General features: G+C 52.0%; 2 protein-coding genes and 1 non-coding gene across 5 annotated transcripts; 2 read left to right on the forward strand and 1 right to left on the reverse strand.

Moving 5' to 3' along the window:
* Positions 1-18,542: 18,542 nt before the first annotated feature.
* CDH22 (cadherin 22) lies at positions 18,543-88,737 on the forward strand. 2 transcript variants are annotated; one of them, XM_068524154.1, is made up of 11 exons: positions 18,543-18,797; positions 28,456-28,750; positions 41,517-41,636; positions 50,711-50,878; positions 55,681-55,874; positions 58,447-58,700; positions 67,504-67,640; positions 78,867-78,988; positions 79,107-79,224; positions 84,999-85,253; positions 88,181-88,737. In XM_068524154.1, exons 1-11 carry the CDS (start codon positions 18,543-18,545, stop codon positions 88,735-88,737), a joined length of 2,475 nt encoding a protein of 824 aa, XP_068380255.1. The 2 variants fall into 2 exon arrangements, with proteins under 2 accessions (XP_068380255.1, XP_068380256.1); XM_068524155.1 differs by having other exon boundaries at positions 85,002-85,253.
* Positions 88,738-129,056: 40,319 nt separating this feature from the next.
* CD40 (CD40 molecule) lies at positions 129,057-139,137 on the reverse strand. 2 transcript variants are annotated; one of them, XM_068524705.1, is made up of 9 exons: positions 139,019-139,137; positions 135,881-135,959; positions 135,434-135,559; positions 135,009-135,155; positions 134,551-134,644; positions 131,866-131,927; positions 129,971-130,057; positions 129,821-129,849; positions 129,057-129,316 (listed from the first exon to the last, which is right to left on the reverse strand). In XM_068524705.1, the coding sequence occupies exons 1-9, from the start codon at positions 139,067-139,069 to the stop codon at positions 129,149-129,151; spliced, it is 843 nt and encodes a 280-aa protein (XP_068380806.1). In that variant the 5' UTR covers positions 139,070-139,137; the 3' UTR covers positions 129,057-129,148. The 2 variants fall into 2 exon arrangements, with proteins under 2 accessions (XP_068380806.1, XP_068380807.1); XM_068524706.1 differs by lacking the exon at positions 135,434-135,559.
* Positions 130,639-130,711, forward strand: TRNAG-CCC (transfer RNA glycine (anticodon CCC)). The gene has a single exon. It is a non-coding gene; the product is annotated as a tRNA-Gly (tRNA).
* Positions 139,138-142,175: the final 3,038 nt, after the last annotated feature.

Here is a 142,175-nt window from a genome sequence, read left to right on the forward strand (position 1 = left end):
AGATTGCCCATGGGGGCTGCAGGGATGAGAGTTGTCAAGCATAACTTCCAGCCTTCTGGCTTGGACCACTTGACATATAAGGATGCCATTCACTGAGATGGGGCACCCAGGAGAAGGACCAGCATGGAAGAAGAAGAACGTATGTTTGGTTTTTCACATGTTAGGTTTGAGGTCTCTCAGAAGCATCCAAGTGGAAGTATTGAGAAGCAATTGTATTTTTTATCTCTGGACTTCAGAAGGGAGGTTGAGACTAAGCTTGGGGGTCATCATAGTATTGATGGTAATTGGAGCCATTGGCATGGCTGAGATTGCCCAGGAAGAGATTGAGGAGTTTGAACATGGGATAGAGGCAGATATGCCTGCAAAGGAGATGCAGAAAGCATTGTTAGAGAGGTGGGAAGGAACCCAGTTGTTTAGTTTCATGTTTCAAATGCTGCTGAGAGGTCAAGTAAAATGAAGAGTGGAGAACATCCATCGGATTTAGCAAGATGGAGGTCATTGGTGACCTCTGTGAGCCGTCTTGATGTAGTGCTGGGGATGAAAGCCAGATGGCAGTGGGTTGAGAAGAGAGTGGGAGGTGAGTAAAGGAGTTCCTGAGAACACCCAGTCTGCAGAGAAGTTCTGCTGTTAAGGGAAGGGGCTGAGAGGTGTCAAGAGGTGTGTGCCTATTTTTGTTTGCTTTAAGATGGAATCTTCCTGAGCACATGTAGATGCCAGGAGTCCATCAGAGACAGGTGAAGATAAGGCAGGAGAAGGGAGAATTTGTAGTGCAAGGTTTCTCAGATGCCGGGAAGGTGTGAGTGGGCTTCCGAACCCAGATGAGGGGCCTGTCCTCAGACAAGAGACATTTTCTCTGTTGAAAAGAGCAAGAAACAGGAGAGAGGAGATGTGTTCTCTCATCTATAAAATAGGGATAATAATAGTGCCTACCTCTGGGGTGGGTGGGGTCTGGATTCCACGAATGGATGTTTATAATGGGCTCAGCCTGGGGTAGTAATGGCTGGTGGTTAAAGCTCTAGAGATAGCAGCCACTATTATTATCTTTCACTCTCAAAGCTCTGATCCACTCTCGCTTGTGGATAATAATCATCAAACCTCACCTGGTTATAGCACTTAACTCTTTCCAGAGGATTACTTTGATATTCATCTATGTGAGCCTCACAACAAACCTGGGAGGATTTATTTCCCCTGTTCTACAGGAGAGAATGCTGAGGCTCAGAGAGGTGAAGTGACTTGCCTGACTGAGGTCACATGGCTGGCAGTAGCAGAGCTGGGAGTCCAGTCCAGGTCCAACTCCCAAGCCTACTCCCCCCACGCCAGTTCCTGCCTTCTCCACAAAGAAGAATTCGTATTTAAGGTCTCACCACTCCCCACATGCAGCCCCTACAGTATGGCCCTATGTGTGAGCTCTGTTTTCTTCAACAGTTGCAGTGTCAGTGTCCCCTGGAGGAAGGGCTGGGGAATCCATGACTCAAATCTATAGCTTTAAACTCAGGAAGGAGAGGATTAAGGTTTGAACAAGGAGCTCGGCTTGCTTTCTTGTTCCAGCCTGAGACAGGAGATTAGGGAAGAAAATGCCCTATCTGCCAGCTCCATCGCTTGTCAGGAGAGAGAAGAAAGTGAAACCTCCTTCAGGCCTGGCATCGGTGCTGCCTATCTGTCACCCCAGATGAGGCCCTGCTCTTAGTCTGGGGAGTGATTTGGCCAAACTGGCTTGCAGCTTTCAGCTCCAGCAGTCCCAGCACGGGGATGTAGGACCCGTGAGAAATACTCTCTCCCTGTTCCCTTCTCCCATCTGTTCTAGGCAAAGCTAGGTCATAATGAGTATTTCCACCTCTAAGTTAAGACCCAGCCCCTTGCCAAGGTGCTCAGCCTGGCCACACCTTACCTTTCTACCCTCTTCCCCACCTCCCAGTCCCACCCCCGCCCCGCACTCTGGATATTCCTTCCTCCAAGACATCACCCAAGTAGTTCCCTCTGCCTGGTTATCCCTTTCGTCTTTGTTCTACATGGTGAACTGCTACTTAACCTTCAAGGAGCAATTCAAATGTCACCTGCTACAGGGAGCCCCATGTGACTTCCTTAGAGAAGGAAAACGAGCCTTTATTGAGCACCTACTATGTTCTAGTCCCTGGGTTAGGCTCAGAGATGCGTCAGATCCTGGCCTAGCCTCCAGGGGTCCAGGATTGCAGTCCAGTAGGAAGAAGTGGCAAGGCTGGAAGTCCCTGGGGATTTGGACGGGAAGCTGCAGAGAAGGTGGGAAGTGACAACCCCGAATGGGCAGACTTGGGGCTGGGGGAGTGCTGACCTCAGGCCCCAGGCCCCGTAATGCAAGTGACAGGTCAGTTTCCCTGACAAAGCAGCCACCTGTACTTCTCCTTGGTTTGTTGGCTCCTCTTGGCATCTTCTGTCTCCTCAACTGTTCACAAAAAAGCCAGGCGGAGGGCAGCAGTGGGAGCACCTGGTGAGGAGCTTGGCTCTGATGTCAGACCACCTGTGCGACCTTGGGGACGTCACCTGACCTCTCTGTGCCTCATCCCAACCACAAAATGGCAATAGAAATAGGGCCTGCCTTGTAGGGTTGTTCGAGAATTAAGTGGATTACACACGAGGTGCTTAGGATGGTGGTGTCAAGCACTCAATGGATGTGAGCTATTTTATTACTATTTATTATTTCCACTGGCAGAAGATTTGGGCCCATTATCAGCTCCCCCTGTGCACTAAGGAAATCATCCTCTCTCTGAGCCTCTCTCCAACAGGAAAATGAGGAAAGTAGTGGATTTCCAGCTCTGATATTCTGGGATAGGAATGAAGGGGGGTAGTAATTGTGAGGGGTTGGGGGAATGGAAAGACCCAGGGGCAGAGCTGGGCCCTAAGCAGGGCGGAGACCAACCCCGCCCCACCACCACCACCGCAGGAAGCCTACCGTGTTGGTGAGCCACAAAAGGTAAGTTTCCAGAAAGGAGCTGGCACCTGGATCACAGAGAACCTTAAATGCCAAAACAATGCTTCTGAGAGGTGACAGGGCTTGATCAATGATTTGGAGACCGTGTCTAATCATTAGACATGGGTCCTTCAGAGAGGCGGGCATCTCCCCATCCCCAGAGGAATGCGAGCAGAGGCTGAGAGCTAAGAGACATCAGACGTCAGATGGGTGGGTCAAGGTCTAAGAGGGCCTGAAACCCTCTAAGAGACTGCAGCCCTCCAGGAACAGTGGTTGGGGGAAGAGGCGGCGGCCACGGTAGTAAGTGCCACAGCCCTGGAGTCAACTGCTTCTTTGGTATGGGACCTTGGCAGTTGACCCCACGCTCCCTGCCCCCAGTTTGCCCATCTCTAAAATGGGGGTGATGGTAGTGTCTTGCAACATGGTTAGTGTGAGGATTAGATGGAATAGCATCAATGTGCTCCTTTATTGCTGGGGTTACTGTTGTTTCTCCGCCTTGGCCTCCAGAAGCCTATTCTGCTGTCTTGGCCTGTCCTCTCTCCCATTCTAGGAGGAAGTGGCCACACTGGAGGTTGGGGCTGACGAGTCTCTAGCCTGAGGCCTCCCTAAGGAGCTTTTGCCATGGCTACCAGCTGCCTGCAAGGAGAGGCCATAAATCCTGAGCCTGGGGTGGTAGGAGGGAAGGAACCCGTGTGTGGGGTGGGAAGAGGGGCAGCTAAGCGGAATTGAATCTTGTTTAAGGAGGAGGCCCACACCTCCCGGGGCCTGTAATTTACTGCGAGGTTGACAAGATGAAAGCGGAATTTTCAGTGGCATAATCACTGGGACCTCGGGGAGCCGCGGGAGACGAGCCGCGAGGCAGGTGGTGGCAGCCAGGGTTTAAGCGAGATCTGGGGCGCTGATCCCGCTGTGATCACAGCGGGCAGCAGACTGGGGGCACAGGGCTCCGAGCGGGGCCGGCCCAGCTGGCTAAGCCCAGGGCTCAGGCCACGTCTTGTCTGCTGTCATCTCCAGAGCCAAGGTCAGGCCCCGATTTTTCAGCCAGTTTTATGTAGTGGAACGTACCGCCCAAGACAGCTGTGACAGTGGCTGCCGACAGCCCTCAGCTGAGCCCCTTCACCAGGATTGCCCTCAGCCAAAGGGAGCTGTCTCGCTCAAGGTCACACCCCCTGGAGGGGTGGACAAGTCACGTCCGATATCTGGTAGATGCATGGATTCAAAGGCCGGGCCCCTTGCGTCAACTTGGAGCATCCCAGCTCCAGAGCGCCCCGTGGAAGCAGCTGGGGCCTCTGCTGTGACAGTCTCACAGTTCAAGTTCTCCCTCTGCGCAGCCTTGCCTCTCTCACCCCTGCCGCAGTGTTCCCTTCAACTCTCCTCAATAAACCTCCCGGAAGCAAATCTCTACCCTGGAGCCTGTTTCCAGGGAAGCGGACCTCAGGCTTTCCATCACCAGGAGGCTTGTTGTAAAACAGCTTTTGTGTACTGTGTTGTAAGAGGATCACAGAACCTTCTTTTCCAGATGGGGAGACTGAGGCCCAGAGAAGCAAGAAACTTACCCGAGAACACTTGGTGTTAAGGGCAAAAACTGGGATGCCGGATTCCCAGCCCATTAGCCCAACTCCTCCATTTTACAGATGGGCAGACTGAGGACCAGAGAGTCGGGGGATGCAATTCAGCATCTATCACAAGGAGCAGGGGAGAGTGGGGTCACGGAGGCAGTCTGCTAGGGTGAGAGCTCGCAGCTTTGGAGCTGGATCCTAGCCACATGGTGTCTTGAGCAAGCCACCTCTTCTTAAGTGCTTCTATTTTTCATCAGTAATTGGACAGACTAAAGCCCATCTCAGGAGGATAGGGTGAGGCTCGCTTAAAATAATAAGAGCTTGCACTGGTTGTTTTATCGGATGAGCCCTTCACACACATCTTGATGAATCACTGTGAAAACATGTTGCTCGTAGTAGGTACATGATGCTTGATCTCTGTTACGCAACTTTCTGACCACCTGATCCAGGGGCTCCCGGGTCAGCATCAGAACCTGCTAGGGAGCCGTCCCAGACCTAGGACAGGCTCTGGGGCCAGATTTTCCTAGTTCAAGTCCTGGATCCCCACTTCTTGGCTATGACTTTGGGCAAGTTACTTCACCTCTTTGTGCCCCAGTGTCTTCATCTGTAAAATAATAATAATAAAACAGACTGTGGCACAGATTAAACAAGGGAACTCTTGTCAAGTGCTTAGCACAGCGGTTAACAAGCACAGCTTCTTATTTTTGTTTCATGAAATTCACAAGCCCTGGCACGTAGAAAGAACCCTATAAATGTTGCCTATTAATATTATTATCACTATTACTGAATCAGATGCCCCGGGGACCCGGGGATATGTGTTTTAAGAGTCCCTCTTGTTATGCTGCCAACATGACCCTGCTCCCAGCAGGTCCTCTGATGAGCCCTGGGAACCACAGTTTGACCTTCCATTGTACAGAAGCCCAGAGAGGGCGGGGACTTGCCCAAGGTCACCCAGCGCGGTGGGATCACAGCCAAGCTCCAACCTAGTCCACTTGCCTTCCAGCCTGGAGAGCTTCCTTCTGTGCTGCAAAGGGACAGATCCCTTAATGTCATCCGCTTGGGTTGCAGTAAAAATTAACTACCCTGAATATGTGCATCATCAACGCAGCTCCAAGACAGATAAGGGCGGAAATGAGATGTGTCACACATGCTCCTGGGGTATCCAAGCAGTCTCTTTAATGACTCCCTGGAGGGCCCTCCACTCTATGAGGACCCCCACAAGCCAGCTGGTCTCCTCTGCTATGCCCTGGGTGAGACCCATTGCTAGGTCTGGGATGGGTGCCCCAAGAGGCCTTGAGTGAGCAGAGCTGAGGGTGGGGCTTCACCCTTGGCCGGCCCGGTTCCAGTCCCCCCTCCCAACTCATCTGTGCATCTTACGGGTGCATCCTGATTGGGACCACCTCGGTTCTCACCCCAGCCCAGATGGTAGTGTTTTACTGTCTGAGTGAGGGTGATGGGTGAGGACTTCTCCCCTACGGATGCTAGAATAGAAGCTGATGCACAGGGGCGAAGGACCCTGCTGTGGACCCACAGTCTCTGTCCCTAATGATCCTCTGCTACAGATAAACTTTAATAGACTCAGGTCTGGGGAAACCTCCCTGTGGCTGGAGCCACGTATTCCAGGAACTGGGTTGGGGAGGGAGAGACCCAGAGGGAACATCCAGGCCCCTGGTAGGATGGAGGAGCTGGGATCAGGTATGTGTGTGTGTGATATGAACAGATAGAGCAGACAGAACAATGGGAGACAGACAAACAAGGAGGCAATACAGGGGGAGAAGAAGATAGAAGGGAAGGAAGAGACAGACTAGAAAGAAGAGCAGGAGAAAGGAAGAAAGCAGAGGGAAAAGGAGAATGACTAGAATGGAAATATAACTCATAGTATACTCATGCAATGGAGTACTATACAGCAGTGAAAAGGAAACACGCAAGAACAAAGATGAATCTCAAAAACACAATGCAAACAAGATGCAGAAGAGTGTATACAGCATGATTCCATCTATCTCAAGTTTAAAAACAAAACAAAACTAAACTAAGACTTTAGGAAGGCGTAATTAGATGATAAAGCATATAAAAAGGCAAGGGGCTGGTTATCGTAAAAGCCAGGGAGAAGGGAAGCAGTTGGTTATGGTCAAAAAGGGACACAGTTGGGGGGCTTCTGAAGGGGGGACAATTTTCAGTGTTTTGATCAAAGGGTGATCCATGGGGTTCATTTTATAATTACTTGTTAAACTCTGCATTTATGTTTTGTGCACTTTTAGGTACGAATGTCGAATTTCACAATTTTAACTGATTACAAAAGTCGAGAAAGGGGAGGAGGAGAAAGAGGAGGGAGCAGCTCAGGCGTGAGAGGGAGAAGGACCTCCCGGGGCTCTGCTTGGCTGGCACCACAGCAGGGCCCTGCCCCCCATCCAGCTGCATTTGTAAAATGGAATAAATATTGACACGGCCAGGATGGTATTCAATTTGTCCTGATCACTGGGCTGCAGTGAGTTCTGACAGGGCGAGGTGTAAAACAGCAGCTCGGATGTAATTTCTACTGTCAACATGATGTACAGCAGGCTCTGCCTGCGGCACCAGCAGGCGGGCAGGGCGGGGGCAGGGCGGGGAGACAGGTGCAGGCCCCGGGCACCTGGGGTGGAGGGTCCAGGTGGCCACCCCGGGGCAGGTGAGCAGTGGCAGCTAAGGTGTGTGTGTGTGCATGTGTGTGTAATTGTGAACGTGCATACACGTGTGTGTTCATAACTTTCATGGGAGGTCATGCTTTCAGTAGACAGTCAGGCCTCGGGTAGGCAGTGTCAAGAGGTGTTTGGGGGGAGGGACATAGTCCATGCTTAGAGCAAAATGCAGGCCTTTCCTTCCTTCCCAGCAGCCACTAAACACCTCTTTGCCCATCCTCATGCCCCTCCCTCTGCCACAACCCACTTGAATTCCACAACTACCAACTAGCTAGCTGTGTGATCTTGGGCAAGTCCCTCAACCTCTCTGAGCCACTGTCCTTTCTTCTGTAATAGAAATTTTAAAGAGAGCTGTTGCAAGATTTCAATCAGATCCTTGATATAAAGTGTCCTGCATGGAATTTAGTGTTACCTCTTATTATTAGCTAATTGGATGGCACTGTGCCCGGCACACAGTAAAAGTTCTAAAAATGTTATCTATCATCATTCTCACTGACTCAGAATCAGCTCAGTATATGCAACCTGCCTCCCTTTCTTCCTTCTCTATTCCTTTGGTCTGCCAAGGCTGTTCCCCCAAAGGAACAAAGCTTGGGACAAACCCCACTGGATCCCATCAGCCCCTGCATTCTTATCAGAGTGAAATGAGACTGTGAAGGGGGCTATTGTGAGGAATAAGCAAGGTGATGCCCATAAAGTGCCAGAACAGTGCCTGGGTTTTAGTAGGTGATCAATAAATGTCACTTAAAACAAAAACCAGGGGTCATGCCCGATGTCGCTCTCCCTCATCCCCTGCGTCGGACCCATCAGCAAGACTGGTCCACTTCCTAAATATCTCATATCCGTCACCTTCTCTCCATCCCACAACGGCCTCCCTGGTCTGAGCCACCACCAGCGTCTCTCCCCCAGACACCGCCACCGTCTCCTCTTGGGGCCCCTGCTTCTGGTCTTGCACATGCGCAGTTTGTCCTTTAAGCCTCAAGCCTGTGATCTCCTTCAAAACACAAGTTTGATCACATCTCCTCTGCTAAAAACCCTTCAATGCCTTCCCATTGCTCTGAGCTAAAAATCCAAACTTCTTAAGCCCATTCGTATGTTGCCTCTCCCCCTCACACGCTGTGCTCTGGCCCCTGAATTTTCAGGCCCTCAAATGCGGCTTTGCACATTCTGTTACCTGGGCCCCAGCATGTCTCTCTCATCCTTTACTAAAGTTTCAGCTCAAAAACCCCTTTCTCAAGGAACTGCCCCTCCCCGGCCCCACCCATCCTTAATGAGGTTGTGCCCCTGTTAAATGTGGGAGTCCCCTGTACTTTCCCTCTGTGGAATCTGACCCCGTTGGTAATTGTACATTTACTTGTGAGATGATTGGATTGATGAATATCTCCTCCTTACACACACACACACACACACACACACACACACACACACACACACACGGAACAGAAGGCCATGGGGGCAGGGACTTCGATTTGTCCACTGCTACATCCTCAGCCTCCAGCACAGTGTCCGGCATAGAGTAGGTGCTCAATAAATATTTAATGAATCAATGAATGGAACAAACAGAAGGAAACGATGCCATAGAAGGGCGGTCTCAGGGGAGATGGTGTGGCGGTAACCAAGCAACCCCACCACCTGGCCTTCCATCCATCCATCCATGCATCCATCCAGCCATGCATTCTTTCATCTGTTCATTCACACATTCAGTAGCACCCACTCCGAGCATGGTACAGAGGTGTGAGGTGAAGGGCAGAGAGCAGTGAGGGAGGTGCCCACGGCCAGCTGGCAGGATGCTGAGACCGAGACAAGAGAGAGTGTGGTTCTGAGCCAGCACTCAGACAAGTGAGCTCACTGGGGTCGGGGGTGGGTGAATTGGGGGAGGCAGAGAGGCTGCCTAGAGAAGAGGGCATGGGCCCTGAGAGGTGGGTCAGTGTTGGATGTGGGGCAACATGGGAGAAGGGTATTCCTGGCAGAGGGAACAGCAGGAGCAAAGGCCTAGAGGCACAAAAGTAGTCAACAGTGGTTGGTGCCACCTGCCCAGAGAGATGAGTACATGAAAAGATGCAGTGACAATAACGTAGAGTGGGGCGTCCAGATCTCACAGGGCCTTGAGTGGCCACGTGTGCAGGCTTTGGAGCCAACAGCCCAGAGTTCAAATCCCAGCTCCACATCCTCCCGGTTGTATCTTGGGCAAGTTTCATGAACTCTTTGTGCCTCAGTTTCCTCATCTGAAAAATGAGGGCAAATAACAGTCCCCACCTCAAAGGACTATGTCTGTGTGGAGTCACTGAACAGGAAAAATTCTTTGTTACTCTGAATGGTAACTAACGAATGCCAGGCCCAAGTCTGGACTTTATCTTGAAGGTGAAAGGGAGCTGGGGAAAGTTTTGAAAAGAACCTTCCAGACTGAGCTGAGCTTCATGAAGGTGCATCTGGCAGCATGCCCAGCATAGGCTGGGGGCAAGACTGGGGGCCCTTGGACCAGCCTTTGCAGATGGGTTGACCCTGTATATGGGGTGCATATGGCCCCAGCTCTGCTCGTCCCTCTCCCCTGACCTCCCACCTTTGCCACCCTGGATAATGGTCCAGCTACCAAGCCCAGAAGCTTTGGCATATCCTGACCCCCCACAAAAACACCCAGAGAGGCAGTCGCCACCCCACCTAGCAATATAACGCTGAGCTTATAGGACTCGTGCATCACCCCCAAGACCCCAGGGACAGCCCACGGACTCGGCCCACACAGAGCAGGCCCCCATCCAGTCATTCGCTCCACACTTACTGAGCGCCTACCACATGCAGGAAGTTGTTCTAGGTGCTGGGATGCAGTGCACACGCGTGCTTCCCCTGCACACACCATTACTGATGCAAACGCACACACGTGCTCAGGCACACACGTGCTCATGGATGTCAAGGCAGGCCAAGGCCGTAACTGGTCTGCTCTCTTGTTTATGGTTTCACCGTGCCTTCCTTGGAGCAGGGGGCAGGGGAGCAATGAGAGGTGAGCAGAGACAGGTGACCCTGCCCAGCACCCCTCCACACCTCAACGGCTCCTGCATTACTCTGGGATCCATTCTGGCCTGGAGGGAGAGTACTGAGCTGTTAGAGATAATTTCCCCCCAGGGAGAAGGCAGCAGCCAAGCACAGAGAGATCTGGGCTCAGGATCCAGCCAGCATGGTGCCCTTGGGACTCGGGCAGGGCAGACAGGAGCCAGGCTGCCAGACACAGTTCCCACTGGCAGACCTGGGAGCCAGGTGGGCACGGAGAAAGGACATATACACGCCAAACCAGTGTGCAGAATGGAGGAAGTGAATGAATGAATGAGCAAATGAATGAGCTGCCTCTTCCTGCATCCCCCAGGCACCAGCCTAGCCCTGGAGCCAGAGGAACTACCCTGACCCGGTACAAGTCTTCACTCTTCTTGGAACAAGGTGCACTCATGGGCTCATAGCAGTTGTTAAATATTTATTTATTTGTTTATTTTTTGGCCACACCATGTGGCATGTGGGATCTTAGGTCCCTGACCAGGGATCAAACCCGAGCCCCCTGTATTGGAAGCGCGGAATCTTAACCACTGGACCACCAGGGAAATCCACAGTTGTTAAATAAATGCATGAGTGAATAAATGAGTGACTGAGTGGACAGATAATTATGAACCCCTTTTACCTGGTCAGGATACTTTGTACATAATAGGGGTCCAGTAGTATTTTTCAAGTGACCAGAAATAATAATAATAACAGTAGCCACTATCGGTATACTAGCTAAAATTTATTGCCGAACACTGTGGATCCCTTCACATGCATCATCTCATTTATTCCTCACACTAGGTCCAGAAGGTAAGCACTGTTATCCCCATTTTTCTGATAAGAAAACTGAGACTCAGAGAAATGGAGAAAATTACCAAGATCATACATACAGTAAAACAATGGAATTGGGACTCAAACCCTGGTCTGACTTTGGACCTCATGGCTTTAGGTCCCCTGAATGTTAAATTCTGCCCCAGAGATAGGGGCTAAGAAGATTATCAGGAATCTGGGGGAGGAGGCAGGGGTGAGGAGCCCCAGGCTGCACCATGAAGTCTCCCCTGCTTTGTCCTGCCTGTGGGGTCACTGAACCCAGCCCCTCTTCTTGGTCTTGGCAGAGTGAGAGTCTGGGAAACAAATGTGGGATGGGTAGGATAAGAATTCCTTCCTCTGACCCCAGGGGGACAGCCAGATGACAAAGGAAGGCCTGGAGCCACTGAGCTTGCAGTGATACAGCCTTGGCAGCAATGGTACTAGGGCACTGAGAAATCAAGAAAGGACATGCTGGTCACCCAGCCCAGATTCTGATAGTATACAATGTAGGCAGTGGCAGTGATGCCCGCAGCAAATCAGCAAGTCTAGCAGCTCCTCAGTGAGAAGGAAAGGCATGTTGCCCAAGCAGCTCCCCAAATCTATCTGAGGCAAAATTCTCCTTAGTCCCTCCCAGACCCCAGCTCCCTGTTTGGCTTTGCCAGGTGTGTGTGGGAAGGAGCAGGGAGGGATGGAAGAAGGAACAGGCATGATCTCTGTCCTCCAGAATCTTGCCATCACTGCTGACACCAAACCCCAGAGGAAGACCCAGCTTAGAGGTCTGAGGGGGTTCAGAGGAGAGAGAGAATGAGAGTGTGGAGGAAGTGGGGCTGGAACTGGATCATCCAAGCCCAGAATGGATAACTTTGGTGGTTCAACAATATCATCAAGGATACAGATTGTTCCATCATTTCTTAGTAGGTCCCTTTGGCCTCTTGGAGTAGCTCCCCTCATTGTCCCAAAATGGCTGCTATTGCTCTGGCCATCACCTTCTCACACATGCAGAAAATAAAAAATTTCTCCTCAAGGCATCTCTTTTTAAAGAGTAAAAAATATGTATCCAGACGCTCTTCAGGAGTTATATTTCACTGGCCAGAATTATGTCACATGATACTTTCTAGACCAATCACTGGTGGGGATGGGGGCATGGCTCTTATTGGCTTAGACTAATCACTGTTCAGAGTGGAGGGGCTGTACACATGGCCAAGCTGTGGGAAAGTGGCTATCAAAAGAAAATTGAAACAAGAAAGAAGAATGGGGGAATGAATTAGCCTTTAGCAGCCAGCCCATCTTTTATATTTCCCATCGCTCTCTTTACACACCATAAAACCCAGCTAGACTGCTGAGGTAGGGGCGGGAGCTGGGGGAGCAGGCAAAACGAACCTCCAAAAATCCCTAGAGGGGCTGCGGCCCACTCACACGTGTCTCCACCTATTCTCTTCCCAGTCTCTCCTGAATCCACTCCGGTCACGCCTGCACACCCACCACTCAACCAAAATAGCTTTTATCAAGGCCACTAATGACCTCCGTGTTGCTAAATCCAATGGTCAATTCAAAATCCGCATCTGACTTGACCTATCAGTAGGATGACCATATAATTTATCATCCAATCTGAGAGTAAAGGAGGGTATGACACTATTCATAGTTATGCCAGGACAACAGATGTAAAGTGGAACTGACACAAGCAAAGGTGGACAGACAGTCACCAGTTAATGCCTCCTTCTTTCTTTCTTCTATGGGCTTCCAAGGTACCTCCTCTCTCCTCCCCTCCCCTCCCCCTCTCTCCCCTCTCTCTCAGCCTCCTTCGCTATTTCCTCCTCATCTCCCCGATCTCTATGTGCTGAGGTGCAGGACCTCTTCCCCATCTACGCTCACTCCTTCATAAGCTCACTCAGTCTCAGCTCTAAATATCATCCAAATTCCCTCACTGGTATCTGCAGCCGGGACCTCGCCCCTGAGCTCCTGACTGTTAAGTACAGTTGCCTGCTCAACGTCTCTGCTGGATGTCTAATAGGCATTGGATGTAGCACGTCCAAGACTTGATTGTAATATGTCCAAATGAGTCCCTGATTGTCTCCCAAATCTGCTCTGCCCATGCTTGTCTGCAGCTCCGTGAAAGGACACCCCATCACTTCCGTCGCCTAGGCTGCAGATGTGGTCATGCTCGGTTCCTCTCTTTCCCTCACACCCCATTTCTGACCCATCAACATATCTTGTGATACAGCCTTATTCTCAGCACCTCCACTGCTCCCACTTGGTCCAAGCCACCTTTACTCCTTGTCTGGATTACTGAAATAGCTCCCTTGCCCCCTCCCAGCCCCATCTTCTCTCTATTTTGAATACAGAAGCCAAACAACCAGAGTGATCTTTTAAGACATAAATCAGATCATGTCATTCCTCTGCTCAAACCCTCCTACTGGGCCCCATCTCACTCAGAAAAACCCAAAGGAGACCCTGCAGGGTCTGATGCCCAGCTCCACATCTCTCTGGCTTCATCTCCTGCTTCCCCCCTGCACTCACTCCATTTCAGCAACACTGGGCTCCTTGCTTTTCTCCTGCACACCAAACATGCACTGACCTCAGGGCCTTTGCACTTGCTGTTCCCTCAGCCTGGAATGCTCTTCTTCCAACTATGTGCACAGCTCTCTCCTTCCCTCACTTCAGATCTCTGTTCAAATGTCATTTTCACTGCTGGGCCTTCCCTGACCACCTTGTATAAATTATCATTTATAATACATGATTGAGAGAGAAAGAGGGAGAGAGAAAATCCCCATCCAGCACTTCCTGTGCCCCTTACCCTGCTTTGTTTTTCTCCATAGCACTTACCGTCATCTGACATGTTATTTGTTTGTTTATCGTCTGAACCCACTAGACGTGCAAGGGCAAGGACTCTGTTTCTTTTCATTGTGCTGAGAACAGAACAGAGCGGAAACTCACAAATATCTGTGGAATGAAGGAATGGGCACCAGATACACACATGTGCTGGCATCCACGATTGCAGACCTGTGCCCGCACGCACGTAGGAACCACACGCACTTACGTGGGCCCGAGGGCACATGGATTATAGGAGGTGAGGCTGAAGAGCAGACAGGGCAAAGCCAACATTTACTGAGCAAGGTTGGGGCTCGGCTTTTCATCCCATTTGGGATTAAACAACTGTGCAGTAGGCTGAGACGTGTGGCCCAGAGAAGTCCACCAACATGCCCAAGATCTCACAGGGAGGCCCAGCAGAGCCAAACGCAGCTCCAAGGTGCCACAGCTGCCTCCCCTGAAGGACCTGGAATGCCAAGACAGGGTCCTGTAGTTGACACCCACTTGGGAAAAGCAGCTGGAGCAGGAGAGAAAGGAAGGGAGGGAGGGATGGGGCTGTGAGGGCCTTGTCCCTCAAATGACAGCACAGGATGCGCCCTGTACAAGGGGGTAGGTGGGCACGGAGATGCAGCCACCCTTGTCTTGCCAAGCGTGCCTCCTGGCACTGGGCTGCATCCACCCAGAGGGGCGTCTTTTCCCATCCCCTCAAAGGTGCCCTCCCCCAAGGGGAATCCAAGTCCTGGGTTCGAGGCCCTGCTCCATCACCAAGTATCCTATGCAACTTTGGACAACACTCTTGGACTCTGCCCCTTTCTAAAGTGGGATTTGACCTCAGACCTTTGTAGCCCTTCCACAGAGCACTCCCTCTCCTCCCCAACACCCTAAATTCCACATATCCAAATCCCTCCTGTGCTTTAACTCCAAGTGCCACCTCCTCTGTGATGCTGTCCCTACTCTGCAACCCACTATGCCTAGCCCTCCAAAGGTGAAGGACTCGCATCATGAAATTCGTGATTACGGCCATGTGCCATTTCAGTCTCCCATGGTTTTTATTGTATAAAGTCCCTCCTAATATTTCTCTGCACGCTCAGAATAAAATGGACACTGCTTTCCTTCCTCCAGTCTGCCTTGTACCCGCCCTCTCCTGATGCATCTTCAACCACCCCCTTGCTCTGTACCAGCTACAGTGGCCTCCTTACTGTTCCTCAGCGTGTTCCAGCCTCTGGACCTTTGTACATGCTGTTCCCTCTGCATCGAACCTTGCTGTACCCTGCTCCTTCTCATTCTTCCAGATCAGCCAAATGTCACTTCCTCTGAGAGATCCTCCCTGACACCCTGTCTATAATAACACACACCCCAGTCCTTCCATCATCCTCTTCCTCCCTCTTTCCTGCTTTATATTCCTTCTTATCAATCCCCGAAATTATAGTGTAGATTTCATTCCTTTGTTACCAGAAGGTCAGCTCCATGAGAGCTGGGACTTTTTTATTGCTTTGTCTCCAGTGCACAGGGGCTGGCATCAGGGAGGCACGAGTAAATATTTGTAGAAAGAGTAAATGAATAACCAGAAGAAATGCATCTCTCTCCTGTCATATAGCTGAGCAGCTGAGTGCATCTTGCTGTCTTACACAGAGAAACTGTTTTTCAAGTGTGTTGAATGAGTAAATGAAATGCATTTCTGTCTCCCTAGTTGTAGTAGATGCTAATGTATGATGAATGAATGAATGATTGAATCTTAGTATGTCCCCCTCTTGTAAAAGGTGTTATAAAGAAAGAAATCAAGGAAAGGAGGGAGAGAGGGAGGGAGAAAGAGCCACAACAGGGTGCCTGCAAACATTGGGGGATCTCCCCTTGTTCCCACTTCCTGCGCCAGGCCTCCCCAGAGATGGCCCCAGCCTCCACCAGCCCCTCCCTCCCACCAGCCCCTCCCTTCTGCGTCCCTGCAAGGCTGTGATGGGCCCTGAAACTGCCTGATGGAGCCTGGGGACCAGTTCCTGCAGCGCGCATGGAAGTCATGAGCTCCAGGAAATGAAGGCTTCGGAGCGGCGCCTCCTTCTCACCCATGACTCCAGCCTCGTTACAACCAGCCCAGGCCGTAACGTAGGGAATCAACGCTGGATCCCCAGAGGCGGCAGCACAGCTCAGGGATTGCGGAGAGGGGGCCACTTGGGTGGGGGGAGGTCCACCAACATCCCTGGGCGGTGCCTTCATCCCTAGACCCCATGGAGTGGGCGAGGAGGGGGTGGGACAGGGGAGCTGCGGATGCTCACAGCAGGGTCGTGGGCCTTCTTGATGTCCATTAATTCAGGGTGGGTCCTATAGGGAAAGAGGGCTGGCTCAGGACTCCTCCCCTCTGCTCTTCCCTATGGACCGTTGATGTTTTCTTATTCTCATTGCCCTGAAATGCACCATCACCCGCACCTCCCAACAGATGACTCCCTACCCTGGAACCCCTTCCATAAAGAAATTCTGGAGCTGATAGTGGGAAAGAGCACTGGGGAGTCGAGCATCTGCAAAATGGGTATAAGACACCAACTTTCACAGTTGTTGTGACTCCTGTGAGTTACTGAGTTAAAGGTAGGAGAGTTACCTGCTGTGGTCCTGGGTCACAGGAAGTGATCAGCATGTCTTCTGCCCCAAAGAGTCCAGCCACTTCCTTTGTACACAGGAGGACCTGGCTGGGGCCAGGTCAGACCCTCACAGATTCTCTGCTTAGCCACACACCTCATGTTTCCAACCTGATTCCCCAAACTAGCCAGATCACCCTTAGCCTGGCTGCATACTCCTCTGTCAGAATGCCCATCCCTTTCTTCCCACCGATCAGATGCCCCCTCCTCCAAGAAGCAGCCCTGATGCCCTCCCACCCACCTGCCACTTCCAGACAGCTGTGCTCACTCCCTTCCCTGAGGCCCACAGGTGTCAGGTTGCACACCCTTTTACAGCTCTGATCACAAACAACCTGGCATTTAGGTCGTTACTGGGGGTCTTGTCTCTCATCCCACTAAACTGTGAGCTTAATCTTTTTTTTTTTCTTTTTAACATCTTTATTGGAGTATAATTGCTTTACAAAGGTGTGTTAGTTTCTGCTTTATAACAAAGTGAATCAGTTATACATATACATATGTTCCCGTATCTCTTCCCTCTTGCATCTCCCTCCCTCCCACCCTCCCTATCCCACCCCTCTAGGTGGTCACAAAGCACAGAGCTGATCTCCCTGTGCTATGCGGTTGCTTCCCACTAGCTATCTATTTTACATCTGGTAGTGTATATATGTTTAATCTTTTTCTTAGCATCCAGCCCAAACCTGGCACAGAGTCAAAGCTCAGCAGAATGGAGTTGTTGAAATGAACTGGGCTTGGGGAGAGGAAAAGTGGGGACTGAGCCCCTCACCTCCGCTAATGCTTCTCAGTGCCTGAAACTCCTCCATGAAAGCAGCATTGCTGTCCCCTGTAAACACCCACATTAAGCCATTATTCATCATTATGGCTTGAGTAGGAGTTAGTCCCTCAGATCCTTTCTTGCTGAAAGCAGAATCTGATGGAGGGAGGGAAGGAGAGATGGATTGATCTGGGGAGGCAGTGCTGGTCCAGGAAGGGGAAGTGTCTTTCAGACTCTGGGAAAGGAAGGTTTTTCTGGGGAGTGTGGAGACACCAAAGGCAAGCTCAGGGGGGATGTGACCCTGCCCAAAGCCACAGAGGGAACCTCCAAGCAAGGCCCTCTGGGACTCAGGTGCCCCACCCGTGAAAGGGAGCGTGGAGGGACTCACGTGAGGTCAGCGGGCCTTCCCTGGGCCCCTGGTTTGGATGGAATGACCTCTCTGTGCTGCTGTGGGGAGGCAGCAGTGGTGGGTGGCGGGCTGCGTGCTGGACTCTATGCCCCCAGGAGGCCTGGGTCCTGGGAGCTCTTGAACACCCCTTCTGCAAGGGGCAACTTCCTCTCTAGGATGGGGGTTTTCTATGGCGTGGGCTGGGCTGGAGAGGTTGTCAGCCAGGGGGCAGGGAAAGCAGCTCATAAGGTCCCTGCCCCTGTGGGCACCCGGGCTGGCCCAGAACCACCAAGAAAGGGCTGGATGCGGGGGCTGTGAGGAAAGGGGGCGTGCTGGGAGAGCGGGGGAGAGGAGAGGTGTGCGGTGGGAGTGGAAAGGAAGCATCCAGGGCTGGGGGAGGGGGAGGGGCAGGGCTACTAGGCCGTGGGCCAACAAGGCCGGAACCACTCTGTCTTGTTTGCCCCACGCTGCACAGTGCCAGGCACATGGTAGGTGTTTAATTAGTACCTAAAGGACAAAAAGGTAGACCCAACCTGCCCTGTCCCCGCAGACAGCCTCCTCTGATGTTTTCTTGTTTTTCTCGCAGGCTCCTGGCCCGGACGGCCTCTCGTCCCCGAAGGACCCCTGCGCTCAGGGACCATGGCGCACCCCAGACTCCGGAGCTGCCAAGGCGCTGCCTGGTGATCCGGCCGCGGCGGCGCCAGGGGGGCGCGGGCGGGGACCCCGGGGGGCCGTTCATGCCCCGGGTGCGGCCGCGCCCCCTCCCCCTCCAGCCGGGCGCCTCCACGGCTGGGCGGCGTTCAGGGCCGCGGGCCCGTCCGGGTGCCCCGTCGGGGGCGGCGCCCCGGCGGCCGCGCTGAGGCCGCCATGTGACGCGGCGCCGCTCCGTCCTGCCACCAAGCGGCGACGCCCTGGTACCTCCCGTCCATGCTCCTGGGCCCGGGGCCCCTCGCAGGCCAAGCATGAGGCCGCGGCCCGACGGTCGGGGGCTCCGGGTGGGAGCGGCGCTGTCGCCCGCGATGCTGCTGCTGCTGCTGCTGATGCCGCCGCCGCCGCCGCCGGGACCCCTGTGGGCGGCGGGCACGCCTGCGCCCTCGGCGTCCGGGGCTGCGCAGAACGGCGCGCCGGGCGCGGGCCGCGTGAAGCGCGGCTGGGTGTGGAACCAGTTCTTCGTGGTGGAAGAGTACACGGGCACCGAGCCCCTGTACGTGGGCAAGGTAAAGTGGCACCCCGCACCCGCTGTCCCGCGCCTGGGACCCTGGAGACGCCCGCTGGTAGGCGCAAGGGACCCCCAGTTCCCCTCCCCCCCCCCAAATCCCAGTCCCCGCTGCCTCCTCCCAGCTGCCCCTGGTCAGGAGCAGCCAAGAGGGTCATCACTCTGCTCCCATCCCTACTCCACATCCTTCTCTAGTCCCTCTTCCTTCTGCATCTTAGAGCAGAGAGTACTAGTAGGGAGGGAAACCCAGTCCGTCTTGTAGCTAGATGCATCTAGAATGGAGAAACGAGTTTGCAAATCTGATCATGTCACACACAAACTGTCCCCACTGTGTTTAAAATTCTTCAGTAGCTTCCCATGCACTTGAGGTCAAATCCAAACTCCCTCCCACTGCTTGCAAGGATCCGGCTCCTCCTCCAGCCTCATCTGCTGCCGCGCTCGCTCTGAGTTTCCGACCACAACACCCTTCTGATGGCCCCTCCGATGCCCCCACAGGCTCCTGCCAGCCCCGTCCCCCCTTATCTAGATTGTTTGCCTCCCTCAACTGCTCTGTTCTGCTCCGTTCTACTACTTCTGCTGCTTACTTTATCTCACACTCAGGCCTCTGCTCAAACGCCACTTCCTCAAAGAAGCTGTCCCTGACCACACCAGGCTGGGACAGACCCCTCTGCATGTGGCCATCCCTCCCTGTTATGTGCCCTCCTAGGTCCTTGTATCTTTCCTTCATAACACTTAATTATGCGTGTGTTTGTTTGATTATGCAATTAATGCATGTCTTTTCTATTAGATTGTGTGTTTTGCTCACCATAAAATCCCTAGTGCCTAGCACAGACATTGCTCACAAACTGTTCATTGAATGAATGAAAGCTGCTTTCTCAAACTCTCTGAGTAAATGTTGCTTAACGTGGCGGAAGATCTGTGCCCTAAGAGTATAAGGAGCTGAGAAGGACTTTTGTTCATCCATTTAATCCCTGAGCCCCTCATGAGTGCAATGCTGGAGAGACAGAGACAAGTGAGATCCAGCCTTTGCCATGTGGGGGCTCCCCAGAGTGGCAAAGACACCCTGGTACATAAAAAGCCTCACAGGTCAGCACCTGGCACTGAGTAGGCATTTAATAAATGGTATGTGTTGGCTGGCTTCATGGAAGTGTTTTCTAAATGCCTGAGCTGGGTTTTGATGTATGAGTAGGAGTTTGGGCTGATGGGGAAGAGGGCATAGCCTATCAAAAGACATAGAGGCCTGACGGAACCTGGCTTTTTCAGAGACTTGTCCGCAGTTGAGATGTTGAGGTGGAGGGTGTTTATAGGGCAGGAAAAGCAGCGCGGTGCCCAGGGACAGTTCTCTGGCTTCTGCCGAGGCCAGTCAGCTTTCCAGGAAGTTTTGGTCAGCAGAGGTGAGGGGGGACCAACTGTGGAATTTCCTTTGGGCTTAAATGAGTCTGAGAATTGGGAGGCTGACCAAGCTGCTCAGTTCAAGGCTCATGGCTCAGGACCCTCGACAAGGAGGAGAGGAAAGTTTGATGTAAACCTTGTGGGTTTGTCTTGCAGGAAACCCAGATTCTCACTGGTCTAGATACAGTCATCCCTGGTCCTTGACTACTCTCCCCTCCATACATGTGGCTGAAGTTGATCCCCACAACAGAGCAAAGTGAAGATTTGACAGAGCACAGAGAGGTTCATGTCTCTGCTCAAGGTCACCCAGCAAACTAGTGGCAGAGCCTAGGACTCCTGACTCCCAGCCAGGGCGGTGAGATGGTGGGGCTGGTAGAATGGGGTGAGGGGAGGGGGAAGGAGGAACCAGTGCCAGCTGGGCAATAGCTAATGGTGAGGTAGCTAGGGATGCAGACTTTGGAGCCAGACATGCCTGAGCTCGAGGCCCGGTTCTGCCAACCAACCCATTAACCATATTACCTGAAACAAGTTACTTCACCTCTCTGGACCTCAGTCTCTTCGTCTGTAAAAGTGGGGCTAGGGGAGCCCACTTCCAAGGGTTGTTGAAAGGATTAAAGAAGAAAACTGAGCACAGAAAGTGTTCGGCCTGTGGCCTGGTTGTTAGTTTATTGTTGTTTTCTCATTATTCCCACATGAAGCACTTAACCCTTAAACTGCAAGGTAGAAATCGTTTCCTTTTGTGGGCAAGGAACTTGAGGCACAGAGAGGGCAGGCAGACAGTGGGCAAGTGGCTTGGAACCTGTGTTCCAGGATTGGAACCTGTGTTCTGATTCTCCAGACATCTCCAAGACCTCCAGGCCTGGGAGAGAGACTTTGGTCCAGGAAACCCCAGAAAGTCAGGGAAGGACTCTGACACATCTCCCTGAATGTCAGCTGTAGTGGTCTCAGGCACCTCAGCCCAGTTGTCTACCTGGAAGCTGGGGCTCTGAGAAGGCCTCCTCAGCCACTCACCTCCTGAAAAGACGAGAGAAACCAGCCGCTGATTCACCACTTCCAACCTGCATCCACCTAGCCATTATCATCATGAGTCAAACGCCACCCCTATTGCCTTGAACCACAGTCTGTCGGCGATGGGGGGACCCTAGTAAGTCCCTTCCTTGTAAGATGGGGAAGCTGAGGCTAGAGGCAGAGAACATCATGCCAAGGCCAGTTAGCTTTCCAGAGAGTTTTGATTAGCAGAGATGGGGTGAGACCAACACGGTGGTATAACCAACCCCAAGAGACAAGGCTCTCCTGACACCAGGTCTGGGCCCAGTGCAATTTTTTTTTTAAATTTTTATTGGAGTATAGTTGATCTACAATGTTGTACAGCTGTACAGCAAAGTGAGTCAGTTATACATATACACATATCCACTCTTTTTTAGATTCTTTTCCCACATAGATCATTACAGATTATTGAGTAGAGTTCCCTGTGCTGTACAGTACCGTCCTATATTAAGCATCTTCTATGAGCCAAACATTGTGCCCGGCCCCGGGGGTCTTCTCCTCACACCAGCCCCTCGCAGCATCCCCACTGCTGTCACGTCTACGTTATCTTCCCCCTCCATCATCTTCACCCAGAGCCCCTCCTTGCTTACTCTCAAGGCCACCTCCAGAAAAGCACTCCATGCAGGAAGGAGAGAGAAGTTTCCATCTCTTTGCAAACATATGCCCAAAGCACCCTTTCTTGTGAAAGATGGTGTAGTGTGGGGTTCAGGGGGGCCAACCAGAGCCAGACTGCCAGGGCTCAAATCCCAGCTCTGCTGCTGATTCCCTCTCTGACCTTGGCACATTATTTAACCTCTCTGTGCCTTAGTTTCTTTATCTGCTGAGTGAGGCTATACCTGGCACCTCCTCAAAGAGTTGCAGTGAGGATTCAATGAGTTAGCATATGTCAGGAACCTGGAGAGCACCTGGTATGTGCTCACTAAGTATTAGCTTTTATTATGATGGGTCTCACCTGTTATTTCCACCACCTAGAGTATGCATAGATATTATGAACCCCTGCCCCCAATCCCGAAAGCCTTCTGGGCAACCTGATGTCCTAGTTTCTCACCGCAAAGTAGGGGGACGTGGTTGCCAGCCCACCCCTCGCTCTAGGAATATGAGCTCAGCCTTTTAAAAAACCACCTGTCCCCTTTCCAGCCAAGTCCCACATTTGTTCAAGTGGTTGTGTGCATGCATGCACACACACACTCATACCACTCTCTCTCGCTCTTCGGGGAAAAAGGACTTCTCCACGGTTTCAGTTAATTCACTGCTTCCCAGTCCCCCGCCCCAGGGGGCCATAGGGAGCATCTGTCCTTGCCAAATTCCAAAGGTAGCTTAGCAACGGCACCATCAGCCGAGTGAACCCCGGGCACCCAACGGTAACCTATTTTACAACTGCCTCCTCCATCACTCACCGCCAGGCTCCTGTCGGCACCTGCAGGAACCACTGGCCCCCGTGGTTGTCACCAGGGCCCCACACCAACAGCTCCCTCTGCTGTCCTGCCCCCCCTACTCCCCACCCCCGGCAGCCTGGCTCACCTCTTCCCCTCACCTTCTCACAACACCCACCCTCAAAGCAACCTACCAACATTTCCATACAATCTGGGTACTTGGACTAATCCCTTTTCCGAACTGTAATTTCCCCCGAGGCTTCTGTCGGCTGCATGTGGATTTTGTAGGATTTTTAATTTCTTTTTTTTTTTTTAAAGAGAGAATTATGGGGTCAGCACTTATGACCAACTCCTGTGGGCGGTGAGATCTATTTTAGATATACGGCAGGATTAAGGTGAGGAGGAGAGCAGATTTAATTAAGTTGCTAATATTTAAAGAAAATTGATGAACTCCTGGTTTACGAGTAGCACAGGCACGAACAAACCCCTCATTCCAGGGGAGGCTTTTTATTTGAGTTGCTTTCCCCGTTTAAATCCTGGACTCGTTTTATTTGTGTAGCCGCACTGTCCGTTTAATTGTCTTTAATAAGGAAAACGTACCTCTGCTCACATTTAATTTTGATTTAATTAGGAGGAAGTAATTAATGGCCTCGTAAATCCCACTTTTCAGCCCCCCAGGATGAGAAGCCATCATTGTGGTGTTTTTCATGTTGTTTATGATCCAGGGCTGGGGCTTAGGGAGGGGGAATTCCCTCAGGGGCTGTCTACACTCAATGCGGAGAAAAGAACCCAGGATGTGGAGCCAGACAGGCCTCGGGCTGCCTCTTGTTAGCTGTGTGGCTTTAGGTACGATATGGGCCCTCTCTGAGCCTCAGCTTGCCAATCTGTACAATGGGGAGAGGATAATCTCTGAGTCACAAGATCATTATGAGCTATCAAGGAGGTAACAGTAGGGGGTCTAGAAGTGTGCCCAGTGACTGACCTTCCTAGTCTAGCTCATGTGCACCTGAGATTTAACAGAGTGACTGGATCCTCCAGAAATCCCAGCAGACAGTTGGAGAATTCTAATGACAGTTGTATATTTCATTATTCACGTATTCAATGTTTGGTGCTGTGGCCTGTCCTGGGGACCAGGGAGCAACGAACAGCCATATGCTTGATCCTCAGGGAGCTCACTGTCCCACACACACACACACACTCACACTCACCTGTCCCACTCCCCCTGTATTTTCTCTGCATGCATTGTCAGGACAGCTAGTGTGTGCCAGGCGTGGGGAGTTCCGACAAAGACAAATCAAAGTTACTCCCTGCCCCTGAGCCCCATGACAACTGAGGAGACAGATTGCAACACGGAGGTGATACAGGGGAGTGTGGAGCAGAGGGGAGTGTGCATGGGACAGGGGTACAGAGCAGCGGGAGGGCAAATGGGAAGGCATCTGGGAGGGCTGCCTGAGGAGGAAACAAGCTGAGTTTAAAAGACAAGAAGATATTGCATGATGGCCCCTGTGTCTCCAGTGGGTCAGGATTTGAGCCTGTGGTTCTTGTGTCAGGCGATGGGGGGATGAACTAGGTGACCCTCAATCTCTTCTGAGACCAGGTGCCAGAAAAGGAGAGAAAACTCATCTTTACTGAGCACTTACTATGTGCCAGGAGCTCCCACATATTATCTGATGAATCTCTGGACTCTATGGGGAAGCATTATCAGTCTCATTTATAGATGAGAAAGCTGAGGCTCAGAGGAGGGTAGCTTCTTGCTCAGGGCCAGGCAACAAGTGGGTGACAAAGCTGACGCCGGCACCCGGCCATTCCTGAATACAAGGCCCATCACCTCTCCTGATTTGTGTCGTGAAGTCCTTTTCCAAATGATGAAATAGAGGCTCAGATTGAAAAGGCCGCCGATAACCACGGCCTGCGGGTACAGGGTGGTACAGGCCTCTCCCCCAGCCGTGAAGCCCAGTGAATGCCCTGTAGCCCACTCCATCTTCCTTTCTCCCGCTTCTTTAGCCAGAAACGTTGTAAATGGACTAACCAGATTCCAAAGGCTGCAGAGAGGACCAACCTGTGCTTTGGAATCCAACAGAACTAAGCCCACCTTGGTCTGTTCACCTGGAAAATGGGGAGACATTTACGTATGCCACAAAATTAAATTAGATTTCTGCAAAGGCCTGCAATCTGGCACATAGTAGGCGCTCGGTAAATAAGAGCACCGTCCTCCAGCCTCATAGCTGAGATTCTTGAGAAATATCCTCCTGGAGTAGAACCACAGGCACTTCCTCTCCACTCCAGAGCCAGGACCCAGGCAGGTGGGGCGAGTAGCCCCAACCCAGCCCAAATCTGCAGCTCTGAGCTCTTAGCTCCTCCGCAGGCCGACCAGCCCTGTTCGGACTCTGCAGTCCCCAGAGAGTAGCCACTGGACCCCACTGTGAGCTCTGTGTCATGCTTTACAGAAGAATATCAGTGACATCACTACTGGGTTCTACTCCCTCCTCCCCCATACTCAATGGTAGGTGATCCCTGGTCAGGGTCTGAGAGAAAATGTCAAGGGCAGCGGGGACATGATGGAGACAGAAAGGGAAGGAGACAGCCACTTACAGAGTGTGTAGGTCATTACCAACATGCTCACGTTTCATCTTCACCACACCTGTGCGAGGTAGGACTTGATCTGATTTCTCAGGTGGAAAAACAGACCCAGAGAGGTAAAATTAACAAGCCATGCAGGTTGATCACAACATTAGTGAGCCATGGGATCAGGAGATTGGCTTCCTGCACTTAGCTGGGTGACAAAGCAAATGACCTCCCCTCCCTGTGCCTCAGTTTCCTCATCTGAGAAATGGGAATAATAATAATGTTTCATAGGGCGGTGATGAAGACTAATAAGATTACAGGTGTTAAGCATTCCCCCAAATGGTATCTATTCTACCACACTCCTTGGGAATGTTTACTGATTAAATAAAGGCCCGCAACAGGTCTGATTGGGAAGTGGGTGGAGGCACCCTAAAAGGGAACACGTTTGCCCTCTCCTGTCCCCAGCTCCCCTGGGCAAAGGTGGAGGAAGAGCATAAACAGCAAACAGGAGAGACAGGTCTCCTCATCCCCAGCACTGCCGATGATTCAGGGCTGACGTCTTGAGATAATTTTATTGGGGGTATTAAACTGAGTTATGAGGTTTTTACAATCCAGCCACTTATGAGAAATCTATTAACAGTAACTGGACAGGAAGAAGGCTTCTCAGTGGAGCCCAGGACGGGCATTAATTGGGGCAATCTATAACAGGACAGGGACCCGGAAAGGTTCCACCCAACGCCTCCATTTACTCCCTGCGATTTCTGCTGAGAATCAGCAGACTCGCCAAAAAGAGAGAGATGCCCATTAATCGGCTAATGAAATATGAAAATGTTTATGGACCATTCAATCTTCCAAATGGCACTTCTATAATCCACCTTTCAGACACAAAGTTCCACCAGCAGAATTTATACTCAGGCTCCTCCTGCATGGCAGGGGGTGGGCTTTCATCCCTCTTCATGGTGACTTCATTGGCACCTGTTATCTTACTGAGTGGGCTGGGGTACATGCCATCCTGGCCCGAAAGGGGCCTTAGGGATTCTCTTGTTCACGCGCCATCTTTGCGGAAGCTTAGAGAGGAGCAGGGACCTGCCCAAGGTCACCAGCTTCATTGGATGCATTTTCCTCTGCTCAGAGCTGCCTCAGAGATTTGGACGTTGGAGGATAAGGACTTGGGTGTTTCTATTTGGGAGAACAGTCCTTCTGCTGGTTCCTTGCCCAGGAGATCTCAGTGCAGTGAAAACAGCCTGGGTTCTGGAGCTTAACAGTGCCTGGATTAAATCCCAGTTATATATAGCTAACATTTAGTAATAATATAATAATAATGATAGCTACCGTTTATGGGACACTGATTATGTCACAGGCAGGGCTGATTTTCAGCTAGTACAAAATGGTACGGTTGTGCCGGTTGTTAAAATAGTGAAAAAGCTCCCTACCTGTGGTAAATAGTCTGTTTCCTCTCCCTTGCCTCAGCTTCCTCAGCCCCTCCGACCTCTCTGGGATCCAGCATCCAAAGGGTTCCCACCTGAACCAGCAGGGGCCCTGCTGCAGTACCACTCCATGGGCAGTGCCTCTGCCGGGCTGGCTGTTACACATTGTGTCACCTGGTGCCAGGCAGGTGCTAAGGGCTTTATGTGGACTTTACACTCAATTAGCTCTCCAGTACCTCTAGGAGGAGGTGCTATTATGACCCACATGTTAGAGAGGAGGCAGCTGAGGCCCAGAGAGGTACAGTGACTCGTGCAAGGACTCACAGGGAGGTGATGCTGGAGCCGAGGCTGGACCAGGCTGGACTGCCTCTTCTGCCGCCATGGGCTCCTCCCAGGAGGATTGAGGATGGAGTGAGAAAGCCCAGGCTGTGGACCAGGCCGGTTCCTCCAGCAGTCTGACCTTGAGTAAATCATCCTATTTCTCTAAACCTCAGTGGGAAAATGAAAAAAAAAAAAAAATCTGCAAAGTTAAGATAGCAAAACCTACTCTAGTAGGGATTTTTTTTTAAATATGTATTTTATTTGTTTTTATTTATTTATTTTTTTAGGCTGCGTCGGGTCTTAGTTGCAGCACGCGGGATCTTTCGTTGCAGCGCGTGGGCTCTTCGTTGCAGCGCGCGGGCTTCTCTCTAGCTGTGGCACGCGGGTTCCAGAGTGCGTGGGCTCTGTAGTTAGCGGCCCGCGGGCTCTCTCGTTGAGGCGCGCAAGCTCAGTAGTTGTGGCGCGCGGGCTTCACTGCCCCGCGGCATGTGGGAACCTAGTTCCCCCACCAGGGATCCAACCCGCATCCCTTGCGTTGGAAGGAGGATTCTTTACCACTGGACCACCGGGGAAGTCCCGTAGTAGGGATTTTTTTTTTTTTTTAAAGAACTCTGAACCAGATAAGTATGTAAATTGCTTAGTACACTGCCTGGCACATAGTAGGTGCGCCTCCAGTTTGCATTCCCTTTCCCCCTCTGTCCCTCCACTCCCTGTCCCCACCATGTGCCAAGGCCTGAGGCTGGCTCTCCAGGTACCAGATGAGTAAGAAAATACCTCCGGGGGCTCAGAGCCTAGGGATCCTGGACCTGTAACTCAGAGTGAGGTCACGGACAGCAGCTTGGAAATTTGTTAGGAATGCAAATTCTGAGACCCCACCCCAGACCTCCTGGATCAGAATCTGCTTTTTACCAGGATCTTCGGGTGATTTGCATGCACATTAAGATTTGAGAAGCATGGCTACAGCAATCCTACAGGCCGAACATGATAATGATGACTTGCTGTATTGCAAAGATCTTGGAGGGGAATGGTGGGGTTGGAGGTAGGCGCAGGGAGGGAATCCGTAAACGCTTTTGGGAAGAGGTGGCATCTGAACTGAGCCTCGCAGGGTGAGTAGCCTTTCAGTAGACAGAGAAATAAGGACAGGGCGCTCAGAGAAGAAGCAGAGAGTTGTGAGGTGGTTCTGATTTCTTTGTAAAGGCAATAGGGAGCCGTGGAAGAGTTGCAGGCAGGGGAGGACGTGTTCAGATCTGCCCCTGAGGCCGACAGCTCTGGCTGCAGAGGGGAAGGTAGATTACAGGGGCAGGGCTGGAGCAGGAAGAGCCATGGCGGGCTAGTGAAACACTCCAGACCAGACAGTGAGGCCTGGGACTGGGATGACGAGTGGCTTCCCCAGCCTCAGTGTCTCCACTGAAGAATGGGTATGTCAAAGAAGAGATGTGCTTAGGCACAGGCCCCCAGTGGGACTTGGGCAGGGGGAGCGCCAAGAGGAGCTCCCACCCCAGCCTCCACCCTGCCTTCCTCCCTGCCTCCCCAGATCCACTCGGACTCAGACGAGGGTGACGGGGCCATCAAGTACACCATCTCAGGCGAGGGCGCTGGCACCATCTTCCTGATCGACGAGCTGACGGGCGACATCCACGCCATGGAGCGCCTGGACCGGGAGCAGAAAACCTTCTACACGCTGCGGGCTCAAGCTCGGGACCGCGCCACCAACCGCCTGCTGGAGCCTGAGTCGGAGTTCATCATCAAGGTGCAGGACATCAACGACAGCGAGCCCCGCTTCCTGCACGGCCCCTACATTGGCAGCGTGGCCGAGCTCTCGCCCACAGGTGGGTTGCCAGCTCTGAGGGGCGTGGTGAGCCGGGGAGCTGGGGAAGGGGAGCTGCCAGGTTGTGAGAAGGAGCCTGCTGCGGGGAGGGGCAGGGGAGACAGGGTATAGGTGTGAGCCCAGGTGCCCACACGGACTCAGGCACAGTCCGGGCAGTCACAGCTGCACTTCTGGACAGAGACACACATGTGATCTCAGGCACATACACGGGCACAGTCCCTATGTGGACATGGACCTACGTGCAGACACAGAGACGTACTTGGACATGCTTATACACCCACACAGAATCACACAGGCAAGACCCACTTACAAGCTCAGCTGTCCACCTGTGCACAGCCCGGCTCAGGCACGGCCCCAGGCATGGACAGCATCGGGACGGTCACACACACAGGCATGGCTGTCCCCCTGGACACGGCCCTTCCCCAGAATTCAACTCACCCAGACACAGCACAGCCCTTGGCCGCAACTCCCACACAAATGCAGGCACAACCGAACGTGGGCACACCTACAACCTAAATCAACCAGAGTGGGCATAGCTGAAACAAGACCGCACCACACAACCACACATGGCCTCACACTAGACACAGCGACATGCAACGTCACCCAGGAAACAGCCCCTCACATGGATGCAGCTTATGCACAGACACCTACCTAGACACAGGCAAAAGCCACAGCCAGACATTTTTACCATCCTGGGGCCGGGCTTCACCAGAGCGTAGCCGCAGACAGGCCTGGGCACAGCCAGACGCGACAACGTCCAGACGGCTTCCTCCACGGCCCACAGGAAGCCCCAGTACACCAAGACCCAGCCACCTGGGGACACAGGCTCACAGAGGTGGCCGAGCCCCCAGACACAGATTCAGCCGCCTCTACCCAGGTGTGGCTGCAAACACCAGGGGCACCGCACACACACAGTTGTAATAGAAAAGGCAGGACACACACCGAAGCACACATCTGCAAGAAGCCTGCAGACACAGCCATCCTCAGAAACACAGCTGCACAGCAGCGGGACACTGAAAGGAAAGGTTGGACGAATCTGCCTTCCCCCACCGTAGGGCCCACAGGTAGTGGACTGACCATCAAGGCCCCGCCTAGCCGAGGGCTCCTGGTAGAAGCTGGAGTCGTGGCGCGAGGGGCAAGCCAGTAGCTGCCACCTTCCCCACCGCGTTAGGCTAAGTCATCTGCAAGCCAGACTGGACAGGGAACAGTGGCCCTAGGTCCTAGAACACGTCCTGCCGCTGACATACGGTGGCCGAGGGCTTGGCACTGCCTCTCACTTGGCCTTCCAGCTCTGCAGCTACATGTCAGGCTGGGGGAATTTGGGTTCTTGGGGAAGGGTGCAGTCAGCCCTGGCTTCCCCAGATTGGACCACGATCTGGCAGATTGGTGGGTAGTGAGCGGGCAGCCGGTGACGGAAGAGAAGGGAGTGGACCGGAGAAAATGGTGAGCACAAAGGAATGGTGGGAGAACAGGGAATGGCGAGGGTGTGAATGTGGGTGTGGGCTGGCATTCACACACGCACGGTGCACGCGTGCCTGATGCGCATATGCATCTCACACGTGCACAGGTGTGCCCCTGCATGGCCATTAAGGCCCGTGTGTGCATGTGACAGGCTATGTGTCTGTTGAACGGATTCATTCGTTCATTGAACAAATATGCATGGGCACTGGGGACACAGCGAGGAGAAGGTAGACCAGCCTCCCTGCTCTCTCACAGAGGGGACGTTCTGGCCGAGGAAGACAGGCGGGAAGCAAGTTAACAGATCATGGGTCTGGGAAGATGACACTGAAGCAAAGACTTGAAAGAAGTGAGGGCATGGGCCCTAGGGAACAGCATTCCAGGCAGTGGGAACAGTACATGCAAAGGTCCCAAGGTTGAATTCCCTCTGAGGGGAAGCAGAAAAGCGACCAGATCATGCAGTCACGTGGTCATAGTCAGGGTTTTGCCTTTTAGGCTCAGCAAGCTGGGAAGTCAGTGGAGGGGCTTGTTCAGAAGAGTGACGTGATGTGACTTAATTTTAACAGGATCCTGTGGCTGTTCCATGAAGATTAGATGGGGAGGTGGGGGTAAGGGCAGAAGCAGATTGCCCATTGAGAAGGATATTGCAGTTACCTAGGCAGGAAATGATGGTGGCTTGGAACAAGGTGGTACCAGCAAGGGTGTTGAAAAGAGGTCAACTTCTGGATATATTTCAAAAGTAGAGCCGAAAGCATTTGCTAATAGATTGGATGTGGGGAGTGAGAGAAGAAAAATTCAAGGATGACTATCGAGATTTTGACCTGGGCAATTAAATAGATGGAATCTCCATTTACTGAGATGGGAGAAACAGTGGGAGGAACAGATTTTGGGGGGATGGAGGGAAATCAGGAGTTTGGTTTCAGACCTGCTAAGTTGGAAATATTTATTAGAAAGCCAAGGAGAGATCTTGGAAAAGGCAGTTCAGTATACAGGTTCAGCAGCAAGGTCTGAGCTAGAGAGATAAATCTGGAGGTTGTCCATGGCAAAGACCCAGGGAGTACTTAGAACTCAATTTTGCAAGTGGGGAAACTGAGGCTCAGAGCAGGAGTGATGGGTCCAAGGTCACACAGCAAGTGAGAAGTAGCTTAAACCCCTGACTTCCCAGGTCCAGCAGCCCTCACTCCTGGACTCAAACTCTGGCCGAAGGAGACGTGGCCCTCTCTCTCTTCACCCAAAACTGAACTGCATGTTTCTGCATGGAAAAGGCCAGAAAGATGACGAGAGAGATAAGGCTGGAGAAGGAAGCTGGAATCATATGCGAAGGACTTGAGGGAAGCACATAACCTGGGAAAGGCTTAAGCAAGGAAGTAACGTGGGCAGACTTGCATTTTAGAAATCTCCCTCTACTGTGGGGTGGAGAGTGGGTGGGGATGAGGGGTCCAGAGGGAGGTGCAGCCCCATATGCGCCATGTTGGCTTGCCCATCACCACTTCACTCTCACTTCCACTCTGAGTGGTGGCAGGACTGATGTCAACATCCCCATTGAACAGATGGGAACACCAAGGCTCAGAGAGAGGAGAAGATGTACCCACAGTCACATAGCAAGTCAATGACTGAGCAAGTTGGGCTTGCCTCCCAGGCTGTTGGAGCAGCAAGGTTCTTGTGTCACTCGTGGGGAAAGTGAGACCGAGAAGAGGGCAAGGACTCATTCAAGGTCACCCAGAGAGTAGGAGGCAGCGCCAGCCCCCAGCTTCACGAGCACGGCCCCAAGGAGCCCCAGCCCTGCCTCACCTTCCTCTCCTGGTCCACTGACTCTGACATTCCGCTCAGGAAAAAGTGGGGACTTAACTAGGACAAGCCAGGGGAACCCAGGAGGGGGAAAGAGGAAGCAGAAATTAAATTAGTTTATTTCATTTGAGCAACTTTTTGAAGGGGAAGCAAATCCGACACCGGGGTGCTTACGGAGACTCCAGGCGGCTTTGAAAATCAGTCACAATTACTGAGCCTCCTGATCTGGGCTGAGCGGGGCGGGGCCGACAAGCAGCACCAGAGTCTGGGCGGCTTCGGACATCAGAAGGAGCGGGAACACAGCTTGGAACATGAAAGGCAGCAGCGCTCACAAATTAAACCACTCACAGCTTAAAAGGGAAGGGAAGTGTGCCGGGGGCCTCCAATGAGCCATGCTTCTGAGGAGGGGCACGCCAGCCATGCTGAGCCTAATGCAGTGAAGCGGGTCCTGCATCTGACAGTCAGGAGGCCTGGCTCCCTGCGTGACCTTGGGAAAGTCCCTGCCCCTCTCTGGGCCCCAAATTCCCTTTTGAGCACGGAGGGGGCTCATTCATGCCCAGATGTTTACTGAGTGCCTGCTCTGTGCCAGGCACTGTTCCAGGCACTGGGGATTCTTAGAAAGCCTACATCTAGAGCAAGGAGAGAGACAGGAAAGAAATAAACAAGTCAACATATAAATGCACCCTGTGGTGTAAGTGCTGTGAAGAATAAGGGAACTGGGAGTTATATTGGGGGCGTGCTATTTTAGAGGGGTCAGGGAAGGCCTTTCTTTTTTATAAGAGAACCCTTGAACAAAGATCTGAAGGAACCAAGGGAATGGACAAAGGAGCTATGTGAAACAGTGGTTTTCAAAGTTTATTGTGCATCCAAGTTACTTGGAGGGCTTGTTAAAACACGGATGGCTCCCCTCTCCGCCCCAGGGTTTCTGATTCAGTAGGTCTGGGCTATTAGAAACGTTTGCATTTTTAACAAAGATGCTGTCAAAGGTGATGCTCATGCTACAGGTTCAGGGACCACACTTGGAGAACCACTAACCTAGAGGAAGAATGTTCCAGGCAGAGGGAAGAGCGAGTGCAAAGGTCCTGAGGAATAACGTGTTTGGTCATGTTTGAGGAATAGCAAGGAAGGCAGTGTGGCTGAAGAGAAGAGTAAATGAGGGGGAGAGGATCCAAAGAGGTCAGAAGAGGTACCGGAAGCTGGACCACATAGGACTTTGTAGCCATTGAAAGCTTTGGTTGTACTGTGAGTGAGATCGGGAGCAGAGGAGTTATATGATCTAATGTAGATTTTTAAAAGATGATTTGCTCTCCGCCCTGTTGAAAATAGACTGTAGGGGTCAAGGATAGAAGAGGGAGATCAACGAGGAGACAACTGCAGTCTTGGGGGCAAGAGGTGATGGTGACTTGGATTCTGGATGTATGCTGAAGGTAGAACCAACAGGGTTTGTGAGGGATTGGATGTGGGAAGTGAGAGAGAGAGAAGACAAGGATGATGCTGAAGTTTTTGACCTGAGCAACTAGATGGATGGAGCTGCTGTTGCTGAGATGGGGAATGATCCAGGAAGAGCAAGTTTGCAGCACAAAATTAAGAATTCATTACTGGACACGTTAAGATTGAGATGTCTACTAGAAGTCCACGTGGAGTTCTCAAGGGGACAGTTGGATCTCTGAGTCTGGAGGTCAGGAGCAAGATCAGGGCTGGAGTTACAACTTCGGAAGTCATCAGCAGAGAGAGAATTTAAAGCTTGAGGCCGGGTGAAATCAACAAGGGAGTGAGTTTTGGTAGAGAAGAGTTAGACTAGATAATCTCCTGATGTTAGGGGGCTAGACCCCCTTCCCTAGGCTGTCGCAACCCGACCAGTGGACCACAAGAGAATTTCACAGAGCTCCTGTGCCCACTTCAACTCCACCTATTTATTAATGCCAACTATGTATAAGACAAAATACTTGGCACTGTTGAGGATACAGAAATGAGAAGTTCAATCCAACACACATCTATTAGCCACTACTTTATTCTGGGCACTGCAGGGGATGTAAAGATAAGTAATTGAATTAAATCCACAAATGTTTATTAGCACCCATTATATACAAGGCCTCCAGTGTACTTGGCTCTGGAGGGGTTGCAAAGATGAGTCACCCAACTAAGCAAACATTTATTAGCACCTACTTTATATATATATATAGCCCCAAGGGGATAGAAAAATAAGCAGTTGGTTTAATTCAGTAAATACATAATAGTTCCTACTGTGTACACGTCACTTTTTTTTTCTTTTTTTTTCTGTACGTGTCACTTTGCTAGGTATGTGGGGATACAAAGATAAGCAAGATACTGCCACTGACCTCAAAGTGGTAGCAGATCAGTTTCATCTGTGGTGCCAACTCTGATCAACTGGTAGTGACTGTAGGGCTGTGTTGAGATGTCTGAGGTCTCATTTGGGCTCAGCAGAAAAGAATGCCACAGTCAATTAGTGATGTCTGCTGGGAGCAAAGGAAGGAGAACGTGGTGAAGGAGAACGTGTATGTGGTGGCACATATACCATAGGATGGGCATTACTGGGCCATGGGATTGGGGCTCAACAGACTGTCGAAATGGGCAGGGGCCCTGCCACAGCTGCTTTCCCATGTATTCCAGTCCCTTCTGTGAGCAGCATCTTTAATAGATGGAAAAAGACTTTTGAAGTACAGTCTGCACTTCTTGGGACATTCACTAAATAATAGCTATTGGCCAACACTGCTTTCACAAAGCTATTTCCCTTTATTCTCACAGTCCTGGGGAATAAGCAGGGCAGGTATTTCCATCCTCATTTTACCAATGAGGAGATAAGTGCAGAGAGAGATAAAGTAACTTAGGCCTGAGGTTCCATATTAAGAGCTGGAGACGGAACCAGACCCAGAACCTGGAACCAGAACCTAAACTACTTGGCTCTGTGTACATGGGAAACAGTCACAACCATCTCTTTAGTGTGCACAGGACTTTACAGCTTGCAAAGCACTTTCATATCCCTAATCTCATTTCATCCTCCCGGGAACTCTCTTGGGTTAAATGTTGACACCCCCATTTTACAGCTGAGGAAACTGAGGCTCAAGAGGAGAGGGGAAATAAAATTGGGAAGGCACACTATCTGATTCCCAGGTCCCGTGCTTGGGAGGATGGTGGCAGAGAGGAAAGGAGGAAGGCAGGAGGCAGTGTGCTCCCCAAGGGTCTCATCTGGGGAGGGCAGTGGCTGGCTGGAAGCCTCCGATTGTCCCATCTGCAGCTGGAGAGAGTATGGCTCAACAGCCCTCAGGCCCAAGCCAGGAATCAATCGCGGGTCTCTGCAGAGACAACTTCTAAAGGTGTTTTTAATTAAAGTCCAGGAAGATCTATATGTGCAATATCTCCTTGCCTAGCAACGGCACTGGCTCTCACCACCCAGGATGGGGAGAAATGGGACAGGAGGTTTCTGGTGGAGAGAGGTGGCAGAGAAGAACAGAGGCCCTGGCCCTCAGGAGTCGGCCCCATGTCTTTCTTTGTCTTTTCCATCAACAAATCACTCAGCAAACATGAGCACCCTCGCTATGCTAGGCCCTGTGCCCACGTGGCAGTGGGTACAAAGGTGACAAATCTACCATCCTGCCCTCAAGGGTCTAGCACATAGTAGGTGGTCCGTAGATATTGGGTGACTGAATGGAACTGAATTATAAGCCAAAACTGTTTGCTTTCTGCAACTGGCAGAGGAATGCTACTGCAGGAACTTAGAACGTTGCTGTCCCGAACAAACAGGGTGACCGGACTGCTCCACAGAGGGTCCCGTTAAATGTGGAGAGGATAGACGAGCCTCTGGGACTCAGTTAGGGATAGTAGGGGAGTCCCTTCTCTCAGGGGAACAGATGAGATCCACACACACACGCAAGTGTTGCCTGCCTGGGTGAGTCTGTGGCTACCTCTTTCTGTCCCACTCTCTCTCTCTCTTTGTCTCTCTATATATCTCTGCCTCTCTTACCCTCATCTCTCTGTCTCTGTCCTAATTTCTCCCTATGTGTCTGGGTACCTCTGTTTTTCTCACTTTCTCTCTGTCCATCTCTCTGCATCTCTGTCCCTCTGTCCCTTGTTTCTCTGTCTCTGACCCACTGTCTTGCTCCATCTCTCTCTGCCTCCTTCTCTGTCACTTGTCTCTGGACCTGCCTCCTCCCCCTCTATCCTCCGACCTCCCCTTCCCGTGCAGCCACTTTCCTGAATCTCCTGTGTATCATTCATTTGCATTAGGCTGCCTTGGGTGGGCAGCCGGAAGTGCAGTTGAGGCCAGTCCAGTGAGCTGGCATTGTAAGCGATGAGCAAAGAGGGAGTTGGGAGAGGGGTGGTGAGGGGGGAGTTTGAGAAGGGGCTTGTTTCCTGTGTAATCTGAATGTTCCCAGGGACTCGACAAGTGGTTTTTAATTTTTAATAGAAAGCATTCCATGCAGTTCCGGCAGCAGCAGGGGGTGGGACTCATGTTTCATAAATGTTTGAGAAGCTAAATGGGAGCCAAGGGTTTCCCCAGGCCCAGCAGGTCGGCAAGGGGAGGTAGGGAAGAGGCAGGATGATAATAATTACAAACATCTTCATAATCATGACACTTGGTCACCTCAGTTGAGGACTCTATTCTTTTCCAGAGCGTTTCATCTCCTTCGTGTTATTAAGGGGTATCCCTTACCCAGGAGACAGGAAGGGTAAAGTGTTGTCTCCATTTTATGCAAGGGGAACTGAGGCCCAGTCAGGCCGAGTAGTTTTCCCACCGCCACACAGAGAACCAAGGAGAGGGCTTGAATGAGAATTTGTCTTCAATCCCTGACATCCACTCCACATGACACCACCTTCTCCCTGAGCAGCTGGAGGTCCTGGGGCCCAATTTTGGGCTTCCGTTGGATTTCACAGACAGCAAGGGTTAAAGGGACAAGAAGGGAAAGAATTCTGGCCTGGGAGCCAGAGCATGGATTCCAGTTCTGGCCCCATGACAAACCATGTCAGAAACCAGGTAAACTAGAAATGAGGAGTGGGCAAGCCCCCTCCCTCCTGATACTGGTACCCATGGGTCTCCTGCTCAGGGCCAAGGACACAGACCCAGAGATCTTCTGACCATACAGAGAGAGGAGAAAGGAATAAACTTTTATTGAGCACCTACTACATGCCTGGCTTCACCAGCCACTTAAATCCATCACCTCTAATTCCCATAGCACCTCTGAGAGGCAGAGTGGGCCCCTCTAAATTACCAGTGAGGAAACAGGTCAAACAGGGGGAAAGACTTGATTGAGGGCACAGAGTGAGGAAGTGGTGGGATTTGAACCCAGGACTCTCTGATGCCAAAGTCCACCCAGTCTCCATGAAGTTGTGAGGGGCATCTCTTTGTAGGAGTGTCCAACTTCTCATGCTGATTTGGTGGCTTGTGTCATCCTTGCTGCTTCCTTCTGGGTGCCAGTCTCAGTACAGGCACAGTGAGTCCAGGAGGGTGACATGCTGGCTACAGTGTTGTGGGTTTGAATCTTTTCCTACCACTTACTAATAACCTAATCTTGGGAAAGTCACTGAGCCTCTCTGTGACTCAGTTTGCTCATCAGTTCAATCAAAGGCTGGGTCTAGGGCATCAGTTCTCAGTCTGGAATGCACTTTAGAATCACTGCAGGAGCTTTTTAAATCCCCTTGCCTGTGCTCCACCCCAAGAGAGCTCTACTAAATTGGTCTGGGATGGGAGCTCAGCATCAGTTTTACTTTAAAGCTCCTAAGAGATTCTAATGTGCAGCCAGGTTGAGAACCACTGGTTTCTGTGCTCTCCAAGGACCAGCCTTTTCATAGCCAGCATTCCACATGGGGCCCTGGGCTCTGAGATACTGTTTACCCGAGAATCCTTTGGGCAGCCCTTCCTATGCCAGCCTGGAATTAGGCCCTTAATCCCGCGTAGCAGGACCGGGTGGCAGCACCATGGACAGCAAATGGTTCATTCTAGCCAATCCCATCCCTGCTTCTGGAAGTCTGGGCTTGAACCAGCTGGCAGAGAGCGAGAATCCTGAACCCAGTTCCTTGCTATTCCCCTGCCCTTCCCTCCCTCTCCTTTCTTTGAATCTTCTCTCATTTGCCTGTCTACTTCTGCTCCTACTGATTCCCTCTCCTACAACCTTATAAGGCAAGATACATGTGTGTTTTGACATCAGATCGACCTGGGTTTGAATCCTGCCTCTCCTATTTCCTTGCCAGATGAATTTAGCCAGGGGCTGTCCTTGCTGCTGAACAAGGAAATCTATTTGAGTTCTCACAGCGATCCTGAGAGCTTGGTACTAATATTACCCCCATTTCACAAATGATGCAATTGAGGCCAAAGGGGTTCATTACTAAACTTCACTCAGCCTCCACTTCCTCATCTGCAAAGTGGAAATCTTAATAGAGCTTACTTCAAGGCTCTGTTATATGAATTCCATGAGATACTATACATAAAGGGCTTATTATAGTATGTAGCACAAAGAAGTTAGTTAATAAACCTAATCTATCATTATCATTGAATAAGGGTATATAATAATGGGTTTCATTATTATTCATTATTAATTTACATTGTCACCCTTCACTGTGCATAGCAGTTTCCTCATCTGTAAAATGAAAGTGATGCAGAATTGTTCTGGAGTCGGCCCATATCAGCTCATGAGAGCCAAATATTGATTTTCAGGAGTTTTATGAGCCACTTGATACCACATTCATAGCTTGAAATTGGCCATGGTGAGAGTATTTACACCGTAGAAATCAGCAAACACTACAAAGCAGGGAATTCCTCCCTACCCCTCCATCCCCCAGAGCCAATGGTTAAACATTTGCCAGCATACCACTGCATCTACATCAGAGAATTGGTGTGAGGACTGAAGGAGAGAATGGCCGTGATGGCGCATTGCAAAATGCAAACTGCTGAACTTAGGGGGACGGCACAGGGTGGTCCTACAGCAGCCACAAGCCTGGCACCCTTTTGTCTGCCGATTCTGGGGAGCTGCTGACTTATGAAGAAGTGGGAGGGCGTGTGGGGCCTTGGGGAATGAGTGGTGAATCACTGACCCTTTGCCATCCCCACGTGTCGGCATTAACTGTAATGGCTGCAATAAAGAATCCCAGATCGGGGAAATGATTCCATCATCCCCGCGGGAGTCCCTGGGATGCAGCCAGGGATAGAGAGAGAGAGAGAGAGAGAGCTCATCCTTGTCCCTGGGGAGTCACTCAGCCCAGCACTGTGCCTTGCCCAGGGAGTGAGGGGAACGTGCAGAGGAGAGTGACAGGGAGACCCTCTCTCATAACTGTTACAACAGCTACTCTTTACTGAGCACCCACCATGAGCCTGATGCTTTACGTATCGTCTCTCATTTCAGTCTGTCTGTGAGGGAGGCTTGATTGTGCCACTGTATACAGGCATGCAGTGTCTGCTGAGAGGACAGCAACAACCTGCGTTTATTGAGTTTTTAGTATGGGATAGGCGCTGTCCTCGGTGCTGAATACAGAAACCTATTTGAATTCTGAAACCAATCCCAGGAGTTTGGTGGTACTCTCACCCTCATTTCACAAATGAGGAAATTGAGGCAAAAACGGGGTTCATGACAGGCCCAAGGCCAAACTGCTAATAAGCGGCAGAGTCACTGATTGTGATTCAGTACAACAGGCCACCATCCAGAGTCACTGTGTGTGTGTGTGCTGACTCTGGCTCCCAGAGGACTTTGGCCTTAGAGAGTCCTGGGTTCAGATCCCACCACTTCCTCAGTCTGTGCCCTCAGTCGAGTCTTTCCCCCTGTTTGACCTCTTTCCTCACCTGTAATTTAGAGGGGCCCGCTCTGCCTCTCAGAGATGCTATGAGAATTAGAGATGATGGATTTAAGTGGCTGGGAAGCTAGGCATGTAGTGAGCGCTCAATAGGGTTTATTTCTTTCTCCTCTCTCTGTTTAAGAGGAGGCGCCTGGGATCATGCCCTTGCCCTGAATAGGAGACCCCTGAGTACCACGCATCAAGAAGGAGGGGGCTTGCCCAAACCTCTTCCCCAGCTTCTCCAGGCAACTCTGACATGGTTGATGGAGAGCTGGAGCCACCAAAGAGAGAGGTGCATTGCAGGGCCGGTTTAGGAGGCTGGCAGGGGGGACACGGAGAGGGAAATGAGAAATGCAAAAGAGTGAAAAATAAATACATGTGTCTGTCTGGAGTGATCGAGGGCCCCAGGCTGGAGGTGGGAGAGGTGGGTGGCCAGCTGGGCTTAGCAGAATTGCTGCAGTAGCACTTCCAGAGCCTCACTCATTAGCCAGGCAGTGAACTGGCCTCACCCCCCAGCATGCCGCCCCGCTGGCCCAGGGAGCCCAACCCACCAGGAGGGTCCTACCCAGAACCTCAGGAGGCCTGGGCCCCATCCCCTCACCATCAGGGCACCCAGAAGAGGGCATCTCCTCGAGGTGAGGTCTGAGTCTCATCCCCCTTGGGTCCTATCCTGAGCCCCCAAGACTCCCTCTTGGGGCTTGCATCTCACGCCCTCCTATCTGGAAAGGTTTGGATGGACCACACAGCTTTGCCCATCCTTCCATTCAGCCCCTCCCCCACCCCTTCCATTACCCCCACCCTGTCCAGCCTCACATCCCAAGCCCTGCTTTCGTCAAATTGAACATGATGTCAAATTAGAGCCATCTCTGCGACAGGCCGAGAGGAGCTCCCAGTTTAATGAGGCAGCGTCAAAAATCAATAACTTAATTGCCGCTGTTTGATGGACTTTTATCCAATTTATACTCTCCCCAGCAGCCTACGTGCAGAGCATGAGGAGAAGTGTGTGTGTTGGGGGCGGGAACTGTCTGGGCACCCGGGAGGAGGGGCGAGGAGGGCACCAGGACCCACAGCCAGCTACTTCCAAAGGGAAAGCTGGCTGCTGCTCTTCTGCCTGGGGCCCAAGAGACACTGGCCCCTGAGCCCCAGTGAACTTGGTTGTCCTTCTGGGATGCCCACACACCCCCATGGCGGGATGGGGGGGATTAAGATGTGGGAGGAAGGAGGCAGAATTCCCTTGAGAAATCAGGAGGGGCTGGGATGGGTAGAAGGACCCCTGCTTTGGGAGTAAAGTGCCTGGTTTCCAGTGTTACCTCTAACTCTGTGATGACCTTAATTGGTGAAAATAACCATTTCCACCACCCACTGAGATACTGCTCTGAGTTCTGCACTGGGAGTTTAAAATGTGTTCTCTCATGAACCAAGGACTAGGACTGTCCCCATTTTGCTGGTGAGGAAACTGAGATGCAGAGAGGCTGTCTTCCCTTGCCAGAGTTTTACAGCTGGGAACCACCGAAGGGAGATTTGAATCCAGATCTGACTCCATGATCGTGCCACTGGGAAGGCCCCAAGTCCGGAAGCGGGTTGGGGCTTAATGTGGGGATGAGGACTGTGAGGGGATTGGCTTCAGTGACCTCCGGCCTAGGTCTCCTTTCCCAGCTTCTCTGGGGGTGGGGAGCGTTGGGGAGGATGAGCACAGCGGCCCCAGCTGACCCCTGTCTCGCTTGGTCCCCCGGGCCCAGGCACATCGGTGATGCAGGTGATGGCCTCGGATGCGGATGACCCCACGTACGGCAGCAGCGCTCGACTGGTGTACAGCGTGCTGGATGGCGAGCACCACTTCACCGTGGACCCCAAGACCGGTGAGGGGCGGGGCCAGGCCAAAGGGGCGGAGCCGGGGCGGAACCAGAGGCGTGGCGCAAGGGGCGGGGCTGGAGGGGGCGGGCGGAAGTCTTCTCTCAGCGTTCCAACCAACAGTGCTGAGGTTAGGACAGAGGACACCGAGGCATCTTTCTGGCTCCAGGAGACCCCAGGGTCGCGGAGAGGGAGGGCGGCCAGGCAGAAAGAGAGAAGGACCGAGGAACAGAAAAAAAAAAATAGAGTGGGGGGCGCCTGCAAGACTGGTGCGGAAACAAAAAGGCAGGAGGCTATCACTATGGGCCCCCTGAAAGGACTTCGGAGGTCTGAACTCAGTGGCCCCTCTTGCCGTTGGAGCTAAACTGAGGCAGGCGTGTCCGCAGCCCAGACGGGGTCGGTCATGGTCATAAGTGTCGCTGGGGGCCGGAGGTAAGGGAGGACGGCCGTCGGCCGGTGAAAGGCACCTTTTCGGCAGTTGTGAAAGCTGTTCAGGTGGCAGTTGTTAAGCATCTGATGGGAAGACCGAGTCCGAGACCATTAGGGAAGGATGGCCTTCTTGACTTACTTGCCCTCCCCCCCCCCATCACCAAGCAATGGTGCAGCGCTCCCACGCACCGTCCCCCACGTCACTCGCTCTGAGGCTAGAACCTGAGTACATCTCCGACGGGCCTCGTGAGAGTGGCAGGGAGAACAGAGAGATGAAGTGGTTCGCTCAAGGTTCCACAACTGGGAGCGGCTGCCGATGACAAGGACAGCGCTCTCACTGTCCCAGGGACAGGAGAAGGCAGGGCATGAGACATCAGACACCACAGAATGTTTATCAAATGCCGTCATGGGGCTCGCAGTCCAGTGGGGGCAGGGGGACAGGCATCTGTGTGGGCAATTAGGATGCAAGTTTCCTGGAGGCGGGAGCAGCCATCTCCAAAGGATAAGAAAGTGTTGGCCAGACCGAGATTCAGAGAAGGGCATTCCAGGCAGAGGGCATGGTGCAGGCAAAACTGGGAGGAAGAGAACAGCCTGAGGCATGGGCAGAATTGTAAGCAACTCAGGACTGGAGAAGAGGCTTGTTGAGAGGTAATGTAGAGAGGCTGGCAGGGGCCTGACTGCCCCGTCTGAAGCGGGCTGAAGCACTTATTTTATTCTAAGGGTAGTGGGGTGGGGGAGGGTGTTTGATGGATTTGGGTTTGGGGTTTTTGTTTGTGTTTGTTTTGTTTAGGGGAAGGGGTTGAGAATTCCAGTCTATAATTGCATTCTCTTACACATAATATCCGCATTATTTTTTTCTCCTTGTGAAACTAATACGTTTTAGAAAACATTCAAACATTAAAGAAATGTTTTTTAAAAGAGACGAAGGAAGGAGGGAAGAAAGGGCTTCCCACCCTCATCCCCAGTAATTGCAACCCCAAAGGTAGCCACTTGGTGTATATATCCTATGAGACCTTGAACTCATTCACTTGAAAAATATTGAGGTTTTTTTTTAAAAATAGATAATACATTTCAAGGTTCAAAATTCAAAAAGTCCAAATTTGTATTTAGTAGAAATTCTTCACCCCCTCTAGTCCCCCAGCCACCCAATCTGTATCCCCAAGGCAACCAATGTAATTTTCTTGTGTATCTTTCCAGAGCTATTCTATGCATGTACAAGAAAATAGGTACATGTATTTGGGGTTTTTTTACACAAATGGTAGCTATAAACACACACTATACACACTGCTTGCCTTTTTCGCTTAACAATACATCTTGCAGATTATTCCATATCAGTACATAAAGAGCTTCATCATTCTTTTATTTAACAGCTGTTGTGGATACACTAAAATTTATTTCACCAGTCCCCTATTGATGGACACTTACACTGTTTCCAATCTTTTTCTACGACGAACAGTGTTACAGTGCATAACCTCATACGTATATCATTTTGTGCTTGTGTGAATGTATCTGCAGGATAATTTTCAGGAAGTGGAAAAGCTGGGTCAAGGAGTGTAGTGCGTTTGGAATCTGGATAGATAATGAGGAAATGTACCAGATTACACTCCTGAAGACCGGATTACAAGAGAGCCTGTTTCCCTTCCCCCTCACCAACACTGTGGATTCACTGATGACTTTTTAAGCAGGGAAGTGACGTGCTCAGGTTTTCATTTTAACAAGATCCCTCAGGCTGCCACTGTATAGCATGGCTCAGAGGCAGGAACTGAATTCAGGGAGACCCAGGAGCCTGGAGTGCCCAGCAGAGAGCCCCGAAAGACAAAAGCCAAAGCCTGCACCCTTTCTCAGCACCCACCCAGCCTCCTTAACCTGCTTCATCTAGTTAGGGAGCCAGAGGTGATACGGGATTGGTAGAGAGGGTTAGTTGAGATACTGAGGAGGGAGAATGAGGGATGACAGTGAGATTCTGCAAAGGGCAAACCTTGGAGGCCTGGATGAATGTACGGGACTATATTCAGGGAGGAATCTGGGGGTTCGTAACTTTGGAACCTAAGATGGGAAGGGGCACCACCTACAGAAACAGAAGGAGGAACGTGGATTAAGAAAACTGTCTAGGGACAGAGGAATTACTGAATGTGTTCCAGGTTCTGATATAGAGCTAATTAATTCACTTTTAACTATATTGGCTTTAAGATGAGAGAAGAGGAGGAAAGAAACATCTAGAATGGGCCGCCTGAAATATGGGCCTAAAGCTTCAAGAATGGTTGAGGCTCTTTAAGCTTTGGTTTCCCCATGTACACAACAGAGATAATAATACTCATCTCACATGATTGTTGTGAGGATCAAATGGGACAGTTCATTCATTCATTCAACAACTCTTTATTGAGTCCTGTACATGCCCAGCTCTGCTCTAGGCTCTAGGAAGGCAGCAGCAGGGAAACCCAACACCCTACCCTCATGGAGCTTTTATTTAAGTAGGAAATACAGGAAATAAGCACATAAACATACAACATAATGTGGAGTAGCAATAAGTGCTAGGAAGACACATAAACAGGGTAAGAGAGTAGACTTAGATGAAGAAATCAGGACAGGCCTTTCTGGGGAGGTGACGTTGGGACTGAGTCCTGAATGAAGTGAGGGCGTGAGCCACTTCGTATCTAGGAGAGATACTGACATGCTCAGTGCAATACCTGGTACATAAACGTAAACCAGGGGGATGATGGGGATGATGATGATGATGATGATGAAGCCTTCATCCATTCAACCTGAGGAGGTGAGGTCCTTAGAGTTGATCAGCTTTAAGGTGGGGAGGAAAAGACAGAACACAGAAATAAGGGAAGGGCCAGGACTGAGTCTGGGAGGTGGCAGGGGTGGGCAGGTGAAGCATCAGACTCCAGAGTGAGGAGGACGGCCAGGTTCTAAGAAAGAACATCCCCCACTGCAGAGAGTCGGGGGGAGGGTGGCAAGTGGGAGGCCATGGAGCCTGGGAGGGCAGAAACAGTTCTCAAGAAGCCAGAAAGTGGGCACCAGGCAAGGCAAGTGAAGAAACACAAACAGGGTCCTTGTTTCTAGGGTCCTTCAGCTTTCTCTGTTTGGAAGGGTCTCTGTAGACGTTGCCCAGGAAGGACCCGATTTTTCCTCCCCTTTCCTTCGGCCCCATGGTTGGAGCCACCCTGATGCCATTTCCAGCCCCAGCTCCATTTCCCCAGCCAGGAATATTCCGCTCATGCGGGTCTATATTTAGCAGCTGCTGCGAGGTACAGTCTGTTCTCGCTGTGCAGATAGCAGGGAGCAGAGCCGGAACGGGGCCTGTGAGGAAGGTGTGAGGGAAGGGAGGAGGCGGGGCGCCACGAGGCTCGTGCCAGAGGAAGAATTAACTTGTGTGTTTTAAAGGCCAGGCCTGCCCGTAGACCCCCCAACAGGGAAAACAGGGATGGCATTTGCGGGCTAATGAGGCATCACTTGGGCTCCAGGGCCCCTTCTGCAGCGTTTGGAGGGGACGGCGGGGGCGGGGAGGACAACAGTGGAACTGGGGGCGACCGGTGAGGACGAGGCTGTGGGGAGCCGGGGCCAGGCTCTCATTACCAGCCCCCGCTCACCACCGCCCCAGCAAGAATAGAAAGCCTCTCTCTCTCTCAGAGACTTCAAGATAGCTGCTGAAAATTCTCAGTTGAGCCAGAGATGTTTGCTTTCCTGGGAGGGAATGAAACTAACCTTTGTAAGTGCCACATCCTGATCCGGATGATGTACTAGATCTGGTTTCTGCCTTCATGGTGCTTTTGTTCCAACAGAGAAGCCAAATACAAAGAGACAACTACACCCAGGCTGCGAGAGGCGGGCAGAGGGTCTATGGTTATAGGTCAGTAAGTCAAAATGTTTATCGAACACCTACTATATGCCGGACCCTATAGATAAGATGATGGATGGACAAGACCAACACGAATCTCAGCCCTTGTGGAACTGATGTATGAGGTCCTCAACCCAGGACTTGAGGAGGGGGAATCATCAAGGCATCTCCAAAATGTGGGACCTGCTGCTGGAAGCTTTGTCTCATTTAACCCTCTTAACAGCCCTTCCAACTGGGTATCCCCATTTGACAGAATAGGAAACTGAGGCTCAGAGAGAGTTAGGAACTTGCCCGAGGTCAGATAACGTATAAATGGTGGAAAGAAGGCTTGAACCCATACCTGTCTGACTCCAAAGTCCTTCAAAATCCCAAAGTGCCTCTTATATGACTGACTCTGTGTAGCCCTGGCACATAGTAGGCCCTCAGTAAGGGTCGAATAAATGGGTCAGTGAATGAATTTTCAGAACCAGATGGTTTAAGAACAACTTCATCAGCTGATTTGGGAATTTTCCCCCAGGCCCCCCAGGAGGGCACCAGCCTCCAATATGCTTCTCCCAGCATCAGGAGTGGGAAGTGGAACAGAGTAGATAGCAAAATGTGCCATCGGTTCCTCGCATCCCTGAACTGGCCTCTTAGTAAAGTGACTGTGCCACTCTTCCCATCAAGTGGGAGAGGAGGCGTCTATTCCCCTGCCTTTTGAATCTGGGCCGCCTTATGACTTGCTTTGGGCCGATAGAATGTAGCAGAGGTGATGTTCTGCAAGTTCCCAGATTAGGCCTTAAGAGACCTTGCAGCTTTCACTCTTCTCTCCTGGAACATGGGCCTGAGACTACCATGTAAGGAAGCCAGCCCAGCTCACTGGAGGATGAGAGAAGGTCTGGCCAATAGCCAGGGTCAACTGCCAGGCATGTACATGAGGCTATCTTGGACCTTCCAGCCAGATGACCCTGCAGTGAAACGCAGCTGTGTGAGTGAGCCCCAAAGAGGGACGGCCTGGGGAGCTCGATTTCTCTGTTAACCTATCTACCACTATATGACAAACCGTCCCCAAACATGGTGGCTTAAACAGCACCGATTTATTATGTGTCACAATTCTGTGGGATGGATGGGCAGTTCTTTTGCGGGGGTCGCTCCCATGGCAACAGTCAGCTGGCAGGTCAGCTAGGACAGCTGGTATGGCTGGGCCTACCACGTGACTTTTCATCCTGGCCTTCTTCACAGCACAGTGGTCTCAGGGTTCCAAGAGGACAAGCCCCAGTGCACAAGGGCTTATCAAGCCTCTGCTTTTGTCACATTTGCTAATGTCCCATTAGCCAAAGCAAGTCCCACGGCCGAGGCCAGAGTCAGTGTGGGAGGGGATGACCCAAGGATGTGGATCCCAGCAGGCTTAGTTCATCAGGAGCTATCACCATAGCAACCTATCACTGGGTGTGACTCCAGGAACAGGGTCCAGAGGCAGCATGGCCTCAGGGTACCAACCTCCTATTTGCCCAGAGATGGCATCTAATCACACACTCAATATGGCTTCGTGACCTGTTTCCAGGTAAGAAGACTTCAGTGTCCCCAGTTCCCCTGGAGCTGGAAGTGACAGGGCAGCAAGGAGGCCGGCCACATAAGTGTGGCTCCTCACCCACAGGGGTACACCTCAGCCAGACCCCTGCTCCGAGCCCCACTCAGAGTGAGGGTTGCTGAGCTTTTGGTCCACAAGCTCATAGATGTACAGCGGCCCCGATCCCATCACCAGCCTCCGCATCAGTGAGATCCTAGGCGTAAATGACATGCACAAAGCTCAGCACGTAGTAAGTGTTCAACTGGCCCGCACCCCTCCTGCCTTTCTGCCTGGCTCACACCGGGAGCCCTCTACCACGTCTCTGGCCCAGTGATCACTCCCCCATCAGTCCATCTGTCTGCCCTCTCCTTCCTCCCTCCCACCCTCCTTCTCCACCCCTTGCTGTCCGTCTGCCTCTCTGGTGTCCCTGAGAAGCTCTGTTCACGCTGCCCTTGCTGTTCTTCGTCTTGCTTTCTCCCCCTCTTTCTCTCTCTCTGTTTCTCTCCAGGTCTCTGTCTCTCTGTGGATCTCTGTCTTACTGCCTCCTCCTGCGTGTGTGTATTTCTCTCTGGCTTTACTGCTCCCCTCTTTCCTTCTCTCTTTTTCTGTCTCTGTGGGTCTCCCTTTCCCTCTCCTCCCCTCCTTTCCCTTCCTCTTTGCCTCTGAGCGCGTGGCTCTCTGTCTCTTTCCCCTCTAACGCTCACTAGATTGCCCTCTGTCTGTCTCTTTCTTCTCTCTCTCTTCTTCCCTCTCTGCCACCTTCATCCTTCTTCCTCTCCCCTCTTTTCCCTTTCTGCTCTTTCTCTCCTTCCAGCCCCCCAGGGGAGAGGACATGACAGGCCCACCTTCCCAGTACAGCCCCTGCTGTCCAGGACTGCAAACACTCAACTAAGAGACCAGCCAAGGCCTTGGGCCCCATCCTCATCCCTAGAAGGGCGTCCCTCTGACAATCCCAGTGTTGAGGTGCAGCACCAGGGAGAAGGGACAAGGGGCCTGCTGCGTGATTGGAAGCATGTCTTGCCTGATTAGGACTGAGACGAGCACGGGGGCTATCTCATGAGCTGAGACAGGACCACATAAACAGCATTGCTCTGTCAGAGGCCTGCGCTCTCCCCTTGTACCTTGTGGCGGGGGGGTGGGGGGATACCAGGCGGGCTGGGCGGGGACCCTCCGTCCTTACAGTGGTCCGGCAGAGCAGTCCACAGCATGGGCTCTGGCTCCAGAGTGCCTGCTGGAATCCTGACTGGGCGCTTTCTACATGTGTGACCTTGGGCCTGTACCTAACCTCTCTGTGCCTCCATCTCCTCATCTGTATAAACGGTATAATCACAGCACCTTCCTCCTAGGGGTGTTCAGAAGATCAAATGAGGCAGTTCACTCAGATGCACATCAGTGTCAGTTATTGTTGTTATTGTCACATGCAATCCTCATGAGATGAAACTCTGAACCAGTGGTTCTCAACCGATTTTGTCCCCAGGGACCATTTGACAGTGTCTGGAACTAGGGTTGGGCAGGGAGGGTGCTGCTACCAGCATCTAGTGGATGGAATTATCCCGCCCAAAATGTCCATGGTGCCAAGTTGGAGAATCTTGTTCTTTAGGGAGGTATTGTGATTGTCCCATTTTACAGATAAGGAAACTGAGGTTCAGAGAGGTGAAGGGATTTGCTCAAGATCACATGGTCAACAAACGGCAGATCTGGGATTTATCCCAAGTTCGTCTGCTTCCAAGTCTCCCCTGCCCTTGGAAAGACCAGTCCCGGCTGAGGAGGGGTCAAGAGGGAGCTTACTGAGGAGTCTTGAAGGCTTCTGATAGAGAGTCTGTATGACCCCTGATTAGACAGACTACACTTTCCATATCTCCATGGGATCCCTCAAAAGCAGGGTCACCCCCTAGGTGCCCACCCCTGGCTCCCCCAGCTACACACACATACACACATACACACACACACACACACACACACACACACTCACTCCAGCCTCTCCTCCCATTCCGTTGCCTTTATTGGCATCTAGGGGCTGTCTGGGGACATCAGGAGTGAGAGATCGGGTATTATGGGGCGCATCATGGGGCTGCTGGTGCGTGACTCCACCTGGCGCTCAGGCCCTGGGCACCACCTGTCACCACCTGGTGCTCGCAGGTTGGAGTGGGTCGCGGGGTGGGGGGTGGGAGGGGGAGGCTCTGAATGGCTCATCCACTTCCCCCTCCCCGCTGGTCTCCCACTGGCAGGGAGACAAGAAGCCCAGGCTTCCCCTGCACAGAATCAATCTTGTGGCCACCCCGACTCCTGCCGCCCCTCCCCCTGCTTCCATTAACAGCTTGCAGGATTGTCTGATCAGCGATTAGCTGGTGCCTGGACAGAGAATCTAGGGCCAGGCCTGAGAGGAAGGGGCTGGGACCCCCAAGGCAGGGGGATGATTTAATCATGGAGGGGTGTGCGGGGGGGAATAAGTGTGTGCAGTAGCTATGCGTGTGCGAGTGACCTCGTGTGTTACGTATGTAGTACGTAAGTGTGTGAGACATATCAGTGTTTGTGTGCATGTAAGTGTGACTCCATAGTGAGTGTGTCTGAGGGTGGGTGTGAGTTCAGTCCAGTCCAGAGCGCCACTGACCCAGAGACAAATCAGACACGGGCCAGGCTCATGCAGAGAGTTATCGCAGGTTCCCCGTCACATGGGGAAACCGAAGCCCCACAGGTGGGATCGGTAGCCCAGGGGGGTCACACGGTGCCTGGTGTTCTAGTCCCTACGCCTCTTTTTAGTAAACCCAATAGTCTATATTCTACTGCGTTTGTGTTGCATGTGAGTGTGTGTTTGAGAGTGTGTGTTAGTATGTGTGTATATAAATGTGTGTGTATGTGTACAAGTGTGTGGGAGGGTGTGTTTTAAAGTGTGTGTGAATCTGATAGTTGTGTGTATGTGTATGTGTGAAAGAGTAGTGTGTGTGTGTGTGTAGCATAGAATCTGTGTGAGTTATCTGTGAGCATATCTATAGAAGCACGTGTGTGTGTGTGTGTGTGTACCATAGAATCTGAGTTATCTGTGAGCATATCTGTAGAAGCACGTGTGTGTGTGGGGTGGGTGTGTCTGTGTGTCGTGGCTGCTGGGCCCCACACCTGCACAGTGGCCATATCCGTGTCTTCTGCATCAGCTGCTCCCCTCCTGAACTTGAACGAGCCCGGCCTCTGCCTGGAGAGGGGTCTCCATATCAGCTGGCAGCTGGCAGGGGGGCATCCCTGGCCTCACCCTCCCTCATCCACAGGCGTGATCCGGACGGCCGTGCCTGACCTTGACCGCGAGAGCCAGGAGCGCTACGAGGTGGTGATCCAGGCCACCGACATGGCGGGCCAGCTGGGCGGCCTCTCCGGCTCCACAACCGTCACCATCGTGGTCACCGACGTCAACGACAACCCGCCCCGGTTCCCGCAGAGTGAGTGAGGCCTTCCCAGAGGGAGGAGGCAGATCCGTGTGTCTGTCTGATCATCCCTGCAAGCCACCCACTGACCCCGAGCTGCCTTGTAGGCTTCCCGCCATAGAGGGACTCCCGCATCTGTCTGTGTCCATCCATCCAAGTCACGCACTTACCCCCTGCCCCCCTCTCCAGCCCCGCTTCTTGCAGGGGACGGCCTCAGAGTTGTCTGATTTTCCGTACATCCAAGTAACGCGGTTACCTTCCCACCCCTCACCTTGCTTCCTGCCAAGAGTGAGCCCCTGTCTGTCCACCCACCCCTACTGGCCCTTGCACACACCCCTGTCCTGCTTATTGTGTGTGTGATCTGCTACTGACCCAAGCTTGCAAAGGGACATTGGAGGTGGGAGGACAGATACAAGGATATCTTAGGGATATAGACAGAGGCTGCAGCCATGCCCAAGCCGAGTGACACCTATAATTGTGCACGGAGGTGCCAAGGTCTGGAGTGACAGGTCTTACCCTTTTCCTCTGAGCCTGGAGGGCAGGATTCCGTGCTCCTGAATTAGGAGGCCTTTCCACTCTCTGCCTCCCCAGGCACAACAGGGTGGAGGCGGCTTCTCTCACTCAGTCCCCCACCTCCCCATCAGCCCAGCCAGCCCCTCTGTCCCAGGTTCAGGCTGAGCCGCGCGGGAGAAGCCTCCGAAGCTGGCAGAGACTAATGCGGCGGTGGGGAGCTGGGCTGATTCCTGTCGGGCGAGTCATTACTTGAGGTCTGCTGCTCTCACATTAGGCCCCGCCACAGGGGACTGACCCCCGAGAGATAAGGGAATCCAATCCCTTAGCTGAGAGCACATCGCAGCCTAAGCGCCTCAGTCCAGACGCACAGCGGGGTGGGCAGAGCCCGCCAGCCAGCGCCACATCGTTGCCAGGGAGCCTGGTACCGCAGTCGCCCCCAGCCACTCCTCCAGCCCAGCCCCACTCACCGATGGGAAGCTTCAAAGCACCGTGTGGAGGGGCGGGGACCACCCAGTCTTCTGCCCAGTTGTGTGATGCTCTGTGCCAGCCCTGAGCCGGAAGGGGTAGGGCAGAGCGGAGGGGCCAGGGTCCCCCAGAAGACTCCTGTTTATTCATTCATGTACTCCTTCTTTCTTTCTTTATTGTGAAATACACACACAAACAGAAGTATGTAAAATAGAAATGTCCAGTTTGACAAATAATTACAAAGCAAACACTCCTGTAACCACCAACCAGGACCCCAGAAGCCCCCAAAAGCCCTTTCTTTTTTTTTTCCCCATCCAGCTATTCCTTTATTTTATTTTTTTATTTTTTTGACATCTTTATTGGAGTACAATTGCTTTACAATGATGTGTTAGTTTCTGCTGTATCACAAAGTGAATCAGCTATACCTATACATACATCCTCACATCCCCTCCCTCTTGTGTTTCCCTCTCACCTTCCCTAACCCACCCCTCTAGGTGGTCGCAAAGCACCGAGCTGATCTCCCTGTGCTATGCGGCTGCTTCCCACTAGCTCTCTCTTTTACGTTTGGTAGTGTGTATATGTCCATGCCACTCTCAAGCCCTTTCTTTTTTTTTTTTTTTTTTTTTACATTTTTTTTTAAATTGCTTTTTTTTTTTTAATTTTTAATTTTATTTATTTATTTAGTTAGTTAGTTAGTTATGGCTGTGTTGGATCTTCGTTTCTGTGCGAGGGCTTCCTCTAGTTGTGGCAAGCGGGGGCCACTCTTCATCGCGGTGCGCGGGCCTCTCACTATCGCGGCATCTCTTGTTGTGGAGCACAGGCTCCAGACGCGCAGGCTCAGTAATTGTGGCTCACGGGCCCATTTGCTCCGCGGCATGTGGGATCTTCCCAGACCAGGGCTCGAACCCGTGTCCCCTGCATTGGCAGGCAGATTCTCAACCACTGCGCCACCAGGGAAGCCCCTCAAGCCCTTTCTTGATCATAACTTCTCCCCCCAAACCCTCCTCTGGAGTTAACTTCCATCTGCTTTTGTGATCACCTCCTTGCTTTTCTTTTGTCTTTTCTTTTTTCTTGAAGTATAGTTGATGTATAATATTACATAAATCATAGGTGCACAATATGGTGATTTGCAATTTTTAAAGGTTATACTCCATTTATAGTTATTACAAATTATTTGCTATATTCCCAGTGTTGTACAATATATCCGTGTAGCTTATTTTAAACCTAATAATTTGTACCTCTTAATCCCCTCCTCCTATCTTGCCCCTTCCTCCTTCCCTCTCCCCCCTGGTAACCACTGGTTTGTTCTCTGTATCTGTGAGTCTGCTTCTTTTTTGTTATATTCACTAGTTCGTTATATTTTTTAGATTCCACATATAAGCGATATCATACAGTATTTTTCTTTTTCTGTCTGACTTATTTCACTTAGCATAATGCCCTGTAAGTCCATCCATGTTGCTGCAGATGGCAAAATTTCATTCTTTTTTATGGCTGAGTAGTATTTCATTGTGTATATATATACCACATCTTCTTTATCCATTCCTTTAGGGTTGATTCACCCATGTAGGCATCGCCTAACATTATAGTTTAATTTCATGTTTTTTAACCTTATCTAAATGGAGCCACACAATACAAATGATTTGTGTCTTGCTTTTTTGTCTCTCAAAATTATGTTTGTGAATTCACATGTTGTTGCTTGTAGCTATAATTTATTCATTTTCACTGCTGTATAGTATTCCATGATTTATCTATTCTCCTGTCAGTGGACATTTGGGTTGTTTCCAGTTTGAGGCTATTATGGAGGATACTGCTTTGAACATTGTTGCATGTGTCCTAGTGCCATTTTGCATACATTTCTCTAGTGTACAGAGGAGCAGAGTAAACTCATCTTCAATTTTACTAAATAAAGCCAAATTGTTTTCCCCCACGAAGAAAGGCATGTGTCCATCGTACCATATCCTCACCAACAGTTGGTACTGTCAGATTCTTTCATTTGTGTTAATCTGGTGAGTGTATACTAGTATCTCATGCTGCTTTTCATTCATTCACTCACTAGTCACTCACACATTTCGTTTATGTGACAGCCTGGTGTTCTGCCAGGCACCGTGAATGCCTGATGAATAAGGGATGTGGTCCCTGCCTTGCAGGAGCTCACACCCCTGAGGGAGGGAGGGGGAGAGAGAGAGAGAGAGAGAGAGAGAATAAACAGAAAATGATAGGGAAATGCAGTAATCCTTACAATGGGATGAGCCTGGGGGCCCTGGACACACAGGAGCAGAGCCTGGAGGTCTGGGAAGCTTCCCTGTTGGAGGTAATATTCAGTGAGACTAAAAAAGAGTGGGAACAGGGGAGGTGAAGGCAGAGAGGAGGATAAAGAGAGGGAATGTCTAGAGGTGGGACAGAGCAAGTCATCCTTAAGGAATTACAAGAACTTCAGCCGGATTGAAGCTCAAGTTAGGGTAGGCGGTTGGGGGCATGAGGCTGCAGAAGTCAGCAGGGGCCAGGCAGCAAGCATCTTGCCGGGCAGGCCAAGGGGCTTGTACAACTCCATCCCAAGGGCAGCGGGGAGCTATGGCAAGGGTTAACGCAGGGGAGCGGCGAGGTCAGCTTGTGTTAAAGCCCCCCCGCCACCCCGGCTGTTTATGTGACAGTGAATCAGAGGCAGCCAGTCCACACAAGGGTATCCAGACCAGAGGGGGTCCCAAGGGACACATCCCCATCTCCACAACCCCTGCTGGCCCATCATTTAGCAAATCACCCTCACCTTCATCTCGGCTCTGGGAGGAGAGCAGGGAACTGTTTGTGTCCCACCTGACCCTCATTCCTTCTGGTTTCCCCCTGCTTCCCCACCTCCTCTGGCCACAATGGTCATCTTGCCATTCTTCAAACATGCCAGGCATTGTACGCACCTCAGGGCCTTTGCACCTGCTGTTCCCTCTCTCTAGAATGCTCCTTCTGAAATATCTGCTTGACTCACTTCCTCACCTCCCTCAGACTTTTGCAGAAATGTCATCTTTTCCTCGATTGCCCTATTTAAAACTCCACACACACCGTCATCATCACTCCCATTTCCCTCCCCAGCTTTATTTTTCTCCAAAGTACCATTTGACCTACTGTTTCACTGATGTGATTGTTTAGTGTCTTTCTCCTTCCATTAAGAGGAAAGCACTGTGAGCCCTGGGATTTGGGTCTGTTTTGCTTGTTGCTGGAACCCCAGTGCATAGAGGTGCATCTGGGACATCATAGATACTAAATAAATATGTGGAAATGAAGGAACCAATATCATTAACATCAACAGCAACAAAAAATCAGCACGAAGCCCCACTGTTCTAATGCAATTTGTTCCATTTATTGGGTAGCCACCAGGTGCTAGGCCCTATGCTAAGCAATTGACATGCATCATCATCTGAGTTAATTGCAGGATGAACAGTGCTGTTAGGAAGGCACTGTTATTATTCCCATTCTACAGATGAGGAAAACCAAAGCTTGGGATTACACAGCTGGGACTGACTCTAGAGCCTAAGCCTCGATCACTGTGCTCCTCTGTCCCTTCACTGGGCAGATGGGGACACTGAGTCCCAAAGAACTGCAGGCACTTTCCCAAATCAATCAGAGAATAAACCCAGGGTGAGAATTAAAACCCTCCTCTTTGCACTGCGTCCCACATTTCTGCAGAGGACGCGCCTCTCCCAGCATCAGTCCTGGCCAGGCAGGGAGCACCTTTAAGACACTGCCCTCCAAGGAGCCCATCTGAGACACCCCCTCCTCTCCCCTAGCGCTGGTGGGAGCTGGGGGAGGGGCTGCCACTCCATCCCTGCTCACAGCTGTATCCCCTACAGAGATGTACCAGTTCAGCATTCAGGAGTCGGCCCCCATCGGCACAGCCGTGGGACGCGTGAAGGCCGAGGACTCGGACGTGGGTGAAAACACAGACATGACTTACCACCTCAGGGAGGAGAGCGGCAGCGGCGGCCATGTGTTCAAGGTCACCACAGACAGCGACACTCAGGAGGCCATCATCGTAGTGCAGAAGGTGCGGGGCTGCCCCAGGAGGGACGGGGGAGGCAGGCCCCAGGGCAGCAGGGTCAGGGGGGCCGTTGAGTGGCCAAATATCCCCACCCCACTCCACTCCAGGGATTAAGTCTCTCCGGAAACTCTGGACCAACCTGGGAAGACGCTGATGGTGTCATTCCCACTTTACAAATGGGAAAATGAAGCACAGAGAGGTTAAGTGACTTGTCCAAGGTTGCACAGCTAGTTGTCAAGAGCCAGGATTCAATCCAGATTTGAATCTGTGCTCTTCAACACTAGGCTGAGCTACTTCAAGTTCATACCAGGCCCTTCACACTCATTGTTTCCTTTAATCCTCATGTTCCCCTCTGAAGGAAATATATTATGCCCGTTTTTACAAGTGAGAAAACAGAGGCTCAGAGAGGTAAAAGGGCTTGCCCCAGAGCACACCTGTAAAGGGTAGAGTGGGATTTGAACCCAGGTCTGGTGGGCCCAGAGTGCTTTCCTTCCTGCGTCTAACAGCCTCCTCAGCCACTGGCCAGCCTGGGAACCAGAAGCTAAAACAGCAAAGTTAGCAACCCCTAGGGAAAGCGGACGGAGGGCAAATAAAAAAGCAAAAATCCATCTTCCAGGACTTGGTCACAGGCTTGGCAACTCAGGGCTGCGCAGGCCTTTGAGCCTGTCCGCTCCAACCCTGCTGTCCCATGGGAGGTCTAAGTCCCCTGCCCTGGCCCACAAATGGTCACAGGCCTTTGTACATGCCCGGGGATGGAATGCTCACTCCCTACCGTCGTCCAGCTCTTCCTCCTCCCACTCAGCCAGAATCTGTCTCCTTAAATCTGCTCCTATCAGCCCAGGTTCTGCCCTCTGGGGCCCACGAAACATCTGCCCCCCGACGGCCCTTCATTCACTCAATAAGCAAACTCTCTACCTGGCCTGAGGTCTTGAGGATAGAGAAAACTCCCAGTTTCTTCAACAAGGATAATAATATAATACTAATACTTATAATGAGTGTTTACAGTGTGCCAGGAGTCCTTCCACTGCTTTCCGTGTATTAACTCATTTAATCCCTACAACGACCCTCTGAAGTACTATTATTGCCCATTTTATAGATGAGAAACTGAGGCCCTGAGAACTTCAGACATTTGCATCCAAGGTCATGCATCTTACAGAGCAGTTGTAGGGCTATGGGTCCGGGCAGTCTGGCTCCAGGATCCACCCTTTTAAGCATTAAGTGGTTTTCAGTCTTCTGACGTCCATTTGTCCTCACTGTAAGATGAGCCCATTTCACAGATGGGGAACTGGAGGCCCAGAGAAGCCCAGCATCACACAGCAACAGAATCAGGCCCCAAGCCCAGCCTGGGGACCCCAGCACAGCATTTGCTCTCATCCACAGTACTGCCCCTATCCTGCCCCCCCCTCTCCTCCCTGGCTCTTGGGCCCCCCTCCCGCCTGCTCCAGCAGTGGCGCCCGAGGTGCCTCTGTGGAGTCAGTGCTGGCTCAGGGAGCAGAGCCCCCGCCTGATTGATGACCTGGCTCCAGAGCCCATCACTCACTCCCAGGCCAGGCCCGCGCCTGCCTCCCTGCATCCTGATTTCCCAGGCAACAGGATGGAGGAAGGAGGTAGGAGGTAGCCCTTCTTTTTTTTTTTTTTTTTTTTTTCCTGCTGGAGAATGGGGCAGGGGATGGGAGGTTCTGAGAGGAAAGGAGGGTCCCTACACACAGGGCAGGTCTCCAGGAAGGTGGCCCCTGCTGCTCAGATAGCTCCCCCACCATGTAACGGAGGTGCCTGTGGTTCCACCAGTGCAATTTCTCTTTGCTCTAAGGCATTGTCCTTAGGAGGCCAGCACCCATACAGCCATGGAGCTTGTCCATCAGCGGGTCACCCACCAGCACTCTCTGATGAGAAGCAGGGCTCAGCATGGCTTTAGCCAGATCTCTGAGGAAAGCTCTCAGGCAGCCAGGCTTATCAGGCTCAACTCACATTAGCAGCTGCCACCGGTATATACCAGGAACGTGTCATTTAACCCTCCCACCTGAGACCCAGAGAGGCCAAATAGATTGCCTGCAGACACAGAGCCAGTCAGCAGCAGACCCAGTGCCTTTCCTCTCATGGGCCTGGGACTTGGGAGCCGACCTTGGGCAAGTTACAGAGCCTTCTGGGCCTCGATTTCCTTCTGTGTAAAATGTGATGATAATAATAATACAAGCCTCTTTGGGATGTTGTAAAATAGATGAGCCACTATGTTTAGAACACTGGCACATAGTGCTTTGTAAATTAATAAATTAATGCCCCAACCTACTGTGCCCTGTAGCAGGAAGTCTGGGTGTCAGTACTTGACCCTGTGTCCCTGGACAAGACTGTCCCCAGCTGGCCTCACTTTCTCCACCTGTAACCAGAGAGGGTTGGTCTGGGTCTTGGACAGCCGGTTCCGCGGCGCAGCCTGATACTCCGGAGCCCCTGCTGAGTCAACTGTCACCTTGGGCCAGCTCCGCCCTCTCGGGGCCCATCCCCCCTGACTGGGGATCTGTCCGCCTGAAGGTGTTGAGCAGACCCCAACCCACTCACCGGCCCTCTGCTTCCTCCCCACCAGCGCCTGGACTTCGAGTCCCAGCCCGTGCACACCGTGGTCCTGGAGGCGCTCAACAAGTTCGTGGACCCCCGCTTCGCTGACCTGGGCACGTTCCGCGACCAGGCGATCGTGCGCGTGGCCGTGACCGACGTGGACGAGCCCCCCGAGTTCCAGCAGCCCTCCGGCCTCCTGGAGGTACAGGAGGACGCGCAGGTGGGCTCCCTGGTCGGCGTGGTGACAGCGCGGGACCCCGACGCCGCCAACCGGCCCGTCCGGTGAGACCCCCGCCCGGGGCCGACGCCTGCTGCCTGCTACCCCGCCAGCGCCCTCGGACAGACGGCGGGCAGAGGGGGAGGGGGCAGGGCGGGGAGGGGAGGGGGAAAAGATGTTGTGTGGGGAGGGGAGAGAGAGAGATGGACACAGAGATGGAGAGAAACAGGCCGGGAGCCAAGGAGACAAAGCAAACAGGTTAGAGAACAGTCGCAGAGAGACAAGGGACCCAGGATAAGGAGAGAGAACCAGGTGTGACAGACACAGCACAGTGACCTGGGCTCAAGCTCAGTCCTCCACCAAAAAAAAAAGATAATTTCATCCTTTCAGCTTTTCAGGTCAAAAATGTTGAAAACCATCCTCGAGTTCTGTTTTTCTCTCACATCTCCCTCCATCAGCAACCCCTGTGATCTCTGCTTTAAAAACATCAGCAGAATCGGACCATTTCTCACCTCCTCCGCCGCCCTGGTCCAAGCCACCTCTTTCTCCTGCCTGGATTACTGCCTCCTCGCTGGACTCCCTGCTTCTGTCCTCACCCCTCTTCAATCTAGAATGGGCACAGGAGCTAGACTGATCCCATCCAAATGTAAATCAGAGCGTGGCCCTCCTCTGCTTAAAGCCCAACAAATGCACCTCTCGGGCTCAGGATAAAAGCCCAGACCCTCACAATGCCCCCCAGACCCTATGCGGTGTGGCCTCACTGTAACCTCTCAGACACCACCTCCCACTACCCTCCTTCCCTGGTTCACTCTGCTAAGCCACACTGGCCTCCGCCCAGCTCCACAGATACACCCAGCCCGCCTCTACCCCAGGGCCTTTGCAGCTCCTGATCGCTTTGCCTGGAATGTTCTCCCCCTTAATATCCCCATGGTTGGTCCTCTCACTTCCTCCAGGACTTTCCTCAAGCATCACCTTCTCAGTGCAACCTTCCCCAACCACTCTTTCTAAAATGTCAACCCCACCTCAACCTGTCCCCACACTTCGTATCCATTTTCCTTTGTCCTTCATCACCAGCTAACCTGCTACCCATTTTCCTGATGACTTCGTTTGTCCCTCCCCCTAAAAGATAAGCACCAGGAGGGTAGGGATGCATGTCTGTGTTCACGGCTGTATCCTCAGCACCTCACCCACTGCCTAGCGCTCGGTGGACACTCCCTGACGCATGGTGAATGAATGACATGTAAAATCAGAGAAAGACTGAGAAAAGAGAGAGACTCATGGAGGGGTAGCGAGACCAACAATGAGAGGAAGTGACCAGAGAAGGAGGAGAGCCGGTGGAAAGAGGGCAGGAGTAACTAAAGGACAGAGGGACCTACCTGGCACTGTAGGAACAGAGAGAGGAGACTTGGAGAGAAAGCCAGAAAGGGGAAGAAATAGAATCAGACACAGAGAGAGAGGCAGAGCAGGGAGCGGGGCAGGTGGGTGGAGGGGAAGGGATGCTGCGGTACTGTCGGTGTCCCAGGAAGGGTTTGAGAGCTGCAGCGGTTAGGGAGTCCCCGACCGTGGCCCAGGTTGGAAGAATGTCAGATAGAAAGTGACCCAGAGGAGAAGGTCGGGGTGGGGCGGATGGCCATTGTTGGATGGATGGGAAAAAGAGCCTGGAGATTCCTGCTTATTCCCTAAAACGCCTGTTATATAGTCAGTGAATGATCCCTCAGGCAACTATGTACCTAGCTCTGTGCTGAGCATTGGAGAAAGAGGGAAGGGAAGTTACTTTGAGGATCTCTGCATCACATAACTCCAGATGCGTAACATTCCCACCATCATCCGTGTGAATGGCTCAGATTTGTACAGTGCACAGGCTGTGCAACCTTACATGGCAACCCGAGGTGAGGACACAAAGATATCATCCTGCTTAACTACCCATGCGCTTCCAGACTAGGAGCTACCCTCAGGGGTCTAGAAAGACTTCTTGGAGGAGGCAGGAATTGAACTAAGCTGGGTACCTGAGCCTGGTCAGGTATAACTATGAAGAGAAGGCCATTCCCGGTGCAGGCGTATGGAGGCAGGGGAGTGGTAGGTGTGCCTGGAAAAGAGTAGACTGTGATAGCTACAGGAGGCGGAGGGAGATGAGCTAGTGAGAGAAGTCTGACAGGCCTCAAAGGTAGGCCAAGGGGCTCAGACTGGTCCAGAGGTCCAGAATGCCTCCTGGGCTGCCTCCACCCTTCTCAAGGCCAAAACTGCCCTCCACTGCCTCTGAACTCCTCCACCGCCCTTCCATCCCTGCTACTGGTAGGTACAGTCTTTAAACATCCCCATCAGCCTTTGGCTCAGCCCAGACCTCTCCCAGGAGGGCATTATCACCCATGTTTGGCAGGAAACTCAGGCCCAGGGAGGGGAGGAGTTAAGAACCAGCAGTAGGAGCCTCACCCTTGCCCCCCAGGTCCCTGCTTCAGTCTGCCTGGCCCCCTCCTCTCCAGTACCGCTCTCCACACCCCCTCTCAGTCCTCTCCCTCCCGCCCTCCGTTGACTTCCTTTCCCCCCCTGCTTTTATCTGCACTGAAAGGGCCAACTTGGAAACCTGCTCTCACCTCCTTTCATCTCTCTTTGCTGCCTCTTCCCTGGGGCCCCTCAGATGTGGGGGCGGTGAGGAGCTTGAGACAGGTCCAATTTCATACGACAAACATTTACCCAACTCCTCCTCCATGCCCAGCCTTGAGCCAGGCCTGAGATGACTCAGCCAAGGGCAGAGCTGGAGAGGAGCGCCCAGCCCATAGGGGACAGACATGGAAATGGGAGGCCAGAGAAGGGGTCCTCACAGGCCACATGTGCGGCCCAGAGCCCGGCTTATATTCCAGCTCCCCCAGTTCCAAAGGTCTTAGACTCAGTCAGCACCTACGCATTGAGTCATGTCATGTCAGCCACTGATCCAGGAAATGGGGAAACGGTGATAAGACCCAGTCCCTCCCCTCATGGAGTTTGCGGGCGGTTGGAGCGGGGGGGGGGGCAGACAGTCAACAAGTAGCTGTTGAGACATCAGCAAATGGTTAAAAGGGATCATTGCTGATAAGAGCTATGAAGAAAATAGACTACTGTGTAATGGGATAAGGAGGATTGGGGCCACAGGGGCCTACTTTGGCTTAAGTTGTCAAGGAGCTGGCAAATGAGTTCACATCAGAATGATCGGGAGAGAGCCAGCCAAACAAAGATGTGGGGAAGCGCTTTCCAGGTAGAAGGAACAGCAAGTGCAAAGGTCCAGAGGCAGGAACAAGCTTAGTGCGTTCCTGGAAATGAAGTGGTATCCTGGGAAATTTTGCCTAGCATAGTAGTAGGCACCTGGGAAATACAGAAATACAGATGTACAGAGTGATTTTTCTGAGTGCTGCACTGGAGAGAGTGGAAAATGCCTCATACTGTGGCGTTTGGCCCTCAGAATGTTAACTCATTCTACAGATGAAGAAACTGAGGGTCTGAGAGGAGAAGTGACTCTCCCAGTGTCACTCGGCCTGAAAGGGGAAGGGATGAGATTTAACCCATGATTGTCTGCTTCTTTTGTCCAGCCTCCTGCCATTTCACTCCGGCTTCTGACTCTCTTTTTAGTTAGAACTATTTCCAACCTTACACTGTGCCCTTCCCTGTGCGTGAGGCCCAGAGAGTCAGATGGGGGCGATGGGAAGGCTGGGGCCCCGTGTGAGTGAATCTAGTGACAGACCTAAGCCTGAGTGGGCTGAGGCAGGGGCTAAGGACTAAGGAGCTCCAAGCAGGGGCAAGGACTCTGGGCACCAAGGAGGGATGGCCCCCAAGCAAGGATGAAGAGGACGAGGTTGGAATGGGAGGACAGCACTCCAGGGTAGAGTGATAGTGAGGGCCTGGTGGCAGGAACAGAATCATAGAGCCAGGAGGTTAAGTTCAGGGGCAGGGAGGTCAGCTGGATGAGCTCACTTGAGGTGGGTGGGCTGGAGATGAGGTCAGGGGGGCACTTGGGGACAAGCTGTGAAGGGCCTTGAATGTCAGATGAAGGTGTGGGACTTTATCCCTAGGCAGTGGGAAGTCTTGGAAGGCTTTTGAGAGGAGGAGGAGAGGGCTCAGATGGGCCCATGTCTGGATTAGGCAGCCTTGCAGATAGACCAGCTGTTTATCAGCCCAGCCCCAGCCCTACCAGCCCCAGCGCCCTCATGAGTCTTCCTTGAATGCCAAAAACAGGAAAGCCCACACCGGACCAGAGAGAGAGCGAACACTTCACTTCCTCCCAGCAGTCCACAGTGGGGTGCAGCAGAAAGTACATGCACTTTAGAATCATGAATCCTAGCTCAGTTGTAGAATTGTGGGAAAATCACTGCACCCACTCCAAGCCTCAGTTTTCCCATCTCTAAAATGGGTGTCATGGTAGTTCTTGCCTCATTCATTTATTCAAAAAAATAGGTACTAAATGTCTATCATGGACCAGGTTCTATGCTCGGTGGTCCTGGGATTGGAGGGAGGATTAAGTGTTTGGTACATAACAGGTCCTCAGGAAATGAACATTACCATTTTCCTCGGTGCTCTGTACACCTGTTTCTCCCCTTCATTCTGCAACCAGAACTAACCACACACAAATTTCTAGGTGTCATGTGCAGGCTTTGAGTGTGTGCTTTAAAAGGGTTAGGGGGAGGGGAAAGAGTCGAAGACAGAATGGGGTGAGCAGAGAAGAATCCCTGGGTCAGGGGAGCAGCCCCTTTTGCATCTGAAGAGTTTCCCCCACTAGTAGCTCAGGTGGGGGCCGCATCATTCAGCCTGCTGCGTGTACACGTGTACATACACGAGCCCGGACACAGGAGCACCGGGCAGCCTGGATACAGGAGCACCGGGCAGCCTGGATACACATGAATCTGCAGATTTTCATATTTATCATGCCTGTGTGAGCTATATATGCACATATTTATGTGGAGAAAACCCACATGGGCACTCAAGGCAGGAAGAAGTACCCTCCCCACTTCTCTCACCCTGACCTTGACAACAGCAGTGTTTTGTGCTGTTCCCAAGGTGTGGGAGCACCCACAGGTATACCTGGCTGGTCCTGAGGAGGGTGCTCTTAGTTAGATCTGGGAATCTGGACAGACAGACATGGCTTGGGAATTTGGCTCTGCCACTAACCAGCCCTTTTGACCCAGGGCAAGGCACCTGGCTTCTCTGAGCCTCAGTTTCCTCATGTGTAAAATGGCAGCGGCAGTGATGACGGTTATCTGCAAGGACTGGAGGAGCTCGTGCATGTGAAGCCCTTACACAGGCCTGTCACAAAGTCTTGCTGAGCAAATAAAAATAAGAGCTAATCCATACGTCATGTGGTAGGTGCCCAGCGCTGTTAAAAGTGTTTTATTGGTGTTGTATTGGTAGTACTTGTCTAATCCTCACAACCACCCTGTGAGGTAGGTATTATTATTAGTGCCATTTCTAAGAGGGAACCAAAGACCAGAGAGGTTAAGTGACTTGCTCAGGGTCACACAGCTAGGTTTCAAACCTAGCCAGATGGCCACCAGATCCGCACTCCTGACCGTCATTCCCAGGCTTTCTTTGCACGTGTGCACACGCACACACACACTAGCAGACACATACCCACACTCTGTCACTGCACTCTTCTACCCACACCTGCTGCTGTTCCCCTTCCTGCCCTCCAGATCCTGGCTGACCAAATGAGAAGTAGGACAGTGAGAACTGGGCAGAACCTTCTAGACCACAGATGCCTCCTGTCCTTCTCAGACCGCTGGCAATGCTGCCATGTCCATACATGGTGCCTCCCACCCCCAGGCACGCAGACCACACACTGGGTTGAAGGGTCACCTGTGTCCCCCTTACCAGACATTTCGGAACGCTCATTAGAATAACAATAGTTCTCACTCAGGGAGTCATTTTCCTGGAACCCAACTAGGCACCTATCCCCTAGCTAGGCACTTAATCCTCCCAACCACTTGCAAGGTGGGAGTAAAATCGGTTCCATTTTGCTGAAAATTAAGGCTCAGAGATGAAGTGACTTGTCTGGGGACATCGTGGAGCCAGACCCAGGGCTGAGCGGCTGCCTCTTGTACCTTCCAACTGCAACACAGCGTCACACACAGTTTCCACCCACAACACAGACACACAACTCTTGCACCTACACGTGAGGGATACACGAGCATCCCCCACTGCCCCCACGTCTGCCAGGCCACACTCCTTGCCACACACCACGCCCTCCACCCCTCCCTCCCAGTCACTCACTGGCTCCCTGAGCTGGAACAAAGCCACCTGGGCTCGGCAGCCACACTGACCTGCAGCCCCAAGTCTTTAGCTGGTTAATGGAGGCTCCCCGCGGCTCCCGCCCCATGGCCTTGGGAACAGCTGCCTCCACTTAGATTCCAGCCCCCCCCCCACTTCCCCTCCAGGAGGGAACAAAAAAGAATAAGTGGGAGAAGGAGGACGAGGAGGAGGGAGAAGAGAGCAAACAGGTCTGAGCCGAGAGGGGAGGAGAAACAAGAAGGCGCTGGGCATCCTCCCACCAGCCCGGCCTCACGCCCAGCCCTGCCCAGGTGATCAGGAGCCCCAGGCTATGTCATGCTCCTGGACTCACTTCTCCCACCTGTAAAATCAGGAGGAGGTCTCCACGGTTCCTTCCAGCTGAGCTGACACTACTCAGAGTCTGGTTCTACCTCCTTTGGACCCAAACATCCGACAGGCCAGGCTTGGGGCAAAGGCAACCTGAGGCTCCATGCATTGCCACTTTGGATGGTTCAATGCGCTAGAAAGAACTCTGGGTGTAGAGGCCCATATTGGGGTACAGATTCCAATTCTGTGACAGTCCCTGTGCAACCTTGGGCAGGGTTATCACTAGCCCGTATGGCACCTTTCGTAAATAAGAAAAAAGTAGCCTTTTGAGAAGATGCTGCCTGGGCTAGGACACATGGCTGGGCAAGCAGAACACTGGCTGGACTTCACCCCCACTTCCCCTCTTCAGCCTGGTAACTCTGTGCAGGACACAACCTGCACAACCATACTTGGCAGCCCTAAGCTCGGCAAGTTTCCTCTCTGAGCCTCAGTGTCTCCATCTGCAAAATGGGGTGAGATCGCATCAGCCTCACAAGATGCCAGGCAGGGAGGGACGTCGTCTGTCTTGTTTGCCATTTTATCCCCAGGGCCTAGCACATAGCAGCACAGAGAAGGCACTCAGTTAATGTTTAGGCATAAAGGAACGAAGGGAGGGATGGCTGGAGGAAAAGTAAGCTACAAACTGCTAAGTGCTATACCGGTGAGAGGAATTGTCATCTTGGATCTGAACCTCCCCACACACTTTCACCCAGGTCAGGAGGACCCAGGCTGATCAGGGCCAAGGAGAATATAGGCTTAGCAGCTTAGGGACAGGAAGGGGCAATAAACTAGGGACTCAGGAGATGGGCTGTAATGCCCACTACACCCACGTGCCCAGGCCTTCTCAGTTTGACACGAGCCTCCGCTTCCACTACAACAGTGAATATGAAAAGAATAAGGGCTGTCACCTCTGCCCAGCTCCATGAATTACCTCCTCTAACCCACACCAGTGTGAGGTGAGTATGAATCACCCTATTTTCCAGACAACCAAACAGAGGCCAAAGAGGTCCAGTGACTTGTCCAAGGTCACACAGGTGGAATAAGAAGCAGAGGATTCAAAGCCAGCTCCAGCTGCTCCCAGATCTGTGCAGTCCCACTGGACATCATTATCCCCATTCAACAGATGAGGAAACTGAGGCCCAGAGAGGTTTGGTAATGCAGCCAAGGCCCCACTGAAGGGTCATCTCAGGGCTTCGGGTTCCCACAGAGGGTGTTTCTGGTATCCTCAGTTTCCCTGCTCTGGAAGATGGGGGAAGGGCCCCTTCTGCTGGTGGAAGCGGGGAGGGGCGCCCCGCTGGGGCGGAGCCCCGCCCCACCACGCTCCTTTGTCCCCGCTTCACAAAGAGCCCTTGCTAGGCATTAGGGGCCTTCGTCGGCCGCGCAGCCTGGCGGCGCCCCCTCCCGCATTATCAGCGCCGGGAAGCGGCGGACAGAGCTGGCGGGGCCTTTCTGGGCCGCCGCCGCCCGAGACATGTGTTGGACACGGGCCTTTCAGGCCTGGAGCAGCCGCACAAAGGCCGGGGAAGAAGGCGGAACAAAGGGCTTTTTCACGCGGCAACTAAAAAGCCGCAGATTAGCACGGGCGTGCTACACTGGCCGGGAGGGGCCGGCGGCCATCCCCCCAGATCCCTTCCCGCCGCCTCCGCTCAGCCCGTGTGCCCTGTCTGGGGCCTCCGGAGAGCCTCAGAGCTACAGAGCCGACCCACTCTCTCCTGCTCAAAATCCCGCTTGGCGCCCCAGGACACTCAGCCCCCTGAATTCTGCACTCTGCCTGTTCTGATGCCTCCTCCTCCCCACTTCCCAGTTCTGGCCGTTTTTGCACCATTTGCCATTCCCTAAGTAATTCTCACCCGTACGGTTCTCACCCGCCCTTTGCAGCTTCTGTTTCCCCTGCCTGGAATGCCGTCCTGTCCCTTTCTCAAGCCCAGCTCTAGGGTCACCTCTTACGGAAAGATAGGAATCAAATACCCCGCGAGTGCTAACTCTATGCTGGGCCCTTTGCCTTCTTCCAGCCCTCACAACGACCGTGGGACGCAAATCATTAGCCCCATTACCCAGCTGAGGAAACTGAGGCTCAGAAAGCTTGAGGGCTGCCCATGGTCACATGGCAGGTACCCAGTGCAGCTGAGATGCAAACTCAGATCCGTTTCCACTCCTCTGCTTCTTGTGTCTCCCAGGCAGGTGGTTCCTCTTTTGGGGTAGGATGGAGGGACATGGGCACAGGCTCCACTGGCACCAGGGCACCTTCAATCAGCCCCGCCCTGCCTCCCTCAGGTACGCCATTGACCGCGACTCAGATTTGGACCAGATTTTTGATATCGATGCGGACACGGGCGCCATCGTAACCGGCAAGGGGCTGGACCGAGAGACTGCCGGCTGGCACAACATCACTGTGCTGGCCATGGAGGCGGGTGAGCCAGGGGGCGGGGCGAATATGGGAGGGAGGGGCGATGGCTGAGGGGTGGAGCTGGGGCGGGGCAAAGCCCAGGGAGGAGGGGCCAAAGAGTAAGAAACTGGGCAAAGCTGGGGTGGGGCAGTGGTCAGCAGAAGCTGACCCGCAGGAACAAAGATCTGGGAAGGTTCCCAAGCCAAAAAATCAGGGCCAGTCTCGGGTCTGGCTTTCTTACCTCAGCATTTATTGAGCACCTGCTACACACCAATCCCTTTTTTAGAGGCTAGGGATACAGCCCTGAACAAGATAGAAAAACTCCTTTCTCCATGGGGTAGAGCTAGACCATCAACAAACTGAGAGAAAGGGTGTACGCATGTCAGCTGATGCTAAGTGCTAACAAGAAACTGGGAAAGAAGAAAGCAGAGGAAGGGGATCGGGAGGGGATTGTTTCTCTTAGGGGAAGGCCTCTCTGAAAAGGAGACATTTCAACAGAGAGCTCAGTAAAGTGAGGGAGTCATGCCGCCGTCAGAGGGAAGAGTGTTCCAAGGAGAGGGAACAGCCAGTGCAAAGGGCCTGAGGTAGTAGTTTGCCTAGCGTTGGAGGAACAGCAAGGAGAACAGTGTGGTTGGTGAGGGGCAAAGTGGTCAGCCATTGCAAGGTTTTTGGACTTGACTCCAAATGAGGTGGGAGTCACTGGGGGGTGTTGAGTAGAGGAGGGAGGTTGCTTGACATGATACCTCTGGCTGCTGCATTGCGAATAGACTGGGAGCTCTGAGGAGGGGCGGGGGCGTGGAGGGGGAACAGGGGCTCAGCCAGAAGTTACATGCGACAGTGCCCAGAAGATGAGACAGTGGCCTGGCCCAGGATGATTAGCCATGTTAATGGTGAGACGTGGTCAGCTTTGGGAGACAGGCTGAAGACAGAGCCCACAGGACCTGCTGATGGGATGGTACAGAGGAGAGATAGAGAGGAGTCAAGGATGACTCCAAGGTGCTTGGCCTGAGTTTCTGGAAGTGTGTGTGTGTGTGTGTGAGAGACACGCAATTTGGCGCAGCTGGAGAGGAGTGTGAGCCGAGAGAGAAAGAGGGGGCCCTGGGACATGGGGTCCAGACAAGTCAGGCCGTGGAGGTGAGGAGCTAAGAGCGTGGAGGGTCACGGCACCCCGGGAGTGGGGAGAGGGCAGTTCTAGGCCTCCTCCACAACCAAAGCAATGCTGCCGCTGCCCCTGCCTGGACCTGCTCTGCAAGCTCCCCCGCCCTGTCAGCTCTCCAGGTCTCAGGAGCCAGCAAAGCCTCCAGGAAGCAGTGGTGACAACAGGAATACTCAGAGTCTCTGAGCCTTGGGTGGGGTGGGCGCCATTCAAACTCCCCTCTGCATACCTCGGCCCCAAGCCCCTCCTGCCCCTTCGAGGCCTCCTGGTGGCCTTCCTCCTCCTCCTCCTCCTCCTCCTCCTGCTGGTGCCTCCCACTTCCCAGGCCCCACCAGCCCATTCCAGCCAAGGAAGTCCCTAGGCTGAAGTTCCCTTCGTCTCTTTCAAATTCGGTTTAAAAGAAAATACAAAGCTGGCTCAAACCTCAGGGCCTGCAGCTCCCGAGCCTTTGAATCCACTTCTCCACCGCATGAAAGGGAAATAACAAAGGTGGCTGGAGAGGAAGTGGTGGCTAGACTGGAAAGAAGACAGCTCCCCCTCCTTACCTCCCTGAACCTGCCCCTTGGGCAACCATGGGGACTGGCCCAGCTGCTGGGCAGAGATGCCTCCTCTCCCTACCCCCAGATACATCTCCTCTACCAGCTGTCACACCACCCAAAGGCCCACCACTAGCAAGGCCGTTCTGGGGTTAAGCATTGTGCTTCTACCCAGCGAGTCTCTTTCAGAAAGCAGCTAGAGCCACATACGAAGTCTGCAGTGCTGCCGTTTCACAGGAGAGAGCGTGTCCGGGGGACTGTCCCCCACAAACATTTTACAATGTTTACCTAATAGCTACTGAGCTCCATGCTTTCTAACACGTACTTTATTGATCATGATCTGTTACAGAGCAGCACCCATTTTACTGATGGGAAAATCGAGGCTCAGATCATTAGGAGGTTTGTCCAAGGACGTGCGGTGGCAGAACCGGGATTTGGACCAAGTGTTCCCGGTTTCCTCCACAGCTTTGCTACGTGGCCTCCCTTTTCCTGGTACTCTGCTCTCGGGACCCCACCCCAAGCCCCAACCCTCCCCAGCAATTGAGCTGGGGAAGGAGATGAGTCTCTGCAAGGAAGGGACTGGTCGCTGGGCTAGAGATCACTCCCCTCTGAGCTGCAATTCACAACCCCTGCCCAACCCTCACCGAGGATATTAATCAATGGGAAAATGAAAGGTTCCCACTTCACAGTGCTGGTGGGAGGATTAAATAGGATAATACATGGAAAGAACTTAGCCTAGTACTTAGCTCTCAGTTAATGGTATCTATCGATCTTGACTCTGTGCACTTGGCTTAAGCACCAGCTCTGTGCCAGGCACTTTACAATGCTGTGCTCATCGAATCGTCCCACCTATCAGGTGTTGATTCTGCCGTTATCCCCAGTGTGTGGATGAGGAAACTAAGACTCAGAGAGGTGAAGTCATTTGTCCAAATTCCCGGCGCAAGCCTGTCTGACTGCACAGCCCGCTGTCACCCAGATGCCCCTCAAGTCATATGTCTTTGGTGCTAGGCACGAAGCCAGGAGTGTCGCAAATAATCCACCCACTCCGGCTTCTTGCCATCTCTGTGAGACAAGGACAAATTATTATCCCCACTTTACAGCCAAGGAAATAGAGGCTCAGGAAGGAACAGCGATGGCCCCGAAGTCACAGAGCAAGTCCATGCAGGGCCAGGGCTCCCAGCAGCCAGCCGGGACCCCAAGTGCAACACCCGTGCCTTCCTGCTGAAACATCCATTTGGCTTCCTCAGAAACAGGGCATGGTGGTGGGGTCACGGTGCCCCGCCTGCTCCAGGTGTAACAAACATGAGGTGACAAGAATCAGAGGGGAAATATTTATACACAGCAGCTGAGCTTTGCCAGCACCTCAGAGGATGCGGCACTCAGCCGGGAGCAGCCACCTGTCACACCGGATTACCTCAAAGACTCCCAAACCACTTAGTATGCCGGCTCCCCCCTCCCCAAACTTCTGAGTCATCCATTCTGCCCATGCAGGCGCTCCTTCCACTGACATTATCTTTAACGTTTTGTAATCATGAAATATTAATGACCGATATTGAATTTAAAGTACAATTTGTGTCTGAATCCTTCAGTGGAAAGGGCAGTTGTAAAGCGACAGTCTTCAAAGAGATGGCGGGGTGGAGGGGAGAGACTTGGAAAGCCAGTGCTGGAGTGGGTGGTGCCAGGGGGCTGCATCCGGCCCCCCTCTTCCAGGCCCTAAGCCGGTCTGGAGGGGTGGTCTCTAGCTGCCCCGGACAGCAAAGAGTTAACCAGATTAGCTAGAGCTTCCCCATCTGGGTCACCCCAGGCCAAGTCACAGTTTTACAGCCCCCTGATTTTTTCCTTCATACCACAGAGCACGCTTTATGATTTATATATGCATTTGTGTGTGTGCTTAGTTAATCTCTCTTCCCCGGGAAACAATACCTTCCATGAGGGCAGGGTCTCATCTGTATCTGTAGCATTCACACCGGGCCTGGCACTCAGTAGGTGTGTATAAACATTTCCTGAATGGATGGATAAATGGGCTTGCCCGCCCAGTTAGGAAGGCAGGGCGACATGATGGAGAAAAACTGCTTCTAGTGGCATGGCTCCCAGCTGTGAGTTTGGGCAGTCGTTTCCCCTCTTCTTGCTTTAGTTTTCTCATCTATTAAATGGTACCGTATTGGATAGCTATAAGGATAATAACTCTATTGTTAACTATTAATAACAGTGGCTTCTATTTATTTGAAGCTCACAATATACCAGATATTGTGCTGAATGCTTTATATAAAGTGTCTGCTGAGGGCTTCTTGTCACCCACCTGCTCCGGGCACTGGGATCTGGTGATAAAAAGTCTTGGCCACTGACCTCAGGAGTTCACAGGTGGGCAGAGAGAGACACATCAACTGTCAGTGGCAACGCAGAGTGCAAGGAAGGGGGCGGTGGGCATTCAGGAGGTGTAGCCAGGGACTTGCCCCCCTAGAGGAGAAGGCAAGAGACTTTCCCAGAGGAGGGGACATCTGAGTTGGGTCTCAAAGGCTAAGGAAAGGGGGTTTGGGAGCTCCCAGCAGAAAGAGCCCCACATGCTCAGGCCTGGAGCCTTGGCTGGCAGAAAGACCCCTGTCCATTCTGAGAATGGAGAGACTGGTGTGGCCAGAGGCTGGAGCCAGAGAATGGCTGGAGTAGGTGGGGTGAGGTGAGTGTGCAGAAGCTCACTGGGCCTCTACAGGAAGGACTTCAGATGTCCTGTGAGCAGCCGGACATCTCCTGGAGACGACAGGGAGCCAGTGCAGGCTTTAGAGCAGAAGAGGAAGATGGTCAGATGTGCAGTCCCCAGCGTTCACTCGGGTTGGTGGGGGAGGGCGGACGGGAGCGGGGCAGCCCGGAGCAGGCAACAGATGGGAGACTGTCAGGAAGACTCGGGCTTGGACATGTGCTGAGAGCGCAGGGCAGGGTGGGGACGGGCAGGAGGAAGTGCCAGGGAGGCTGACTGTGGTGCCATCTGGGGAAGAGGCCTGGCACAGCCCTGCATGGAAGGGGTTGCTTCAGAAGGCAGTGAGCTCCCCGTCACCAGAGGTGTGTAAATGAGGCCTGGGTTCCTCTTGGATTGGGTAACTCCCGAGATCCTGTGCCACCTAGGTACTTAACAGATGCCACCAGGAACAAAGATTTTTGTGATGTCCATGGAGTCTCATAAGACAGCCCAGAGTATCAGGACCAACTCAGCCCTAGGGACGAAAACTTTCTCCCACCCCACCCCCCAATTTCAGGGCCCCTTTTTTACCCAGAAGTCCTCCTGCACCCTTCAGAGGACCAAACATCCCCACCCCAACAAGGTCAAACTTCCAATCTCCAGGTGGAAGCCAAACAGATAATCAAAGAAACAGAGAAGGGCACCCTAACCTCATGCTCCCACTGGAGGTGAGTGGGGACGGGGCAGGGAGTGCGAGGCGACCGCCCCTGGCAGCCCTGACACCCCTCCCCTGGAGCACTCCCGCCTGCTCACCCAGCCCCCCTCGCCGTCCTGCCTGCTTGTCTTGGCCAGCTTGTAATTGGGATGATAAATCTTCCTGCCCAGCTGGCCAGCGCTAATCAGAGCCTGGTGTTTGGATGCAATTTAATTCCCTCGAGAGGAGGGAGGCACTGAGGGGACGGTGGAGAAGAGGGTCCAGGCTCTGCTCCTCCCACCCTTGCAGCACTGCAAGGAGGTACCTTCCAGCTGCGCCCCACCTCTCTGCCTCCCTTCCTCCCCCCTCTCCCCACTTCTCACTCTCCTTCCCACTCCCACTCTTGCGACCCCACTTCTCTCTTTCTCTGTGGGCTTCTGACTTTCTCTGTGACAGCCAAGGAGAACTTCAGAGTCCAGCTCCATTTGCTTTATGGATGAGAAAAGCTTGGTCCAGAGAGAGAGGAAGGAAGAGGGTCACACAGCTTGACTGCTCCCTAGATGGTGGGATCTGGGTGGCGGGAGGGCGTGAAACCCTCACAGAATTAGTCCATCCAGAGGTCTCAGTCTCTCCCTGTCACCTCCACAGCACCCCAGCATAGTCAGGGATGCCACAGACGGTGAAATCCATTCATTCGCTAAATCTTTATTAAGCACCTACTGTGTGCCATGCACAGAGGGCCTGGGGATACAGCAGCAAACACAAGAGACCAAAATTCTGCTTACTTTCTGGTGAGGGAGATAGATGATGGGCAAGTTAAGTGAGTAAAAATATAGCGGGTGTTGGATAAGTGCTGTGGAGAAAAGTAGAGCAGGGAAGTGGGTAGCTGGTGGGATGACAAGGAACAAATTTAAATAAGGTCATCAGGGGAGGTCTCTCTGGGAAGACATCTGGGCAAAGATCTGAAGGAGGGAAAGGAGGAAACCTGGAGCAGAGGAAAAGGCAGAGCCAGGTGAGGGACGAGGCCAGGGAGGAAGATCACAAGGGCCTTATGGGCATGTAGGTCTTGGGCTTATAGTCTGATTGCCCAGGACTAGGGCAGTCAAGGAAAGCTTCCTGGAGCAGGCAGAGACATTTGTTTGGGGCCTTGAGGCAAGTCGGATTCTGGCAGCTGAAGATGGTCAGAAAGGCAGTACCATTTGATGGTTAAGACTCCCCTTTTGGACCCAGACCCAGGTTCCGTTGACGGTTCCCTGTGAGACTTCGGGCAAGTTCTTTACCCTCTCTGAGCCAGTTTCCTCATCAGCAAAACGGCAATAATTCAAATCCCTACCTCCCACGATGGTTGACAGGATGAAATGAGGCAGCACAGACCCTGGCCCATGGCAGGTGCTCGATATGTGTTTGCTTGTGTCCTTCTGGCAGGAGCATATCCCTAGGAGTTCCCTAACAGGGTCACCAGGCCAGGACCCATCACCCCCACACTTCCTACTGGCCTCTAGCCCTCCAAGTCCAGTTTGGTCCAGACACCAGGTTAAGAACTGCTAGGGGGTGGGGGTCTTCCTTAGAAGGAATCCAGAATCTTACTATCTACAGCCTCCCCTCCCACCCCAGGACCTTTGCACATGCTGTTCCTACTGCCTGGAGCACACTTTCCTTCCCATCCCCTTCATCTGATTACTTCCTAGTTGGATCTCAGCCTAAACGTCACCTACGCTAGGGCAAATATCCCTGCACCTCACCAGGGTAGGAACCTAGGAACCCCTGCCTCATACTCTCACAGTCCTGGACTTTTTTCTCTCTACTTTTATCACAGTCTAGAGTGATATCTGTCCCTGCCACTAGACCAAGAGGCCGTGTTGGTCTTGTTTAATGTTGTGTTCTTGGTACAAAGGAGGCGCTCAAACTGTAATAGTCAGCAAAAACCAGAAGTCTCAGTTTCAAATTGCCTGATCCAATCCCCCGTCTGTTATACATAAGGGACGCTGAGGCCCAAAGAAGGTAAGGGGCCTGCCCACACTGCACAGCAGCTCTCCCGCCCAAGCCTGCTCTCTTCCCAAGGCACCCAAGGAATTGCCCACCCTCCTCTGCCCCTCAGCCCCCCAGGGCTATACCTGACACCTCCTCGGATTAATGGTGAGCCAGCTCAGAGAGGAAGCACCAGGCTGAAGCACGTTTAATTTTAATTTAGGAATCGGTTAAGACTGCGGGCCTGCTCAGCTCTGGGTTGTCAATCAGCCTTCCTCAAGGCTGCATCAATTAGTTTAAAAATATTGAATGTAATTTTGCCTGACACAACATATTGCAGCTACTGCAAAATATAATTTATTTCAGAAGAAGAAATAATTAAACTAATTTGCATGTCAGTCAGCTGAACTGAAATGCCAAGGGAGGGGCGTGGGCTCCATGGGGGATCCAGCCCCCCGAGACAGCACCTGCCACTTGGCATTGGGTGAGGTCAGCCTGGGCCTCGGTCTGAGCCGTAGCTGCGTCTGGATGGACAAATATTCAGGCAGCAGGAGGGCCCACTGGAACTGCATCTAGACCACGCACTGGACTTAGAGTCGGGAGACCTAGGACCCAACCTCAGTTCTGCCACTGACTTGCCTGTGGCTTTGGACAAAGTCTTGCCCCTTTCTGGGCCTCAGTTTCTCCATCTACAAAATGGGTTTAGGGAATTCCCTGGCAGTCCAGTGGTTAGGACTCAGTGCTTTCACTGCCGGGGCCCAGGTTCGATCCCTGGTCGGGGAACTAAGATCCTGCAAGCCATGTGGCATGGCCAAAAATTAAATTTAAAAAAAAAATGGGTTTAACAAGACCTCCATTATGGGTTGTTTTGAGGATCCAATGATGTCATAGATAAGAAAGTTTGTTATAAATTGGAAAGTCCTGCACAAAGAGGAAGGTTAATTAATTGATGGATTTCTTATTTTATACCAGAAACATTTAAGTTGGTAAAAATTATGCATTATTATCAGTTATTACAAATGATGCTACCTGTGATCGGGAGGGGTTTGGAGGAAGCCAATCAGAGGCGAGATGCCAGGTTGGACCTCCCCCAGCACCTGCCAGTCACCCCCAGGCAGTAGTTTGCAACACTTGCTATTGATACATATTAGATTCACCTGGAGCTGTTAAAAAAACCATCAATGACCAAGCCTTGGGCTTAGAACGTTTTAAAGGCTTCCCAGGTGATTCTAATAGCCAAGCTGAAGACTGCCATGTCAAGAGCACAGGATGCTGACTTAGGGCTGGACCACAAGCTCTGGGGGGTCCAGGCAAGCCCCCAATTCAGGGGTCTCTGGGATAAGCTCTGTGGGTGGCAACTTTGGAGGCGTAGAGGCACACCTCTCGGCTGCCCTGCCTCTCAGATCTGCCAAATCCTCATGCCAAAAAGGATTCAGGGCCTTCCCAAGAGGTGACCCATGACATTTGAAAGGAGGAGATAGGACAACAACAAGACGGTAAGGTAAGGATGTTCTAACTAATCTTATTGTGACAAACATTGCAATATCTACGTGTATTTTACACCTTAAATTTACACAATGTTATATGTCAATTACATCTCAATAAAGCTGGGGGAAAAAAGAGGTAGGAGAGGCCCAACAGAACCCAGAGGAATGGTACAATAATGGGGGTCTCACCAGCAGTGGATCCAGCCCTCCAGCAGGGTGTCTGCCCGCTGAGGATCTTATCCTACTCTGAGGTCCCCCTTCTGCATGGCCCCATAGGACCCTGTCTCTCCCTCCAGCCCTGCACACCCCACCCACTGCAGGGGAGGGGGCCCTGGCCACCCCGTACCCTCCTTCTGCCTCAGTGGGGAGAGAGGTGCCTGATCCAGGCAGCGGACCTCAACCTCCCCTCCTCCCCTCCTCCCCTCCTAAGCACCCACCGGCTGGCTGTTTAAGTTCTCTGGCAAAACACTCTTAAAAATAACACCTCACCCGACATTCCCAGTCACGACTCCCATCTCCCGCCCCCGGAAAGGCCCCCTCTAATCGCTGAAGCAGCAGATCTGGGTGAGCTGAGAAGATAAGGCACCCCTGCCTAAGGGGAGCTCCAGAGAGGAGTCGGGGTCTGAGTTAATTAAGGACTCCCCCCTCCCCCCGCTTCCTTTCCCTGACCGCCCCCAGGAGGTGGCCGCACCTGCCTCCAATCTCCATTTCTCTTCTTATCAACACAGGAGCAGCTGCAGTCGGCATCCAGTGGGGCCCTGAGTTCAGAGAAGGAAGCAGCCGACCAGCCCCCACTTGCCCCCAAAACTCATGGGGTTCCTGGCTGCCTGGAAGCTTCCAGGCTGCCCCCAAAATAGCTCCCTGTCAGCCGGGTCAGAGACCCAGCCATCAAGTCACTGCTCGGAAGGGGGTAGTTTCCTCTCCCAGGGGATGTCCTTGATGTCACTGGCGGGTAGAACGTGTCAGTAATGAACTCATGGCTGAGATAGCTAGGACAGGGCACCAGTGAGCACTCGGGGGTCTGGGTGGGGGGCTATAAAGGGCCAACATTCAGGGTGCTTCTCGGAGAGGACAGGCTCGGATGAGGTATCCCAACAGCCTAGAGTCACTGAATGTCATTGCTGAAAGGAGCCTTCAAGGATATCTGCTGATTTAACAAATCCTTATGTAACACTTATGTGCTATGTACACAGTTTTAAGTGCTTTGCACCTATTAACTCAGTTTGTCCTCTTAACCAACCTGTTACTAGTAGCCCCATTTTGTAGGTAAGAAAACTGAGGCACAGAGAGGTCAAGTGCCATGGCATGGATCACACAGCTACTAAGTGCCAGAGTTGAGATTGGAACCACTTGGCTCCCAAGTCCTTGCTCTTAATCACAATGCTCTGTTCATTTTCCAGGTGTGGAAACTGATACCAGAGCGGGAAAAGTTTTACCCAAGGTCAAACACTATGTCAGAGACAGAGCCATGCCTGAAATTCAAGACTCTTTCTGTCTAAATGTTTCCAGGCTTCAGTCATTCATTCAACAAATCTATTAGAACCAACTCTGTGCCACATCCCACAATGCTGGGGACCCAGGGATTAATACAACAGAGGCCTTGACCTCAAAGACATTGCAGTTGGAGGAGTGGGGACTTTGTGGCTTTGCTGAGGACCTTGGCGCAGACCCCCCTCCAGTGGACTTGTCTTGCCCTCTCATGATCGGGTCTTAAAAGAGCAGAGGTTTGGGACTTCAGTTGTCAGCTGACCAATTCTTTAAACTTTTGCATGTTTTAGTTTCCCTTATGCAATATGAGGATAGAAATTGTACCAAACCATAGGATTTCTGCAAGGATACCTGAAATAATGGATATGGATACTCCAGGAGAAATCTGTGCACTCCACGGTGATGGAATGGAGATGGCAATATTGATTGTAGTGTTGTTGGAGGTGGGAGTGGGGGGTGGTGATGTGATAGTGATGTGGGTGATGATGGCGGGGGTCATGGTAGTATTGGTGGGGCTGGTAATGGAAGTTGTGGTGGAGATAGTGAATGATTGGTGATGATGATGGTGGTAATATTGATGATGGTGGCCACAGGGGGGGTGATGGTGGTGGTAAGGGTGGTGAGAGTGATGGCCTTAGTGTTTGTGATGATGGTAGAGATGAGGAAGGTGGTATTAGTCAATGCAGTGGTGATGGTGGCAGCGATAATTCTAATGGTGATGGTATTGATAATCTAATGGTGATGGTAACAAAGGAGTGGTGATGGCATTAGTGATGGTGATAGTGGTGAGGATGGTGATGGTGGTACTGATAGTTATGTTGGTAGAGGTGGCAATAATAATGCTAATGGTGGTGATGGTTTAATGGTGGTAGTGGTACTAGTAATGGTGATGGTGAAGGTAATAATGGTGGAGATGGTGACGGTGTTGGTGATGGTGATGGGGTGGTACTGGTGACTATGGTGATGGAGGTTGTGGTGATGATGCCAGTGGTACCAGTGCTAATGGCAGTGGTGGTGGTGGCAACAGTGACAGTAATGGCGATGGTTACAGTGATGATCTAATGGTGGTGATGATGATGACCCAGTTAGCCAGACATCCTTGGTCCTGGTCCTAATATGAGCTTGATCAACCCACAGATCTCTCAGTGTGACCTCACTGCCTACTCTTGTCCTAGCAGTAGATGGGGCGGGGGGGGTTGTCTAACTCTCACACTTGATGCCTCCCACCCTACGGCTGTGCTCTTGTTACAGACAATCATGCCCAGCTATCCCGGGCATCCCTAAGGATCCGAATCCTGGATGTGAACGACAATCCCCCAGAGCTGGCCACACCCTACGAGGCAGCCGTGTGTGAGGATGCCGAGCCAGGCCAGGTAGCACGGAAGGGTTGGGGACTGGGGGTCGCTGCCAGGACTGGCCAGGACACCCTCTACTCAAGCCCAGAGTGGGCTTGGCCTCACATCAGCTCCCTGCCCCCTCCTCACCCTTCAGCTCATCCAAACCATCAGTGTGGTAGACAGAGACGAGCCCCAGAGCGGGCACCGCTTCTATTTCCGCCTGGTGCCTGAAGCTCCCAGCAACCCTCATTTCTCTCTGCTCAACATCCAAGGTGAGTTATCTCAGAACAACCAAATCCTAGGATCCATGGAGGGAGGGGCTTAGCCTCCCTAACCCCTTCCCATATTATAGAGGTGCCCAGAGGGCCAGTGGTGGGTCCAAGATCACACAGAAAGTCTGAGCCAAGCTGGAGATGTTACCCAGCCTGCTAGCCAGACCCTGAAGAACAAGCAGGAGATGGGTTGGCTGAGTGGAGGAGGGCTGCCCAAGGATAGAGAATGGTAGATGGAAAGATACAGAGAGGGAATACATGAGGAGTGGGGGGGTGGCCCAGCATCCAGGGTGGAAAGAGCCCCCGATCTAAGTGAGGATTGGAATAAGCCACACTCACACACTCCCACCCCTCCGTTTAAAAAGTGCTTTATCCCACTCGCATTTCTCTTTGCATCCTCACGGTCACCTTGGGAGGTGGTTTTCTTACCCCTCCCCCCATTTTGCAGGTGATGAGACTCTAAGAGGATAAGGGACCTACCCAGGGTCATATAGGGAGTCAGTGGTGAGGCTGGGACTCAAACCGACACCTATCTCAGTTCCAATGTGCTTCCTGCTTGCTACCTTGAAAGCAAACTGCCCCTCCCATCCTGAGCTGATCCCATTGTGAGACCCACCCCTGCAAGTTCCCCTTCAGTGAGAAGTTGAAGTCTGAACCTTTGAGGAGCAGACTGGGGGACGGAGTGGTCAATGGACTGGGAGTGAGGGACCTGGGTCCCAGCCCAGGCTCAGTTGAAGGCTTTCTGTGCAACCCTAATGCCTGCCTCAGTTTCATCATCTGTAAAATGGGGCTGAAGATGCCGGCCAGGCAGCTAGGTGGTCCCAGTGAGATGTGGGTTACCGAGGTATATTGTCAGTACCTAGCACAAGGCATTTCCTTCATTCAGCAATTATTTGTTGACCATTTGTTGAAACACAGTCCCTACATTTCAGGCACTGTTCTAGGTCCTGAAAATGCAGCGGCATGCAAGACAAAATCCCTGCCTTCATGGAGTTTATATTCTAGAGAGGGGAAACAGAAATTAAACAAATAAATATTATGATGGGGTTGATAAGTGGCTGGCAGAGAGGAATAATGCAATCTTCACGAGTCTGGACTTTGTTCTATTCAGTGCTGGACCCTGGGTGCCTGGCACATAGTAGGTATTCAAAAATATGTGTTAGGGAATTCCCTGGCAGTCCAGTGGTTAGGACTCCAAGCTTCCACTGCAGGGGGCACGGGTTTGATCCCTGATCGGGGAACTAAGATCCCGCAAGCCACGCGGCGTGGCCAAAGAAAACCATAAAAACAAGAACATGTGTTAGACAAAACAGGAGGAAATAAAGCAAGGCAAGAGTAGAAGCTATTTTAAATAAGGTGATAGAGGAAGGCCTCTCTGAAGGAATCAATAGTGAGTAGGGATCTAAAGGAAGTGAGGGGGTGAGCCATGCAGATAGCTGGGCAAGGAATGATCCAAGTGCAAGAAACAGCAAGTACAAAGACCCTGAGGTGGGAACAGGTTTGGGATGTTCAAGACCTGCATAGTTGGGGTGAGTGAGTGATGGTACTGGAGGAGATGTAGTCAGAGAGGTACTAGGGGCCAGATCATGTGGGTTCCTTCTGATCCTGTTCCAGGTCTGGGATCACCCCCAAGACCTTGACACCCCTTCCCTCAGTGGCTTCTGAAGCCAGACCCATCTGTATTTCCAGGAGTAATATTAAAAATATTTAACAACCAGTGCAGCTCAGATAATCAATCAGAAAGGACCCTGATCATAAGTAACCTGGAGTAGGACCATGAAGCCTCTGCTGAGCCAGGCTTTAACCCCTTAGTGACTTGATCGTGTTAAAGTTGGGGGTGTGCTTGAGGGAGAGGCTAAGGCAGCAGGGAAGGACTTGGGGGACTCAAGAGTCATGGCTATTTAAACCTTTTTGGAAGTAGTTCAATATTTTAACAACTTTAACAACTAGTGCTGCCCTGATTGCTCATTATGGCAGTGGTACCCCGAGCTGAGCGCAGGAGACACAAATAGCCCTGGATTGACCTCGCCAAGTTCACAATCTTTCCAACCCAAGGGGCCTGAGGTTCTGCCCCAACTGCCTCTCTTTGACGGGGGATGGGGGCTGGGGGCTGGGGGCTGGGTTGGCCACCAGGGCTCCCATCCAGTGTGACCACCTGCATACGAGCCCTGGGAGCAAGGCTGGCAGCAGCGTGCTGAGGCCAGCACAGCCCGGAAAGGGCTCCTCCTCCAGTCCCCCAGCCCCTTCCCACCCTGTGTGCCAAGCCCCCTCCTCCTCACCATATAAATATCCCAGTTGACAAACGGCTACCCCAAGCCATCTGTTTCTTTGTACAAATTTGTAGCCAGTTTGGAAACGTGATTTATAAATATTGCTTTTGCAGCCAGGATTGACACTGATGTATGTCAGGCCAGATGGATGGATGCAGTGCTGGGCGCAGATCCTGCCTAGAAGGGTGGGGTAGGGGCCTGGGATGGCCACTGGCTTCCCCAAATGAAGCCAGCTGCTGCCCAGGAGGGCAGCTAAGAGGTAAAGTGATGATGCTGAGGGATTTCCTCTTATGGGGTGAAAGAGTAGCAGGGACCAGAGCTCTCCAAACATATGGTTCCATGGCCAAAGACAGCAACCCTGAGAAACAAATATGTCCTCTCCTCTCCTCTGTTCTTGCTTTTGGGAATTAGAGGCTGAGTCAGAGCCAGCCACTCCTTTTTCAAATCTGTCCACTTCTCTGTGCCTCCACTACCACCGCTATTTCACATCTAAAACACACAATAGCTTCCTAACTGGTCTTCCACATCCACTGCTGTAGTTTAGATTAGAGGCTCCCTTGCTTAGAAGGTAGGCTTAGCAAAGGCAGGGACCATGTCTATCTTGTTCATTGCTGTATCCTCAGGGGCTAGAATAATCCTGACCTATAGAGGGTGTTTAATTAGTATTTGCTATTGAATAGATGGATGATATGTCACTAGGTCGCTTCTTTGCCCATCAATCGATGGCCTCCTATTGCCTTTAAGAAAATAACCCAATTCCTTACCATGGCCTCTAAGACTGTCTATTATGAACCCCTGCCTCCCCCTCCAGCCTCTTCTTGACTTGCTCTAGTCATCACCCTCATCCCTCCAGCCGCCAAGGACTGCTCTCAGTTCCTTGAGTTCCTATGCCTCTTCTAACCTCAGGACCTTTGCACGGACTATTCCCTCTCCTAGAATTCATTGTTCAGGGCTCACAATAATATCATTTCTTCCAAAAAGTTCTCCCTGATCTCCCAGACTGGTCAGATCCTCTGTTAGATGCTCTTCCTATACTTTTCCTTCTTAGCACTCACCATGGTTTGCAATTGTAGACTAAATTGTGAGTTTATTTGATTAACCTTTGTCTCTCGCATCAGAATATAAGGCCAGATCCAGGACTATGGTTGATTTAGCTCCCCATTATTCCCCACCCCCCATGACTAGCATGGTGCCAAGCACAGAGTAGTTACTCAATAAAGATTTATTGGATGGATGGATGGATGGATGATTCGATGGATGGTTGGAAAAGGTAGCTATGCCACCAATTCACAGGATAAATTCAGACAAGTCTCTTCTCTCTGAGCCTCAACTTCCACGTATATAAAATGGGAATAATGTTACAACTCTTGGTGGTTGTGAGGATTAAGCATTTCTATGTATTTAAAGTATCTACCCAGTCCTTGATACATAAGAAGTATGCAGCCAATGCAAAGGAGTCCCACACCATTCCTTCTTTTCCTCATCTTGCTCTTGAGCCTTTCTTTCCCAGGGGAAGGCAGATGTTGTCACAGCTGGGGTTGACTCACCCTTTGGCAGGAGGGCCAGCGTTCAAGCCAGAGCTTGAGGAGCTGACCCAGGACCACCAGTTACCCTAAAAGATGTGGTTCATTCAAGCATCATTCTTCAAGGCTGGCTCAGTGCCAGGGAAGAGACAGGCACACGCTACCTTAACACAGCATGACAAGTGCTGTAACAGAAGTGTGCGTGGCGCCTGCACAGTCAGAGCAGGGAGGGGGAAGCCATAAATCCTTCCTTCCCAGGGAAGCGTAGAAAGGAGGCCACAGAAAAGAGGTGACATTTAGCTGGAGCATGACGGATGAGGAATTTGCCCAGGCAAGAAAGTGGAGAGGGTGTTCCAGCTAGCGGGAACTTAGTGAATAAAGGCAGGGCAGCCTAGACAGAGAGCAGGCATGGGGTGTAGCACGTGGGGGTGGGGCATGAAAAAATTAACAACCAGCATTCATGGAGCATTTCTCCGTGTTAGGAACTGTTCTAAGGGTTATGTGCGAATTACACTGTTTAATCCTCAAACCTACGTGATGCTATTTTCCTCCGTTTCGGATGAGGAAACTGAGATCCAGGGAAGCTAAATGAGTTTCCCAAGCTAGTAAATGACCAACTCAGCATTAGTTATTAACATTTTAATGGAAATTTTCAAAGATGTATAAAAGTAGATAAAATAACACAATGAACTCATATGTGCCCATCACATGAGCTTTAACCCGTGACCAGTCTTGTTTCAGCTGGACCTCCGGTCCACTTCTCAGGTGTGCCCAAGGTCACAAGTCAGCCCTTCCAAGGGCTCTTTTTCCTGCATTGTGTTCATGATGGGGAAGGCCAGGCAGGCGCACTGATTTGGGGGCTGCGGGGAAGAGGCTGAGTTAACTGGGACCGCAAAGCTGGGGAAGGGACCCAGGCTGTCAAAGTCTGAGGTCAGGGAGACCAGCCTGAAGCCTGCGAGGGCAGAGAGAAGGACTCAGGAGGGAGGCCTGGGCCCCCAGCAGGAAGCAGGACCCCTTTTGTGGAGCTGGCTGTCAAGGATGGGAGCGGCAGGCAGCTGGGCTCTGAGTACTTCTCCACTACCACATCGGCAGCCACCAAAATGACAGAGGGTCAGTGATGGCCTGGCCCATGCAGGAGAGGTGTGGAGGAGTCACGAGGCGGGGGGGAAGTGGGCTCGCCTACACCTCAGCCCGTGTTCTACACCCACCCCCCGAGTCCTGACTGGCACTCCCAGCACGAGGCCGAAGCAGTGCGATGAGTGTGACTCATGTGAGTTCACTGTCCCCTCTGGCCATTATGCATCAAAAGGAGAGACGGGTGAGGTGACCTGGGTACCCTGGGGTGTCCTCATCAGGCCCCAGGGGGCATGCCCCCGGCCCTCCAGGCTCAGCTCTTAAAGAGACTCCTGACAGAAAGATGCCTCAGCCAAAGGCAGGTGCCAGCTCCTGTTCCCAGTCTTCTCTGATGACCCAGCACTTGTCAGTGCCCAGGAAGCCACAACCCAAGGACCACAGGACCCCAGGGTCAGGATGCATTGGACAGCTGGGGTGGAATCCGAAAGAAAAAAAGGCTGTTGAGACAAAAGGCAAAAAAAATATTTTTTTGACATAGCCAGGGACAGGACCTTGGCCCAGCTGGGGACAGAATCTTGGAAGAGCTGGGGACAGGACCTTGGCACCACTGGGGACAAAATCTTGGAATAGCTGAAAACAGAATTTTGAGACAGCTGGGAATAGAAGCTTAGGACAGCTAAGGACAGAACTGAGGGCTCTATGGCTGGGGACAGGACCTTCAGGCAGCTGGGGGCAGAATTTGGGGAGAGCCGGTAACAGAATTTTGGGAGATCAGGGAATAGACCCATGGGTCAGCCGGGAGACAGTAGCTGGGGGGCAGAGCGAGGCAAATCCCGAGGTGGAATCGGGAGGTGGCTGGGACGGGGCAGGCTGAACCCAAGTCACACACCACTCCCTTCCTTCGAAGCAGACAATACAGCCGCGGTGCACACGCAGCACATGGGCTTCAACCGGCAGGAGCAGGACGTGTTCTTCCTGCCCATCCTGGTGGTGGACAGTGGGCCGCCCACGCTGAGCAGCACGGGGACGCTCACCATCCGCATCTGTGGCTGCGACAGCTCCGGCACCATCCAGTCCTGCAACGCCACGGCCTTTGTCATGGCCGCCTCCCTCAGCCCCGGAGCCCTCATCGCCCTCTTGGTCTGTGTCCTCATCCTGATCGGTGAGTCCGCCAAAAGCCAGCCCCCCTGCCCGACTGGTCCCCATCCTTGGGCCCTGGATTTCCTTCCTGAGGCGCCCCCATGGGGGTCTCACTTGCCCTCCCCGTCCTAGGAAGGGCTGGCTTGATTGATGTCCGAGTTCTAAGCTGCAGCTCCTGCGAGAAGCCTCCTAAGTACAGACCAGCCCTACCACCAACTCCAGAAGGTGTCAGCCCCCAGCTGAGACTAAGTTCATGCTGGCCCACCCTCTACATGGCCCAAAGTCTCTCTCATTTTTAAAAACTAAGCCTATTTTTTAAAATTCTCTCATGTCTATTGTCCTATGTTAGTCTTTATGTAGTATTTTTAGTAAAAAAAAGGGCTCTTGTGAACCTCACAGCCCCTCAGCCAGATGTATCATCCCCATTTTTGAGATGAAAAAACTGAGGCTCAGAGTCGTTAAGTGGCTTGCAAAAGGGGACCCAGTTAATCTTCTGACTTGAAATCAGGTCTTTTCACCCTGTGTTCCCTGCTCCTTTAACTACCCCACCTGCTAGGAATCTAAACTGGGGGCAAAACTTTGGGGCAGCTGGAGTAAAATCTTAAGACACTTGGGGATGGGGCAAAGTCTACTCGGGTATCAGTTCCACCAGCAGCCAGTTGAACCCCCAAAGTGTCCCCAGGGAAGAGGTCAATTTTCAGGAGCTAAACTGGATTCAGGTGGCCACAATGCCACCCCTCACTGTTAAAGCAGAACGGGCTCACCTCAGTCCTGACTACTGGACTTCATGGAACAGCCAGAGCTGGAGGAACTCAAGGAAGGGCCAGATGGCAGATCCCAGGTTTGCTCAGTTCCCTGGGAGATTCAGCTGCCTCCCACGCCTCACCGCCCACCCCTGGGACCTGAAGAGGTCCTGGGCAGGCCCCTCCTAGCTGGGAGGCCCCCCCTCCTCTCCGCTCCCCAGCCCATGGCTCAGAAACCCTTTTTCCAGAGGATGCACTTTACAGCGGTTTCATTTTCTGAGGCAGTGCAAACAAATTTCTGCCTAATTGCCCACAAACGAAGAAAGTGCACATCAGTGCTCTAAAGGTGACGGGCGGAATCACTGATCAGGCCTGGCACATCTGTCGCCTGCTGCCCGCACTCCCCACCATCTGCTCTCACGGGCATCCCCCTCCGCAGCTCCCGGCCTCCAGCTTCAGAAGCCGTCCATCCATCTTTCCCACTTCTCTCCTGACACCTTTCCTCCCTCCCAACCTGTCCCTGGATCCCACCTCCTTCCCTGTCATGATCCACCTTGTTAGGTCGTGAGCCAGCACCCTGCCCCATGGCCCTCACAGCTGGTTCTGGCCACTGGCCTGGCCTGAGCTGTTTGGAGCTGCAAGAAGAATCCAGTGCCTGATAGGATACCTACCCAACACATGTCTGTCCATCCATCAACCCACCTATCCATTTAATCCTCTCATTTGCTCATCGGTTCCTAATTTATCCATCCAGTGAGTACCCCCACCCATGTGCTGAATTATTCTAGGCACTGGGATTCATCAGTGAATGAAAGAGACAAAAAGCCCTGAGTAACTGGAAAGTTGGGGTTGCCATCGCTGAGACTGGGAGACTGAGGGTGGGAAGGGGGGGGAAAAGATTATTCTTTCAAATTTGGACACATTAAGTTTGCGATTCTCCTGGTCAACCCCAAGGACTTGCTGGAGAGGAAACTGGATGTACAATCTAGATTTCAGGGGAGAAGTCCAGGCTGGAGGCTGCAATATGGGAGTTGTCAGCCTCTAAATGGAATTTAAAGCCACGAGACAAGGAAAGCGACGAGAGGGGGTGTGGAAAAAAGACCAAGGACCGAGTCCTGGGACATCTGATGTTAAGAAGTCAGAGAGGAGAGGAGAAGAGAAGCTTGCTTATAAGGTTGAGAACGAGTTATCAGTGAGGTGGGAGGAGGAAGAGTATGCAGAGTCCTGGAAGGCAAGTGAAGAAAGGCAAAAAAATCTCATCCTTGAATCACCTAGGTCTCCGTCCAATTCTTCATTCAGTCATTCATTCAACAAGCATGGTTCTCTTGCTTACTGCATGCCAGGCACCACTCTAGGGGAAAGTTCCCCAGGTCCTCGAGGGCAGTTCAGAGTGTGTATTTTGAGGTGGAGGGAGACTGACAAGTTAACATGGCAGGGTCTGTGCTATGAATGAGCAGTGACTTTCAAACCTGAGCTGCCTGGGCATTACCTGCAGGCCTTATTGAAACAGACTGCTGGGCCCCACCCAGTAGATCTAGGACAGGACCTGAGAATCTGCATTTCTAACAAGTTCCCAGGAGATGCTGATGCTGGTCCAGGGTCCGAACCAGGGTGATAAGAGAGCAACCCCTCATCAGGGGAGCTTGGAGGTGATATCCTGAACCTGGCCTTAAGCTCTCAGGGAAGGGCTCCTGCAGGAGATATCTGGACCAGAGACCCAAATGGCGAATAGGGTGATCAGGGCTTCTGGAGTGGACAGAGGAGGGCAAGGGTGAAAGAGAGGTCAGGGTCAAGGACATTTCACTCCCCCCAGACCTCAGCTGCCCCATTCCCATCGCCCCCCCCACCCCAGCACCCAGAGACCTCAGGGGGATGTATCTCTTCACAGAGTTAAGGATGGAGACCTCAGAGGTTGGGTCCAGCCCTCAACACCCATGAAATCTCTTAACACTGCTCTCTGTCCCCACCCCACCCCCAGTGGTGGCATAGGCTTGATTTGCACACCTCCCAAGATGGGCAGCTCACTACCTATCCAGATAGCCAGCTACGGTCTGACTGTGAGAAAGGTACTGTTGCACAGAAATCTAGGAAATTTGCATGAGCATTTAGGCTGAGCCAGCTCTGCTGGGGAGGAGGGGAGGGGTGGGCCCCGGACTGCCCTGGGTGGGGCTCGGCCCTCACGCGCCCCCTTCTGTCTCCTGCGCAGTGCTGGTGTTGCTGATCCTCACCCTCAGGCGCCACCACAAGAGCCACCTGAGCTCGGACGAGGACGAGGACATGCGCGACAACGTCATCAAATACAACGATGAGGGGGGCGGCGAGCAGGACACCGAAGCCTACGACATGTCGGCGCTGCGAAGCCTCTACGACTTCGGCGAGCTCAAGGGCGGCGGCGACGGCAGCGGCGGCGTGGGCCCTGGCGGAGGCGCGGGGAGCCCCCCGCAGGCCCGCCTGCCTTCGGAGCGCCACTCGCTGCCGCAGGGGCCGCCGAGCCCCGAGCCGGACTTCTCGGTGTTCAGGGACTTCATCAGCCGCAAGGTGGCGCTGGCGGACGGGGACCTGTCGGTGCCGCCCTACGACGCCTTCCAGACCTACGCCTTCGAGGGCGCGGACTCGCCAGCCGCCTCGCTGAGCTCGCTGCACAGCGGCTCGTCGGGCTCCGAGCAGGACTTTGCCTATCTCAGCAGCTGGGGCCCCCGGTTCCGGCCCCTGGCCGCCCTCTACGCCGGCCACCGACCAGAAGGCGAGGCCCCGGCCTCCTAGCCCGCCCTCCCTGCAGCCCAGGACCCAACTGGACCCCAGGACAAAGCACGTCCCCTGCTCACCCCCTTCCCCCAACCCTCCCAGGGCGGCCGGACAGGAGGGGGACCTTGTTCGGGCAGCGGACTCCCCGACGGCATCCCTCCCCTGGGGTGGGGGAGGGGGGGCGTGGGGGTTAGGCAGCTTTTGCCCAGAAGTGCGGGAATTATGACCAACATCATTAAAACTGCAGCGAGAACGGGCACTGCGTGGCTCTGGGGTTAGACAGGAAGAGAGGGTGGCGTGGATCCCTCCTGGCTTAGGGGAGAAGCTGGGGGGAGGACGCTGCAGAAGTGCCCCCCCCAGGAATGCCCCATCAGAGTTAAGAGGAAAGAAGGGCTGTTCATTTACTAAGCACCTACTGTGTGCTGGGCCTGTACAAAGACCATCTTAGTCATCACACAAACCTCGAGGTGGGGCCCTGCAGGTAACAGTTGGAGAAAGGCACCCAGAGAAGTGGCTGGGACCTGTCCAAGGACACCTTGCCAGTGTACCGTGGAGCCACAGCACTTACTGGCTACCTGGCCTTGGGCAAGTTACCTCTCTTCTCTGGGCCTGTTTCCTCCTGTGTCAAACGAGGCAAATAGCAGAACCTACCTCGAAGAGTCTTGAAGATTAAAAGGCTTCATATGTGTCAAGTGGTTGGGACAGTGCCTGGCACATAGTAGCTGTTCAATAAATGTTAGCCTTTGATACTGTTATTATCTTTGTCGTTATTAGAAGCCCAGCGTGTCTGCCTCGCAGATCTGAGCTCTCTCCGCCTTTTCCCAACATCTCCAAGGAAATAGAAAACCTGACTGTTGGTGTTGCTCCTGCTCTGAGTCGGGGATAGGGACGTTCCCAGAAATTGGAGAGCCTTCCGGTGTCTCAGGCGACACTGGAATAGGACACCTGGCAGGCGTGACAAAAGAGGACAAGGTGGGCAGCTCCAGGACTTGGATGAAGTGGGAGGGTTGATGGGAGATGGAAGGGTCAGAAGCCACTGAGTGTGATGGGGACCTTATCTGTTTGTTCTGGGAACCCAGCAGTTTCCCCATCCATGGACCCAAGTTAAGAACCCCCGGGCTAAGTCACCTCTAAGAGCCTCCGGCTCTGAAAGCATTTGATCATAAGATATAGGTTATTTGTCCTCCTGCCCCACACCCAAGTGATTAATTCATTCTACATTGACTGGCTGTGAATTCCAGCTCCTGCTAGGTGGGCATCCTTCATCAAGGTTCTCAACTGCTGAAGCCTCAGTTTCCTCATCTGTAAAATGGGGTTAATGATAGCCCCTACCTTAAAGGATGTTAAGAGGCTTAAAGGGGATAAAGAATGTTAAGCTCTGATCCCAGTGGCTTCCTGCCACATTGAAAGTGCTCAATAAATAAATGCTCATTTGCCTTATTCTTTTACCCTCCCAGGGAGCATTCATTCATTCCCTCCACATTTGCCAAGGTCCAGTGTGACAGATCCAGAGATAGTCATTATGTCCTGAGTGCCTTGCCTGTGTTATCTCACCTAAGTTAGATACTGTCAGCCCCAGTTCACAGGTGAGGAAACTGAGGTTCAGAAACTAGTAACCTGTGCAAGGTTACACAGAGCATGAGTAGTTCTGCCTTCCAGTAACTTCCAACCTGGGTGGGGGCAGGAGGCAGGGGACCCGAAGCAGCCCATAACAATGCACTGGGTAAGAGTTGTAGCAGAATTAACAGAAAAGATCCTGGAAACACCGAAGAAAGATTGAATAATTTTCAGAGGCGGTGACTCCAACTGAATCTTGAAGAATGAGTATGAGAGGTACGAGATGGCCAAGCAAGCAAGACATTCCAGGCAGAAAGAAGAAGAGCATCCTCAAAGGCTGGGGGCAGGGGGGCAGCTGGACCACTGGGAGGAGGAATAGTGAGATGTGAGCAGGGAAGGCTGGTTGGAGGCGGGTTGCGAAAAGACCTTTAAGGCCAGGCTAAGAAAGGATGCTTTGCTCAACTTGACCATGTCTCCTAAAGTCCACTGAGGGATAGGGGGTTAGTGTGGTTAGCCCAAGTGGGGACATATCAGGACCCTCATCCATATAGGAGCCTTAACCCACGCTTCCTGTAGCTCATGAGATGAATGGGTATTGTAATTTGGGGACCACTGGGGCGATGTGTGATCCCCTCTCTCACCCATGTGTGCCCAGCTCTCACGTACAGAATCCCAACTATTCTCAGGTTGGTCATTGCCATCTCCATTGTAGAGAGGGAAACTGAGACCCAGACCCAGAGGAATAAAGTGATGCGCTCAAGGTCACCCAGCTGGTAGAGGACAGAGCTGGGACAACACAGGACCTCTGATTCCAAGTCTCTGTTCCTTCCACATATGACCGTTGCCTTGACAGACTCTGACTCTGCTGAGAAGGAGATTACAGGCAGGTTATGTGTCCAGAGGGACGAACAAATACAGAGTCACAAAAACCCCTGAACATCTTGTCCAAACCCCATACATGGGGAATGACTTTCTCAAGGTCACACAGGGTTAAAGAGCTTACAGAAATAAAAAACATTATTCATCCAGAGTCACCTTCTGAGCCTCTGGCTCTTCCGTTTTCCAGCTGTGTGACTTCGGACAAGCGTTTTACCCTCTCTGTGCCTCCGTTTTCTTATCCAAAAAGTGCACCCACTAGAACACCTACTCCATAGGGTTGCAGCGAAGATAAAATGCAGAAATAACCACTGACACTTACCGAGCATTTCCCACACGCCAGGCACTGCTCTAAGCACTTCACGTGAATTAACTCTTTTAATCCCTCACCAGCCCAGTGAGGTAGCCCTCATTTTATAGGTCAGAAAGTGAGGCACAGAGAGGTTAAGTAACTTGCCAAGATCAAACAGCTAATAAGTGGAGATGCCAAGATTTAATGGGAGCGCTCTGGCCCCCAGAACCTACACCATCTGCAGCACTCACAGTGCCTGGCGCACAGGAAGCATTGGGCATGTGGCCTGGGAGTATCTGATGCCCCCGTCTGTGCCCTGGGAGAACTTCACTCACCGCCACATTCTACAGCCTGTGGGAGTCCTCAGGCCTCCCCGTGATTTCTGCTAATACTGGGGTGGGGATGGAGGGATAGATCACGTTCCCTTAATCCCCTCTGCTTCCAGCTCCTGCAGCTGCATTTGCCTTCTCCACTGGGCCCTGAGCCAACCCAGGAGTGAAATACGTGAGTCCGGCCCCTTCTCTGGGTTCCACGAGGTGTCCACTAACGCCAAGCATTTCGTGAGCTTTGTACACTTTTCTGATGGTTTGGGGTCACAGACAAGGGCCTGGTTGTGGTGTACACAGCCTTTCACCGTCGCCCTCATTGGTTGCCACCAATTTCCCCCACGAGCTCCATTTCCTCTCCCTGTGTTACGCAGAGAGCACAGCCACCCCAGCTCCAGGCTCTAACTGGGCACACCCGACTCTATCACGGAGCTCAGAAAACAAAGGGCCTTCCCTTTCCCATGTCTGCCCCCCTTTCAAGGCATCTGAGAAAATGAAAAGAAAAAAAATTCCCTTTTATCGTCATCAGCTCCGTCACTGTCGTCAGCACGGGGTAAAAGAGCAGTCAGGGTCATGAGCAAGAATTGATATATAATTGGCCAAGAGTTTTAGAACCAGGGATATTAATGACAATGACAATGATGGTAATGAGGATGACGAGAGCACCCGTACATGGCGCTTGCTGCATGCCAGGCACTGTTCTAAGCCCTGTATGTAATTATTACGAATACAGGTAAAACCCATGGAGGGTGGACTCTTTGTTTACTGTGTTTAGCGCTTTATTTAAGTGGCCTTGTTTAATTTTAAACAGGTACGTCATTAGCCCCATTTTATAGATGAGGAACCCAGGGCTCACAGTTGGGGAGGGGCTAGCTCTGGGATACAGGGCTTATAAGGGCCGGGACCGTTTCGCACGCACCCCACCACGATTCTGAGCAGAACCAGGACAGCTCGGATTCTGAGTGCAGTTTCTGGGAGAGTGTGGGGCGGGGAGAGAAGCAGGTGGTGAGAAGGGGAGGCACTTGAGACAGATGGCAGAGCTGGGCAGCAAGGTGGAGTCCAAGCCCGGGTCTGCGTCACTGGTATGTCCCAAGCTGTGTGTGTCTGCACGTGGATGTGGGCACGCACCGGAGAAGTGGGAAGGCAGCGCCGAGCACACAGGTCAAGAACTAACCTCCCACCTCCTGCTTCAGGCGGCTCGGAGAGCTGGCTGCTGTCGTGGGGGCGGCTAAGCGCTGCATCTGTCAGCCAGCCGTCATGACTGCCCACCCCCGGGTCACGAATCAGCAGCTCCACTTACCTCCTGCCAGCCAGCGCTCTCAGGCCAGCTCTGTCACTGGCCGCTGAGCCTCTGGAAAATGTAACCGTGTCAGCCCTCACTCGGAGGCAAGAAAGTTCACGCTTCAGAGCGTGCACAAGGGGGGATGAGCACGCCCACATACGCCAGCACACGACGCAGGCACGTGTGTACCTTCAGACATGTTGCTAGCTGGGGGAGCGTTGCAGGCACACGCATGCTCGCAGCCATGCACATAGAGCATACCCCTGCAGGTCTGCAAATGTGGTCACGTGCCTGCACTCCATGCATGTACTAGAGGCACACTCTCACGTATGCACTGACACTTGTACACAAAATTTGTCCACAGCCTTCCATAGCTGTGTTCTCTTACATGCACGTACATGTGTGTCCACTGTTACCCTTCCAGGAGCCAACACATTTCCTCATTCAGGCATGCACATATACACATTCATGAACATATGCGTATCTCCAGACACTCCCAGGCAGGTACATGGTACACATATGCGTATCCCCTCACATGTGCCTGGTCACATGAACTCACAGCTCCATGCGTGCATTCATAATGCAAATGCGCATTTGTATGCTTGCACAGGAAAGCATGCGTACATAGCCTCGGGAACTGTTGGTTACAATCTAAATTCAACTGCATGATGCCCGGAGATGTGTATGCACGTGTGAGCACATAGGTCTGTGTGTACATAATATACACGATCACTCACAAGCATCTAAACACACAGGCATTCTCCAGCAAGCGCTTGGATCTACACCAAGGACACACACACATGCAATGGTATATACCCCCGCACGTCTGCCTGCCTACATGTGTGTACCTCCACTTTCACACCACCTGTCCTCAGGTACCTAACCACCTCTGTTCACACGCGCCTTCAGGCTGGCCCACCGTGGTTCACCCACGGCCATGCCACATGTGCCTAACTCCACACCCAAGCATGCACACAGACAGACACGTGCCTCCGAAGCCCGTCTCCCACACGTGTGTGGGGTCAGAGCCCTGGCACGTGGGAGCACACACACCCCCTCTGGGAAGCAGCATGTCCCAGCCCCAGATTGTCAGGTGTGCTGGGGACAGCAGGAAGGGTGCCCACTCACAGAAATCGCCACTCACGCAGAACTGCATCTGCCGCAAACTTCTCATCTGCTGTGCAAATGATGATTAAATGTTATTGTGCAAGAGAAAACGGCAAGGAGGGATTCATTAGCTTTATTGTCAGAAAGGACTCCATGAGCTCCAGCTCCCGTCTCCAAGGCTGGCTTAACCCCCTGTGTGCTGGGGACATTGCGTTCCGACGTGGGCTTGTGGAAAATGAAGGCCCCGGAGACAGAGATCCCAGCTTTGGGCCCACATGAGCCAGCTGGGTGCAGAGAGCACTGGGAGGGAGTCATGAGTCCAGGTAGCCGCTGCAAACTTGCCCCTCATTTGCTAGGTAGCCTTGGTCTTGTCATTTCATTTATCAAATAATTTCTCCCCCCTACCACGTCCCAGGAATGCAGAGATACAGAGGCCATGGTCCCTCCTGGATGCATGAGGCTTCTCAGATAGAGAAGGGCATTCCTGATGAAACAACTTAAGCAAAGACTTGAAGGCTGGGAGACATGGTAGTAGTGCCAGGCTTGTCCAGGAAACACTGGGCCTGGACAGGTCAGTTGGAGGACAGATTGTAAAGGGCCCAGTAAACCCTTCCAAAGAGCTTGGGCCTTTTCCCAAGAACAATGGAGAACCATGAAAGGTGTACGGAAAGGGTTGACAGGTAAACTACAGGGTGCCCAGTTGTATTTGAATTTCAGATAAATAACAAATAGTTGTCCTAGTATTAGTATGTCCTAAATATCACACAGGCCATACTTATAATAAAACATGTATCATTGTGTATCTGAAATTCACGTTTAACTGGGAATCCTGTCTTTTTATTTGCCAAATCTGTCAACACTGTGTATGGATTTGCATTTTAGAAGGATCGCCCTAGCTTGCTCTGTCCAGGGTAGATTAGAGGGTGAGAGAAGAGAACGAGACCAGTGAAGAGATGAGGAGCTCACATCCTCACCTTCTTCTTTAATCAGAAAACCCCCAATTTTCAGCTGGGCACATGGCCCTCTATCACAAGGACCACATTTCCCCGTCTCCGTCACAACTATGTACTGCATGGACTGAGTCATAGTCAACACAATCTAAGCAGAATTGTTAAGTGGCAGCTTCTGGGAACACCTCCTTAAAAGACTGTTGACCCATGCCTTTAGCCTGTTTTTCCTGCTCCTTTCTCCTTTCTGCTAGCTGAACATAGCTGAGATGGCTAGCACTCAAGCAGCCACCTTGGGCCATGAGGACACACTGACCCTATGGATGCCAAACAGTGAACTAGAAGGAGACCCGGTTCCTTTTAACCTCATGGAGCCACTATACCAACCCTGAACTGCCCACATCCACACTTGGTTCGTTTACATGAGAGAGAAAAAAACCTCCAACTTGCTGAAGTTACTGTTATTTTAGTTTTCCATCCCAAGCAGCCAAGCTTGATTCTAAGCTGATACAAGAAGCTAATACAGGAATCTCAGAGAGAGACGTTGAGGCTTAAACTGGGTCAGCAACAGTGGATTTGAGAAGTATTTAAGAGGAAGACCCAGCGGGAATCGGCGTTTGACTGGATGTAGGGATGGAGGGTAGAACAGGTCAAAGGCTTCAGGCTTGAGTGACAAGGACAGAGAAGCTAGTAATGGAGCAGGGAACCCAGGAGATGCCTTGGATCAGGGATCACGGAAAGTCAGTTTGGCTTGGGACATGTTGAGTTTGAGGGGCCTGCAGGCCATGTGCTCAAGATGTGGAAATTCAGGGCTGGAGCTCAGGCAAGAGGAGGGGCTAACAAGAGCTCTGCTGTCACCCTCGTCTGCAGAACCGCTCAAGTCGTAAGAGCAGGAGAGGGTAGAGTGATCAGAGGATCAAGGGTGAACTCTGAGGAAGCATCAGAGGCAGGTGGAGGGAGAGGAGTCACTGGGACATCAGTTCCTCCAGCTGTAAAATGGGAGCAGGTGAGAAGGATGACCTAACAGATTCCAAAGTCCCTTCCTGATCTAACATTCAAGAATTAAGGTGTCGGGACTTCCCTGGTGGCGCAGTGGTTAGGAGTCTGCCTGCCAATGTGGGGGACACGGGTTCGAGCCCTGGCCCGGGAGGATCCCACATGCTGTGGAGCAGCTAAGCCCCTTGTGCCACAATTGCTGAGCAACCCCCGCTCGCCACAACTAGAGAAAGCCCGCACACAGCAACAAAGACCCAATGCAGCCAAAAATAAATAAATTAAAATAAATTTAAAAAAAAAAGAATTAAGGTGTCATCTTAGACCACTTATTTCTCCTCCCTTTGATTCAGTTTCCCCTTTGGAAAATGGGGCTAAAAATAGTACCTACCTCATGGGGTTGTTTGGAGGACCAAGTGACCCAGACCAGCGCCTAGCTCAGCCCTGGTACGAGCAGGACACAGACGTGGGGGCTTGGCGTGGGTGAAGGAGCGGTGGGGATGAGTCCTCTTTCCCACTCCAAGCCGAGAAAGAGGCTGAAAGCCTGGGGCCCCTCGCTGAGACCTTTAGTGGGCACCTGCTGTATGCAGAACACAGAGCCCCGTGGGGAGAGGGGGAAGATGGGGAGAAAAAGATGTGCTTGCTCTCGGAAAGGTGATAAAGCCCAGCCTTGCCAGGAGAGTTTGGATGAAGCTGAGATCTGGGAACAAGGGAGGGATTGGGAAAGGGACAGAGGTGAGGTTGTCTAGCCCAGAGGAGGGGCTGATGACCTGAGGCCTTGAGGGCAGTGTGCTTAACACTAGAGGGAGCCTGGTGGATTCCACCGGCAGAGCGAAGACGTGGGGTAGCCTGCTGATTACAGCACGGGCGCCTGTGAAATGGGTCTGCAGGAAACAGAAGAGCTAGGAGCAGCGCTTTGTTTAAAAATATATTTATTTATTTATTTATTTATTTGGTTGCGCCGGGTCTTAGTTGTGGCACGTGGGATCTTTGGTGCCGCGTGTGGGATCTTCCTTGTGGCATGTGGGATCTTTAGCTGTGGCATGCGATCTTTTAGTTGTGGTATGTGGGATCTAGTTCCCTGACCAGGGATCGAACCGGGGGCCCCCCTGCATTGGGAGCACGGAGTCTTAGCCACTGGACCACCAGGGAAGTCCCAGGAGAAGCACTTTTAACGCTTCATATCCCCAGATCTGTTTGCTAGGGCTGCTGTAACAAAGCACTAGAAGCTGGGTGGTTTAAACAACGGAAATTTATTATCTCACAGTGCTGGAGGATGGATGTCAGAAATGCAGGTGCCAACAGGGTTGGTTCCTAGTGTGTGGGTATGTGGGCCTAGGTGAGGCCCATGTATGTGAGGCTATGTGAGGGAAGGGTCCGTGAGAGGGAGGCCTCTCTCCTTGGCTCGTAGATGGCTGTCTTCTCCCCTCTATGCAGGTCTGTCTCCCTGTCCAAATTTCCCTTTTTTGTAAGGATACTAATCATATTGGATTAGGGGTCCACCCGACTCCAGGATGACCTCCTCTTAGCTAATCACATCTGCAGTGACCCTATTTCCAAATAAGGACACATTCTGAAGTACTGCGGTTTAGGACTTCAACATATGAATTTTAGGGGGACACAATTCATCCCCCATGCCAGGCTCAGCGCCAGCCATCACCAGAGACACTGGGCTCACCGGGCTCTTTAACTGGGGCTATGGGGGACTTCCACCCTTTGGTGGAAGCTTGTACAGTCTGAGGGAGGAGGCCTAGGGACCCTGACCACAAGCTGGGATGGGGCATAGTTTTCTCCCTTCTTCTTCTTTCTTACTGGTCGATTCACTCAGAACTTCACATTTAACCACACACACACACAAACATACACATATATACACATACTCACAGACTCTCTACTCAGAGAAAACCCCTGAGACCCTCCCATATACATGAAGGCACACACACAAAGACACACACACACAAAGACACACACACACAAAGACACTCGGGCAGAACCCTCACACACAAAGAATCACACGCGTATGTACTCATGCTCACGGCCACGGAGACACACAGAAACCACAACTCACGCACATCTTCCAGATGCGTGCTAGCAGACCCACACGGGAACAGTGACCGCCACATCGATGGACGCACAGGGACATATCTATGGCTTCCCAATCCTACACGATGCAGACCTGCTTGTGCATTCTCACAGGCTCTTATAGCCACACAAAAAGACACAAAACATATGGACAAAGGCTTTCCCGTGCACACACACCCACACAGGGGCTGTCTGCACACACAGGACTGTTTAATCCTACTGTGGTTGGCAGAGCCTGGCATGCACACACCACCCCTCTGGCCTCACAGCTCACCATCCACTCCCTGGTAATTGGAAGCAATTTAATCCCCCTCCTGCCCAGCCAATCGCAGTCTCCACAGAGCAGGCAGCTATCAAAATGCCCCACCATGGAGGCAGCGAGGCAGAGAGTCCCCTCCCCACTCTGGTTTCCCCATCCACCTTTGTAGTTGAGATGGGATTTACTAACCTAGACGCGCGTGCGCGCGCACACACACACACACACACACACACACATGGATGCTGAAGTCTTGAGACTGTATACACCACACACACAATCACGTATACACAGAAACACACAATTGCATACACACACACAACCACACATAGAAGCATAGAAAGATCGATTACACAACAGATATTAAGCCACGGTGAGATAGATGGCGTCTGTATCTACAAAGACACACGGTCTCCTGATTGGCGGTGTGAATGTGTGTACATTGTTGCAAAAGATCTACTAACGCGTGTGAACACATAGACATAGGGTGATACCTTGAGTTGGAGGACGTGTATACACAGCCATACACAGATCTCCACGGGTGCTCAGTGAACACCTCCTGGGGTCTGAGCATGTGCACACCGAAACACAGTGACAGTAAGAAGGTACACAGCACAGGGACTTCCCTGGCGGTCCAGTAGTTAAGACTCCACACTTCCACTGCAGGGGACACGGGTTCGGTCCCTGGTGGGGGAACTAAGATCCTACATGCCATGCGTTGCGGCCAAGAAAAAAAAAAAGGAAGGTACACAGCACAGAAACACAGGCAGGTGTACACATGCGTGCACACACACACAAAACACACAAGGCCCTCACTGGCCCACGGCGTGTCCCTCCGAGGCCCATGGTCCACGTTTGCTGAACCCAGAGATGGCCCGTTTCCCTCTTCTGTCAGGGCGATTTCCCAGGAAAGTGGGGGGCGAAGATGTCACCTGTCAACCCGCTGTTTGTCACTCCATCATGACCGGTGCGCTGACATTCAAAGCCCGGCACTGCAATGATCGCGTCTAGCTGTAATGTACTACAGATTGCCCTGACATTTGGAAAATATTCCACCTCGGGACCCATTCAACTTCGAACTTTTTTCCTGGAAGAGGAGAGAAATGGCAGAGACGGGGCAGCGAGGGCCTGCCATGTTCCACCAAGGAGCTGCTTTCCAGTCCAGACCCCAGGAGCTGTCTCCCGGCCCCTCCTCCCAGAGACCCCGGGTCACTGGCTGCCCCATCTGCATCTATCTGGGGACAGGGGGATGGGGAGGAGGAATGGAGGTCCCCAAGGCAGAGACGAGGTTCCAGACCATCCAGCACGTCTTCACAGAGGGTCTGCAGGGAATCCCTCCATCAAGAGTGAGCTGGCGATAGCTACCTGTCATCAGTAGAGCACCTACTAAGCACCTACTAACACAGTCTAAGTACATTACATACATGACCTCATTTGCAACTGTAACAACCTTGTGAGGTAGGAACTGTCATCATCCCATTTGAATGATGATGGACCTGAAGCTCAGAGAGGTGAAGTGACTTGCCCAAGGTCACACAGCCAGGAAAGGCTGGAGCTGAGATTTGAACCCCAGTCTGTCTGGCTCCAGAACTTGCCCTTTTCCCACCTGTGCCTGGTGAACTTATGGGTCGTGGAGTCAGGCAGATGCTGAATCCTCCCCAGTCCCTCTCACTGCCTTTCCCTGTCTCTTCTTTCCCTTCTCCCCTTCCTCTCTCTGCTTTCTTTCTCTCCTCTTGCATCCCCTCTCTGCCTCTCTAAGCAGAATGAGTGTTCCCAGAATGATGGCACAGCCTGGGACAGCTTCCTGGAAGGGAGGAGCGGGTCTGAGCTGCACCTAGAGGCTCAGAGGACTGGTTGGGTGGGATTGACATCTGCAGAATCAATGAGCAAGCCTCGCAGAAAAGCCTCTGGAAGCCACTGCCTTTGGGTGGATGGAATGTTTGAGTCCTTCCTATGTGACAGCTACAGTGAGCCAGGACTTGGATGATTGGATGGGGGAGACTGGCCTGGGGTGGTCCAGCCCTCTCTGAGGTTGTGCTCAGACTGGGATCGGGGCAACAAGGCCATCCGAGTAAACTAATGGCAGCCAGCCTCCTAAGGAGGAGCCAGCAGAGGCCCCTGCTTAAGTGACCTGGGCAGTTGTGGTAAAAATACAGGCGGGGTGGTGGACAAAAGATATTTTGAAGGCAGGGTAAAAATGACATGGTCCCAGCTAGTCCAAGAAGAGATAGAAGAAGTAGGAAGACTGTCTGTTTCTCTGATGAGCTGATTAATCTCCTTAAATAGCTTGCAGTCCAACTTCCCAAAAGGCAGAGGAAAGTTAAGTTAATCTACTCTAAATGACCCCTGAGCTTCTCAGGGGTGGTAATCAATACACACACTCTCTCTCGTCATAAGTAATTCTCAGTAATTGCAAGAAAGAGGGGTTTTTGGTGGAAAATGACATTCTAGCCACAGAGAGAATCCCTGGCAAGGGGATCAATAGGCCACTAGCTGGGAGGCTGGCTCCGCAGCTGGGGGGAGGCCATGAGCGGGCCACCATCACATCACACTGCAAGCTGCAGGGTCATCCTGGGCTCTGTGTGCCGGCAGGAACTTTAATTGATTGGCGAAAAGGAGACTGAATGAGATCTCCAGGAGAAGCAAAGACTGGCTCCTCCCAATGCCCATCACTGATGTCACTGAGAGAATGACTAGTGCTCAGCAACAGTGCCCACCCCGGATGCCAAAGGAGTACCATCAAGGCCCATTACCAGTATCCTTGGGAGTACATCAATGCTTAGCACCAACACCCAGAGGATAACATGAGTGCTCACCAGTGATGACTCCGGGGCACCATCGATGTTCATCCTCAGGGCCCTTGCAGGGCCATCACCTATATTCTCAGGAGTACCCATCAGTATCCATCCCCAAAGCCTTTGGTTGGCATCCTCACTGATGCACAGGGATTGTGTCCTTTTTGTTCATCACCGTATCTCCACTAGCCACAGTACCTGGCACATAGTAGGAACTCAATAAACGTCTTTTGAAGAGAGGAATAAGTGGGTGAATGTTCTTAGGAAGGACAGGAACTTCTTTATCCTGTTCACCCCCCTACCACCCTATCCTCAGGACCTTACCCCACTGCCTAGCCAAGGAGAGTGCCCCATAACTATCTGTTGCATGGATGACTAGGTGGGTAGATGAAAGGGTAGATGAGTGGGTGGATGGGTGGATGGATGGATGGACGGATGGGTGGATAGCGGATGGATGGTGGATGCATGCATGGAAGAAAGAAAGGATGACCTTGGCAGCACAGTCAGTGCCATCTGTAATTCCAGGCGATCAGCCTCCAAGACCAGAGTTCAGCACAAAGTAATCCCGAGAGAGAGAAGACAAGCCTGCCTGCTGCCCCACCCCTAGTGGTTCTGGGCTCCCCATGGTGGCTTCACCTGATTCCCTCCTTTGCTGTGGGGCTGGGGGCAGGGATGCAGATGGGCAGAGGCAGGAAGAGCCTCTCACTTCCTGGCCCTTCTCTCCCCCCTCCCACTCTCCAACCTGAATACAATTTTCTAGAATGTCCCCAGGTCCTGGAGGGAAAGCTCATTACCTGCAATCTGCCCATAAAAACATCAGTAGCTGCCTGCCGGCTGGGGAGCCAGTTACTCTCAGCTCAGCCTGGCAGCGGGGTGGGCAGGGAGGCCGAGGCGTGCAGGCTGTGGGACCAGCTCAGCCTCTCTGGAGATGCCAGCTTTGTGCAGAAACAGCCCTGACCTCTGGCAGAGCTGGCCGCCCAGTACCTCCCAGAGGGCCATTCCAGGGTGGGGAATGCTCAGTCTGCCTGCCATATATTCCACACGCATTCATTCCAGGCCCTCAACATGCTGCCGGTTATTATTATGAATAACAACGTCGGCAGCCCAGGTTGGGGCCCCCTTGGTTCCGGGCACCTCCTGGCCCACCTCCCACCATGCAGCCCCGCCCACTGTCGGGCAGGGCTTTCCCACAGCACATCTGCTACACAAAGCACTGCCATTGATTTCTTGGAAAGCAGCTTTAGGGATTTTGTGATTTTTTTTTTTTTTAGTTTGATTTTAAATCCTGGTTTATTCTCAGCACCTTAAAAGAGGAAGTGGAGATTTGGAGGCAGGCTGGATCCTTCCCGCCACTTGGTGTTCCTGCCTTTTTTTCACCCTACTTCACCCCCAAACCCAGCCCACCTCTTTTACATAACCTGTCTCTTCCCCCAAAGGGGGTGGCACCAGGACCTCTGCCCTGCCCTGAGATGGGAGGAGGGGATGGAGTGAAAGATAGTGACTTGGAGCCCAGGCAGTGTCCCCTGTCCTCCTGGTGATTCCCCCACCCAAGCCCTAGTCAGGATCTCCCCTTCCGACGCCCAGCCTTGGACTCAGGGCACTGTCCCAGGAGCCCCCTAAACTCTGCCACTTCCAGCTCTGTGGCCTTGGGCACACCATTAAAACTCTCAAGGTCTCTGTTTCTTCCTGCAAAATGGGTATAGAGGTGCCATCTTCCCGAACCGTGGAAGGACCCACGGAGATAACCAAGGCAGTGGGGGCTTTGCGAGAGCTCTGAGGCATGAGGGGTTCTCAGTGATCATCGTCTCGCTGGGAGAGGGTCTGGCTGCCTCACAGGGGCCCCTGGGTACAGGTGGAGTCAGAGAGGCCTTCCCAGCTGAGTGTTTCAAGCTCAGGCTCTGGAAATGTTGCAGCTGCCACTCTGCTACGACCCAGCTGGGACCCACTGACAGCATCTTAATTTCAGCCCAAGCTCTTCTCCAGACGGACTGCTAATTAGGGCTAATGGGCAGCTCTCCCTGCTGGTTCCCGCTTCCTTCTCCTCCTTTATTAAAAGGAGCCACTGAGCAGGGTCGCTGGGCTGATGCCCCAGGGCCCCATTGGTGAGTCAGTCCTCTGGGTTAAACACTGCTTCCAAAGTCTCTTGGCCAGGGTGAGCTTTTCTGTTGTTTTTTTACCTGACAAATGGGAGGTGGAGGAAGGGGCAATATTCATCCAGGCAGGCAGGCAGGCAGGCAGTTCAGTGACCATGTACCCACTTCCTACTTTATGCCAGGCCCGTGGGAGGCACTGAGGCCATACAGATAAGCTGAACCGAAGCCTGACATTCCTGGATTCAATACTTAGTTTAAGCTTGTTCTGGCTGTGTGACCTTGGGCAAGTTACTTAACCTCTCTGAACCCAAGCTCCACATTTGTAAGACAGTCCCTACTTCACAGGTGTGTTGTAAGGATGAGATTAGATGCAGGAAGCTGAACACAGTGAACAGCACCACGGCCATGAGGCTGGCAGGAGTCTAAGGGATGATAAAAGGCCTTGAACACCATCTTGAGAAGCTAGAACTTCATGCCCAGAGAGCAATAAACAAGAACTATTATTCTTACCATGTCTGTCTCTGTTCAATGCTTATTAAGCACCTCCAAAGTGCTAAGAATATGATAATAGCTACACTTACACAGCACTCACTATATGCCAGTCACTGTGCTAAGTAACTCATTTAATCCCCACAATAACCCTACAAGATGAGGGTGATTATTATCCCCATTTTACAGATATAGAAACTGAGACACAGAAAGGTCTTGCCCACGACCACCTAGTCAGTATTTAGTTATCTATCGCTGTGTAACAAATTAGCCCCAAACTTAACAGCTTAAAACAATAAACATTTATCTCACAGTTTCTGTAGGTCGGGACTCCACAGGCACAGTTTACCCGGGTGCCCCAGGTCCTCACTGCTACGGACTGGAGATATTAGTTCCTTGCCATGTGGGCCTCTCCATAGACCAAAAGGCAGTTCATAACATGGCAGCTGTCTTCCCTCATAGAGAGTGAGCAAGATAGGGTGCCCAAGATGGAAGCCTTCATCCTTTTATAACCTACTCTCAGAGGTGACATTCCATCCCTTCAGCTATACTGTATCTATTAGAAGCAAGTCACTAGGTCCAGCCCACACTCAAGAGGAGGGTACTCCACAAAGGCGTAAATACCAGATGCCACCACCCCGTCGGAGGCCATCTTAGTGGGTATCCAGTGCAGCCAGTAAATCGAGGAGCTGGGGTATGAATCTAGGAAGGCTGGGTCCAGAATCCTTGTTCTAAATCCGGAATCTGGTTAATATCCCAGCTCCACAATTGTTGCCTGAAAGATGAGAAATGAGACACCATCCCTGCCCTCCTGAAGCTCTCCATCTAGAGGGAGAAGCAGAAAAGTAAGAGGGTGAGATGAAAGGTACAGCAGCAGAGGAGGGTAGAGCAGATTAAGCAGGAAGCCTTCCTGAAGGAGGTGATGCCTGATCTGAGAAGCAAAAGACAAGACGGAGGGCTTCCCTGGTGGCACATTGGTTAAGAATCCGCCTGCCAATGCAGGGGACACGGGTTTGAGCCCTGGTCCAGGAAGATCCCACATGCCCCAGAGCAACTGAGCCCACGCGCCACGACTACTGAGCCTGCGCTCTAGAACCCGCGAGCCACAACTACTGAGCCTGCGTGCTGCAACTACTGAAGCCCGCACGCTTAGAGCCCATGCTCCACAGCAAGAGAAGCCACCGCAATGAGAAACCCGCGCACCACAACGAAGAGTAGCCCCCGCTCGCCGTAACTAGAGAAAGCCCGCATGCAGCAGCAAAGACCCAATGCAGCCATAAATTAATTGATTAATTAATTTAAAAAAAAAGACAAGATGGAGTTGGCTAAGCAAAGAGGGGTATGGAAAAGAATCTGGCAGCTGGAACAATTTGTGCCAAGGCTCACGTGGAAGACTGGTGCTTTGTGTGAAGGCCAATGCATGTATGGGAAGAAGAGGGGAGGGCTGGGCTGGGAAAGCAGGAGCTGGAGAGGTAAACAGAGACCAGGTTGCAAAGGGGCAGGTAAAGGAGCTTGGATATTATTCCAAAGAACTAGGGAGCCATGGAAGGCTGTCCACGGTAAGATATTTGTTTTAAAAAGACTATCTTGAGTGGTGTGGAGAATGGAAGAGGGTGGCTGGGGGCAAGGAGAGGAGTGAGGAGGTTCTTCCTTGCTTTATTCATTCATTCAGGTCGTGAATATTTAGCAAGGGCCAAGTATATATATGGTTCTAGGCACTGGAGATATGGCCATCAATAACACGAAGCTATTCTCTCTTGGAAGTCACATTCTACTGGGAGAATATAATAAACTTACAAAACTAATAAATAAAAATGAAAATTACCAAGGTGATAGGTCTATGAAAAATAATCATAAAGCAAAGTAGCATAAAAGCAAAAATGACCACATAAGCCACATTGACCTTAAACCTGAATGACAAGAAAGAGCTGGCCATGGGAACACAGCATTCCAGGCAGAGAAACAGCTAGTGCAAAGGTCCTGAGGTGGAGTGGGTTTGGCTGGAGGCCAGTACGGCTGAAGCATACTAGCCAAGAGGGAAAAGGACAAGAAATGAGGCTGAAGAAGTAGACAGAAGCCAAAACAAGAGAACCTGCACCTGACCCCAAGCCCTGGTAGCAGGGAAGAAAGGAAGAAATGCCGAGGGGTGATATGAAGAAGGCGCAATCCACTGGCCTTGTGCAAGCAAATCGGAGTAATGATGCTGGGCCCAGTGGACCAGGGGAGCCATGGCAAGTGAGGGAGAGAAGAGAGGCTGGCCTAGCCCTGGCCCACTTTCCGAACGGGCCTCCTCCCCACGGGTCCAGCCGCAAATTAACAGTCATCCCCACGGCAGACCCAGGCAAAGGCAGCAGATAGGCAGTATTTGCATATTTGTTTAATAAAAAGTTATGGATGTACAAAGATGGATAATTAATTACCCAGCATATTTTCCCTCTGTTCCCCCACCCCTCCTCCACATGACCACCGTGGCCCCAATCACTTTCCTCTCCTTCTGGCTGAGTCAGCAGAATCTTTGCCTCTGCTTGTGGGGAGCGGGGGAGCCAGGCCCAATAAATATGTACTTATGAAGTGTGTATTGCGGCCCGTCAGGCTTGCACAAGCAGCAGCCCCAGGCTGTTCTGCCTGAAATATTTATGCCAGTACCTAGGGCCACTTTATCTATTTATTTTTGCAAAGAAATTAAATTAGATACTTTGATAGCTTTCAGTGTAATTATAAAAGAAATTTGCATGAGATGGTTATGAGGAGGAGGGGGGATCATTAAGCACCCAAACCCCAAGGATATCCATTAGTTGGGACCCCTCCCTGATTTCCTCCCCAGCTACTGCACAGGGTGGGGAGGTGTCCCTCCCAGGGAAAGCCGGGGTGGGGGGATTCAAACTGCTGGAACATCAGCCCCAGGAGGGTGGGAGCGTCTGTCTGTTTCAGCAATGGGCGTGGAGCATGGTAAGTGCCCAGCGAATGCTCAGAGTGAGTGGATGCCAGCTCCCCCAAGCAAAGGGGTTTCTTATCTCTGAGCCTCAGTTTCCCCACCTGTAATAACGCCTCCCTCACCAAGTTGTTCTGAGAATTCAACGAGATAATGCAAGCAAACTGCTCCCTAACCATAGCTGCCATTTATTGAGCGCTCATAATATTTCAGGAACTGTTCCAGGTACCATATTGAATCCTCTCAACAATCATTTTTCCCCGGTGGTCCAGTGGTTAGGATTTGGCGCTCTCTCTCATAACAATCATTTAAATCAGATGTCAGTACTTTAAGTTTATCCCCATTTAACGATGGGAAAAGTGAGAGTTGAGCAGGTAAAATGAGTTATCCCAGCAGCTCAGGGCAGGGCCAGGTTTTAAACTAGGCAGCTGGGCGGAGCCCACACCTCTGGTCAGGAGCTACGCAACCACCGTAGCTTTCTTTGAACTGGGTGGGTCTTGTATTTCAGAGTTAAAGACCTACTGCCTTCACCTACGCCTGAGTGTAGCCAGGGAAACCCAGACCCGGGAAGGAAGAGCATTGTGCCAGCAACCCACTGAGCAAGCCGAGGCTGGAACACTCCTAGCACCACTGCGCTCACCTCCCCATGGGCTGAGTCATTATCTGGGTCTGATTAGCACTGATTGCGGGGGGCGGGGGGGCTGGGGGGCAGGGGGTGGCCCGCGGGGCAGAGGAGGGAACCCCAGCCGGGGCTGGGCCTGGGGGGGTGGGAGAGTAAGGGCACCGAGGTGCTGGGGATTCCTCTCAACCACCTGGTCACCCGCTCGCCAGGCCAGGGGGCTAATCTGAGCCCTGGAAGGACACCCCCTGAAACCCAGGGCTGGGGAAACACACTTTACTCCAAAACTGGGGAACTGAGGCTGGTTGAGGGAGCTACGGGGGGGCCCAAAATGCCTGAATTCTAATTCTGCCTCTGCCACTTAAACTAGCTGTGTGGAAAGTTAACCTCTCTGAGCCTTGGTTTCTTCATCCACAAAATGGGAAGATAATAATAGTCCCTTCCTCCTTCAGTTTCATAAGGACAAAGTGAAAAAAAGTGGGAAAAGCAGTGATCTTTTTTTTTTTTTCTTTAATTTATTTTTGGCTGCGTTGGGTCTTTGTTGCTGTGCACAGCTTTCTCTAGTTGCGGCGAGCAGAGGCCATTCTTTGTTGCGGTGCCTGGGCCTCTCATTGTGGTGGCTTCTCTTGTTGCGGAGCACGGGCGCTAGGCACGTGGGCTTCAGTAGTTGTGTCATACGGGCCCAGTAGTTGTGGATCGCGGGCTTAGTTGCTCCGTGGCATGTGGGATCTTCCCAGACCAGGGCTCGAACCCGTGTCCCCTGCATCGGCAGGCAGATTCTTAACCACTGCGCCACCAGGGAAGTCCTGAACTGTCTTTTTAACCAGTGGCTGCAGGGCTGATGGAGGCAGGAGAAAGCTCTGACCTTGGGGCTTAGAGGCAGGGTGGGGTGGCCATTCTTCCGGCCCTGTGAAAGCCCCCACCCCACGGCCGCCTATCTTGGAGGTGGGCTGAAGAAGGAAACACCATGTGTTGATGGTCTGTGTGTGCCGGGTAAAGTCATTCAGGTGAGTCTCATTCCCAGATGAGGACACAGGTGCAGCCTGCAAGTCCTTTGCACAGGTCACCCATCGGGGGGAGCGGAGCCAAAATTCGAACCTGGGCCACTCTGACCCCAAAGCCTCTGGGGCATCCAGGGCACCAGCTTGAAGCCTTCTTCGTGGCATGGGAAGTCACCTGGGCCCTGGGTGGCCCTGCCTGTCCCAGGCCCTGCCCAGGGCAGAAACTCAGCTAAAAGGAGTACAGAGGATTTAATGGAGGGGGCTAATCAGGGAATCCTAGCGAGGACGCCAGACAAGATCCAATTAAAATGCCGGCCACCATGAGTTCCCTGTTTTAATTTACCACAAATTAGCTTAAAGGGGGGGATGGAAATGAAGATATTAGGGTTTTTTTAAAAAGCCAAGAGGGACAATCCTTTGAGGATTTTATTACTTGTTTCTGTTTAAATAAAAGCCACTGTCAGCTGAGGGATTTGGGTTCCATCTCTATCCCCCTCGGAGGCAATTTTCAGGGCCAGCCTGTTGGAGTGCTGGCATGGTAACCCCTTTATAATATAAAACACCATTTCCTGAATGAGCACTTAGCACGTGTACATTCCAACCCTCATCACCCTGCAGATCAGCATCATGGCACCTGTTTAACTGAGGCTCAGAGAGGTGAAATGATTTGCTCCAGGTCACCCAGCTGGGAAGTGGTACTGCCTGGCTCTGACAGCCACGTGCTCCCCACTGCGGCCAGGCTCCTGTTCAGCCCCAGGTCCTGGTCCACGCCTCAGGCCCACTCGGGATCCTGCTTTAGGAACCAGCAGAGTTGAGGAGGGGACACAGGTGGGCTCCAGCCTGTCCTCTGCATCCTGCAGGGCCTGCCAGAGGTCATTAGTATTCCAGAGGCGCCATGGACTTCCTGACCTTCACTCAAGGTGGGGTAGTCCCAGGGGGGCAGTGATTTCTGACCCCCGACACACACACACACACACACACACACACACACACACGCGCGCACACACAGAGGAACTGGGTCTCTGCCCTTCAGCACCTTGCAGCGGAGACCCAACCCATTCATCACTGTCTCCTGGCAAAGGCCAGCTCCTGCCACCACCACCCCACAGTGACTGGCCCTGGCAACCGGTGCCCTTGATCTCACTGCAGTGTCCTCCACTCCGTGTTCCCCCCATCCTCCTGTCTACTGGAAATAATTTGTTTTGCCGATGTGGAAACAATACAAACTTAGGCTCAGCAGCAACAGCAATCCCCCCACTGTGTCTTCTACATAGGCAACAGCACCCCACCCCCAAGTCCCCAAAGCCTGAGGGCACTCCCAAGCTCTCTTACAAGTTCTGGGGCAGGATCTTGGCAGAGACAAAGTTCCCACCCTTCAAGGCTGTGTATCTTTGGACAAGTGACTTAACTTCTCTGTGCCTCTGTATCTTCATCAGCAGAATGGGCATAATTAAAATCTAGTTCACTGCACTCTAGAGCCCGCGTGCCACAACTACTGAAGCCCGTGCGCCTAGAGCCCGTGCTCCGCAACAAGAGAAGCCACCACAATGAGAAGCCCGCGCACCACAAGGAAGAGTAGCCCCCGCTCGCCGCAACTAGAGAAAGCCTGTGTGCAGCAATGAAGACCCAATGCAGCCAAAATTAAAAAAAAAAAAAAAATCTAGCTCAAAAGGTTATGGTGAGTGTTCCATGAGACCACAGTCATGCCAGGCCCTGGTACACAGAAGATGCTTAATAAATGTTACCCTCTCCCCTCCAAAAACTAGGAGGAGAAAGGCCCAGCTGGGATGGGGATTCTAGATGGAAGAGGAGGCAGGAGAGGGCTGAAAAGATGAGACAAGACTTCCCTTAATGGCGTCCCGAGTCCACTGAAAGGGAGATAAATGAGGCATCAGGGGCTGGGTGACAGATAAAAATAGCTCGGCTACCTCCCTGGCCAGTAGAAAGGGCCAGGGCAGACCTGAAACTTCCCAGGTCATTGCTTCCTAAGTCATTGCCAGTGAAACAGTATCTCTGCCCCTGGGTGGGCACTGGGAGAGCCAGAGCCTGAGGTGACCTCAAGGTTTAGTGTGAGCTTGTTTGGGGGTGATGCCTGAATCAGGGTGATCCCTTGGATTCTGGTGGCAGCCCAAGGCTGGGGATGCCCAAGCTGAGGGTTAGAGTCTAGTTCAAGGAGATGTCTAAATCCGGGGTTGTGCTGAACCCATATCTGGGGGAGGTCGGTATAGGGAGTTAACTCTGAACTTGGGGCTGGCCCTGGTTGTGAAGTGCCAGGTTTAGGAGGCTGTAGATCAGCATTTGGTGTTAACACTGAGCTGAACCCCAAGTCTGTCTGTGAGCCCAAGCCAAGGAGATATCAGATTTTGAAGTGAGCTCTGAATGTGGGATATGCTGAGAGTGAACCTTAAACTATTGGGGTATCTTCGAGCCCAAGTATGTGAACTTCACATCTGAGGGATGCGGTCTGTTTAGGAGTCCTGTGTGTGAGGGTCCGCACCAGCTCTGGAGGTGTGTTGAGGAAGGAGACAGGCCTCCCAGGGCATGAGGAAGGAATGAGTCTTGGGGGGATCCCCGAGCAGCAAGTGAAGCCCCACCCAGTTCCCCATCCTGTGGCTCATCCTTTACCCTCTATCAGCGCACACAGTCCTCATATTTTTGGTCTCACCCTCCATCACCCATTCATATCCCCTCCCTTACCCCCATCTCTGCCCTGAACTTCTCACTCTCCAGAAACCTCTGTTCTGAACCCCAAGACTCAGGCGCCTCCACGTTCCTTCCCTGGGTGAAGAGGATCAAGGGATGAGGGGGAGAGAAAACCCATCATCTCCTCCTCCGCCAACAGGGTAAATCCTCACCAAATCACCCTTCGGGGCCTGGGAAAGGCAGATCCAATTCTTGGGGAGCTCAGAGGCCTGCTTCCTTATCTAAGCCTCCGGAACAAGCATTTTGCATTTATTCCCCCAAATGTGATGCCAAATTGTGTTCCAGCCTATGGCTCCCAGCCATCTGCAGAGAGAAATCCAGTTAGACCTTGTATAATAAGTTCCTGACAATCTTGCCGAGGACGCTGGGTCATAAAAGTCTCTGGTTTTATCGCCGGTAACAGACACGGAGTGAAATTAAGTTGTCTTATCAAATTTAGATAATATATATCCCTCTAGAGTAGAAGGCTCCGCATGGGGCTTTCATGGTATGAGCCCAGCAGGGGGACGGGGAGGGGAGGAGTGTTCCTAGGATGTGGCACAGGGTGGCGGCCATGCGGGGGAGCCTAGCAGAACTGGCAGGCAGGAGGACAGGGTTACTGATGTCCCAGGTCCCAATGTCAGCCAGGCCTGAATTTGAGACCTGACTCTGTCATTTCCATGCTGGGTAAACTTGGACGACTCCCTTTACTTCTCAGCTTCTTCATCTGTGAAGTGGGCATAACGATAATAGTGCCTGCCTCCTGGGTTGTTGTGAAATTTAAACGAGATGCTGCATGCAACAGGCTTGGCCCAGCACATGGCTGGTGAGCACTTAATACGTGTGGTCTGTAATTTGGGAATGGGAGAAGGGAAACAAGGGCTGGATGCTGATATTTATCTGGTCCATTCTCTTCCCATTTTATAGGTGGGGAAACTGAGATGGGGAGTAAGTAGACAGTGGTCACACAGCAGAGTGGGTTCCCAAGTCACCTCTTCAGGACTGAGCCATCCCAACTCTCTTCCACCCCAACTCGGGCCTCCTAAGGAGCTGAATCTTGCCACTTTTCTTCCTCTGTCTGTGGTCCCCACCATTCAGGGCCTTGCCCCAGGGAATGGATGGACATTTATGGCGGGAAGCTTGGCCATCCCTTTGTTAGTGGAATGGGCTCCCAGGGCATTGCCCAGTGTCAGGCTTCCAGGTCTGCCCAGCTGGTCCTGGAAAACTTTAGTATTTCTTTTCTTTCTTTTTTTTTTTTAACTTGGCCACTCTGCACAGCTTGTAGGATCTTAGTTCCCCAACCAGGGATTGAACCCAGGCCCCAACAGTGAAAGAGCCGAGTCCAAACTGCTGGACCACCAGGGAATTCCCTGGTCCTGGAAAACTTATCCCACTGTCCCAGGAGGGGGCTGTCACACCCCAAAACCAGTTTCTGCCTGATGGAATTGACCTGCCTTTCTCCAACAGCTGGGATCTTCTCTGTGGCAACCTCACACATTGGCATTCCTCCAGTGATGGAGAGCTCATGACCTTACCAGGCAATCATTCCATTTTCCCCAGCCTGGGTGTAAGGCAACCTCAATTCATCTGACTTCTAAGCTAAGACTCATTCATTCTAAAACCACACCCTGCCATCACAACTTCCTTTCAGCACAGCCCGAGTGTATGTGAGCTTGTGTATGTTAATGGGTTTCTCTGTGTGTGTGCCACACTGTGAGTTCTAAGGGGAGAAGAAACTGGACTGGTACAGCCCTGTGTTCCCAAGGGACACAAAATATAGGACTCAAAAAATTATAACAATAGCTAACCTTTATTGCACTTACTGTGTGTCAGGCATGAGTTACATGCATTAACTCATTTAATCACTATAATAACCCCAAGATGCTGCTACCATTACTATCTCCAACTTACAGAGAGGAAACCTGAGGCACAGAGAGGTGAGGTAACTTGCCCAAAGTCACACAGCCAGGACAAGGGAGAGCCAAGATTTGAATGCAGGCTGTGTGAGTCCAGAGCTATGACTCATCTCCCAGGTATTCCTAAAGATTATTTGGAATGAAGGAAGGAAAAGAAAACAGGAAGGGCAGACCCAGGTTTGTATATCTATCTCTTCCAAATAGACAGGACTCCTGGAGGGCAGGAAATGTGCATCTCTCCCCCAGCACTTAACACAGTGCTTGGCAAACATTAGGTGCTTAATAAATGGTTTTTTCTCAGTAAATTTTAAATGACTCATCATATGTATATTTTTCTCCCCCGCTATGCCAAGAGCCCTTGGATCAGGAACTGAATTATATTCATCTCTATAGAGCTGTCACTAGCCCATTCTATATGGATTAGAAAAAAGCAGGCATGATCCCCTGAACATGGCTTGTCAAGCCAATGGCCCATTGTGCAAAAAAGAAAAATCTTCTTCTGCCACTAGGGGCCTCAGGTTGACAAGTGGAGCCCCACTCTCCCGGGGATGAACCTTTGTGCAGCACATAACCCGAAGAACTGTGCGTGGAAATCCTGATCCGGCTCCCTGGGGCCCAGCACTGAGCCTGAACATGCAATAGGCATTGTGAGTGTTTGTTGAATGACTATTTGCCAGTATTTGCCTCTCTCCTACCCTGTTTCACCCGTAGCCAGTCTGAGCCCCAGGAGAGCGATTGGTGGAAGAGCCACCAGCTGGGTGTCATGCAGCCATGGTGCTGATGGGGGAGTTTGCAGACACAAGAGGGACAGACAGGGTCAGGCATAATTGGCAAATGTTTGTCTATCTAATCAAAGGGTCTTTTAATTAGCAATTTCATCCTTGCAACTGGTTTATTTTTTTTCTTTCTGCGGGAAGTCAATTAAATGTAACAGATGGAAGAGAACATGGGGGTTTCCTTGTCTCCCACCATCTGTCCCATCCCACCACCACCACGACTACCACCCCCAGCTGCACTTACACCTCACTAGTGGATCTGCCTGCCAGTCGCCAGAGGGGGGCAGGGCCTCTGACCCACAGGAACCTCTCCTTGATGCTCCCGGTCTCCCAGTTACCCGGCCCATCCAGGCTGATCCTGTCGGCAAGACCTGTGGCCCCAGGTCCTGAGACGCTCTGGCAGCTGGGGATCTCCCCTGCCTGCCTGCCTGGAAGCTAGTATCATGGAAGGTGTGCAAGTTTGACCTCCCACCACAGGCCTGCCAGGGACCGCATCCAGAGGAGACTCTTGATTAGTGCAACAAATATTTACTGAGTGTCTGCCCTCTGCCAGGCAATGTGTCGGGCACTGGGGACATAAAACGGGCAGTCCCTGCCCTTCAGGAATTTGCAGCCCATTGGAGAAGACATTCATTCATTCACTTATTCTCTAGATATTTATTAAGCAGCATGTGTGTGCCAAGCTCTGTGCTGGGTCCTGAGGACACAATGATGAATCCAACCATTCCCTGACTTTAAATAACTATTAAGCAGAGGAGACAGGCACGTAAATCCATACATTTGATAAGTATTTATGGAGCGTCTACATGAGCTGTTCTGGCTGTTGAGTACACAGCAATCAACAGCACAAAGTTCGTGTCCTTTCTAGTAGGGGGGCAGGCGATAAAATCAGATGGATGTATAATGCCAGGGGTGACCAGTGATTTGAAGAAAAAATAAGCATAATGTTCTTTGGAATCTAACTGAGCTCTGGAATGAGAAATCCAGAGTCCTCGGCACGGCCGACAAGGGCCCTGAGCACCAGTCACCTGATCGCTTTCCCTCTAAGACCATTTCTTGCCTCTCCCCGCCTCTCAGGCTACATTCCAGCCATGTCCACCTTCTGATGACTTCTCCAACCTGCTGTGCTCCGTCCTGAGGCTTTCACCTAGTCTGTTCCCTCTGCCTGCCACACTCTTACCCCTATTCTTTGCCTGGCTAAGTTGCACGGCTGAAACACCCCCTCTGTCCCCTCTGGATCTCTCAGGCTGTGTTAGTTTCTTCCACTGTATTTCTGCAGCCCCAGTGCTCCCTGCATCCCACATTCTTCTTCCAGCTTGGCTGTTGCCAGGTATTCATCCATCTCCCTCATCCTGCCTGGGAGCCAGCTCAGGGCCCAGACTGTGTCCTTCTTGCTCCTCTGCACTGTGTCACCAGCACCAAGCACAGTGCCTTGCATATGCCTCAGCACCTAGCAATCCCACGGATATTGACTGGACCGAATTAAACCAGGCAGAGAAAAGGAGAAAGACATCCCAGTCATGAGCCAAGATTTGCAAAGACAAGGCAGCGTGAAAGATTCCCAAGAGTTTCAGAGACAGGGAGCAGCCCAATGTGGCCAGATTAAGGAGAAGAGCAGTGTATGAAGCTGGAGTTAAGCCTTGAATGTTAAACTACGATGTCTAGACTTTATCCTTGTAAGCCTATAAGCCAACTTCTAATTACTCACTTTCCTCTTCCATAATTTTTGCCAGAGGTCCATGTGTTTCTGTACAACTGTTGGTTTTTTTTCTTTCAATGATCACTTTTTTTTTACTGTATTTTTCAATAATGGCTTTATCAAGATATAATTCACATAACATAAAATCCGCCATTTTAAAGTATACAATTCAGTGGTTTTTTGCACATTCACAGTAGTACAACCATCACCACTATCTAATTTCTGAACATTTTCATCACCCATTATCAGTCATTTCCCATTTCCCCTCCCCCCAGAACTCCTGGCAACCAGTAATCTATTTTCTGTTTCTATGGATTGGCCTATTCTGGACATTTCAGATGAATGGAATCATGCAATATGTGATGTGACCTTTTGTGACTGGCTTTTTTCGATTAGTAAACTGGTGATAAGATCCATCCATGTTGTAGCATGTAACAGTACTTCATCCTTTTTATTGCTGAATAATATTCCATTGTATAGAATTACCACATTCATCAGTTGGACATCTGAGTTGTGTCTATTTTTTGGCTATTTTGAATAATGCCACTGTCAACACTCACATACAAGTTCTTGTGTGGATGTATGTTTTCGATTCTCTTGGCTATATACATAGGAATGGAATTGCTGGGCTATATGATAACCCCAACTATTTCCAAAGTGGCTGCACCATTTTACAATCCCACCAGCAATATACGAACATTCCAGTTTCTCCACATCTTTGCTAACACTTGCAAAGATTGTCTGTCTTTTTCATTTTAGCCATTCTAGCAGCTAAATTCTAATGGGTTTGAAATGGCACCTCACTGTGGTTTTAATTTGCATTTCCCTAATGACTAATGATGTTAAGCATCTTTTCATGTGCTTATGGGCCATTTGTATGTCACCTTTGGGGAAATGTCTATTCAAATCCCTTGCCCATTTGTAATTGTGTTATTTGTCTTTTTTTTGTTGAGTTGTAAGAGTTCTTTAAATATTCTGGATACAAGTCTCTTATAAAATCTTTTATGGCTTTATTCTTAAAAGGAAAGTTTATATCACTATCTAAAGTAGAAAAACCAGTGACAGCTGTCATAAATCAAAGGTGATTGTAAAAACATATATAATTCATTAATTCAAGAAACAAATGCTTAATAATCATCTCCAATGACCCAGGCACCATTCTTGGCTTTGGGGATACAGCAATGGACCAGACAGGTTGCCACTAAAGTTCCTACTGAACATGTTACTAACTAAAGTTCTTGGTTTATAAGTATATGGGGAAAAGCAAAAACCAAACAAAGGAAACAGATATAAATGTCATGTCCTGCTGTGCTTAAAGAGGCAGATGTGGTCCCGTCTGGGGGTAACCTGGCTATTGGATGGTCAGGGAAGTCGTCTCTGAGGAGGTGACCCTCAAGTGGACAGCTAAAGGAAGAGAAGATACTGAGCCTGCAAAGATCAAGGGTGAGAGGATCCCGGACAGAGAGAATAAGGTGGAACTGAGCTCCGTGTGACCGGAACAGAGTGGGCAGGGGGGAGAGTCACATGGGGATGAAGAGGGAGAAACAAACAGAAAAGGATCCCAGTTACATGGGTCCTTGTAAACCAGAGCAAAGGGCTTGGATTTTTTTAAGCGTAAGGGAATTCCCTTTGAGACTCTTAAGCAGTGGAGTGACATCATCTGATTAATGTTTTTAAAAGCCTTTCCGGCTGCTGTGAGGTGGATTGTAAGGGTGCAAGGTGGAAGCAGCAGGACCAGTGGGGACATGACTGTAACATGCAGGTGAGGGATGACGATGGCTTGGGCCAGGGCAAGAAGCCATGGAGGGAAGTGGCTGTTTCAGAATATGTTCTGCAGGTTTAGTTGACAGGTATAGCTGATGGATTGGGTGCGGCAGGTGAGAAAGAGAGAGGAACCAAGGATAACCCCTAGAGGTTTAAGCATCTCCTGCAACAGGGCAGGCAAGAGGGGAGGCAGAGGTGTGGGGTAACTAGAGCTCCATTTTGGACTTTTAGGTAGAGATGGACGTCTGAGTGGTGATGTCAAGAAGGCAGCTGGACATTTCTCTGAGTCTGAAGAGAAGTGTTTGGGACTCACTGGTGGTGTTGAAGTCCACGGGACTGGATAGAGCCCCAGACAAGAAGGGGCCTGAAGGTACATGAGCTTTAGGGGCCCAGCCCCAGAGGACAATCCAGGACACTGCGGAGAAGCAGCCAGGGAAGTGGATACAAAGAAGAAAGCGTGCAGTTGAGGAGCCAAGAGGAGAGGTGTTTTGAGAAGAAGGAAGTGGCTGGAGAAACCTAGTTCGAAAACACATCAGTGATATTGAGTTCGAACAGAGGCAATTGCTTGCTGATGGCTCTGAGTCTGAGCCTGATCTCCCTTTGGTAAAAGGTGTGGGAGACAAACCGCCACCAACGGAGATGTCCTCCTTGGCATTGAAAGAGAACTGGAAAGTCTCAAAGGAACCCCAGATCATGCACCACCTAAGATTATCCCCCAACTCCCTGGGTTCTCCTGGTGCACTTGGAGAATCACTTCCCTGGGCAAAGGGGAGTCATCGAAGGCTGTGGATGAGGGGGTGACATGGTCAAATTAATGGGGATGGAGAATGGAATAGAGGAGGAGAAACTGGGCAGGAAAAGCAGGGAGGGAGGGAGGAGGAACAGCCCTGAAAAGAGATGTGAGGTCTGGTCTGAAGCAGAGGAGCCTAGGGATCTTCAGGTGACGTCACCTGAGCCTAACCCCTCAAAAGCCTCAGAACCAACCCCTGCATTTCCACCTTACTTTCTGTTCATCTTAAGGCCCTCTTTTCCCCCAGCTCTCTCTGATCCCCACCCCCACACCCCCATCCTTTCCCACTCTGCCACACGCCTAACACGCAGTGTTAGAATTTAACCCCTCCATTTCACAGATGAGAAAACTGAAGCACAGAGAGGGCTAGCAAGGTGCCCAGGGTCACACAGTGAGGATTCCAACCTAGGGGCTCTGACTCAAGTCCATATTACAGTGATGGAGAAAATGGAACCCAACCTCCTAATCCCTCAAGGAAGCCCTTCGTCAGTGAGCCGCTCCTTGCATACCTCCAGCGATGGGAGTTTCACCACCTCCCAGGTCAGTCTGCTTTGCTGGTCAGGTTGGTTCAGAAATCCCTCTTTTTCTGTCCCTACAAGGTCTCCCTATAACTTCTCCCCAGTGGTGATACAGCAGAGGGCTGGGGACTGTCATGGATGGTGGCATAAAGGTAACAGGAGGGCTCTGAGATCAAGCCAACCTGGATTAGTAGCTGTGCATTCCCTCACGGCTCTGAGCACCAGTTTCCTCATTCAGGAGCCTGGCTGATGATTGAACCTGCCTCCATGTTGTGAGGATTGATTGACAGATGCCTGGTCCATCGCCAGGCCCACCGAGAGCTCTGGGTAGGTGGGAGCTGCTAGGGTCATGGTGACGTCTATTCTTTATAGTCTGTCTCGCCATCCCCGGGGACCCCGGTCATCAGTCCAGGTCCTCAGCTTAGGCCCTGCTGTGGTTTGTCCCTGGCTCATCCCTCGGCTCCCCCCAACCCACCGCCTGCCGCCTGCCCCGGGCTGCCTGCGGCTCAGGTGAAGCCTGCTCCCTAATCAGGATGCCAGGCCCCCCACGCCTGGCCCCCTGCAGGGCCCTGGGAGGCTCCTCACTAATTCCTCTTCCTCAATCAGCCAGCACTCTCATGGCCTCTCAACTGATTGCCCCTTTGTTCCCTGCCAGGCCAGGGCCACCTCCAGGGCCCAGCTCTCCCCAGACCGCCCTCTGGGTGCCCTGCCCCCATGGCTCTGTCTCTTAGGCTGTGTCTGGACCTGCAGGCTGCTGAGGGGGCTGGGGTATGACTGGGGCATGTACAGACAAAACCACTGGGAGTGTGTGCTTGTGTACACACACACACAAAAGAGAATATCAACACATGAGCGGGAAGCAAAGCACTCACGCACGCATTTTAAAAGGACATCCAGGACAAAGTGAGAGAGTGGCATGGACATATATACACTACCAAGTGTAAAATAGATAGCTAGTGGGAAGCAGCCGCAGAGCACAGGGAGATCAGCTAGGTGCTTTGCGACCACCTAGAGCGGTGGGATAGGGAGGGTGGGAGGGAGGGAGGGAGACGCAAGAGGGAAGAGATATGGGGATATATGTATATGTATAGCTGATTCACTTTGTTATAAAGCAGAAACTAACACACCATTGTAAAGCAATTATACTCCAATAAAGATGTTAAAAAAAAAAAAAAAGGACATACACATAAACCAGGAAAACACATACACACTTTGGGAGACAAAAAGGCACAAATACAAACCCCCCAGGGACCCACACACAAACTCCAGCAGGTGCTCCATCCACTCCAGCCTGTGTTTCAGCTCCTGCTACCCCTCTGCTTGCAGGCCCCTCCCCACTTCTTAACTCCTTGGATAGGTTAGTTAATGCCCAAGGCCCTCAGCCTGAGCGAGCATAGATAACAGCACAAATCTCATTTCCAGAGCCGGCTGAGTCTGGCTCCACCCCCGCCCTGCTGCCTCGGGGCTGCACTCACTCACCAGGCCCCCCACCCAGCCCGAAACGATGGTCAGGCTGTCTGGACTTTACCATCCCCCAGAGTCACTGTGCCCCTTCCTGGGAAGAGGAGGTGGAGGGGAGTCCCAGGACAAGATCAGGGAGAGCAGGGGATGGCCCATCCTGCCCAGTGACCGCTGCAGAGCCTTGACTCTCACCGTTTCCCATGGCAAGAGCTGGCCTTGCTCAGGAGGCCGGATGATCGCATCCCAGCCAGCTGGCTGCGTCCACTTCCAGCTCAATGCTCAGGGTGGAGGGGGGATCCCCTGAGAGCTGGCTGAGGTGCAGGTGGGGGGAGGCAGGAAGGCTCCAGCCATCTGGGCTTGACTAGTCCCTGCGTGCCCTTCAGCCCTGGGCTCATCCCCTGGCTCAGTGGCCTAAAGGCCGGCGGTCATGCAGGGTCTTTGGGGAGGGGACCCAGACACTGCCAGCCAGGGGGGAGAGAGAGGGAGCACGGAGCTTTGGGGAGCTGCTGCCTCAAACCCTTGCCCTGCTCCAAGACTGGCGCTCAGCTGGAAACCACCATCCTGCTATAGGGGATGCGAACATACTGAACCACACTTGACCCTTGAACAACACGGGTTTGAACTGCACAGCTCCACTAATACGCAGATTTTTTTCAATCAGTGCATACTCTGGTACTACACGATCCGAGATTGGTTGAATCTTTGGATGCGGAATCGCGAGTATGGAGGGCCAACTGTAGTTACACGTGGATTTTCCTCTGCGTAGAGGGTGGCCGCTCCCAAGCCCCACATTGTTCAAGGGTCCACTGTACTGCCAAACGTACTGGTAACTAGATGCTGCCCCAAGCTCGCCAAGCAGCCCCCCTCAACCCTAATCCCTTCCCTGACTCTCTCCTCATTCCCAGAAATTAAAGAGTTAACACCTGGCACAGCAGGGGGCCTCCAAGGACCTGGTCTTCCGAGGGCCCTTCTCATTGGTCCCTGCATACGATTACAGGTGGACAGCTGAAGATGTGGCGCATCACCCAGGACCACGATCCTGGCCCTGATTCTGTTGCCTCCAGCCCTCACCCTGGACCCGACCCCTCCCCCAGTCCAGCTGCCCTGTTCAGGTCGCCCTGCCTATGTCTCTGACTCTGGGGGTCTGGAAGTACCGGTGACTCAGGGCCTCATAGCGGTAGGGTCCTGCATCCAGTCTCATGGGTAAGAGTCTTGGCTGGGCAAGGGGCTTCAAAAGAGAGTTGGAAGCAGAGATGGAACAGAGCTGCCCCACCCCAGCCAAAGACCTCAACGGGAAGGAAAGTCAGCAGGATCCCCTCTCTGGGTCTCAGCCAAGCGGGGGTGGCCACGGCCCTCCCACCTGAGCCCCAGCTTCCTCTGCCCCTTGCACCCTTGCTGCCTCCACCCTGCCAGAGCCTTCATCGTCTGTAGATTTATTTCACCATAATTTCATTTCATCCCTGAGTCCAGAAAGATGGATCGGCCAGTGAGGTGACTGGGGAATCTGGGTTGGGCTCATAAATGTACTGCCCCGCTATGAAGCCCCCATGGAGTCCCCTGCACTTAGAGAGGGTGGATGGAGAGGAGTGAGTGTGCCTGGCTATCATCCATCTCTCCTTGCCACCCTCGCCGGGGGCAGGAGAGGGGGCGGCACATTCATGGGGAAGGGGGAATTTCCCTGCCCTAGAACTATTGAGGGTTTTCTCTCCACATTTGTTCCAAACAAGGCTGATTGTCACTCGGCTGGCAGGATGACCCGCCTTCCCCTGCCCCTCACCAGCCCCCAGCTGCGAGGGGAGGCTGTCTCCTGATTGGGCACTGGAGCTGGCGGGGGGCGGGGAAGGGGACAAGAAGCAGGGGCCGTGCCCTCTCCTCCTTCCTCTCACTGGTCAGCAGGAGGCTTTGTGCTGGGCGGGAGTGGGAGGCTTGTGAACAGCTAGCCCCTTTTGGGGGGGAAAAGCGCGCTCATACACACACATCTAACAAGCATACACACAGAGAGAGAACAGTAGCACACCCACACTAACACCTGTTAGAGAAGAGATCCCAAATGCAATAGCAGAATCAAAGCCGCATAAGAGAAAGGAGCACGGGATTCGGGATACTGGCTGTGCTGTGTTTCCTTGGGCCACTTACTCAACCTTTCTGAGCCTCACCTTGTTCAGCTCTAAGGATAACTATACCCCTTCAAAGGGTTGTTGTGAGGATCAAATGAGATCATGTGTGAGAAGTGCCTGGCACATTAATGGAAGAATCATGATGACTACACACACAAACACACACACACACACACACACACACACACACACCCCTTCACTCTCCTTTCTGCATCTCCCCATAGCCTCACCTCTGACCTGCAGGAGCTGCCCAGAATAGAGCCGCCTGGGGCCACATTCAGGTCTTCTTCCTTCACCTCCCCCTACCACCCAGAGCAGACACTCATAGGGAACTAAGGTCTAACCAGTGGTTTTCAGTCCTGGTAGAATCTTTGAATCACTAAGAAGCTCTTAAAAAAATACCAACACCTGAACTATTACCATCCCACCCCCCACCCCCCACCCCACAGACATTTTAATTTGTCAGGAGTGAGGTTTGGGTCATTCTCAGTGCTAGGAACTCAAGCTTGGTAGCTAAAGAGGGCTGAGCCCCAGCTTGGCCCCCGCTGGCTCTGATCTGGGATGAATCACTCACTTCCCCTCTCCCAGCCTCAGTGTTCCTCAGCTTAGATAAGGAGCCTGCCACCCAGGAGGGCTGCCGTGAGGATTGTGGCCATCGGTCTTTAGCACACAGTCTGGCCCTGGTAGCCTGGGAGCAAAGGGGACCCTCCTGGGAGCCAGCTGGGTCCCCACAGCTCCAGGTGGGACTGAGGTTTCTTGCTGTTCACCCTCACCCCGGCACATCCCTCCAGGCGCTGCTGGGCCCTCCTGCCTCTCCCCACACGAAACTCTAGCCCCCTGCCTTCCTTGAGGGCTGAAGGCTCAGCATTTCATGTCCCCCAGCCCCCAGCCCCCATAGTAACCCTTCCAGGGTCCAGGATGGATCAGGGCTGCAATTAGATTCACATGTGGTGTTCGTTTCTCCTCCGGACCCCCGGCTTCCCGGATGGGAGGGACACGGGAGAGGCGGCTGGGTTCCTGATTTGATCCCGGCACTCCTGCCTAATTAGTATTCCAAGGAGAGCTGGCTCCACAGGCCCCAGGATTTGTTTGCCAGCCGGCCAGTTCCCTGTCTCCCCAGTTCAGAGTGAGTAATTCTGTCCCTCCCAGGCCCATTTAAAGGAGTGACTAATTAGTTACATTCAATTAGGCCTCTCACTGCCACTGTGGCTCCTGCCTGCCTCACTTGGGGGGACACGCTCACTGATGAGATGGCACATGTCTGACACGGGGGTGGGGGGTGGGGAGTGGGGAGTGGGTGTTAAACACCAGTGACCCCCAACCCCTCCGCAGGGGGCCGAAGGCTTGGAGGGAATGGGGAGGGCCAGACGCTGGGGATGAAGGCAGGAGAGGAGGGGAGAGTGAAAGAGGAAGCGGAGGGGTGGGGGAGACGCCGTAGAAGCAGGAAGGGGCTCAAGAGGAAAAGAGAGAAGCCGCCTAGATGTCCATCAATATGGAGCCTTCACTTGAATCAAGGCTCCAGCTGGACAATGGAATCCTATGCAGCAATTAAAAAGCACGTTGTCGATCTATATTTATAGGCATGGAGAGATGTCTGCCGTACACAGCTAAGCAAAGAAGGCTGCTTACAAAACAGTGTATGTAATAACAGCCCAAGTTGAAAAAATATTTTTGGCACAGAAAACAAGTCTGGAGGGACCTGTAGCTCGCGGTTGGGGGGTGCGGAGGACTTACAGGGGGACTGATTTTCCCGTGTGTTGCTTGGATTGGGGGCGCAGGGGGTGCAACGCACAGGTATGACTTTTGTGATTAGCCCAAACAATAGTACTTGTTCAAAAGAGAACCAGGGTGAGATGCGAGGGCTGGGAGAAGGGAAAGGCGGTGGTCGATGGGGGAGGGGCAGAGACTGCAGAGGGTGGGAGGGGGTCCTGGAGCCAGGAGGTGGGAGGGGGTCCTGGAGCCAGGAGGTGGCAGGGAACTAGCTGGGCTCCAAGGCCCAGCGGGATGTGCCAGTCAGCGGGAGAGAGGCAGAGAGCCCCCAGGGACTGGGAGGGGGGACTGCAATAGAGAAGCAGGGCCCTCCGCCCCGCCGCCCCGGCCCCATCGTCTGTCTGGGCGAAAGCTGCTCACTGATTTTACTGAGCAACACGAAGCCCCAGCAGCAACACGGCATGTCCCAGAGAACACGCCCCCGCCATGAGCGTCCCGATCCCCCAGACTCTAGGACCACAGCCTGGGTGTTTTTTCCTTTTTTTTCAAATTAAAACTGTATCTCCCCACCCCTGCGGTGGGTTTGTAATTTTCTGTGCCAGAATCACGGTGGGGAGAGAAATCCTTCGGGGCAGAGTCTTTAATAACTTCTGCTGCCCAAGGAATCGACCACAGGGCCCTGAAGGCTTAAGACGAGAGTATGTGAGTGCATGCCTAGGGGGCTGAGATGGGGGGTGTCATAGGATTAAGAGGACATCTACACCCAGCTCAGCCCCAGCCCCTCAGTCCTAGAGTTTCAATGCTTTAGACCCAGTTAACCAGGGACTTCCCTGGTGGTCCAGTGGTTAAGGTTCCGTGCTTCCACTGCAGGGGGTGTGGATTCAATCCCTGGTTGGGGAACTAAGATCCCACATGCCCCACAAAAAAAAAAAGAACGCTGTATAGACCCAGTTAACCAGGGTCGCAGGCTGGAGCCTAAGGAGCTCTCTGCAGCCTCCCAGATGGGGTGCAGAGAAAAGAGACAACCTGCCGAGGACATGTTGCCTAACCTGGCTCTGGACCCTCCCAGGGCCTCAGTTTCCCCATATAGAAAACAAAAGTGTCGGACACAATGAAATTCCCAGTCTCTTTTAATTCCAACCCTCTGTGACATGCTTTCTTGGGTTCTCACAGAGTTGTTGGTTTTTCTTTACTTTTTTTAAATTTTTGGGATTGGTAGCATTTAAACATTGGGAGATTTCACATAGAAATCTGGATCCCCAGCAATACATAACTCTCATCCCTGGAGGGCAGCCATTAGAAGGAATCCATAGATGCTGCCCAACCAAAACGGGCAGAGCCTCGCCGCTTTGCCAGAGTCTGTGCCATCCTGACTCCTCCTGACCCGGCCTGCCTCACTTTCCAGCTCCTGTGCGCTCCGCTGAGTTTACAACTGCTGTCCTAGAGGTTAGCTGCTCCTGCCCTGGGCTTTCGCTCCTCCTGGGCAGTCACATTGTCTTTTAACGGCCTGATTACATGTGCCTGTTTTTTTTACTCGCTGAGTGGGTAAGAAGCAAAGGTTTTTGGATCAACCTAGTTAGGTCCAAATCCCAGCTCTAATTCTTCCGACCTTAGCAAGTCATTTAGCCTCTGAGCCCCATCTGTAAAATGGGCGTTAGAAGAGACGGTGCCTTATGCAGGGTTGTCCTACGGACTTGGACAATGCATGTGAAGTTCTTAGGACTGTGCCTAGCGCATAGTGAGCTCTCTGCCCATGTGCACTCTTCGTGCTGTCATGCACAACCCTAGCTCGGCGAGAGGCCACAGTAGGAATGCAGCTGATGCTTGTTAAAAGGAAGGAAGCAGTGGAGAGGGAGACCTGGGGAACGGATGAAGTTAGTAGAGATGGCAGGAGGCTCAGTCAGGCGGATGGATGGTGGAGGGAGGAAATGAGTTGGCAAAAGCCAGACGCCAGGGTCTTCAGGCATTACTTTGGCGCCACCTTCTGGCTATTGTGAGCCTCACACCCACCCATTCATCCACAGGCCAGAGCAGACCCTACAGTGGGCTTATTTTTAGAATTGGCAAGATCCTTAGAACTTGTAGAATCCCAACCCTTCATCACATCTGGGGGAAAAACAGCTCAGAACCAGAGAGCAGCTTTCCCAAGGTCACAAAGAAGGTTCCTGGCTGAGCTCCATTTAGAACCCAGAACTTGCTACAGGTGCCAAGAATAACAACCCCTTCTCTTTGTTGGGGATGCCAAGATATACAAAATTGTACCTTCTCATGCTTGACCTCTGCTGACTCTTAGGGGGGGACTTCTCCAAAAGCAGACTCTGCAACAAGGAAAGAATGCAGGTAGTTTACTGGGGAGTCGAACCCAGGAAGCACCAGTGGGGTGGTAGAGAATGACACAAGGAGGGGAAGACAGCCATGCAGAGGGCATCTGTGGCTCGAGCCCTCTAGGGAACCTAGGAGACAGTATAGAACACACCTCAGATTTGTCCCTCCCAAGGGCAAGGAAGCTGGGTCATGTATCCTCCAACTTTCACTCCTATTTGGTTGAGAGTATTTGGGGCATTAGCTCTCCCAGGTACACCTTTTTTTTTTTTTTTTTTTTTTTTTTAATTTATTTTTGGCTGTGTTGGGTGTTCGTTTCTGTGAGAGGGCTTTCTCTAGTTGCGGCGAGCGGGGGCCACTCTTCATCGCGGTGCACGGGCCTCTCACTGTCGTGGCCTCTCTTGTTGCGGAGCACAGGCTTCAGACGCGCAGGCTCAGTAGTGGCGGCTCATGGGCCCAGTTGCTCCGCGGCATGTGGGATCTTCCCAGACCAGGGCTCGAACCCGTGTCCCCTGCATTGGCAGGCAGATTCTCAACAACTGCGCCACCAGAGAAGCCCTCCCAGGTACATCTTACCTGCCCTACACCTGCACCAAGCATGTTTTTAAAACCAAGGAGGGACTTCCCTCGTGGCACAGTGGTTAGGACTCCGCGCTCCCAATGCAGGGGGCCCGAGTTCGATTCCCTGGTCCGGGAACTGGATCCCACGTGCATGCCGCAACTGGGAGTTCGCATGCCACGACTAAGGAGCCAGCAAGCCGCAACTAAGGAGCCCGCCTGCCGCAAGTAAGACCCAGCGCAACCAAATAAATAAATAACATAAAACCAAGGAAAGCCCCGAGGTAAGCAATCCCAAGTGCTTGCAATCGGAAAGCGACTGCTTATCAAGAAATGTGAATGCCAAGGGTGGTCGTTCTCAAAGTGTGATCCCTGGACCAGCAGCTTCACCTGGGAAACTTGTAGAAATGCACAGTCTTGGACTCCATCCCAGACCTACTGAATCAGAAACCCTGGAGGTGGGGCCCAGCAATCTGTCTTTTAACAAGTCTTATACGTGGTTCTGATACATGCTCAAGATGGAGAACGAAGGACCTAGGAGAGAACGAAGGAGGCACCCATAGCGTCTGCCCGTTGTATTGTCTCCATGTGCCAGATGAGCAAACTGAGACGCTAAAATGTGAAAGTGACCTACCCAAAGCCACACAGATAATAGGTAGCAGAGATGGGTCTTTTGTCTCTTTCCACCATACTGTCATGTACAGAAGTAACACTAGCATTTAGACTCTAGGTAGGGGATAAAGGTGTGGTCCCAGAGCTCCCCTCCCCCCACTCCACACCACCACCACTTCGCCCTGCTTTCTAAAGCAGACGTCTCCCCCTGGTGCATCCAAATGGTTCTCTTCTGGGAAGCCTGCCAAGCCAGGTGCCCCTCCCTTGGCTCTCAGCTGCCCTCACCGCCTCCACTGGGGCAAGCCCTCTCCACGCTCACCCTCCAGGCGGCAGGACATGTTGGGAAATCCGAAGCAGCTTCTCACGAAGGCGGGGTTGGGGTGAGATCCCTGGGGTAAACCAGCCTGGCCTCATCCTCACCAGGAATCTCTGTGCTGGGGCTTTGCGATCCTCTTCCTTCCCCTTCTTGCCCTACAACCTCCCCCTCTCCCCTCCCCTGCCCTCCCCTCTGTCCCCACTCCATCTGCTGCTCCTCCTGGCTAGGCTCCCCCTCAGTTGGCACAGCAGGAAAAGAGAACAGGATGGTTTATTTTTATCCTAAGATACTGCTTAGGGGGAAGGGGGCACCATCTGACCGAGAAGCAGCAGCTCCTGTAGCAGTTGGGAGGTCAAAAGGAGGTAGGAGGCCCAGGAGCTCCCTGGGAAGGGGCTACCGATGTAGGCCCCAGAGAGCAGGTGGGGCTGGGAGAAGCAGCATAGGACTAGGAGTGGGGAGCTCTGAGGGGCACCACTCTGAACAGCTGTGTGACCATAGATAAATTACTTCACCTCTCTGGGCCTCCACTTCCACCTCTGTTAAAGAGGGAGGAAAGGAGGGATGCTGGCCCTGCCTGCCCCGAAGGCTACTGTTGTGAATGTGAATCACACGGGGAAAACCCTTTGCAAACATGATGCCAAACGTGAGTGCATGTGGAAACCGCCTTAGAAGGGCAGCAGCCTGGGGGACGTCCTTATTTATCCTCAGAAAGTGCCCTCATTCTGTGAGCCTGACAGCATGTGAAGCAGCTCATGTCACCCAGCATGTCCGCCCCCTTTTTTCTTTTTACATGTTTGATGACTTTTTAATTACATAAGCAGTCTGTGAATTCACTCTCCTTTTGGGGAAAAAAATGAAGCATTATGGGAAAGTCAAATCTTTCTTTAACCAACCCTCCCCCGGACCCTTCTTCCCCAACCAAGACATTACAATTCTTTGAGCTGAGCATGTTCCGTGTGTCCTTACAGAAACCCCCTGGCATACCGACATATATAACATATGCTATGTTTATACACATATCTGTAGAAGATATATTGTTTTGGGTTACTTGTTTTAAAAAAAAAGTTTCCATGCCCACCATTCTACAACCTGCTTTTGTTTATTCCCCCATGACAGTGTTTTCAAGATCCTGTTGCATAAATATATTACAGTTTTATTTAGCCAGTCCCCTGTTGATGGACAGTTAAGCAGCTTCCAGTTGCTCACTGTCACAAACAGTGCTGCGATGTGTATCCACGCATATGCCTCCTGGGCTCACAGAAGCCACCGCGTTACATCTGTCGGCACCGAACCGCTGGGTTGGAAGGTTTGGTGGATACCATTGTATGGCCTCCCCAAAGAAGTTTTGTTACCATCTTTGAAATCAAGTTGGGAGATTGAATGGGCTCCACGGCTGGGGTGAAAGGTTCCCCGAGGTGAACTGTTTCTGGACCTCAGGGGTGCAGGCAGAGGGGGGCTGTCCCCCTCACCAGCAGCAGCCCCAGGCTCTCCGGCCACGTGCCCACGTGCCGGTGCCACCACGCTCCTGGGCACACACAGCCTCACTCTCGCTCCTGCACGGAGATGCGGCTCTCTTTGCCATCCTCCTGGGCGACCGGCTGACACCAGTGTAAGGTCTCCTGCACCGGAGGGGTGGAGTGGGGGCCGAGAAAATCCTCTGGATCAATCGTCTCCACAGGATCCTGCCTTTCAGCCTTAGGGTGCAGGACCTGGGGAGGCAAGGCTTGGGGTTACCCCTAGCAACAATTCTGAGCCCTTCCTTGGAAGCGATCCCACTCCTCACCCTTTCCCCTTTCCCAAACGGAGGGTCAGTGCTCATTCCATGGGTGCGTCCTGCCCCCTGCTGGCCACACTGAGGGTGTCAAGAAGCTTCCGTAGTAGGAGCCAGCAGGGTTAAGGAAGTGTCCCTCCATCACCCACCCGTGGATCCCACACCAAGGCCCCAAAGATGCGGTTCCCCCACATATCCAATGCCAGGAAAGAAGAGCAAATGTCAGACTTTGCCAGTGGTGCTGCTGGGGCAGCTCTGTGGGAAGGTGAGCTCAGGAGATGAAAAAGGCTGATGCTGAGGGAGAGAAGGGGAAGAGTCCTGGAGCACAGGGGAGGGGGCGAGGGAACAGACTTTGAATCAATTTTTCTGCCATATAGGCAACAATGAATCAGCCTTTCTTTCCAGTCTGACAAAACTGAGCCGGTTCCCCAGGGTGACCTACCTTAGTCTCCTGCTTCTTGATCATCTTTCCTAGAGAGAGAGAAAAACATATAGGATGGGGAGTCACCGAGGCCAGATCAGGAAACAGGTGACCCGTCAACTGTACCCTGTGCTGCCTCCTCCCCCATCACCTCCCCACCTGGGGACTCACCGATACAGGTAGATACCAGCAGGACAGTGAACAGGATCACCATCGTGATGGGGATCACCACCAGGGCTCTCGTCCGATTCTGGAAACCTGGAGAGATCAAGACTTCAGTGATGGCTCCCCACCGCCCTTCCCAAAGCTGCTGCACCTTGCTGGACTTCAGTGTCTAAACTCATCCATATCAGAAGTTTCAAACAGGTGGCCCCTGGTAAAATGTGGCCAGCAGATGTCTTTCGTGTGACTGGCACATTTTTTTTCCCTTTTTTTTAATATTTGCCAACATTTTTAAATTGGGAGATTGTATATTTAAAATCTGGATATCTGATTTCTCTTGCAAATTTGGAAGATCCAGCCCTAGTGGGCCAGCAGCCCACATGGCACCCATTGGCCAGAACTGAGTGGTGATGGTTGTCTCCACCGGCTCACTACACTCCCACCCCTCCCTACTCTTTGCCCAATACCAAGGCCCAGCATCATTTACGTCTGTAACATCGCCTTTGTTATAGAAGAATGGAGGAGAAGGGAAAGTATTTCTTGTGCCTAAGTCTCTATTCTAAATGGGAAAATGAAAAAAAGACCAAGAGACAGGGTAAGGACTAGGGTAAGGCAAGTGAAGCACTGCCTCAGGACAAAATTTAAGGGGACACCAAAAAAACTCAATAATTGGGACGTCCCTGGTGGTCCAGTGGTTAAGACTCTGCACTCCCAATGCAGGGGGCCCAGGTTCCATCCCTGGTCAGGGAACTAAGATCCCACATGCCACAACTAAGAGCCTGCACGCCAACCTACATGCTGCAACTAAAAGACCCCGCATGCCATAACTAAAAGTCCCGGATGCCGCAACTAAAGATCCTGTGTGCCGTAACACAGGATCCAGTGCAGCCAAATAAATAAATAAATATTTTCTTTAAAAACTCAGTAATCAAGATAAGTCATATTTTAATGTCATGTTTTAAAAAATCATATCAGCAAAGTCTGGCCCACAGGCCAGCTGCCTGTTTTTTTAAATAAAGTTTTATTGGAACCAGGGATGGGATTAGGGTGAGGCAAGTGAGACAAGGTTGAACAAATACAGGGTTGGATCCTGTCTTTATTTAAAATGTTGCTATTCTGTTCGTTATGGATTTTTTGCATTAATTTTGATTTTTTTTATATTGCATCAAATAGTTATCTTGATTACGGCATTTTTCTGGCACCCCCTTAAATATTGTGCCCAAGGCAAGTGCCTCCCTCACCTCACTCTAGTCCCAGCCCTGCCAAGAGGAAAGTGAATTTTAAGAAAAAGAAAAGAGTATATTTTTCTTACCCCTGATCTTTTCACTCATTAACATGATCCTGCCTAATCCCTGTAGTTATGTGAGTCTGTGACCTGTGCTGTATGCCAACCTCCTCATTCTAAAATCAAAACTGAGGCCCTGAGGGAGTTCCCTGGTGGCCTAGAGGTTAGGATTCTAGGCTTTCACTGCTGTGGCCTGGGTTTGATCGCTGGTCGGGGACTTGAGATCCTGCAAGCCGCGTGGTGCAGCCAAAAAAAAAAAAACTACGGCCCTGAGAGGAAACAGAGTCCATGCTGGTCCTCAATGTGCAGGGTAGCAGAATAGCACTGAGGGAGCACCTCCAAAGTGCCAGAACCCATGCCAGGTACTTACACCACCCTATTAAGGGAGGTGGTGGTACCCCATTTCACAGATGAAGAAACTGAGGCTCGGGGGTGGGGGGAGTAACTTGCCCAGGCTCCACAGATAAGTGGCAGAGCTGGTTGCCACAATTCCAAACTGCTCCTCCTCTTGCTTTACCTCCCCTCCCTCTTTCCCTACTGGTGCTTCCAGGTGCCCTAGTCTTCCCCTCAGCTCCCCACCTTCCTAGCCTGCTGCCGGGGCCCGTTCTCCAGGACTCACCACAGACAACATCTGTCTTGTTAGTCCCTGCATGTTGTTCCACCAGGCCTTTGCTCTCGCAGCTGTGTACAGACACGTGTATACACACACACACACACACACACACAAAGAAAGAGACATTAAGTTTCCCCAACCATGCGATTTCCAACCCCAGAGGGAGAGAGCCAACAACCAACAAGTCCACGTTCACTGAGCACATATTATGTGCACCCTCCTGGGCTGTTTATTATGGGCATGACACAGACTCTGTTCTTACGGAACGTGTGAGTGCAGAGGAAAGATGATGGTATGTCTTGAAGGAGTAAGGAGAGTCTCTGATGAGGGCCAAGCTTTGTGATACAGGCTCATGTGAACAGGGGATTGTTCAGAGAAGAGGAGACAGAATCCACAATGGCTGGAATGGAGGGATGATGGGGGCTTCTCAAGCTCGGCACTACTGACATTTGGGGGCCACATAATCCTTCTTCTGTGGTGGGACCTGTCCTGTACACTGTAAGATGTTTAGCAGCTTCCCTGGCCTCTACCCACTAGATGCTAGTAGCCTTCTCCTCCCCAGCTGTGACAACCAAAATGTCTCCAGATACTGTCAAATGTCCCCTGGGGGAGAAAACTGCTCAGCTGAGAATCTCTGGTTTGAGGGTCATCCAGAAAGACTTCCCTGGGGAAGTCAGAGCTGAGTAGGCCCTTGAGGGATGTAAAATTTAGAGCATCAGTATATTCTCTTTAAGCAGGACAACATGATATGAGGGATTAGGTGGGTGACGTACCGGATGGTATAAGGAAACTCTGGAAAACTGGGTCTTTAGAACCAGATCACTGATAATCAGCCATGAAGGTTTCAACTGGATTCCGCTAGTGGGTCACGTCAGCATCCAACCAGATGACTTAAGTTGTGAGAGGACTTAGTTGGCCAGAGAGCTCCCAGGAGGAGAAATGACAGAAAAATGGCCAGCCAGGAGGCCATTGACAGAGTCCAAACATGAGATGATGAAGACTGGGCCAAAGTGGTCCCAGGAGGAGTGGAAAGGGATGGACAGAGGACATTGCAAAGGAAAAAACATCTAAAGCTGGAAAAAGAGAGAGACGCTTCAAAGAAAGCACATACACAAGAAGAGTGCTTAAGAGTTTTCGAAGCACGTTACGTGTCTTTTCCTCAAACCTTGTAAAATGAAGGTCATTCCTATTTTCTGAATGAGGACACCGAGGCTCAGATGAGGGTCACACTCCCACCCCTTCTAAGCTGAGTGAGTTTGGAACCCAGTGCTCTGGCTCTATGACATAAAGGAGCCTCCCTTTCTCATTGAACATTTATCAGCAAAGATTTATTGAGCACCTACTATGCATCAGGCACTGTTCTAGGCATAAGGGATGCATCTGTGGAATGAAAAAACTCAAGTCTCTATAGTTAAGGAGTTTACCGTCTACTGGAGGAAGGCAGACAGTAAACAAATAACAAAGTATATATGGGATGCTACTATTTGTGTGAAAAATATGTCTGCATGTGTGTGCATTTATTTGTCTGTGCATAGACTCTCTAGAAGGACACACATGGTCCAGTGTCTGCTGGATGGTTGAGGGTGAAAGGGAAGTGTATCACTAGAGGCCCTTTTGTGCCTTCTGTCCTCACGCCTGTCTTACTCATTTTTTCAAATTAAATGTAAAAGGTTAATCAGGCGTGTGTTTAAGGTATTCCAGGCAGAAAAGGTTGATGCAAGAGAACGAACAGTGTGTTGAGAGGATTGCAAGCAGCATGATGTGGGAAGAGGTCAGGAAATAGAGCTAGAAGGTCAGAGGCCATGCACAGGATTCAGGGTTTTATCCTAAAGGCACAGAGAGCCATGAAGCATTTTAAACAGGGAGTGCCGTGATCCAAAATGAATGGTGGAAAGTTTACTTCGGCAAAGGGATGGAGAACCAGCTGAAGGGGAGAGAGTAGAGGCAGGGAAGCTGGTGAGGAGGCTAAAGCATCATCTAGACCACAATGATGAAGCCCAAGCTGACGTGGTGACAGTGGGGATAAGTGAAAAGGAGGAGGAGTCCCAAAACATTTGGAAGGTCAGATGGACAGGACCTGGTGACTGATTTGGGGATGGGGGTAAGGGGAACCCTGGAACGGGTGCCCAGAGGCATGCTTGTGCCTTTCACAGTGGGTGTGGGGAGCAGGCAGGTGCCTGTGGGTTGTCTGCACGGAGGTATACCCTCGGCAGTTAGATATGACAGTCTGGGACCCAGGAGACAAATCTAAACAGGAGACGTTGATTGGGAACCATCCAAGGGCAATGGTAGCTGAAGCCAAGTGTGTGGATGAGATGGTCCAGGGGAGGCGGGCAAAGTGATGGGGGAGTAGAGCCTAGAATAAATGCCTAGAAAACCAGTTAAGGAGGAGGAAGCAGGAGCAGAGGAGGGGTACAAGGAATGGAAGAGAGGTGTCACGGTGCCCCCAAGAACGGAGGGCTTCACCAAAGATCAGAGATCAGCGGTATCTATTACCACCAAGAGAAAGCAGGCAAGAAATGCCGAAAAGTGTCTGTCTAGTTGGCCACGAGGTCACTCTAGAAGTTCTACAGGTGTACGAGTGTGTGTGGACATGGGGAGCAGGGGGCTGAAGGACAGGTGGCCAGAGAGAATGGAAGCAGGTCCCATGCCCCTCTTGGGGCAGGAAACACAAGGGATGAGTCCTTATACCTTGTCCAGGGGTGACACTTTTCAAAAGCAGATGACACATTGGAGAAGAAGCCGACCGAGCAGGGTTCACAGATGGTATCAGAAACCCCTGTAGCTGGGAGGGTGGAGGAGGAGTTAATCATCACGGTGGACCACCTGTCTGGCTCTCAAGGGAAGTGGCAGGCAGGCAGGACTGGAACAGCATCCTGCTTTAAGCACTTCCCCCCCGCCCTCCGCAGCGTATACCTTTCCCTGCTGCAGGCGGGCCCCAGGAAGACTTCTCCCACTGCCCTCTCAAGGCAGATCCCCATGGCAGGAGGCAGAAGGCAAAGTTTCTATTTCCCACCTGCTCTGGTGGAGATATCAACATAGGTTGGTCCCTCCCCCCCAGGGCTGAGTGCCCACTGCCCAGCCCCTCTCCTTTGGCCTTCACCCCCTCTCTCCTGCCTCTAGAGCTGATTCCCAGACAGACCACTTACCAATCTGCTTGACCCCGAAGCCAGGGAGACACAAGCTGTGCGGGGTACAACTTTCGCAGGTGTGACTGGTACAGTGTTGGCCTTCATCACACGTGCAACTGGTGTCTGTTTCCGTGGTGCCCTCCCTCTGGATCTGGAGCCCTAGGTCTGTGCAGGGATGGGCAGGAAGGTTGGGAACCCCTTACTGGCCATGCTTGGGGGGCCCCGATCCTCACACTTCCTGTTCTTTTTCTCTTAGACCCTCTTCCAAGTAGGGATGGCAATGAAATTAAGTAACAACCAAGACAACCCAGACTCTAACCAATCAGAACAGACCCTTTGCTATAAAAAAAAAAAAACAACAAAAACAGAACGGCTGTGCTGTCAGGAATGAGCTGGAATATCAGCCCAGCTCCCAAGTGCCCCTTCCCCAGCAGCCCACGCACTGGGGTTGCAGTATTTGTGCTGGTGACAGTATTTCTCGCTGCTGTAGGTGGCTAGGAATTCGCCTTTACTGCAGGGAAGGCATTCTGTTTCGGTGACCTCTGTGCAGTCGTTCACCAGTTTCTGTCCTGGAAAACATCAGGAAATGAGGTAGCTCCAGCTAACTCAATGAGTCAGACACTGAATTGAAAACTGATGAGGCTGGGCTTTAGGGAGGGAGATTCAAAGATGACAGTCTCAGACCCTTCCAACTTTCATAGTCTGGTAAGGGACATAGAAGAGATAGGAACCCTAGTTCTGGGTAGGCAGAGAGGGACCCCAGAACATCCTGGGGCAGAGATGGAAAATGCCAGGGGTCAAGACACGAGTTTATAATTGACACAGGGGGTCTGTATCTGCCAGCAAACCAAGAGGGGTCCCACTATGGGGCTAAAGGGTTAGCGTCTCACCTGGTGGGCACAAATTACAGCACCGACTGTTTGTTACGTACTGGTTTTCTCTGCATGAAGTGGATGGTTCTAGTTGGACCTAAAAACAAAATTGGGCAATTTGAAGGGATCTTGAAATCTCCGATATAACCTTGGCAGACAGGTGCAAATCAGCCAGGACAGAGGTTAGAACTGAAGTGGAAGTCCAAAGCAGAAAAACAGGGCCTGCATGTTATTTGTTGTGTTTGTTTTTAACTAAACTGCCAACTAGTATGATTACAAAGGCACCCAGAGAATCATTCTGGTATTTAACAAAGTAATTGCGCTGGAAACTCACAATATTCACTGAACTAAACAGATCTTCCTTTTGGCTTGACTCCTGAGTCTTTCCTCTACCCAAAAACCCAAAAGCACATGAGGACTCCAGTATCTCCCCTGGAGTCCTGAAGCTGGCTGACTCCAGCTGGTCCTTGTCCCGACTGGGGCTATATTTAGCACCTGGCCTCTTCCTTCTATTCTTTTGCTCCCCACCCTCTTCCCCTCTCCAAGCCTCATCATGTTTTCTCCCTCCAACCCCTCATCATCTGATCATCCAATCCCTCCCTCATGAAATGCAAGGATGGAGAAGCCGGAAGAATAAAATCCAACTCTTTTACTTTACACATGGTGAGACTGAGGACCAGAAAGGCTGGGTCACTTGCCCAAGGTCACACAGTGATAGAATCCAAATGAGAACTCAGGTTTCAATACTCCCTCTCTCCAACAACTTGAGTCTCATCTGCACTATTTTCACTACATCCAGGTCCCACCCAAGCTATTCATTATTTCTTGTTCATTTAAATACACTTATTTTCAATGTAAACCTCATATCATTGCCATGAGAGAAAAACCAGTATCACTTCTCATAAATAAAAGGCAACCCTAAAAATAAATTCAACAGAAACAAAACGATGTTATTAAACCCCAGCTGATTGCTTTGCTTGCTGACAGCCCTCTACCTCAGGCCTGCTCTTGATTTTTGTTTAAAAAGGAGGATTAGCAGGCATTTGAGAGGTATTAACTATATTCTAGCTCCAGCGACTTCCTTCTTGAAAAAATGAAAAGGATTTTAAAGAGAACTGTAAAGTGAATCTATGTTGTTAATTCTATATCCTTGTGCTCCCTAAAATCATCCCACACTTTGGGAACAGCCTGTGAAAAGAACACGGTTTTAAGGGTCAAACAGTTTAAGGCTCCAATCTTGACTTTGTAACACTGAACTAGTTATTTTGCCTCTCTTAGCCTCAGTTTCTACATCTCTAAAATGGGAGTAATAATACCTGCCCCACAGATTAGGTTGTGAAGATGAGAAAGAATAGATGTACATGGCCTGGCATAGTGTCTAGAACACAGTAGGTGCTCATTGAATGGCAGCTTTAATCATCATACATATGTGAGTATCTGCTTGGATGCCTAGCAAGCTGGCTAACTGGCTGGCTGTCCAGGATCCTGCCCAATTGGTGGCTCTCATTCAACCTGGGTGGGCAAATTATCTGACCCCAAATGGGGAAGGAAATAGCAAAGGCTACTGCTCCCACCATCACATCACAACACACTATCCCATGAGTGTTCTCCCCGCAAGCCTGTGGACTTTCCCACCACACTCCCGAGCAATGAAAGTCCTTTACGCCATTTTCAAACACACGAGAAATACAGCTCCTCCTCTGTAAATCTGTCAATCCCCAGTTCCCACTTCACAGCTTCAATCCCTCTGACACAAAGGAGCTTAGGACCAAGGCTTGGACACTCTCACCATCTGAGAGGCAGGCTCAGGAATCAGGCAGATGTAGATTTATATGCAGGTTCCACCTAGCCATGAGGATTGGGGCAAGACATTTTCTCTCTCTGAGCCTCAGTTTGCTCACCTGTATAATGCGGCGGTTGAAAGAAATCAGACCTAGAGTGTGTGTAAAGCTTCCTGACCCACAGGAAGCTCTCAATAAATAGCCCCACAGCCTAGTCTCCACCTGGAGCTAAAACTGGGAGTTTGTTCTTGAGAAACCAAGACCACCCTTCACCCTACCTCCCCTGGCTTTTCCTCCACTCCTCCTCCAAGAGCCCTCTTCCTGCCTCCTTTCTCCCTAAGAGCCATTACTTAGAGTGAAAATGAAAGCTCTGGGACCAAAGCAGCTTCCCCATGGAACCTCTTCCCTTGCCGCCAATCCCCTACTTCATGGGTCACTCCTGCCCTGCCTTCATGCCAGAAACTACAGCCCTTGAAAGTTAGGGGGAGACCAGAGGGGTTGGGATGAGAGAGTCGGGTACTTGGGGGATTCCCAGCCTCCAGAATGAGGAACTACAAAAATACACTTAAACTAAAAGCGAGTCAAGTGTGGAACTCTGAAAATCCCGGAGATGTGCTTGGTTGGGCATATCTGAGCCCCTCTCGTGCCTAGAGAAACCCCTGCTGGTCTCCTAGCCCTTTCATGGTCCCGTGAACTGTTCAGCTCCCCCGAGAGTCCCCTATGTCGTCTTAAATTCAGGAGGCAGAGACACAGCCTTGGGTATTCCTCCTAACTTGGATCACCCAGGATTTGCAGCTGGCGGTGGGAGTGTTCAAAGCTCCTTGCCTTCTCAAAGAAGCACCTGGGCCTCTACACTCATCCCTTGTTCCCACAAGATGCCCTGGAAGAAGGGCAGCCCCAGCTGGCAAGGAGATGACAACCACTCACAGAGGCTGGCATCTGTCCACAACGGGAAAGAGACAGGAAACTAGCCAGACCCGCCCCTTCTCTTGGCTGGCCTCCCTTCCCGCTTCTGAAACCCCTCACAGTCTCTTTGTGGCCAGCCTCTGAGGCAGACCCGGACTCCAGTCTTTTGACCAGATAAAGGCTTCAGGTTCCCAAAACCCCAACCCCATCTGCGCTGGCTAGGCACATTTCCTGCAGCGACCCCACTATGCGCCCTCTGTGGGCTACCTGGGACCCCAAGCTGGGAGGAGAGAGAGGCAGCCCACCTCATTCAGCCCGGACCCGGGGTACCTTACCCAGCTTCCACCCACCCTCCTGTCCCCCCAAAATCAGCTCGGAAGGTCCCCTCCCCGAAGTATTGCTTCTTTTCCCATTCCCTACTCTCTAATCTCAAATTCCCGCCTCTGGTCGGAACAGAAATTCAACTTACGGCGGTCAAAAAGCAGCCCCAGAGGAGACACTGCAGAGGCAGACGAACCATGGCGAGGTGAGAACCAGGCGGCGGGAGGAGAGGGCGCCAGGACCGCGCCTCTTCCACTTCCACTGTCCCAGCCCATGGACACTCCCAGGAAAGGGGCGGGGTCTTCGGGGACCAATCCCGATCAGCCTCGCTGACGGGGGCGGAGCTCCGGGCGAGTCACTTCTCTGGGACTTCCCCCAGGACAGTCCCGGGTAGTCTAATTCCCCAAGGAGTTTAGGGACGCGCCTTGGGCGGGGAGGGGTGGGGGAACCGGGAGGCGTGGTTCCAAGGAGAGCTCTTCTTGAGACTCCTCCCCCCCGGGACTACAAAGGCCGAGCTGAATTGGCCTAGGCGGCGCCTAGGCGGCAGCCCGCTTCCTGGGGGTGGGGAGGACGCGAAGGGAGTGAAGAGAGATCCCTATGGGTGTTGGGAAGACTCCCCCGCCCCGGTTCTTCCCCGCCGCCTCCGGCAATCCCGGCAGAACCGAAAGAGTCCCACACCGCGATGGAGAGGCCTGAGGAAGTTCCCAGAAAACGGGAAGGTCACAGCTGAGTGGTGAGAGGAGGGCTGGGGAGGCCTTTCATGGAAAAGAGTTTCTCAGCTTACAGTTTCGCTCTCTTTCAAAGGAAATTCCCTCGCGTGGGCGCAGCGTCCCAGCCTCCCCATCCATCCATCCATCCATCCATCCATCCATCCATCCAACAATCCATCCATCCATGCAGTCCCCACCAGATTGTATTCCATCCCAGTTCCCGTCCACCGCCTGAAGACAGGCACTTAGAGTAGATCAGACTTTCGTGGGATCGTAGGACCCCTTGAGAATCTTAGGACACTGGAGACCCCCTAGTTCTGCAGAAACACACACACCCTTGTACCTATTATTTCCCCAGTTCAAACCCTCCTAGCTGTTCTTGAACCAGTGTTAACACTCTCTGCTCTGCAGCAGGAAGCAGCTGGGTTCTGGTCTAGGCTCTGCTTCTGATGGGCTGAGTTTCCTTGAGCCTCAGTTTTCTTCAATGAAACCTGAGGAGTTTGAACTAGACAGTGGTTGGGGTGATACCCCTCCAAGCTCTGAATTTCTGGACTGGGCCAAAAGGCCAGACTGCACAGATCAGGGAGGATGGGAGAGGAGAGGGCTGCTAACCCCATTCTCCTGGCTTCTGCTGCAAAGGGCACATTTGCAGACCTGCAGATTCTACCTCCAGAATCCATCGCCTCTTTTCTATCCCCCCTGCCACTACCCTAATTCAGAGGCTCAGCATCTTTTACCTGGGCTGCTGCAACAGCCTCACTCATTCAATAAGTATTTGTTGAATCTCTGCTATGTTCCAGGCAGCTTCCCCACCCCACCTTTCTCTCTCTCTCTCTCCCCCTCATTGTTCACTTTGTTGCAGTTCTCTCTTGTAGGATCTGATCTGATCAGGGCACTTCACTGCTTAAAAACTCTGCGCTCCCCTATGCCCTCAGGATGCTCCAAATTCCTTCTCCTGTCACAGCTGAGTCTCCACTCAGCCCCACCCTCTCCTCCTACACTCACACCCTGCCATGTCCTCCATGCATGCTGGCTTCAGCCATACTTGCCGTCTCCCCACTTTCCAAACACACAGTTTTTTCTGTCTTGCTGTTTTCTTCCTTCCTTCTCCTTCCTCGAATGAGTTTAAATTTCTCCTCCTCTTCAGTTAAGCCTCCTCTAACTCCCTGAGACAAAGGTAGATACTCCACCCCACCTTCGCCCCTGCCCCCATGTTCCCACATCATTAGCATGCTGGATTATCACCCCCATCTGCCTGGCCCCATTTGGTGGTGAGCTCGTTGAGGGCAGGACTGAATCTATGCCAGTCCTGGGCACCAATACGCATTTGCTGAATGAATAAATGAGTAGGTTTTTCTTATTCTAAGCACAGCCTCCATCGGGAAGGAGATACAAAGCTGGTAGTCCCAACACAGACCTCAAGTTGATGGTCAGACACCAGTAGTCCCAGAACACTTGAAAACAAAGACCAGAGGACGTCATGAAAGCCACATAAGCATGCCTGGGATAGAGAGAACATTAAAATATCTTTTCCCTTTTTAACCCACACTGAAAAAACAAGCACAGTTTTAATTCCTAGGGGGGCTAGGGAGGGCGTTACTATAATAACTTCAGCCATTACTTATTCTTTATTTGCTTGATTCTAAAATTGGACCCTTCACAAAACTGCCTTGGGAAGCAAGTACACAGAATTAAAACATTAATTATGTTATATAAAACATATCATAGCAGCAATTAAAGCAGCTTAAATTACTGTGTGAAAGAATAAATAGTAGCCTTCGGGTGGCCCCATGGGGCGAAGACCAGATGAGATAAAAGGAAGATATTTTAGTATATGCATATCCCAAGGAGACATGGGCTGGCGGGCATGGGCCCAGAGAAGGCATCGAATCTCCTTGCGCTGGAGAAGGAAAGAGAGACAATGACTTATGAGGAGGGTGGCAATATTTCAGAGTCCCATCAAAGGGTGGAACTATGAAGGGTTCAGTGATGGGAGCCAGGCAAAGGACATTCCAAAGAGTGGGGACCCAGGATTTTGGAATCACAGAGGAAATAGCCTTTGCAGGAAGGTGGGGGTCCCAGGGCCAGGTGAATGGATGAGAAGCGTGCCTGGAGGTCAAGTCCACAGCACTGCCAGAATCCAGCTACTAGATGGTTCTAAGATGCAAACCCGATTGTGCTGCTCCCAGGTTTGAATCAACTCCCCAGAGCCCTCACTCCTTAAGCGACAGGACCTCAAGGCCATGGGTTTCCTGGCCTGCCTCTCTAACTGTCCTCCCTGCCTTCAACTTACTCTCCAGACTGTGTTGTCATCTCTCCCTGGAAAGCCCTTTCCCACTGTCCTTTCATTGAACCAACTCTTTCTCATCCTTCAAGGCTCAACTCAGGTGCCCCTTCTCTGGAAAGCCCTCTCCATCAGCCAACCTGGGATGTGCACACCTACCTCCCTGGGCCCTCTCAGAACCCTGGAGCTGCTTGCCTAAGCAAGACTCCAGTCCTACCAAGCCATATTTCAGTTATTCTGTTTACTCACAGTACCAGTGTATTGAGGCAACTCAACTTGGTGGGATATAATAATAAAGCTTTTTTTCCCCT

The sequence above is a fragment of the Eschrichtius robustus genome, chromosome 16 (genome assembly GCF_028021215.1).
Source record: "Eschrichtius robustus isolate mEscRob2 chromosome 16, mEscRob2.pri, whole genome shotgun sequence".
Taxonomy (NCBI): Eukaryota; Metazoa; Chordata; class Mammalia; order Artiodactyla; family Eschrichtiidae; genus Eschrichtius; species Eschrichtius robustus.

Excerpts from the sequence above, each read along its gene's own strand:
- CD40 (XM_068524705.1), bottom strand. The coding sequence starts at position 139,069 with ATGGTTCGTCTGCCTCTGCAGTGTCTCCTCTGGGGCTGCTTTTTGACC. Across the intron at positions 135,960-139,018 it reads GGGGCTGCTTTTTGACCGCC|GTCCAACTAGAACCATCCAC; the intron begins GTAAGTTGAATT and ends TTTTGTTTTTAG. Across the intron at positions 129,317-129,820 it reads TCAAGAAGCAGGAGACTAAG|GTCCTGCACCCTAAGGCTGA; the intron begins GTAGGTCACCCT and ends TTGCCTCCCCAG.
- CDH22 (XM_068524154.1), top strand. The coding sequence starts at position 18,543 with ATGAGGCCGCGGCCCGACGGTCGGGGGCTCCGGGTGGGAGCGGCGCTG. Across the intron at positions 18,798-28,455 it reads AGCCCCTGTACGTGGGCAAG|ATCCACTCGGACTCAGACGA; the intron begins GTAAAGTGGCAC and ends CTGCCTCCCCAG. Across the intron at positions 67,641-78,866 it reads TGTGCTGGCCATGGAGGCGG|ACAATCATGCCCAGCTATCC; the intron begins GTGAGCCAGGGG and ends CTCTTGTTACAG.